Source organism: Rhinoderma darwinii, chromosome 8 (assembly GCF_050947455.1).
Source record: "Rhinoderma darwinii isolate aRhiDar2 chromosome 8, aRhiDar2.hap1, whole genome shotgun sequence".
Taxonomy (NCBI): Eukaryota; Metazoa; Chordata; class Amphibia; order Anura; family Rhinodermatidae; genus Rhinoderma; species Rhinoderma darwinii.
In genome coordinates this window covers 34,485,356-34,629,534 of record NC_134694.1, presented here as the reverse complement: position 1 = coordinate 34,629,534, position 144,179 = coordinate 34,485,356, and the positions used below count along the sequence as shown (strand labels likewise).

The 144,179-nt window shown below is 41.8% G+C and overlaps 2 protein-coding genes across 2 annotated transcripts; both read right to left on the bottom strand.

The window, feature by feature from the left end:
• Positions 1 to 38,266: 38,266 nt before the first annotated feature.
• Positions 38,267 to 96,676, bottom strand: LOC142659443 (H(+)/Cl(-) exchange transporter 5). Its single transcript, XM_075835585.1, has 14 exons — positions 96,568 to 96,676; positions 96,218 to 96,296; positions 89,845 to 90,001; positions 81,372 to 81,517; positions 65,155 to 65,254; positions 64,137 to 64,324; positions 56,276 to 56,398; positions 54,331 to 54,537; positions 48,189 to 48,269; positions 45,701 to 46,243; positions 44,112 to 44,298; positions 43,340 to 43,738; positions 40,699 to 40,915; positions 38,267 to 39,195 (listed from the first exon to the last, which is right to left on the bottom strand). Exons 3-14 carry the CDS (start codon positions 89,987 to 89,989, stop codon positions 39,105 to 39,107), a joined length of 2,427 nt encoding a protein of 808 aa, XP_075691700.1. The 5' UTR covers positions 89,990 to 90,001; positions 96,218 to 96,296; positions 96,568 to 96,676; the 3' UTR covers positions 38,267 to 39,104.
• Positions 96,677 to 108,493: 11,817 nt separating this feature from the next.
• LOC142659976 (uncharacterized) lies at positions 108,494 to 119,539 on the bottom strand. The gene is made up of 2 exons (XM_075836623.1): positions 119,389 to 119,539; positions 108,494 to 109,631 (listed from the first exon to the last, which is right to left on the bottom strand). Exon 2 carries the CDS (start codon positions 109,574 to 109,576, stop codon positions 108,494 to 108,496), a length of 1,083 nt encoding a protein of 360 aa, XP_075692738.1. The 5' UTR covers positions 109,577 to 109,631; positions 119,389 to 119,539.
• Positions 119,540 to 144,179: the final 24,640 nt, after the last annotated feature.

Below are 144,179 nucleotides of genomic sequence, written 5' to 3'. Positions count from 1 at the left end.
GGGATTACTAATTATCGGCGGCGATTTTAATGAGGTAATGCACCATATAATTGACTGATTGGAGATATATCGTGGTCTGACCATGCCCCGATTACTTTGGTAGTTTCGGATACATCCCCCTCCCCTCCCTTCTCTTCCTGGAAACTAAACAATCTGGTACTAGATCACCCAATAACCACCTCAACTTATACTTTGAGGTGAATTCTCCCTCTTCCAAAAATAGTTTCTCTCTATGGAACGCACACAAGCCGTACATGAGGGGAATGGGGATTCAGGCCGCGTCCAGACTAAAAAAACATCGGGAAAAAAACGACTGCCGACATTCTCTCCCAACTACACAGTTTAGAGTCCCTCAATAAAAAACAGGTAACTCCGGATATTTCCCTCCGCATCAAAGATCTTAGAGGTCAACTCCAAAGTGTGCTTATGTCAAGATATTTGATAATGTCAAAATCTATGCAGTTGGGGTTTTATACTCAAGGCAATAGACCGGGAGCCTTACTAGCCAAAATGATCAAAAAGTGCAATGCCAAACAGAGAACTGCGTATCTATTAGATCGCCAGGGGGGGTCGCATTACCCACCCTCAGGAGATAAGTGAACAATTCAGGAACTATTACTATAGTTTATATAATCTGAAAGAGGATCAATCGATTCACCAACCTTTCCCGGTAGACATAAAAATTTCTTGGGCGGCCTGAATCTCCCTTCCCTCTCAGAAACGGATGGTTTTGCCCTAAAAGCACCTTTTACAGAAATGGAGCTCTCTCAAGCCATTAAAAGCTTGCCGCAGCACAAGGCACCAGGCCCCGATGGGTTCACTAATTATTATTATAAAAAAATTTGAAGGTGCTGTCCCCAAACCTGGTGGAGGTGTTCAATAAAGCGGCGGCAGCTGGCTCCTTCCCAGAGGAGATGTTGTCCGCTCCCAAAACCCGGGAAGTCCTCGGACTCCCCGGCAAACTTCCGTCCCATTTCACTTTTGAATGTGGACATTAAACTTTATGCCAAGGTACTATCCAATAGATTGGTTAATCTACTCCCTACCATTATACATGAGGACCAGGTGGGATTTGATGCAGGCAGGCAGGAGCCTTATTTTACAAGGCGATATGTTAATCTGATAGACTGGGCTAAAAAACGTTGAGTGCCTTCTGTGCTGCTTGCCCTGGACGCGGAGAAGGCATTCGACAGGGTTCACTGGGGATACCTGGGTGCGATCCTTACCAAATTCGGGTTTACAGGATGGATTAAATCTGCGATCCTAGCGTTATATTCTAACCCTAGTCTTAGCCTCTGGCTTTCTTTCCACTTCATTCCCCATTACTAATGGTACTCGACAGGGATGCCCACTCTCCCCTCTAATATTTGCTTTGGTAATGGAACCATTAGCGGAGGCAATCTGACAGAACACTGATATACAGGGAATTCAAGTCGGTCATACCCTTTATAAAATAGGGCTATACGCTGACGATGTGATCCTCTCCTTAACAAACCCACTAGCTTCTCTGACAGAAGCTCAAAAGACTCTAGACAAATTCGGGGAGGTGTCATATTACAAGGTTAACTGCAACAAGTCCCACTTGCTGAACGTAGGTCTTCCTCTACATGTCCAAGCCTCTATACAGAGCTCCTTTCCCTTTCAATGGAATCCCCTTAAAATTTCGTATCTTGGTATTTCTCTTACCACGTCCACTAATCTCCTTTTTAAACATAACTTTAGCCCACTATTGCAAACCATTCCTCAACTGTTGGCATCATACTCCCATGTCAGTACATCCTGGGCGGGTAGAATCGCGGTCATTAAAATGATGATTATACCCATAATTTTGTACCAATTTCGTACGGTGATAATACCCCTTCCTAACTCGTATTTAAGAGACCTCCAGAGATTGTTGAACAATTTCATCTGGGCGCACAAAAAACCTAGAATCAGGATGCACACGATGTACAGACACTGGCGGAGGGGTGGGATGGGGGTGCCGGATGTCCAGAGATATTACCGGGCGGCTATTCTTGATCAGCTAAATTTCTGGTGCACGTCCACGCCCTCAAAACAATGGGCCCATATAGAACAGACCATGGTAGACCAACCTCTTCTATCACTCCTAAGGGTAAACCCCAAGGTCAACATTAAGCCTTCTGGGGCACTGTCCCCGCCTATCACTGCTTCACTTAAAGCTTGGAAGCATTACTCAGCATATCTCCCCTCATCGGCTCTTACGCCTATAAAAAATTTACCTTTAAGGTTTCTGATTTCTGAGCTGCCGGGGGTGTCTCTGGACAACTGGATATCCTCCGGAATCTCTCATATACACAAGCTGTTCACGGGTGACTCTCTGCTGGCGTTTTTCTGACCTGGTATGGGAGTACTCTATCCCGAATAGGGACTTCTATAAGTATCTATGCATTAGGCATCTCTTCACGTCTCTGAATGTTAACGTGCCCCTATTTCCTTCTGTGGCCCAAACTTATTATTTCGGTCCTGTAAGTCAAAAGAAGGGTATTTCTATGTTTTATGAGGACCTGTGTGCTCGCCTTCTTTCCAGCAGGCCTCCTTATTGTGAAAATGGGAGGGAGAATTACGCTCATCCTTCACCTTGAAGGACTGGGGTTCGGCCTTCATTTGGACTAGGAAAATCTCTAAAGGGGTGAAACATTGGGAATCGTCTCAAAAACTACTACTACTACGATGGTACATGACTCCTTCGCAGATTGCGAGATCTGATCCTACTTATTCGGAGGTGTGCTGGAGGGTATGTGGGTGCAGGGGTTCATATTTTCACATATGGTGGCAATGCCCTGAGGTTCACTCATTTTGGGTAAAGGTATTTGATATGATATTGAAAAAGAAAAAGAAAAAAATGTTCCAGGAATATAGCTAGGCACTCTTGGGTTGGATAAAATTTAACAAAATATTTTATTTATGAATCCAGATAATACCGGCAGTATAAATTTATACAACAACAGTTTAAAATATTTTTCTCCTGGCCAGGAAAAAGAGACATATAATAGCACCTCTATGCTTCTATAATATCACCTCATAAGTATGTATGTAAACATCATATATGCATGGAACACATTTGAGAAGATAATAATTTTCAAAACAAAAACGCTGGGTTATGTTCACACTTGCGATTTTCAACCAAATATGTTGTTTTTATCACAAAGTGGCCAGAGTTCCTATATAGAGTGGTTGGTAATGGTGTTTTGAAGACATTCTTTTTATAAGAAGTATAAATCTCAAAAATAGGAAAACAGTCCCATATGTTAAGGGGATATAATTTGCAGCATATCTTTTTCCCTCATAAGCGGATCCTTGATTTTTATATATATCTTATGGTGATAGAGAGTCCTTTCACAGACCTGTTAAGGTCAATATGTAACATATAAATCTTATGGTGATAGGTAGTCTTTTCACAGACCTTTGGGGTCAATATGTAGCCCTCAATCTTGAGCTTTAGAGGTTTTTACCTTGAACAGCCAGCGAATGCCAGGAATCCTTGCATGAAAGCAGTCGGTCCAAATAGATGGAAGGTCAAGATCTTCATAAAAGGCAAAATTCACCTGTATGGCCATACATTTCATTTAAGCCTCCAAATCTCCATCATCATATCGATTGAGAATTTTTTTTCCCCCCTCGGTCTCCACGGGCATTCGCCACTGCACTCCGAGAGACACGGGCCCGGCAAGGCAGGATCACACGCTGGCAGCCAGGTAAGTTTAAAATTCTATCGTATGTCTCCTTCCACGTGGTATCTCCAACACTGGACAGGAATTCACAGGGCAGAGTGTAGACGTCACTACCCGCCCTGTCTGATTGAGACAGCTGATGCGTTTCATCCCAATACGGGATTTCTTCAGAGCCGTTTGACAGATACTGCCAAACATGATACCTTTATAGTATCCCAAAGTTCATTCCCATGGTTGTACAGGTAATCTTCCATGGGGATAATCCAAAAAGCATTATAGGAGTCATATGTAGATCTTTCATAAAATACAATGATCAATTTCAATAGAAAATAGAGGCATTTTTATGGATCAAGTGAACAGTACATTTGTCCATTAGTTTATATATGTATAGAGAATGTATTTAGTGTTCTCATAGGGAGGGCAATCAATATTGCATCCCCATACAGTTTTAACAATAATACAAATTGAGTATGAATCCTCCATAAAAATATTAATATTCCCTAGGTCTAATTATCAATATTAATTTATCCAAGAATATAATTAGCCAAAATCGCTATTATTTAAACCTTGTGGCGGAATTATGGAGAAATAAGTTTTTTAACATAAAATCCCTTGCTACGCAGTTTATGTAATTATGCTATATCATAAGTTATATACAAAAAGAATCAGCTAAATTAATCAGTATTTCAAAACTGAACAAATAATTTGTTCAATTTGCAGCTATCTTTATATATATATATATATGGAATTCATAATGTGTTTCAGGGGAAGCAGGGAGAGAGGGCCCATACCTGTTAAGGCATCAGGACCTGGGTCCCCACTAAACCCAGAAAATTTTCAAAAACAATGATCCATCAATATAGTGGCAGGATCCTATAGGGACACTTTTACCACTAGATCTCGTGATCGTTTGTTAGACATATATAGCTGTTACTCATGAGAGGAGCCGCCAAGGAACCCTAGGGGGGGCAGGGAGAGGGATCACATGCCCAAGGGATGCCCGGAGGGCACTAAGTCCCTAGTCCCCACCACCCACAGCGGACCTATAAGCAACCCCTCCCACTGCAAAGGATTGCAAGGGGTGGATAGTATATTATTTTATTACATTCACCCAATTGATTGAATATTTTATATTGAGAGAACACCATTCACATTCATTCTACAAAAAACAGGTCCCATTATGTAAACGAAAATGGGACATCCAGACCAGAGGCACACTGTTGACATTAATGTCCAATTCCAAGGAAAAGTTTTTTTTATATATATAAAGTAACCTAAGAATTTCAAATTCGATTTTGATATGGAGGTCTCAGAAGAGTATATATATATATATTTGTATTGTTTGCTAATGCTATGTAGCTCGAAAAATCTAAAAAATCTAAAAAATCAAAGGGGGAGCACCGTACCACAGAGATAAGACCGCTCAATGTACTTATACCAAGATCCAAAAGGAGCAACTGGAGACCACTGCGGACGCTGGTAATGCAGCCATCCCAGTGGAAGTCCATTAGTTCCCAATAGATAGAGTCTCAGAGGAACATATTAAATTTTATTTCATTATTAAGTCCCCTAGGATTCAAAGTTCCCAATGTATAAATCCACATGGTTTCTTTTTGAAGAAGTATTCGGTTAAGATCACCTCCCCTTCTATCTTGAAATAGTTGGTAGATCCCCATGAATTTTAGGCCAGTCGGTGATTGTGCATGATATGTTTTAAAATGTGCAGCTAGGGGATTTGTTATTTCACCTTTAATAATGTCCCGGACATGTTCATTGATACGAATATGTAGCTCTCGCTTCGTTTTACCAATATATTGTTTCCCACATGGGCAAACAATGGAGTAGACGACCATAGTCGAACGACAGTTAATTAAATTAAGGACTTTAAATTCCCTTCTGTGTTCACTATCGAAAAAGGTGTCTGATTTTGACACGTACTTACAGCATTTGCAAGAGCCGCACATGAACATTCCTTTTGGACGTTTTTGTAGCCAGTTCTCATTCCCTGGGGTCCTTCTCTTAAACTCAGAGCTCACCAACATATCCCTCAATGTGGGGGCCTTTTTTGGGACCATACTCGGTACATTCCCTACTATTGACTTGATTTTTTTATCCAAAGTCAAATGTGGCCAATTTTTTATCATCAAGTTTCGAAGTATATCCCAATGGGACCCATATCTCGAAATGAATCTAACTCTGTTGTCACTGTCGTCTTTTTTACCTCTCTTGAGGATTTCCTCTCTATTCTGTCTGGATGCCCTATTATATCCTTTCTTAATCAATTTTTTAGAGTATCCCCTATTTTCAAAACGAGAAGACAGATCTTGTGCTTCACTTTTGAAATCCCCAAAATCAGTACAATTGCGACGAATTCGAAGAAATTCACTTATCGGGATCCCCTTAATTTGAGATGGAAAATGATGACTACTTGCTGCCAACAGGGTATTTACCTGATGTTGGTTTTCGATATGTGGTCGTTTTTAGTCTATTTCCCTCCCTGTGGATATTAAGATCAAGGAAACTAATATGGTCTTCACTGTAAGTGAAGGTCAGGAGAATATTTAGTTTATTGACATTTAGATCTCTAACAAAAGTTTTCCTTGGAATTGGACATTAATGTCAACAGTGTGCCTCTGGTCTGGATGTCCCATTTTCGTTTACATAATGGGACCTGTTTTTTGTAGAATGAATGTGAATGGTGTTCTCTCAATATAAAATATTCAATCAATTGGGTGAATGTAATAAAATAATATACTATCCACCCCTTGCAATCCTTTGCAGTGCGAGGGGTTGCTTATAGGTCCGCTGTGGGTGGTGGGGACTAGGGACTTAGTGCCCTCCGGGCATCCCTTGGGCATGTGATCCCTCTCCCTGCCCCCCCTAGGGTTCCTTGGCGGCTCCTCTCATGAGTAACAGCTATATATGTCTAACAAACGATCACGAGATCTAGTGGTAAAAGTGTCCCTATAGGATCCTGCCACTATATTGATGGATCATTGTTTTTGAACATTTTCTGGGTTTAGTGGGGACCCAGGTCCTGATGCCTTAACAGGTATGGGCCCTCTCTCCCTGCTTCCCCTGAAACACATTATGAATTCCATATATATATATATATATAAAGATAGCTGCAAATTGAACAAATTATTTGTTCAGTTTTGAAATACTGATTAATTTAGCTGGTTCTTTTTGTATATAACTTATGATATAGCATAATTACATAAACTGCGTAGCAGGGGATTTTATGTTAAAAAACTTATTTCTCCATAATTCCGCCACAAGGTTTAAATAATAGCGATTTTGGCTAATTATATTCTTGGATAAATTAATATTGATAATTAGACCTAGGGAATATTAATATTTTTATGGAGGATTCATACTCAATTTGTATTATTGTTAAAACTGTATGGGGATGCAATATTGATTGCCCTCCCTATGAGAACACTAAATACATTCTCTATACATATATAAACTAATGGACAAATGTACTGTTCACTTGATCCATAAAAATGCCTCTATTTTCTATTGAAATTGATCATTGTATTTTATGAAAGATCTACATATGACTCCTATAATGCTTTTTGGATTATCCCCATGGAAGATTACCTGTACAACCATGGAACCAATGAATGAACTTTGGGATACTATAAAGGTATCATGTTTGGCAGTATCTGTCAAACGGCTCTGAAGAAATCCCGTATTGGGATGAAACGCGTCAGCTGTCTCAATCAGACAGGGCGGGTAGTGACGTCTACACTCTGCCCTGTGAATTCCTGTCCAGTGTTGGAGATACCACGTGGAAGGAGACATACGATAGAATTTTAAACTTACCTGGCTGCCAGCGTGTGATCCTGCCTTGCCGGGCCCGTGTCTCTCGGAGTGCAGTGGCGAATGCCCGTGGAGACCGAGGGGGGAAAAAAAATTCTCAATCGATATGATGATGGAGATTTGGAGGCTTAAATGAAATGTATGGCCATACAGGTGAATTTTGCCTTTTATGAAGATCTTGACCTTCCATCTATTTGGACCGACTGCTTTCATGCAAGGATTCCTGGCATTCGCTGGCTGTTCAAGGTAAAAACCTCTAAAGCTCAAGATTGAGGGCTACATATTGACCCCAAAGGTCTGTGAAAAGACTACCTATCACCATAAGATTTATATGTTACATATTGACCTTAACAGGTCTGTGAAAGGACTCTCTATCACCATAAGATATACATAAAAATCAAGGATCCGCTTATGAGGGAAAAAGATATGCTGCAAATTATATCCCCTTAACATATGGGACTGTTTTCCTATTTTTGAGATTTATACTTCTTATAAAAAGAATGTCTTCAAAACACCATTACCAACCACTCTATATAGGAACTCTGGCCACTTTGTGATAAAAACAACATATTTGGTTGAAAATCGCAAGTGTGAACATAACCCAGCGTTTTTGTTTTGAAAATTATTATCTTCTCAAATGTGTTCCATGCATATATGATGTTTACATACATACTTATGAGGTGATATTATAGAAGCATAGAGGTGCTATTATATGTCTCTTTTTCCTGGCCAGGAGAAAAATATTTTAAACTGTTGTTGTATAAATTTATACTGCCGGTATTATCTGGATTCATAAATAAAATATTTTGTTAAATTTTATCCAACCCAAGAGTGCCTAGCTATATTCCTGGAACATTTTTTTCTTTTTCTTTTTCAATATTCTTTATCAGGAATGGCACCGTGCTATATTATATTGCAATTTTGGGTATGTTTAGGCGGGATTCACACGACCGGGTCGTTCCCGAGCCCGAGTGTCGGCCGGTAAAATCGGCCATTTTGCCCGGCCGGTTTGCATAAAGTTATGCATCCGTGCCGGGCCGGGCCGATCCGGACAGTGACGTCAGCGGCAGCTCCTGAAGGGGAATCCCCATGTGTTCGGGGATTCCGCTTCAGGAGTTTCCCCTGATGTCACTGCCCAGATATGGACAGAGACATCAAGCGCTCTGTCCAGGAGCGGAATCCCCGAACACACGGGGATTCCGCTCCTTCAAGGAGCTAAAGTGCGGCTAGCACATAGCAGAGCGGGGAGATACCTCCCCGCTCTGCTATAGTGGCGTCGCTACAGTAGTAGCAGCAGCAGCTGCTGCAGCTGCTAGCGGCGCCATCAAAGGTGTCGCCGGGCCAGGGCGCTTTTAACAAGCAGGAGAAGGGAGCCAGCGCAGCGCTCCCTTCCACCTGCTGTACACCCCGGCCCTGCCACACCGTGTACAGCAATGCCATTCGTCAGAATGGCATCAACTCCTCCTCCTCACATGCACTCTGCGCTGTGAGGAGGAGGAGATAGAGCGCAAGAGCCGGAAAACCCGGCCGTCACTCGGGACACATCCCGGTGATGGCCGGGTATTACCCGGCCCCATAGACTTCTATGGGAGCCGGGCGGCCGGGTACCCGGGCGAAAATAGAGCATGTCCTATTTTTTGACGGGCGGTTTTCCCGGCCGTCAAAAAATCGGCCGTGTGAATAGCCCCATTAGGGGTCTATTATTCCTAATGCAGCCGGGTGCCGGCCGATTTATGAACGGCCGGCACCCGGCCGGGAAACCCTGCCGTGTGAATGAGGCCTTAGGTATGGTTTTGAATAACCACATCTTTTTTCTATAAATATATTTTGGAGGGTGGTCTTTTCCTTCCTTTTTTCTTATATACCTTAAGAATTTAATTAATTATAGTTTCTCCTTAAATTTGAGGGTGATTAGTCGTGTGTCTTCAGTATGGCTTATTGCCTAGACTTAGAGGTAGATGCTCGGATTGCTGCCCTCTTAAATTGTGAAATGAATAAAAGTACTGAGGATTTTAGAGGAGACATATATGTTTTATTTAAAAATCATCGGAGATTAATTTTGAGTCATTTAAGACGTAAATGGGATATCCAGAGCTTAGAGGCATACAAGATGTCCAAAATAACCCCAAGAGGGCTACGCAGACGTACAATACCTGCATCACACTTCAAAAGTGAGTTATTTTTGGAGAAATGGGATGAGGAGTGTTTGAGACACTCAAGGAACCTGATGGATTTACTCATAGATGAGGAGAAAAAAATGCTAAGCTCGCTTAATGCAGAAATTGAAGAGAGTGTTAAAAAGTTGGATGTATTCTGTAAGGATCCTGAATTTGAAAAACTAAATGATAATCTTAAAAAAGAGGTGGAAAAGGAACTTCGAGAAATATCGATACGTAAAAGGAAAAAATTTCAAAGGGATACCTTTGATTTTGAGCAGAAACAAATTTTCTCCTTCTCAAAAAATAGAGAAAGACAAAATAAAAGTAGATCACGAGTAAGAAGGAATACCTTTATGTCAACAGATGGGGAAACCACAAGTGACCCATCTAGTGACAATGAGATGGGAAAATATACTAGAGTGGAGGAGTCACAGTCAAAGGTATCTTTTTTAGGGGATCGAAACAGAGGGAAATTCGGAGAGGAAAGAATAGTAGAGAAAAAAGGAGGACCCAATACAAGACAACGCAGAGGAAGATAGAAAATAATGCTAATAATATAATAAATTTAACAGATTTTCCCTTATCAATACATCACATATCCTTATTAAATCGGGGATTGGGCTTCTCACCGGTTACCCCTGGAAAAGAATTTGAGATATGCAAAGATCTTCACTTTTTTCTCAGAAAGATTCTTTTGAGACTTTGGCATGGGGAAAAAAATGAGGGGAATAGTCAAAATGAGAATATTGCATCTCAGCTACAGAAAGACATAATGGAATTTGGTACGACCCCTCACTTAGAAATGTCTGATTTGGATACCTTGGCAGATTTAAATGAGTTATGGAGAGAAGGTAACACATTGGAGAATACAAGAGATCCTGAGGAGGATCCTATTGATATAATCCCAGAATATACGGGTCTGCGGAAAAAAAGTAGTACCATGCCAAGCGCATACTCCAATAGATACACACATGCATTTTTGGAGGCTATGCTCAGAGATATAAGTGTTATTGATTGGTCCTCGTTTCTGTGTGAGGACAACTTAACTGGAAGGGAACGGAAAGCCCTAAAAGAATTGCAGAATATTAAAAACATCGTAATTAAGCCCAGTGATAAGGGTGGAAATGTTGTCCTCCTCAGAGAGGAGGACTATGTCTGTGAAATTAAAAAACAATTGGAAACAGATACATATTCTCTTTTGAATGACAATCCATCGGATAATATAATGACAACTTTAAATAGAAAATTGATTTTTGCATTGGATGAGGGCTTAATTAACAAACATGAGTTCCAATATCTGGAAGTAAGGGAACCTCGCATGCCTACTATATATGTGCTTCCCAAGGTGCATAAAAATAGAAATACACCTCCGGGTAGACCTATTATTTCGGGGTGTGATGGCCCAACAGATCACCTTGGGAAATACATAGATGAAAAATTGAAACCCTTTGTCCGTACACTCCCCTCATTTGTCTTGGACACAGGAGATCTCTTAAATAAAATTGACAAATTGACCCTAGAGGAAGATTTCATTCTGGTAGGTCTGGATGTGGAGTCATTGTATACTTCCATCCCACATGATGTTGGCCTGAAAGCGGTTGCACATTTTCTGGAGAGGAGAGGAGGAGATTGGGCTCATCAGAATGAATTTATTATTGAAATGTTGGAATTTGTTTTGAATTATAATTGTTTTTCTTTTGATGGCAAATTCTATCGCCAGATCCGTGGAACAGCCATGGGATCCTCTTGTGCACCATCATATGCCTGCTTACATCTGGGATGGTGGGAAGAATTTATAGTATACCCACACCCCCCCTTTAGAAAATGTGCTTCCGCCTGGCTTAGATACATGGATGATGTTCTCTTATGTTGGAGGGGATCATTGGATTTGTTGGAAAGTTTTGTTAGAGATCTAAATGTCAATAAACTAAATATTCTCCTGACCTTCACTTACAGTGAAGACCATATTAGTTTCCTTGATCTTAATATCCACAGGGAGGGAAATAGACTAAAAACGACCACATATCGAAAACCAACATCAGGTAAATACCCTGTTGGCAGCAAGTAGTCATCATTTTCCATCTCAAATTAAGGGGATCCCGATAAGTGAATTTCTTCGAATTCGTCGCAATTGTACTGATTTTGGGGATTTCAAAAGTGAAGCACAAGATCTGTCTTCTCGTTTTGAAAATAGGGGATACTCTAAAAAATTGATTAAGAAAGGATATAATAGGGCATCCAGACAGAATAGAGAGGAAATCCTCAAGAGAGGTAAAAAAGACGACAGTGACAACAGAGTTAGATTCATTTCGAGATATGGGTCCCATTGGGATATACTTCGAAACTTGATGATAAAAAATTGGCCACATTTGACTTTGGATAAAAAAATCAAGTCAATAGTAGGGAATGTACCGAGTATGGTCCCAAAAAAGGCCCCCACATTGAGGGATATGTTGGTGAGCTCTGAGTTTAAGAGAAGGACCCCAGGGAATGAGAACTGGCTACAAAAACGTCCAAAAGGAATGTTCATGTGCGGCTCTTGCAAATGCTGTAAGTACGTGTCAAAATCAGACACCTTTTTCGATAGTGAACACAGAAGGGAATTTAAAGTCCTTAATTTCATTAACTGTCGTTCGACTATGGTCGTCTACTCCATTGTTTGCCCATGTGGGAAACAATATATTGGTAAAACGAAGCGAGAGCTACATATTCGTATCAATGAACATGTCCGGGACATTATTAAAGGTGAAATAACAAATCCCCTAGCTGCACATTTTAAAACATATCATGCACAATCACCGACTGGCCTAAAATTCATGGGGATCTACCAACTATTTCAAGATAGAAGGGGAGGTGATCTTAACCGAATACTTCTTCAAAAAGAAACCATGTGGATTTATACATTGGGAACTTTGAATCCTAGGGGACTTAATAATGAAATAAAATTTAATATGTTCCTCTGAGACTCTATCTATTGGGAACTAATGGACTTCCACTGGGATGGCTGCATTACCAGCGTCCGCAGTGGTCTCCAGTTGCTCCTTTTGGATCTTGGTATAAGTACATTGAGCGGTCTTATCTCTGTGGTACGGTGCTCCCCCTTTGATTTTTTAGATTTTTTATATTTTTCGAGCTACATAGCATTAGCAAACAATACAAATATATATATATATACTCTTCTGAGAGCTCTATATCAAAATCGAATTTGAAATTCGTAGGTTACTTTATATATATAAAAAAAAACTTTTCCTTGGAATTGGACATTAATGTCAACAGTGTGCCTCTGGTCTGGATGTCCCATTTTCGTTTACATAATGGGACCTGTTTTTTGTAGAATGAATGTGAATGGTGTTCTCTCAATATAAAATATTCAATCAATTGGGTGAATGTAATAAAATAATATACTATCCACCCCTTGCAATCCTTTGCAGTGGGAGGGGTTGCTTATAGGTCCGCTGTGGGTGGTGGGGACTAGGGACTTAGTGCCCTCCGGGCATCCCTTGGGCATGTGATCCCTCTCCCTGCCCCCCCTAGGGTTCCTTGGCGGCTCCTCTCATGAGTAACAGCTATATATGTCTAACAAACGATCACGAGATCTAGTGGTAAAAGTGTCCCTATAGGATCCTGCCACTATATTGATGGATCATTGTTTTTGAACATTTTCTGGGTTTAGTGGGGACCCAGGTCCTGATGCCTTAACAGGTATGGGCCCTCTCTCCCTGCTTCCCCTGAAACACATTATGAATTCCATATATATATATAAAGATAGCTGCAAATTGAACAAATTATTTGTTCAGTTTTGAAATACTGATTAATTTAGCTGATTCTTTTTGTATATAACTTATGATATAGCATAATTACATAAACTGCGTAGCAAGGGATTTTATGTTAAAAAACTTATTTCTCCATAATTCCGCCACAAGGTTTAAATAATAGCGATTTTGGCTAATTATATTCTTGGATAAATTAATATTGATAATTAGACCTAGGGAATATTAATATTTTTATGGAGGATTCATACTCAATTTGTATTATTGTTAAAACTGTATGGGGATGCAATATTGATTGCCCTCCCTATGAGAACACTAAATACATTCTCTATACATATATAAACTAATGGACAAATGTACTGTTCACTTGATCCATAAAAATGCCTCTATTTTCTATTGAAATTGATCATTGTATTTTATGAAAGATCTACATATGACTCCTATAATGCTTTTTGGATTATCCCCATGGAAGATTACCTGTACAACCATGGAACCAATGAATGAACTTTGGGATACTATAAAGGTATCATGTTTGGCAGTATCTGTCAAACGGCTCTGAAGAAATCCCGTATTGGGATGAAACGCGTCAGCTGTCTCAATCAGACAGGGCGGGTAGTGACGTCTACACTCTGCCCTGTGAATTCCTGTCCAGTGTTGGAGATACCACGTGGAAGGAGACATACGATAGAATTTTAAACTTACCTGGCTGCCAGCGTGTGATCCTGCCTTGCCGGGCCCGTGTCTCTCGGAGTGCAGTGGCGAATGCCCGTGGAGACCGAGGGGGGGAAAAAAATTCTCAATCGATATGATGATGGAGATTTGGAGGCTTAAATGAAATGTATGGCCATACAGGTGAATTTTGCCTTTTATGAAGATCTTGACCTTCCATCTATTTGGACCGACTGCTTTCATGCAAGGATTCCTGGCATTCGCTGGCTGTTCAAGGTAAAAACCTCTAAAGCTCAAGATTGAGGGCTACATATTGACCCCAAAGGTCTGTGAAAAGACTACCTATCACCATAAGATTTATATGTTACATATTGACCTTAACAGGTCTGTGAAAGGACTCTCTATCACCATAAGATATACATAAAAATCAAGGATCCGCTTATGAGGGAAAAAGATATGCTGCAAATTATATCCCCTTAACATATGGGACTGTTTTCCTATTTTTGAGATTTATACTTCTTATAAAAAGAATGTCTTCAAAACACCATTACCAACCACTCTATATAGGAACTCTGGCCACTTTGTGATAAAAACAACATATTTGGTTGAAAATCGCAAGTGTGAACATAACCCAGCGTTTTTGTTTTGAAAATTATTATCTTCTCAAATGTGTTCCATGCATATATGATGTTTACATACATACTTATGAGGTGATATTATAGAAGCATAGAGGTGCTATTATATGTCTCTTTTTCCTGGCCAGGAGAAAAATATTTTAAACTGTTGTTGTATAAATTTATACTGCCGGTATTATCTGGATTCATAAATAAAATATTTTGTTAAATTTTATCCAACCCAAGAGTGCCTAGCTATATTCCTGGAACATTTTTTTCTTTTTCTTTTTCAATATTCTTTATCAGGAATGGCACCGTGCTATATTATATTGCACTCACCGAAACTGGCAAAAAATTCGTTCTTTATTACAAAAGAGGATCTAGGTCAGGATGTGGAAATGCCTACGGCCGTTTCACGTGCTGGTACACGCTTTCTCAAGGCCTTGAAAGCGTGTACCAGCACGTGAAACGGCCGTAGGCATTTCCACATCCTGACCTAGATCCTCTTTTGTAATAAAGAACGAATTTTTTGCCAGTTTCGGTGAGTGCCTCGATCATTCCTCTACTATATATATATCCAGCTTTTTGTGCTATCCTTTCGAAGAGCAACTCCGTGGCAATTTACCTGCAATCATCCAACAGTAAGCAAGCCATATTTCAACTCCTATTCCGACTGTGCGGTTTTGGCAGTGCCAGCCTCTTTCCTTCTTCCCATTTACTATATTATATTGCAATTTTGGGTATGTTTAGGTATGGTTTTGAATAACCACATCTTTTTTCTATAAATTTGATATGATATCCCAAGTGTCTTCCTGTATTGTTAAACCAAATCCGGCCATGGCTTTGTGTTTTCTTGAAATGTCAGAGATCCCAGCGGTATCCAGGATAGTGTCTAGTCACATTATTGTAGCGGCCCGTTTGTTGATTGCTAGGTCATGGAAACGTAATGACACCATTCCCATTCCTGAACTTATCAATCTAGTGAATGTTTCCTTTACGATGGAACGTATGTACGCGCTGCGAACACACCGGTTGCCTAAAATTCTAAAGCTCTGGGAGCCATGGCAGACCTATCTGGCTTCCTCAATCCCGAGCTCTAACTCGGGAACTTCTATATGTCCCATAGTTTGATCCCGTTAAAAGTAGCTACTTGGGATTTCCTCGGAGGCCTAAGGACTTCGCTGCAGTGGTGTGACTGGTCAAGTCCTGACACTATGATACCTGGTCACGAATAATACCGGCTGGGATCATGCCTTTCTACCTCCTCCACAGGCATGTAACAAGTCTAACATATGCTTAGCTCTGGATGGACGATGTTTGTTGTTCTTCTTGTTTTTTCTTGTTTTCTTTGCTTTATTATTTTTTCTTTTCTTTGATTAATTCACTGATATGTACTGCAACTGCCTGGGTTTTATATCTCAATGTAAATAATGTGACAAGAATTGTTCATTTTGTACTATCTGAAAACATTAATAAAAATTCAATGTTGAAAAAAAAAAAAAAAAGTGATCAAACAGTCGCATGTACCCGAAAATAGTACCGATAAAAATAAATACCCGTCCCGCAAAAAACAAGCCCTTACACAGCTTTTTTGACTAAAAAATAAAAAAATTATGGCTCTCAGAATATGGTGACATATAAGTGATTTTATTGCGCAAACGCTGCAAAACATAAAGAAACCTATATACATATGATATCGTCGTAATCATATCGACCCGCAGAATAAAGTAAAACTCATTTATCGCACACGGTGAACGCCGCAAAAAAACAAACTAAAAAAGATTGGATTATTATTTATTTACCGCATTATTATAGCCTCTTATTATGCCCTGATGTACTCCGCACAGCTTACAAATACCTCCACATTATAAACTGAAATACCAGTAAAACCTCAAACAGAACAACTGACAAGCTAAATCTGCGCTCCAAAAGCAAAATGCCGTCCCTCCCTTCTGAACCCTGCAGAATACCCAAACAGCAGTTTGCGCCCACATATATGGCATCGCCATACCCGGTAGAACCCGCTTAACGTTTTATGAGGTATTTGTCTTCAGGGCACAAACTGGGCCCAACATATTGGCATAAAATGGCATACCAGTGGAAAATTGCAATATTCACTTTGAACCATCCGCTGTGCATTAACCCCTGTGCGCACTATGACTTAATAGCACGTCATGGTGCGGGGGTTGATATATGGAGCGGGCTCACGTGCTGAGCCCGCTCCATGCGCTGCGGGTGTCAGCTGTGTATTACAGCTGACACCCAGGACTAACGGACAGGAACAGCGATCGTGCGGTTACAGAAGCCTGTAACAATAACAATATACTGCAATACATTAGTCCCCTAAGGGGACTAATAAAATGTGTAGAAGAATTAAAGTTATTAGTAGTGAGAAAGAAAAAAGTTTAAAGTAAAAAAAAAAACTTTTCCCATATTTCTTCTAAAGTAATGTAAAAAAAATAAACAAAATTGGTATCGCTACATCCGTAAAGGGCCAAACTATTACAATATACCATTATTCAACTTGCACGGTGAACACCGTAAAAACGTAAATAATTAAACCACCAAAATTGCTGTTATTTTTGTCACTTTAGCTCAAAAAAAAAATAAAATGCAACTTTTCGATCACTTTTTATGTACTAAAAAATGGTACGAATAAAAACTACAGCTCGTCCTGCAAAAAATAAGACCTCCCACAGCTCAATCAACCGAAAAATAAAAAAGTTACGGCTCTCAGAATGTGGTGAAACAAAACAATTTTTATTTTAACAATTAGATTTTTCTTTGTAAAAATAGTATAATATAAAAAATACATATATAAAATTGTATTTAGCCGCAAAATAAAGTAAAGTTTTTGTTTTTACCGCACAGCGAACGCTGTAAAAACGAAAACCCCAAAAAGTGGAATCAGATTTTTTTCCTATATCAGCACGCAAATAATTTTTTTCTCAGTTTCCCAGTACATTTTATGGCACTTTAAATGGTGTCAATAGAAACTACAGCTCTTCCCGCAAGAAATAAGCCCCTTCACCGCTCTATTGACGGAAAAAGAAAAAAGTTATGGCTCTAAGAACGTGGGGAGTGAAAAACGAAAATAAGAAAGCCAAAAATGGATCAGTCCTGAAAGGGTTAACTCATTTCTAATGAAAAAAATGTATGACCCCATTTGGGGTATTTCCGTACTCGGGAGAAATTGCTTTACAAAAATTGTTTGTTTTTTTTCTCCTTTATCCCTTATGAAAATGAGAAAATTCAACATTTTAGTGGAAAAAAATTGTGATATTAATTTTCGCTGCCTAATTCTAATAAATTCTACAAAAGACCCGTGTGGTCTAAATGCTCACTATACCCCTAGAAAAAGTCCTTGAGGGGCGTTTCCAAAATGGGGTAACTTTGGGGGTTTCCACTGTTTTGGTCCCTCCAGGGCGTTGCAAACGCGACATGGCACCAAAAACCATTCCAGCAAAATCTGTGCTCCAAAATCCAAATGGCGCTCCTTCGCTTCTGAACCCTGCTGTGGGTCGAATCAGCAGTTTATTACCACATATGGGGTATTGCTGTAATCGGGAGACATTGCTTTACAAATGTTGGGGTGCATTTTCTTCGCTATTCCTTGTAAATATTAAACATTTCTATGTTTTTTTCAGAAAAACAGTAGATTTTCATTTTTACAGACTAATTCCAATATATTTAGCGAAAAACCTGTGTGGTAAAAATGCGAACTATACCCCTAGATAAATTCCTTGAGAGATGTAGTTTCCAAAATGGGGTCACTTTTGGGGGGTTTCCCCTGTTTTGGCACCACAAGACCTCTTCAAACCTGACAAGGTGCCTAAAATATATTCTAAAAAAAAGGAGGCCCAAAATCCACTGGGTGCTCCTTTTCTTCTGAGGTCGGTGTTTCAGTCCATTAGCGCACTAGGGCCACATGTGGGATATTTCTAAAAACTGCAGAATCTGGGCAATAAAATATTGAGTTGCATTTCTCGGGTAAAACCTTCTGTGTTACAAAATAGTCACTAGTTAACATTTCCCTTATGTCTACTTTATGTTTGCATCGTTTTTTGAACGTCCTTTTATTTTTCTAGGACGTTACAAGGTTTAGAACTTTAGCAGCAATTTCTCACATTTTCAAGAAAATTTCAAAAGGCTATTTTTACAGGGACCAGTTCAGTTCTGAAGTATCAGTCCTTTTTATTTTTAGATAATTTTTTAGGCACTATGTCAGGTGTGAAGAGGTCTTGTGGTGCCAAAACAGCGGAACCCCCTAAAAGTGACCCCATTTTGGAAGCTACACCCCTCAAGGAATTTATCTAGGGGTATAGTTAGCAGTTTGATCGCACAGGTATTTTGCTATATTTATTGTAGTTAGTCTTTGAAAATGAAAATCTACTTAAAATTTTTTTTTAAACTGAAATTTGTAATATTTGCAAGGAATAAAGACGAAAATGCACCCCAACATTTGTAAAGCATCTTCTCCCGATTACGGAAATACCCCATATGTGGTAATAAACTGCTGTTTGGACCCACAGCAGGGCTCAGAAGGGAAGGAGCACCATTTGAATTTTGGAGCTCAGATTTTACTGGATTAGTCTTCAGGACCAAAACAGTGAAAACCCCCAAAAAGTGAGCCTATTTTGGAAACGACACCCCTCAACGAATTTTTCTAGGGGTATAGTTAGAAGTTTGACCCCAGTTTTTTTTTGTAGAATGTAGTGGAATTGGGCCGCGAAAATGAATATCAACATTTTTGTCCAATAAAACGTTGAATTTTTTTCATTTTCACAAGGGATAAAGGAGAAAAAGCTGCCCAATATTTGCAAAGCAATTTCTCCAGAGTACGACCATACCCCACATGTGGTAATAATTGTTTTTTTTTATTAGAAATTAATTAAGCCTCTCAGGACTGATCCTTTTTTTGCTTTTTCATTTCCTTTCTCACTTCCTGCCTTCCAAACACTATAACGTTTTTATTTTTCCATCCATAGAGCGGTGTGAGGGCTTATTTTTTGTGGGAGGAGTTGTAGTTTCTATTGACACCATTTAAAGTACCATATAATGTACTGGGAAACTGAAAATAAAATTCTTTGCGCGGTTAAAATGGAAAAAACTGTGATTCCTCCATGGTTTTTTTGTTTTTACCACTTTCACCCTGCGGCAAAAAAAGCAACTTAACTTTATTTTGTGTCTCAATGAGATTATGGTGATACCAAATTTATAAAGTTTTATTTATATTTTACTATTTTTAGAAAGAAAAAACTACTTGTTACAAAAAAAAATAGTTTTGTATCAACACATTCTGAGAGCCATAACTTTTTTAATTTTTTGGTCAATTGAGCGGTGGGAGGGCCTATTTTTGGTGGGACGAGCTGTAGTTTTTATTGATCCCAATTTTTGGTACATTCAACTTTTTGATCACTTTTTATTAAATTTTATTTAGAACTAAGGTGATCAAAAAAACTTGATTTTTGCGTTTTAAATTCTTTATTTCTTACGGCGTTCATCGTGCGCTATAAATTACATTTTACTTTATTCTGCGGGTCGGTACGATTACCATTTCTGCCACAGAGGTATTCGCTCTGGAACTCCTGCTCCAGTCGTACATATGGCAAAGTGTGCACTGAAGAAAACCTCCAACCTTGCTGTCCATTATTCAAGTTACAAAAAACAGTGAACAATTAATAAAGTAAAAGAAAAGAGTACTCACAGGGACTTTAACTTCGGTTTAATAACTCCACTTGTTCACAAGCCACTTAAGTCAACCAAGCCCAAATGAGAGCAAGCTCATCAATGAGTCCTGCAGGTTAATTTATATCACCTGAGAGCAATTAACCTCTCCGCCTAATTAACTGTACAGCAGGAAAGAAGCTGAAGAGAAAAAAAGGGTTTCAAGCCCTTCCCGACATTTGTCGTACGGATACGTCATGGAAAGCCAGTGCTTCCCGCATTTTTCCGTATCCATACGACAAATGGTGGACATCGGCTCAGAAGCTGAGTCGGTGCCACCATCCCCGGTGTCGGCTGCATGTTATAGCTGACACCCTGGGGTAATAGCGAGGACTGAAGTTTGCTCCGATCTCCACCAATAACCCCTTAAATGCAGCGGTCAAAAGCGATCCCTGCATTTAAGGTGTTTGCAGCTCATCGGCACCCCAGCAATGAAATTGCCAGGATGCCGGTGGCTACAAAGGCAACCGAAGGCCTAACACTGGCCTCTGGGTATGCCTAGTATGGAAGACTTTCAGGCCCGACCGGAGGCGGAGGAGCTGAGCCGGCGTCATTAGTGGTGGATGTCAGCTGTATGTTACAGCTGACATCCGCATGTAACGGCAGGAGCCTGAACTAGCTCCAATTCCTGCCATTAACCCCTTAGATACAGCAATCGCTGCATCTTAGTGGTTGACAGCAGATCGACAGCTCTGCCCTGCAATCGCAGGACTGCCAACTGCTACTATGGCAACAGGAGGCCAAATAATGACCTCTTGCTTTGCCATTACAGAAGCCGATTAAGCCCCGCCCGGAGGCGAAGACTAATCGGCTTGCTGTGAGTGAATGACTGACAGATCCAATACATTGCACTACATAGGTAGTGCACTGTATTAGAAAAACAAAATCTGACAGATGGACCTTCAAGTTCCCTAGTGGGACTAAAGAAAAGGGAAAAAAAAAAGTGTAAAAAAAAAAGTTAAAATAAAAGCTGTTAAAAGTAACATAAAAGTTTCAAGTAATAAAATAAAACACAACTGCCCTTTTTCCCTTATCAAGTCCTTTATTATTGAAAAAAAAAAAGTAAACCATACACATTTGGTATCGCCGCGTCCGTAATGGCCTGAACTATAAAAATATTATGTTATGGTTAAAAAGTTATGGTTCTCAGAACATGGCGACAGAAAAATACATTCTTGAGACAATTGATAGTTGTAGTGGATTCTATAATAAGGAAGACGGATAGAATAATTTGTCGCCAAGACCGTCTCAACCGAATGGTTTGCTGTCTCCCTGGTGCCAGGTTTCGGCATGTGATGAAACGGGTGGACAAATTGCTGGGAGGGGCTTGTGATGATCCAGCTGTCGTGGTCCATGTGGGTACCAACGACAGAATAAATGGTAGGTGGAGGAGCCTTAAGAATAATTTTAAAGAACTAGGCTACAAGCTGTAGGGAAGGACTTCCAAGGTTGTATTCTCAGGAATACTGCCTGTGCCATGCGCATCACAGGAAAGACAGCGGGAGCTCAGGGAGTTAAATGCATGGCTTAAGTCTTGGTGTAGAGGAGAAGGCTTTGGGTTCCTAGAGCATTGGGTTGACTTTTCATTGGGGTACAAACTGTATTCTGCAGATGCTTTGCACCTAAATGGAAGGGGGTCTGCTGTGCTGGGGGAGAGAATTCTAGCTGGGGTGGTGGAGTATTTAAACTAGGGCTGAGGAGGGAGGCCAATGTAGAAAATAAAGGGGTAGTTAGGTTAGAGAGGGTCAGACTATATTGGTGGGGGGAGAAACAGACTGTGGGGAGAGGACTAGGCAACAAGATAAGGAGATCCTTTCGTTACAAAACAGCAGTGAAAATAAAAATGACCAAATAATGTCAAATAATCACATTTCTGATACTGAAAGTGAAACATTTAAAGTCAAGTTAATGTGTATGTTCACAAATGCCAGAAGTCTAGCAAGAAAAATGGGGGAGCTGGAGGCCTTGGTACTGGAAGAAAATATAGATATAGTTGGTGTTGCTGAAACATGGCTAGACTCTTCTTATGACTGGGCTGTAAATCTACAGGGCTTTACACTGTTTCGGAAAGACAGGGCGAATAGGAAAGGTGGTGGTGTATGTCTGTATGTGAGAAGTGATATGAAGGTGAGTGTGAAAGAGACATTAGAGGGTGAAGATTGTGAGGAGGTTGAAACCTTGTGGGTGGAATTACAAAGGGAGGTAAACACTGAAAAAATTACTTTTGGTGTAATCTATAGACCCCCCAATACTGAGGAGATGGAAGGTCAGCTATATAAACGGATGGAGCAGGCTGCACAGGGGGTACTGTAGTGATAATTGGAGATTTTAATTACCGGGATATTAATTTGTGTCATGGTTCGGCTTCAACTGCAAAGGGGAGACATTTCCTCAACCTGTTGCAGGAAAATTTTATGGGCCAGTTTGTGGAAGACACGACTAGAGGTGAAGCTCTGTTGGATCTGTTCATTTCTAATAATGCAGAGCTTGTTGGGAACGTCAATGTTCGTGAAAACCTTGGTAACAGTGATCACAATATAGTTACAGTTTACATATACTGTAAAAAACAAACACAGGCTGGGAGGGCAAAAACACTTAATTTTAAGAAGGACAATTTCCCCAGGATGAGGGCTGCAATTCAGGATATAGACTGGGAATAACTAATATCAAATAATGGTACAAATGACAAATGGGAGATTTTCAAATCTACTTTGGGTAATTGGGTAAAAATTTATTCCTATAGGTAACGAGTATAAACGAGTATAAACAACTAAAATTAAACCCCACACGGCTTACACATTCTGTAAAAAGGGCAATACATGACAAAAAAAGGGCATTTCAAATATACAAATCTGAGGGTACAGCTGTAGCCTTTGTAAAATATAAAGAGCTTAATAAAATCTGTAAAAAGGTAAAAAAAAAAAGCAAAAATACAAAATGAAAGGCAGGTGGCCAAGGATAGTAAAACAAATCCCCAAAAATTCTTCAAGTATATAAAAGCAAAAAAACCAAGGTCTGAACATGTAGGACCCCTAGATAATGGTAATGGGGAGTTGGTCATAGGGGATCAAGGGAAGGCAGAGTTACTAAATGGGTTCTTCAGGTCTGTATATACAACAGAAGAAAGAGCAGCTGATATAGCCGGTGCCAGTGCTGTTAATATATCAGTTGATATACTGAATTGGATGAATGTAGATATGGTGCAAGCTAAATTAAATAAAATAAACGTATACAAGGCCCCGGGACCAGATGGGTTACCCCCTAGAGTTCTTAAGGAGCTTAGTTCAGTTATTTCTGTCCCCCTCTTCATAATATTTAGAGATTCTCTAGTGACTGGTATAGTGCCAAGGGACTGGCGCAGGGCAAATGTGATGCCTATTTTCAAAAAGTGCTCTAGGTCTTCCCCGGGTAATTATAGACCAGTAAGCTTAACATCAATTGTGGGGAAAATGTTTGAGGGGCTATTGAGGGACTATATACAGAATTATGTGACAATAAATAGTATTATAAGTGACAGCCAGCATGGTTTTACTAAGGACAGAAGCTGTCAAAGCAACCTGATTTGTTTTTATGAAGAGGTGAGCAGAAGCCTAGACAGGGGGCCCGCTGTGGATATAGTGTTTTTGGACTTTGCAAAGGCATTTGACACTGTCCCTCATAGACGTCTAATGGGTAAATTAAGGACTACAGGTTTAGATAGTATAGTTTGTAATTGGATTGAGAATTGGCTCAAGGACCGTATCCAGAGAGTTGTGGTCAATGATTCCTACTCTGAATGGTCCCCGGTCTAAGTGGTGTACCCCAGGGTTCAGTGCTGGGGCCACTATTATTCAACTTATTTATTAATGATATAGAGGATGGGATTAATAGCACTATTTCTATTTTTGCAGATGACACATAGCTATGTAATATAGTTCAGACTATGGAAGATGTTCGTGAATTGCAAGCGGATTTAAACAAACTGAGTGTTTGGGCGTCCACTTGGCAAATTAAGTTTAATGTAGATAAATGTAAAGTTATGCATCTGGGTATCAACATCCTGCATGCATCATATGTCCTAGGGGGAGCTACACTGGGGGAGTCACTTGTTCAGAAGGATCTGGGTGTACTTGTAAATCATAAACTAAATAACAGCATGCAATGTCAATCAGCTGCTTCAAGGGCCAGCAAGATATTGTCGTGTATTAAAAGAGACATGGACTCACGGGACAGGGATATAATATTACCACTTTACAAAGCAATAGTGAGGCCTCATCTAGAATATGCAGTTCAGTTCTGGGCTCCAGTTCATAGAAAGGATGCCCTGGAGTTGGAAAAAATACAAAGAAGAGCAACGAAGCTAATAAGGGGCATGGAGAATCTAAGTTATGAGGAAAGATTAAAAGAACTAAACCTATTTAGCCTTGAAAAGAGACGACTAAGGGGGGACATGATTAACTTATATAAATATATGAATGGCACATACAAAAAATATGGTGAAATCCTGTTCCATGTAAAACCCCCTCAAAAAACAAGGGGGCACTCCCTCCGTCTGGAAAAAGAAAGGTTCAACCTGCAGAGGCGACAAGCCAGTAAAGAATACTGTGAGAACAGTGAATTTATGGAATAGTCGACCGCAGGAGCTGGTCACAGCAGGGACAGTAGATGGCTTTAAAAAAGGCTTAGAATTTCCTAGAACAAAAAAATATTCGCTCCTATGTGTAGAAATTTTTACCTTCCCTTTTCCCATCCCTTGGTTGAACTTGATGGACATGTGTTTTTTTTTCAACCATACCAACTATGTAACTATGTAACAAAAGTAATTTTATTGTGCAAAAAGTTGTAAAACATAAAAAAGTGCTATAAATTAGGTATCGCCGGAATCGTACTGACCCGCTGAATAAAGTTAACACGTAATTTATAACGCATGGTGAACGCTGTATATAAAAAAAAAACTAAAAAACTATGCCAGAATTGCTGTTTTTTGGTCACTTTGCCTCCCAAAAAATAGGATAAAAAGTGATCAAAAAGTCGCACGTACCCCAAAATGGTACCAATAATAACTACAGCTCGTCCCGCATAAAATCAGCCCTCATAACACTACGTCTATGAAAAAATAAAATAGTTAAGGCTCCAATATGTCAGGAAAGAAAAATATGCAGTTGTGCTGGCCCGAGTGGAACATTTCTTCAGTTTCAACAGGCGATATATCAAAGACCTAAAATTAGGGAACCAGGAAGGGGAGGGCCCAAACATATTTGCTGGAAGCGAGGGTGCCCATATTATACCAGGACAACACTTCCCAGCAAAATTCCTCAAACTGCAAATGTGCAGAGTGTAGCGCAAAAGGGGGATAAGAAAGGACATTTATCAGTGCGACACCGGCCTGTGCAGAAAGGATTGCTTCACAGCATACCACACATCTATGGATCATTTTATTGGTTTTTTACCCCATTATACCACCTGACTATGCCGCTGATGTACTCTGCCCAGCTTACATATGCCCCCACATTATAAACTGAAGTACCAGTAAAATTCCAAACAAAACTACTACCAAGCAAAATCCACGTTCCAAGAGGCGCTACCTCCCTTCTGAACCCTACAGTGTGCTCAAACAGCTGTTTACTTCCACATATATGGCACAGCCAAACCAGGGAGAACCCTTTTAACAATTTTTGGGGGTTGTGTCTTCAATGGCATAAGCTGGGCATGGCATATTTGCCATTGAAATGGAAGATCTAGGGAAAAATTCCACTTGGCAAATCATTTATGGAAAGGACCTGTGAGGTGAAAATGACTCGACAGATAAATGACTTGAGGGGTGTAGTTTCCAAAATGGGGTCACTTCTCAGGGGTTTCATTTATTATTTTTCATCAGATCCCTGCAATTGTGAACCAATACTGTGTAAGTTGCCAAATTAGGCCTCAAATTCGTATGGTACTCTTTTACTCCTGAGCCTGGTCGAATGTCCAGGCTAAAGATTAGCGCCACATGTAGGGTGATTCTAAAACCGGGAAACACAGCATAATAACAAAATAAAGTTCAATATGTTCCTTTGAGCATAAAGTGTTGGGAGCGGGTTGATTTCTGCTGGGATGGCTGTTTACCAGCATCCAGAGCGGTCTCCACTTGCTCCCTACCACCTCCATCCCCTTCTCTCCTAATGATATTGGGCCATACATCTGACTTTTTCTCTATATTAGTAAAACCTTTTCTCTTCCCTCAAATTCCTAGGAAAAAAACAACAATCTTGGGTTGGGGGAATAGAGATTCTATTTAAATATCGCTCCTTTCCACCCTTCTCTCTCAATAAACAATCAAATATGGGGTCAAAATGAAAAGAAGAAAAAAATTAAATGGTTAATGTCTGTTCCCAATGGGCGATATAAAATTTGATGGTGCCAATAAATGGGTTTATTTTTGTTTTCCTGTGGTCCCTTTAAGTAAATTGTGATTCTAGTATAGATGAAATATCCTTATCTAAAGGTTCTATTCTTGGGATGTGATGAAAATAATGGAAACTAAGGGGACAAATATGCTCCAGGAATATGGAATAATTAAATCTTGGGATATATAGATGGCTCTATTTCTACTCTTATAAGTCCTTGCATCAAAAGATTGCAAAGTGATTAGACTATACTGTTGGGGACATAATTCTCCCCTCTTATAAGTAGGCACTCATTGTATTGATTGGAGAATATCTTGATAGTTCCATCCATATAGAATTGTGATACAAATAAAAATCATGCATTAAAATTACGTTATCGGAAGAACTTTTCTCCGGCAAATTAGTAATATATGTGCGGATTCTCAGGGTGGGTGGGGACCCGGGTTCTATTGCCTTTTTAGGCATGGGACCTATTTCCCTGCCCTCCCTGAGATACTGTATAAATTAATTTATGCATAAGGCTATATAAAAAGTGAGAAATTAGCTATATGGTGAGAATAGACTCATGGGGGAAGTTATTTCCTTGTTCCCCTACGGGTCAGTAATAACATCTAAATACACAATGAGTTGCAAATTTATCATCTAGTACAATTATGAATAAAAATTATAGAGTTGAATACTATAGGAAATTATATTGTAAGGGAGGGGGAAAATAAAAATAAAAATATTACGCTGCCCCATGCTATTGGTATCGGACTTAATTGACTATCTGAACTACGTTGAAGACATACCACTGATCCTCTACTATTGTGTTAAATATAATATCTTATAGATATAGATTGACAATAAAATGATCTATTTGTTTTGAATAAAACATATAAAAAAAAAATTCAAATGAAATATAAATTACAATTAAATGTATTGTGTAGAGATAATTGCATACATATCTATACATATATAAAATAAAGCCTCTTGACACTTGCAATTGAGGAACCAATAAAGAATGTTGGGACACTATAAATATAATGTCTTTGGCTACACTTGCTAAACGGCTCTGAGGAAATCCCGTTCAGGGATGAAACGCGTCAGCTGACCTAATCAAGCTGAGCAGGTAGTGACGTCTAAACCTGGCCCTGCAAATCCCTGACTAAATTTGGAGACATCATATGGAAGGGGATACCATGTGAATTGAAATTCACCTTACTGCGGCATGTGCTCTTGCCCTCCCGGACCTTGTGCTTCTTGGTGTACGTGTGGAGTAAGTGGACACACTGAAGAAATTAAAAGTCATCTGACATTGCGGTGGAGCTTTAAGGGTGTTGAGAAATATATGACCATACAGCTTGGAACTTACCTTTGGAAGGCCTTTCGTTCCGCCCGTGAACTGACTGCTCCCGCACATGGATCACAGATGCTCACCGGAAAATTAGAGGTAAAACATCTAGAATTATAATGCAAGTTACCATATAAAATCTTGGAAAATTGGTCGCTTTTGAATAAAAAGGATCTAGTGGGATATATTCAGACCTTTGGGTCTATTAATAGACTGCCTACTACTATTGATCCCCTTCAAAATCCAAGGTCTTATTGAATAGGAGGGAAGAGTAAAACAACAAAAAAAAATCTGCCGTTAAATCAGCTTATTTGCTTTGGGATGGCCAATCTCCCAGGATGGGAATTATACTATACAGGAAATTCTTATCCCAAAAAATATTTCTACCTGTTATAAATGGGAATGGTGGCCACCTTGAGGATAAAAAATACATATTGTTAAAAAACGCAAGTGTGAACATAACCCAGCGATTGTTCTAAATGAATTGTCTGTCCCTATGCTTAGGGAGAATATATGTATATTTATCATACAAGTGATTTAATTAATATATGAAGGTGTATTAGATCACATGTTATCCTTTCCTGGCCAGGAGATTTTTTTAAAAATTTTGTATGTATATTTATATATCCACAAATATTCGGAGGTTGAAATAAAAATAATCTTTTACAAATTTCTATTTACCTGAGAGTGCCTTGATATATTTCTGGATTATTTTTTTGTTTTGTAAACACAGCATAATAATTAGAGAGCTGTCTGGTTATGGTGGCACAAGCTGGGCACCACATATTGGCATATGTATGGAAAAAAATCCCATTTTCACACTGCAACATCGAGTGCACACTAATTTCTACAAAACAGCTGCAGGGTTAACATGCTCACTACACCGCTAGGTAAATGCATGGAGGGGTGTAGTTTCCAAAATGGGGTCACTTCTGGGGGGTTTCCACTGTTTTGGTCCCACAGGGGCTGTGCAAATCCGTCATAGCGCCCAGAAACCAGTCCCTTCTGAGCCCAGCAATGTGTCCAAACAGCAGTTTATGACCACAAATGGGGTATTGCCGTACTCTAGAGAAGTTGCTTTACAATGTTGGGTTCTTTTTTTTTTTCCCCATTATTTGTTGAGAAAATGAAAACTTTTGAGCTAAAGCTACGTCTTATTGAAGAAAAAGGATTTTTTTTTTTTTTTCACTGCCCAATTCGAATAAAATCTATGAAACACCTGTGGGGTCAAAATGCTCACTATACCCCTAGATAGTTTCCGCAAGGGTGTGGTTTCCAAAATAGGGTCACTTGTGGGCGGTTTCCACTGTTTTGTCCACTCAGGGGCTTTGCAAATGCGACAGGTTCCCCCAAACCATTCCTGCTAAATTTGAGCTCCAAAAGCCAAATGCCGCTCTTTCCCTTCTAAGCCCTGCCGTGGGTCCAAACAGAAGTTTATTAACACATGTGGGGTATTGTTTAACTCAGGAGAAATTGCTTTACAAATGTTGTGGAGCTTTCTCAGAATTGCTTGTATAGGTAAAATCATTCCGAAGTTTCTACCACATAAATTGAAACGTCAGATTTGAAAAATGAGGCTCTGCCAGGAAGGTCAAAAGTGGCCAAAGCGGGAAGGGGTTAAGTTGTGTCGGTTTTGCTAGCTTCTATTTGCAAGCAGTCGATTCATTTACAATATCATACAGCAACACACTCTGGTTTAACCCCTTCAGGACTGAGCCTGTTATGACCTTGAGGACGAAGCAGGTTTTTTCAAATCTGACATGTTACCTTCTGTAGTAATAACTTGGGAATGCTTTTACCTATCCAAGTGATTCTGAGATTGTTTTCTCGTGACATATTGTACTTTATGTTCGTAAAACAATTTGGTCAATAAATTCAATATTTATGTGTGAAAAATACCAAAATTTTAAGAAAATTTGCAATTTTATAAAATTAAATGTATCTGCTTGTAAGGCCGACAGTAATACAACACAAAATAGTCACTATTTCATAACTCCCATATGTCTACTTTATGTTTGCATCGTTTTTTGAACATTTTTATTTTTCTGGGAAGTTACAAGGCTTAGAACTTCAGCAGCAATTTCTCATATTTTCAAGAAAATTTCAAAAGCCCATTTTTTTAGGGACCAGTTCAGTTCTGAAGTGGCTTTGAGGGCCTTACATATTAGAAAGTCCCCATAAATCACACCATTTTGAAAACTGCACCCCCTCAAAGTATCCAAAACAGCATTCAGAAAGTGTTTTAACACCATAGATATTTCTCCGGCATTAAAGCAAAGTAGAGGTGAAATTTACAAATTTCATTTTTTTTGGGGCAAAATTCACTTGTAATGCAGTTTTTTTCTGTACCACAGAAAGCTTTACCAGAGAACCGCAACTTAATATTTATTGCCCGGATTGTGCGGTTTTTAGAAACATCCCACATGTGGCCCTAGTGTGCTAATGGACTGAAAAACAGGCATCAGAAGCAAAAGGAGCACATAGAGGATTTTGGGGCCTCCTTTTTGGCACCATGTCAGGTTTGAAGAGTTTTTGTGGTGCCAAAACAGTAAAAAGAAAAAAAAAATTTGACCCCACTTTGGAAACTACACCCCTCAATGAATTTTGCTAAATATATTTTAATTAGTTTGTGAAGATGAAAATCTACCTTTTTTTCTGAAAAAAAAAGACATTTTACAAGGAACAAAGGAGAAAAAAACACCACAGCATTTGTAAAGCAATTTCTCCTGAGTACAGAAATACCCCATATGTGGAAATAAACTGCTGTTTGGGCCCACAGCAGGGCTTAGAAGGGAAGGAGCGCTATTTGGCTTTTGGAGCTCTGATTTAGCTGGAATGGTTCTCGGGTGCCATGTCGCATTTGCAAAGCCCCTGAGAGGCCAAAACAGTGGAAACACCCCAAAAGTGACCCTATTTGGGAAACTACACCACTTACGGAATCTATCTAGGGATATAATGAGCATTTTGACCCCACAGGTCTTTTGCAGAATTTATTAGAATTTAGACCATGAAAATGAATATCAACATTATTTCCACTAAAATTTTTAATTTTTTAATATTCACAAAGAATAAAGGAGGAAAAAGCACCCCAACATTTGTAAAGCAATTTCTCCCGAGTATGGCTTAACCCAGACATGGGCAAACTACGGCCCGCGGGCCACATACGGCCCGTTAGGCTTTTTAATCCGGCCCGCCGAACTTGTCCAAGATATATCCGTCCTCAGCAGCTGCTAGTTCGCGCAGGAGGACGGATATATCCGTCCTGTGATCGCGCGGGTACTGACAGTTTACCCACGCGATCAGCGGCAGGAGCACGGCTGTTATACACAGCCTGGCTCCTGCTGCAACTGCCGGAATCGAAGCACGCGCCGATTCCGGCAGTTTAACCCATTAAATGCCGCTGTCAACAGTGACAGCGGCATTTAATGTGTTTGACAGAGGGGGGAACTCCCTCTGTCTCCCGATCGGCGCCCCCGCAAACAAATCGCGGGTCGCCGTCGGGTTTCCATGACAGCCGGGGGTCTAACAAAGACCCCCAGGTCTGTCTTCAGCATCTGCCTGTTAGGCGATGCCAGAGGCATGACCTAACAGGTTGCCTGTCAGTTTTACACTGACAGGCAATAATGCTTTGGTATACGAAGTATACCAAAGCATTATATATGCGATCGGCACATCGCATAGTGAAGTCCCCTGGTGGGACTAAAAAAAAAAAAGTAAAACCGTTAAATAAAGTTTGTGAAAAAAAAAATAAAAAAAATTACAGTCAAAGTCAAATAAAACTACTTTTTTGCCCCAAAAAGTGGTTTTATTTAATAAAACGGTCAAAACAAAATCACACACACACATATATGGTATCCCCGCGATCGTAACAACTTGACCAATAAAATGAACACATTAATTAAACCGCCGGATGAACGGCGTCCAAAGAAAACGCAAAAAACAACGGCAAAATTCTCTCTTTTCTCCCATTCCCCCCATAAAAAATAAAATAAAAGTTCATCTATAAGTCCTATGTACCCCAAAATAGTACTAATGAAAACTACACATTGTCCCGCAAAAATCAATCCCACGTACGGCCACATCGACGGAAAAATAAAAAAATTACGCCTCTTGGAACGCGGCGATGCAAAAACAAGTAATTTTTTTCTAAAAGGGTTTTTATTGTGCAAGCGTAGAAAAAACATATAAAACCTTTACACATTTGGTATCCCTGTAATCGTGCCGACCCATAGAATAAAGTTAACATGTTATTTACGCTGCATAGTAAACGGCGTAAATTTATAACGTGAAAATTAATGCTGGAATAGCTGCTTATTTTCAATTCTCTCCTAAAATAAAGTTAATAAAAGTTAATCAATATGTTATAAGCATCTAAAAATGGTACAATTACAAAATACAACTCGTCCCGGAAAAAACAAGCCCTTATACGGCTATGTCGACGGAATAAAAAAAGAGTTACGACTCTTGGAACGCGACCGTGGAAAAACAAAAAATAATCCTTGGTCATTAACGTGCAAAATGGCCCGGTCATTAAGGGGTTAATGTGGCGCGTATTTCTCTTTATTTCACTTTAATTTTCACTTCGTTTCACGTCACCATTAAGCCCTTCGGTTTTCAAAGAGTACAATATCAGCCGTCACTTTGCCACGAAGCATGCAAACTATGCTAGCAAGCAGTCAACACAAGAACGGGCGGCTACTGCTCAGAGGTTGGCAGCTAATTTACAGAGTCAACAGAACTTTTTTCTTGATAAATCACAGTGCGTATGTTATTTTAATCTATTTACATTTCCTCCTCCCAGTATCTGCGAAATAGTATGTAAATGCCATATCTTGCATATTCCTTGAGACAAATTTATTAACTGATAAGGGCTATTTTTCACATTTGAAAGACAGTTAATAAATTGGGTTGTAGTGTTCTTACTGTGCTATGAGGTTTGCACACACTACATTTAATGCTTTAGTATATCCGGCCCAAACACTCCCTCCAAATGCTCCTGGCCCGGCCCCTCTGTCAAATTTTAGAACCCATTGTGGCCCGCGAGTCAAAAAGTTTGCCCACCCCTGGCTTAACCCCACATGTGGTCAGAATTTTATTTTTATTTTTTAAATTAAAAATTAATTAACCCTTTCTGGACTGATCTATTTTTTGCTTTTTTATTTTCTTTTTTCCCTCCCCGCCTTCCAAGAGCCATAACTTGCGGGACCTAATGTAGTATTTATTGGTACAATTTTTTGGTACGTACAACTTTTTGAGAACTTTTTATTAAAAAAAAATGTAAGATCAAAGGTGGCCAAAAAACTGTGATTTGGGTGTTTTAAATTCTTTATTATGTACGGCGTTCACCGTGCGAGTTAAATAACTATATTGTAATATTACGGACGCAGTGATACCAATTTGGTGTATTTCTTTTAATTTTTTCACATTGCTTTAGTGAAAAAATGTGAAAAGGGTTTTCATTTTTTTTTCACTAATAACTTTACTTTTTTTTCTGTTTTTACACGTTTTATTAATCCTTCTAAGGCCTCATGCACACGACCGTAAAAACACCCGTTATTACGGGTCGTAATTACGACCCGTAATAACTGGCTCATAGACTTCTATTGGCCACGGGTACCTTCCCGTTTTCTTACGGGAAGGTGCCCGTGCCGTTGAAAAAGATAGAACATGTCCTATTTCAGGTTGCAATAACAGCACGGGCAGCCCATAGAAGTCTATGGAGCTCCCGTAATGACGGGTGGCTACGTGTGTGCACCCGTCATTACGGGAGCGTTGCTAGGCGACGTCGGTAAATAGTCACTGTCCAGAGTGCTGAAAGAGTTAACTGATCGGCAGTAACTCTTTCAGCACCCTGGACAGTGAATTCCGATCAGAATATAGAGCAACCTGTAAAAAAAAAAAAAGACGTTCATACTTACCGAGAACTTCCTGCTTCCTCCAGTCCGGTCTCCCGGCCGTTGCCTTGGTGACGCGTCCCCCTCGACATCCGGCCCGACTTCCCTAGATGACGTTTCAGCCCATGTGACCGCTGCAGCCAATCACAGACCAATCGCAGGCTGCAGCGGTCACATGGACTGCCGCGTCATCCACGGATGTCGGGCTGGATGTGAAGAGAGGGACGCGTCACCAAGACAACGGCCGGGTAAGTATGAATTTCTTTAACTTTTATTACAGAAAGGGCTGTCCCTTCTCTCTATCCTGCACTGATAGAGAGAAGGGGCTGCCGATTAGTGCAGTGTAATTTTGCAGCCAAAAACGTGCCCGTAAATACGGGTGGAATACGGGTGACACCGGGCCCATATTTACAGGCACGGGCCCGTAAATACTGGTGCAAAACGGGTCGAATACGTGTGACACCGGACCCGTATTTACGCCAGCATTTACGGGTGGGAAAAAAATACGGTCGTGTGCATGAGGCCTAAGGGACTTGAACCAGCGATCATTAGATAAATAAATACTAATGTATTGCAGTATATTGTCATTTTTACAGGCTACTGTAACAGCGCGATCGCTGTTCCTGTCCGTTAGTCCCGGGTGTCAGCTGTAATACACAGCGCGAACCCGCTCCATACATCCCCTCCGCACACCACGACATGCTATTAAGTCGTGGTGCACGAAAGGGTTAATGCGTAACGGGTGGTGCGGAGTGAAAATTACAATTTTTCACCGATATGCCATTTTAGTGCATAATATGTTGTGCCCAGTTTGTGCCACTGAAGACAAATACCTCATAAAATATTAATCGGGTTCTCCCAGGTATGGCAATGCCATATATGTGGACGTAAACTGCGGTTTGGGCACGCTGTAGGGCTCATAAGAAAGGGAGCGCCATTTGGAGTACAGATTTAGCTTGGTAGTAGTTTTGTTTCGGGTTTTACTTGTATTTCAGTTTATAATGTGAGGGCATATGTAAACTGTGCGGAGTACATCAGGAAATAAGGTAGTATAATAATGGGGTAAATAAATAATAATCCGCAGATATGTGGCCAGTGTCGCACAGATAAATGGTGCCCGATCTTATCCGCTTTTAGAACACTGCACATTTTGCATCGCCATATTCTGAGAGCCAGAACTTTTTTTATTTTTTCTCCACCGGAGCGGTGTGAGGGCTTATTTGTTGCGGGACAATCTGTACTTTTCTTTGGTACAGTTTTGGGGTACATGCAGTTTTTTTTATCACTTTTAATTCCATTTTTGGACAAGCAAGGTGACCAAAAACCATGAATTCTGACAATGTTTTTACTTCTTTTTTTTTTTACGGCGTTTACCCTGGGCTATAAATTTCAATTTTACTTTATGCTGCAGGTCGATACGATTACGGCAATACATATGTATAGTTTTTTTTTTTTACGATTTGCAGCGTTTGCACAATAAAATCACGTGTTTATGAAAAAAAAAATGGTCACCCTATTCTGAGAGCCATAACTTTTTTATTTTTCAGTCAAAAAAGCTGTGTAAGGGCTTGTTTTTTGCAGGATGGGTTGTAGTTTTTATTGGTACTATTTTGGGCTACATGCGACTTTTTATTGTATAATTTGGGAGGGATGGTGACCAAAAAAAAGTGATTCAGGCATTGTTTTTTTACTTATTTTTTTGGTGTGTTCACCGTGCAGGAAAAATAACATCATAGTTTTGGTCGTTCCGAACTCGGTGATAGCAAATACGTGTATTTTTTAACATGTTCATTTTTTTCCTATAATAAAAGACTTATTATAGGGGAAAAAAAAGCATTTTTTGTTTATGTAACTTATAACTTTTATAAAACATTTCTATTAACTTATTTATACTTTTCCCACTAGTGGACTACGAGACTTGCAGCTCTGATCGCTGCTATAATACATTACACTGCCTACGTAGTGTAATGTATTCTAACTGTCATTGTGACGTGACAATCACTCTGGGAGGAAGCCTATGTAGACGTGTACATGGCAGCCCGGAAGCCATTGTCTGGCGTCCGGTTACTATGGGTACCATCGCCACATCTAAGGGGTTAACTGCCGAAATCAGCAGCGATGAGCAGCTGATCGGCAACAGTGAATGCAGGGCAGACACCCTGCACAGTTAACCGCCGCTGGGGTGTAGCGCCGCGCAGCAGTTAACTGTCAAAGTATAGACGTAACTGCACGTCAAAGTGCGCGAAGTTACTGCTGATCTTGACGTGTAGTTACGTCAAGGTCTGGGAAGGGGTTAATAACTTCACTTGTTCACAAGCCACTTAGTCAACCAAGCCCAAATGAGACAACAAAATGTGAAAAAAGTGAAAGGGTCTGAAGGCTTTCTAAATGCACTCCCCATTATAGGACTTGTATTCTGCATTATTTAGCGGTGTTGTCTTCCCTCCCACAGGCTCGATCACTAATTCTCAGTTGTCTTTAATTCAGTGGGCGGAGCCTAATGGCTATCATGTCTTCTATACACTGCACACACAGAAAAGGACAATCCTGCTCTCCTATCTCTATAACATATATAGAAGCAGTAGCATAGAGATTATACAGCGGTAACGAGCAGTGTAGATGAGAATCCAGCACGGAGGTGAAACAGTAACACTTACCAGAAGCTGCAGTACGTTTCTGTGTCTTTTCTACTCTGCTTTCCACCCTCGCCTCTCCAGACTTGTATGGGCAGCATGTCTGTGCCTCCACTATTTCCCCGCTTCCTCCCTCCCAATAAACTTCTATTGACAGGCAGTGAAGAAACACACCTCACACTTCCTGAAGTCAGTCTCCTCTGCTCTGTAAGGCCCCAAGCACAACCGAGCCCATAATCACGGTCGGTAATTACGGAGACGGACGGCAGCAGAGTCGTCCGCATTTGCGGACCATGCTCCCATTCTAAAGGTTGGGAGCACGGTCTGTAAAATAAAAAAATAGGACACGTCCTACTACCTTTTTAGAGAAGGTGTCAGTCGATTATAGAAATGAATGGGACCGTAATTCCGGTCGAAATCTACGGTCGTGTGCATGGGGCCTAAATACGGACGGATTTTTGCTAGACAACAGTGGGTGGATAGCAGAATTCAGGAAGAGAGACACCTAGTGGTAGTAACTTCACACAGAATTTACATGGATAAAACAACTACATTTTAACAGTAAGTAAATGACAAAGTCGATCTACATCAGATATACGATTAGATTAATTGGATGCTAACTTTTGAGACAACCTATGCTAAACATTGGCGACTGTAGCAAAATGGCTGTAAGACATCAACCAATCACACAGGGCAGTTTGTTTTGTTTTAAAGTTTTTAGTGTGGCATGGTCCTGTAAATTATGTTCGTACCCTTTTGGGTTTACACTTAAAGAGGCTCTGTCACCAGATTTTGCAACCCCTATCTGCTATTGCAGCAGATAGGCGCTGCAATGTAGATTACAGTAACGTTTTTATTTTTAAAAAACGAGCATTTTTGGCCAAGTTATGACCATTTTTGTAGTTATGCAAATGAGGCTTGCAAAAGTACAACTGGGCGTGTTGAAAAGTAAAAGTACAACTGGGCGTGTATTATGTGCGTACATCGGGGCGTGTTTACTTCTTTTACTAGCTGGGCGCTCTGAAGAGAAGTAACATCCTCTTCTCTTCAGAACGCCCAGCTTCTGACAGTGCAGATCTGTGACGTCACTCACAGGTCCTGCATCGTGACGGCCACATCGGCACCAGAGGCTACAGTTGATTCTGCAGCAGCCTCGGCGTTAGCAGGTAAGTCGATCTTACCTGCAAACGCTGATGCTGCTGCAGAATCAACTGTAGCCTCTGGTGCCGATGTGGCCGTCACGATGCAGGACCTGTGAGTGACGTCACAGATCTGCACTGTCAGAAGCTGGGCGTTCTGAAGAGAAGAGGATGTTACTTCTCTTCAGAGCGCCCAGCTAGTAAAAGTATTAAAAACGCCCCGATGTACGCACATAATACACGCCCACTTGGACTTTTACTTTTAAACACACCCACTTGGACTTTTGCAAGCCTCATTTGCATAAATACGAAAATGGTCATAACTTGGCCAAAAATGCTCGTTTTTTAAAAATAAAACCGTTACTGTAATCTACATTGCAGCGCCTATCTGCTGCAATAGCAGATAGGGGTTGCAAAATCTGGTGACAGAGCCTCTTTAAACTCTTACCCAAATAAAAAGACAATTGTGTAGGCGATAGGAGGATACAAGGTACATTTTTTTTTGTGTTTTAGAAAAGATTTATTTAAATCGACAGTACTGGCTGATGTTAAATTGGCGGTTGATCAAGTGGATAACAGGAAAAATAAATTTTCACTTATTTTTATTCTCCTGTAATGTTATTAATATGTTCATTCTATAATTTGGGACCTAATTTCATTAGAAAATACAAGTTAGAATTTGAATTTGCTAGGAAATACATAGCATCACATAATGAAGCTGCACTGGAAAGCAATCTGATTCAATAGAGTTATGTGGAAATCATATTATACATAGATTAATATAGACCATTGTACCCGCAGGTATGACCGTAAAATAAGGCTGAGTAAGTGGTATCATCGTCACATATTTCTTGGCACAGAATACTTGTATGAAGTCCTCCTTCATTGTTGCATACAGTGATATTAATGGACCTTTACAGACCAAGATGAATAAATATAGATTTTTAACTGCAGGTGCATTGCCTGCTGAAGTTCTCTTTTTTCCATTTCATTTTCTTTCCTTCTTCGTTTTCAGCCAGGTACATCCACTAAATAGACAGTACACAAAAAGAGTTAAACCCCATGAGGCCGACTCAAATGCAGACAAGGGCAGGCGACAGCATCCACAGAGACCTGCACGGAAGGTAATTTGCTGTCATTTTAGCAGAACATCCAAAATAAAGTGCCTGCAGCTCCAATGCTTGAAGCAAGACACCTCTCTTCACAGTCCAGAGGTGTAAAATACACCATAAAGTACAGAAGTATGGCTTTCCAGCATCCAGGGTTACAGGACTACATGGTTCAGTTAAACAGTATAGAGTCTGGATCTTGATTGGCCATCTGAGCTATGTGCTTGAGAACGTCCTTCTTTGTTATAATGCCCAATAATCTCCTGGAAGGAAATAGAGGAAGACACATTAGTATAGGACACATACTACTCTCAAATTACAGTCAGCCACATGAATAAGCAGCGCGGTTTGTGATAAACTTTGCTGCCACAAAATAGGTTAAGTATGGGTTCACCTTATGAACAGCATTTTACAGTTTGTGCGGAATATATATATTTTTCACTTTTGTACTGATCCTGAGCTAGACACAGTTATACTCCAGAGCGGCATTCACAATTCTGCTGCTGTTGATCGACACATTCATAACAACTTAGTTGTATATCTCTAATGCAGTACTCTGTTTAACTGCATTCTTGGAGAGTAAATGATGTACATTAGATTGCGGTAAACCATCTGTTGTACAGCTATTCAATCCTACAATGCAAAATTACCTGAGAAAGTCATGTGAAGACACTGAACGAGCAGAGAAATCTCTGAGATTTAAGCTCAGTGGCCTGAATATTGGAGAGGAAAACTACAATGCACCTATACAGCAAGTGTTAGGTTAGGGTTTATCAGTTTCTTGGAAGGCATGGCGACAACCAACTTGGCTGCCATTACTATCTATCTATCCAATCTAAGATGACCGGCTTTGAAAAAAAAAAAACATGATCTCGTGATACTCAGACACATATAGTGTAGCGTCCACGGCTGCGGACAGTCGGGATTACGTATCCCGACGGCCGCAGCCATGGATCTATGAGCGCTGGCCCGCATCTCCTCCCTAGCAGTCGCCAGTGCTTACTTCCTCACCGTTCCTTTGTGTCCCGGCCTTAAAGGGCCAGCGGGCGCACATGAAAGTAATCATCTATTAGCCCATGGTCACCCTGGACTACAAGAAGGGCCCTGCCTCTTTACTCCTTGCCTGAGCATTGTTGTGTTTACCCCTGTTAGTCTTGCAAATGGTCCCTTAGTGTTATCCTGTTCCCAGTAGCTGCTACCTGTGCTATCTTTGTTCCTGTGCCTTAGAAAGTTGGAGTCGTGTTGTGCCCCAGGTCACGCTTGCTGTGTTACACCACGCCTGGTGTTTGCTGCCAAGGTCCCATCTGATCCTAGCCATTGCTACAGTCTGAACTGCTACAGGCACCCTTGTGCTTGGACTATATAAACATTGACTTGGTACGCTGTTTGGCCAGCCGCTATCCCGCTACGGCGTTACGGCCCAGTGGGTCCACATACCCACAGATCAGGACATATAGCATAGACATCTCGTGACCGTGTGTGGTCACCCATTGGTTGTGATGTGTCTTGCAGGCTGTCAAGGGTTTTGCTAGCCTGTCGCCACATTATATTGAATTTGCCTCATGAGAAATTGTAATCCTTAACCAAATTAAAGCAAAATAAAGGGTGAACACATCTGTATTAACACACACACACACACACACACACACACACACACACACACAAATTAAAGCTGAACTCATCACAAAGAGACATGAAAAGGATCAATGCAGATGACCGTGTCACTGGATGTGTTACATAAAATAATGATTCTGGTCAAGCCTCACCCATTATGTGTCACTAGGCACTGGCGCAGTCCAAGCTTGCGGAAAATGTCAACCACAATTTCCATTGGTGTCTGGTCAGTGATTGTGAAAGGACTAAGGTCCATAATACTGCGGAGCTTTAAGCTGGGTGGCGCTGTAGGCGGCTGCGGTGGAGTATGTTCTGTGAAGTAAATTCTGGATGAGCTCACTATGCCATCTTGTTTCTTCCTGGCACGCTCTGACGAAGAAATATAAAACAGAAAAGTCATTCATTACAATAACGACAGGTTTCTAAGAACAGGTAAACTTTTCTGATGAGCACATCTCCTTTGAAACGTTATTGCATGCTGAAGCTGAATTTATTTCTCTTGTATATAACAAGAACTGCAAATATATTGCGGAGTTCACATGGAACACGCTACCCTCATCCATTTCTTCCCCTTTCTTCTTTATAATGCAATGGGGGAACCCAGCCTAAACTTTTCCTGACCACATAGATGAAATGCTTTACTGTAATCTGGCGGTTATGTAGAAAAAGCCTGATAGGTTATTAAAATAGAAATATAATAAAAACCCAATACACTTACAATTCAAGTTCTCCAGCGGTCCACTAGCACTCAGTTAGAAATGTATTCCAATTATAGGTCATGACAGTCATGAAAAACAGATTGTCGTAATGGATTCAAACATTAGATCGGTGGACCAGTGCCAGTGGTTTTTATTATTATTCTGATCGCTAAACGGCTGTATTTATTTATACCTTATGGATATTAGTAAGGTTCATGTCAGGTGGCATTTTTTGTGGCCACATTAGAGCAAAACAATCATGCATGTTAATACACCCAGTTTTTTCTGTGGTTTTGTAAACAACCATAGTTGTGGTTTTTAACCCCTTAGTACCCGGGAATACATCCTTTACCCGGCACTCACTAAGGGGTTATATTCCGATGCATAAGTCTTTTTACGGCACATCAGATGGATGACAGACTGACTCCTGCTCGAACGGCCGTGTTCAGTTTCCTCAGGTCGCGGTCATTTAAACACTTAGATGCTGCAGCCTATAGCGATCGTGGCATCTAAGTGGTTTACAGTATGAGGCAAACTTGATTGTGGGCCACCAATGAGTTGCCATGGCAGCCAGGGGCCTAACAAAGGCCTCTTGTCCTGCCATGGCCATCTGCCTATTAGGCTCATAGCTTAATAGACTGCTTGTCAGTTTTACACTCACCGTATACCAACGCATTACATAAGCATTTAAAAGATTTAGTCCCACTAGGACTAAAAAAGATCATTCATTTCGAATAAAGTTAAATAAAAATAAAAAATAAACAATAAAGCCATCTTTTTTTCCCCATAAAAAGTGTTTTTACTTGGACTATGTATATATAAAAAAAAAAAAATATGACCCAAACAATAAAAAAGTCATTTAAACCACAATGTGAACAGCATAAGAAAAACACACAAAAAAAAACAAACCACAATTGCCGTTTTTTCCCCAAATTGTTTTTGAATAAAATGAATCAGCAAGTCCCATGTACCCCAAACGGTACCCATAAAAAAAAAATCTCATAAGGGTACCGCAAAAACAAGCCCACATTTGGCTATATAGATCGGTAAAAAGTAATAGCTCATGGAACGCGACGATCCAAAAGCAAATTCTTTAAAAAAAAAAAAAAAAGTGTTTATTAGGCAAAAAGTAGTAAAACATAAACACCTATACATATTTGGTATCGCTGCAATCATATCGACCCCTAGAATAAAGGTAACAGGTTATTTTTTGCACTTTAGATTTACACTGTTTGGCATAAATAAGGGCGGAATTGTTACTTTTTGCCACCCCCGCCCACAAAATGAAAGTTAATTCAATAAAAACTATATGTATGTACCTAAAAATGTTGCCATTGTAAAATACAACTCATTCCGCAAAAAAAAACCCCAAGCCTTCATACAGCTATGGAGACCAAAAAAAAAAAAAAAAAAAAAAAAAAAGAAGTGTATGGCTCTTTAAACGCAACAATGAAAAAAAATTACAAAATTGGGTGGTCATTAAATGCTAGAATAGGACTGACATTAAAAAGGGTTAAAGAAGCAGTTCTGAGATTTTCTTACAACGGATTCTTTGGAGAAACACATTGAGATACCAAAATAGTTCAAACAAAAATCACCCGCACAAGGAGAAGCTTTCATTGCATTTCCATTTTTCCTATTATAGACAATGAGGAAACGCTGCTCAATAAAGACCACAAAAAGGCAGGCTGGGCTTTTCAGAGAGTGCAGCGGGCCCTAACCAGGGTGGTTTTCAGAAACATTTGGTAAAGAAGTTTTTACAATCCCATTCACAACAATGTAACATCTGAGTGCCGTGGTCATTTACTGCAGTAGAAAGAATATGGGAACAGGATGCCCAATGTGCATATGGCTCTAATATCTGGAATACAATTCATTAAAAGGTTATTTTGTGTGAATAAAATGCTTCTGAATACAAGTGGTTGGCATTCAGTGATCACACTGCCCATTACATCTGCAGGGTGAATTGAAAACTTTGGCTATACAATCTGGCAGAGAAATGCAGAGTTCCTGGAACCGCGCAGGAGAACTTTCTGAACGGTGCGATATTGCATCCGAACACTCAGAATTAATTTCTAGTATAAAAATATCTTACCAATGGAGATGATCAAGTCTCTCCTCAAAACGAAACCCACAAGCCTCTGAGACTCTCGAGAAACCACTACAGGAAAGCCACTATATGTGGTTTCAGTAATTGCCGCCTCAATGTCAGCCACAGTCATGCTGTCTTGTGTGATGACGGTAAGCGTTGGGTCATTCCGTCGTGGTCGCATTACATCCATTGCAAGAGTTTTATGGCTAAACTCCTCTTTGGCCTCTAGAAAAGGGTAACCATTCAAGCGAATATGAGCATCGTAGATACTTTCTCTTCCCAAAGCATCTGCCACCCACTTGCTGGTCATGGCCGCGGCCATTAAAGGCACGATGTACTCCAATCCGCCAGTCAATTCAAACATGATGACTACAAGTGAGACGGTCATGCGAGTGGCTCCGCCTGGAAAATATAAAAAAGTTTTAACGCTTCATATTGGATCACAAAAAAATCCATTGATTTTAGTGAAAGTGAGGTTAGTCTAAAGTATTTGGGGAAACAGCCACTTATGCTGACTGTATATAAAGTCTGCAACATAAACCATATGCAGAGGTGGAAAAATGAAACCCACTACACTCCTAAAGCAGAATATTTCCCTTGAAAGAAAACGTAGTCATTATTATAGATGATTGATATAGGAGATGGACACATAAATAAGATGCCCAGTATACATACAGTGATCTCATTCTGCGGCATAGTGTCTCGTAAACCGTCTGCAAACAACTTTAGATCAACAGGCTGGTCTAGTACAATGCCAAGCAACTAATGTACTTACCTAGACAAGCAGCGGCCCCTACCATGGCATAAAGACCTGGAGTAATGCAGTCTGCCCCCTGGCTACACCATCCCTTGAAGATAGGCCAGTCATGGTGATAGAATGCCAGCTGTTCCATACACACTCCCATAAGTCTTCCCATTATTGCACCTACAGCCATGCTTGGTATAAAAAGTCCAGAAGGTACCTACACGCAAATACAGTAAAGTCAAGTAAGCTTTGTCCAAAAGGTTCATCAACACTTTACACACAGCAGCAGGTTTGCTACAGAGCCATGAAAAGTATTTACTCCCTTCAGACTTTTTCATATTTAACGGTGGGGAAAAAAAAACAAAAAAAAAAACCTATGTAAGGCCTCATTCACACCTGTATACATTGGCTCCTTGTTTTGTACGTGTGGCGTAAGTGAAGAATACGGAGCAAATGTTATTCTATTTAGCGGTTTATATAATTTGCCCGAATGGAAACAAGGAATTGTATTTTTTTACAATACAGCTTCTAGGTATCATGTATACATAGAAGCAGTATCGTTCTCTATGAGCCAATTCAGTCAGTTCAGCTAAACTGACGGCTCAGCTGAGAGTGGGTTGTGTGTGTCTCGGACACACGGGTTGCACCTAATATCAATTACATCTAAGTTGATGAACTTTAATGTGATCGACATTCGCTGGATTCTGTGTATCAGAGACACACAGAACTCGCTCCCAGTTCAGCTGAACTGTCTGAATCGGCTCAGAACGATACAGCTTCTATGTATACAGGATACATAGAAGCTTTATTGTAAAAAGTAAAAATTAATTTAAAAAAAGTCAATTCAAAAAATACTTAAAAAGGGGTTTTCCGAGTTATTTTAAAAATTAGCCACGGTAGGAGGGAGAGATGAAGAAAAACAAACTCACAGATCCCTGTCCTTCCAGCACTGCTGCTTCCGTTCCTCCCCACCAGTGTATTGACATAGCTCCAGCGATGACATGCTCGTATACCCACATTATCGCTGCAGCCAATCACTTGTCTCAGTGGGTATACGGCACACGATCACGGTGGCCAGTGCTTGGCTGCAGCGATCACACGGGTATACGGGCACGTCACCGCTGCAGCTAGGTGAATAAACAGCAGCACAGAGGAACGAAGCAATGGCACAGGAAGGACAGGGATATGTGGGGTAAGTAATGGCTCTTTTTCTTTTTCATCCCTCCTACATTAGCCAATTTTTTTTTAAAAATAACTCGGAAAACCCCTTTAGCATCACCAAAAAAACATTAAAAAACAAAAAAAATAAAAAAGGATCCTATGGCCTTTAAGTTACGTTTTATGAATTTTACTGTGGACTAAGACTATGCGCAGTCATTGCAATTATAAAAAAACAAAAACCATCAAATAATGATATGCACGACTATTTCACCTGTTAGTGTTATTGTTGCACAGAGAGCGATACAATTAAGCTGGTGGCTCGCCATGTCATTTCTCATGATAAAATCTTGGCATATGAAGATGTGATCATACTGTGAAACAGAGCCAAACAAACAAAAACTAACCGCACACATCATCCACAGACAATAAATGGAGGCAAACACCATCCGCTATCTTACCTTCATGCCAAACGTGAAGATGGTGATAACCGCTTTAAAGATCAAAGCTAAGGACAGATGCCACAATGCCGTGTAGACGCCACTTTTGGCTGAACGATCTGGCAGGTTGCCCACATTTGTGCTGTTGAAATCGTTATTGTAGTCACAAAGTTTGGATGAATCCAGCAATCCACAGTCATTGAAAAGCTCCGATATCAGTTCACTAGAGCTCGTTCGAGTGTACTCATTAGGAAACGCTATAACGGCAGTGATGGCTGTCACAACGAGTACCTCCACCACAGGATAGCGACCCAGCTTAGTAGTCTTTCTTCTGCGGCACCAAGCAATATTCCCTCGAATGAAGAGAGCCCCCCATAAGCCTCCAAATATTCCCAGAAGAATAAACGGGATGAGCTCTAGTAGATGCCACGGAGTGTGAAACTCAACATAAAAGAGGACTAATCGGCTATTTCCAAAAGGGTTAATGGAACGTAATGTAAAAGCTGCTACTAATGCAGCGAAGAACGACCTCCACAGAGTCTTCAGTGGGAAGTAATAACTCACCTGGAAGACAAAAGAATAGCAGAGGGGTCATCCTTGAGCACGCGACTCCGTATCCGGACACCTATCTGAGAGCTCATCACACTGAAACTTTATAGTGAAGATGAAAGGGGCTAAACATGTACAGTAGAGTCACAGAACACTCACTAAGGATGAAGGGGCCAATACATGTGAAGGGAACGGGACAAATACAATATAAAGAGACACTCCAGCAGCAGTTACAGTCGGGAGCTATTTTCCAGAAACGGCTGCACAGAGCATTAATACAGATTAGATTATTTTTTTTCAGAAGTAGCAGGTAGATTGATGATTTTCAGTGCACAATGTGCAGCAGAGTAGAGAACAATACATGTTTAACAAAGTGCCACGCGCGCACAGTGAAAAAAACAAACCAAAAAAAACCCAACCAACACAGATTTATTTGCACGCTCTCCAATTTTGGTGTATTTTTTTGCCCCCCTAATCCAAAGCCAGAATTGATCATAAAGCGAGCAGGCACATAGAGGACAGACAGATTTGTTGGATCCCATCCTGAACAAAAAATATAAATAAAAAGACCCACATTAAAAAAACAAAACTCCACTGTTTAAAGTCAGTCTCATGATTTATCCTAAGGCATGCCCCTGTATAGGAAAGAGTTGTTGAATACGCTTTCCGATACAGTTGAAGAAAGGGCATGCCAGACCTACACATCAAATGTAGAGTGAACGGAGCCTTAAAAGGAACCGGTCACCAGCATTTCACCTATTAAACCAGCAATACCTGGTGGTAGAGGGTGAGAAATCATTTCTATATAACCTATAATTATCTTAGTCGGCTTTGTAGCTTTAGTATTCAGTTTTTTAGTGTTGCCACACCGTATGCAAATGAGCATAAGAGTCAAATCTTCATTCCTCAAGTCTTTCCGAGTTAACCCCGCCTCCTTACTTTTGATTGACAGCATTCAGGGTGGCCCAGTTTTCGGTGGTGGACGAACATAAGTAGAGGAACGAATGAGACTGCCGGATTATTATCATAAAAGGCGCAAAATGTTTGCAGACCGTTATTTACAGTAGGAGGAGTAGTTTAGGAGAGGGGATAACGGCAATTTACTTTTATAGCAGCGGCCAGCGACAAGTTGCAGAATTTGGTGCCGAAAATTTGTATAAAAACCCCCGTTAAACGCAGGTGATTCCGCAGGTAAAACCCGCTCTTAATATTGCGGTTTTTAGGTGTGTTTTTTTTTTCAAACTAGTCAGATACAATTCGCAAGGGGAAACGAAAGATAAATTGACATGCTGCAGATTTTAAAATACGCAACGCAAATCTATTCACACGCAGAAAAAAAAATGAAATGTGTAGATGACATTTTGTGAAATCTCATTTACTTTGCAGGTGCTGTATTACGCTGCGGATATGCTGCACGAAAATACGTCGCATTTGGCCCAATTGTGAGCATAGGCCATTAAGGGGTAGTCTGTGTGTTTGGACCCTTGTCTGTGCTAATGTGTCAGATACTGCAGCACAGACCTCTTCACGTGAATAACTAAGACTGAGCTGCAGTACCAGCCAGAACCTCGTGGACAAGAGCAGCACTGTGTCACGCAATGAAGTGAGGTGCGGTACCTCTGTGCCTTCTGTCTGCTGATCAATGTGGGATCCAGGTCAGGGTCGGTACCTCCCAGGTTTATACACTCTATGACTAGAGACGGACTATACGGTTCCTCAATTGGATTACGGACATGAAGTCAGGAAAAGTGTCTGCCTCTTTATCACTGCTTTAATTCACATGGAAACATATTTTTGGATTATATTAGCAGCTCTTACTAGAAACTGCACTTTTATAACCGGTCAATTTAAGATGTATACATAAAAGGAAAATTGCTATTACTCCGTTACTGCAATATGTTAAAAGTGCAGAAGGAACGGGAGACCATTTATTAAAAGAAAAGTATGAATGTATAGTTACCTCCTCCAGGCTGAAAAGGACTCCTCCAATGGGGGCGCCAAAAGCCACAGACACTCCGGCGGCAGCTGCTGCAGACAGCACCTAATATTGAAGAACACAGAGTCACGCCTAGTTCATGAACGCCATTGTCCTACTAACTCGCTACGGTAGGTTTATTTCCCCCAGGAGAATAGATGATGTTCATCCAATAAAAGCTAAACGTAGAGCTACAAAACTACCTTCACGTCACCTCTGATCCCTCGTCCTCCATCTTCCAGTCTTTTCTGCTTCCACCTACACAATGGTTCAGACAGACCCTCATTAACTGATTCTGCAATGTGCTGCAGACGTTACTTTGCTAGTTCTCTTAGAGTTAATACTGTCTGAGGGTTACAGCCTAGCTTTAGGCCCCATGCACACGAACGTGCTTTTGCGGCCTCAATTCCCCCGAAAATCCACGGGAGAATTGCGGTCCCATTCATTCCTATGGGCCAATGCACACGACCATGGTTTCCACAGACCGTGCATGGCCCAGGAGCCTGGACCGCAGAAAGAACGGACATGCCTTATTACGGCCGTGTTCTGCGGTCCAGGCTCAAAATAATGGACACGGCCATGTGCACGGCCTGCGATTTGCAGGCAGCTCGCGGGTGACACTCCGTGGCCGGTCGACCCGAAAATCACGGCCGTGCACATGGCTACGGTCGTGTGCATGAGGCCTTACAGTTATATGGAAATATTACATTCACATCAAAAACATTTTCTCAACACAGTTAAAGAAATATTATAATTGTATGAAGCACAAATACAGTAAACCAGAGTAGACAAGACCATACAGTAACCACATGGGTCCGTACAGTAATATATACAAGTCTGGGTATTCCCTGTCAAGTTAAACCAGGTGTCGCTTGAATGTTTTTTTTGCATTTCAAAGTGTCCTTCTTTGTAGACCTGCGAGTCCTACACTAATGCTTTACAGTTTTAATTTGTCAGACGCTGTAATATGCAAATACTTGAATAAAAATATTTGATAAAAAGAAAAAAAGGTGACCAGGAAGCAGTTCACACGTCCTGTGCAGGGAACAGACTAGAACATGACACATTGCTAAAAATGCACAACTACGGTTTATTTGGTCATTTTAGAGGGGTTGAATGAGCTAAGAAAAAAAATAGTTAACATTTCTTGTATATTGGCTGTGTGAAAGTGATTAGAATATGTTTAAAAGATAACATTTTGCATGGACTCCATCTTGTATGGTAGGCGTCCATTTTGGATCGTTGGAATCCATCTTTTGGCCTGAAGGAGCCATCTTGAGATTAATAAGTAAAAAGTAAATGTCAGCAGATGTCCTGAAGCAATTCTATGTTATGTGTTCTTGAATTGAATGTTTTTATTACTCTTGTAAGGAGCAGATCAAATAGCCTTGGCCAAATGGACAATGACATAGTTTACCATGAGGGAAGGGGATTCAGCCCTGAAAGAAGCGCTCTGTTTAATTAATTTAAACTTATCTACAGTCCATTCTCTAGTGAAATAAGAAGTAGAGACAAATTAACTTGTGTATCTGAAATGTGTGTCTTCCCATGGGACAAGGTTCAGGCCACCTGGGGCTTGGAGGGTGAAGAATTATTATAATGCATTGAAATATTCTCATTGGCTGAATCAGAGTCATTATCATATTGTAGATGATTGGCTGAAACCAAAGCCTACACCTTTCCTGTCATTATACTTATATACTTGGTTGGATCAATAAACCGCAGAGAAGGATTTTGAGCATACAAGCATGGTCTCTTGTGTCATCTTTTCTCTCAGATATATATATCTATCACCTATGATTTGGAAACTGGATAAATCACTGGAGGGCGGGTATCGGTTGACATACCCATTACAAATTTCAGTCGAATATATTTTGGCCCATGATTGCGTTAACAGGCTGTGTTTGGTATTGCCGCTTTTTTCTAATTCTATACAACCCTTTCACGTATTTATTAGTATTGCCAGAAATTTTCTAATCTACTTGCATAAGGCAGGGGCATGTGCCCTGGGTGCAACTAAGAGGGAAGGTGGGGGGGTACCAGGGCCGCACCGTCCAGGACGGTGGCCTGCTGCCTCTCTGAGGGGGCGACGGCGTCACTGAAACCAGCCGCCGCCACCCCCTCCTGCCCTATAGGAGATGAATGGCCAGGTACGTTCCGTGCCCGGCCATTTAGCGCTTTTCAACGACTCAAGCGGCGCAATTACTTCTTTGCACCGCTTGCGTCGTTGAAAGGCGCTAATTGACGCCCTGTCATCGTGCCACTCGTGTCTATGAAAGGCGCCGATTAGCAGGGCAGACAATCACTTGCCCTGTCAATCAGCACCTTTCAACGACGCTAGCGGCGCAATGACGTCGTTCAACCCCAGCAGACCTGCTCAGAAGAGAGCAGGTCCGCATTGCCACCAGGCGGCACGGGAACTGGATTAATGTGAATATGTAACGTTTTTTGTATCCTAATAAAAATGTGAGTGACGTTATCTACAGGGGGGGGGGGCTCTATCTACAGGGGTCGGCTATATACTGGGGTGGGATATATGTGGAGAACTATAGGGGGAGCTATATGCGAGGCACTATGTACAGGGGTGGGCTATATATGGAGCACTACAGGGGGAACTATATGCGAGCCACTATATACAGGGGTGGGCTATATGCGGAGCATTATTTATAGGGGGAGATATGTAGGGCACTATCTAAAGAGGGGGCTACATGCGGGGCACTATTTTCAGAGGGAGCTATATGTGGGGCACTATATACAGGGGGAGTCTATATGTAGGGCACTATCTGCAGTGGGCTCTATGGGGGCACCATCTACAGGGGGCAACATGTGTGTGGGACACAGTGTATGGTGCTATTATAATTAGAGGTGCAGTGTATGCCACTATTATATTTAGGGGCACAGTGCCTGGCACCATGAGAACTTTATCTTCGTTTATAGGTGCAGAAATGTTTGAAAAGTTAGAAGCTGAAGACATCCGAGTTGCAAACTGCAGAAATGAGCTGTGGCCGGGAGAAGTCATCATGAACTCTGACACTTTTTATAACATACGTTAAACGGATCCCCTTCCCACATTACTACGTGCATGTATGTGGTGGCGACTGACAGCCAAGCTTCCACTGCAAAAGCCTGATCAGAGAAACCTGATCCCGGGCCTTTTAACACCTAAATGCCAGGATCACAGAACACAGGTTTATTTCCTACTGATCTCTTAAATTTTTAGCCGAGGTGGCGGGACTGAACAAGCCATGTGTCTAATTGCAGACAGGGTGGAGGCTCCTGCTGCAGCCCTTTATATTAAGCCCCATGCACACGATGCGTATTAGGTGTGTATTTGCTGCTCAGATTTTCCTGTGGCAAATCCGCAGCGCAATACAGTACCAGCAAAGTAAATGAGACTCCAAGTAATCTCATCTACATGTTGCAGAATTCTTCCACATTCATTTGCGGTGCAGATTTTGAAATTTGGAGCATGTCAATTTAGCTTGCGCTTTCTTCACAGAATTGAATCTGCTAAATTAATAGTAACACAAGAAAAAAAATCTGCACCTAAAAATCACAATATTAGGCCAGATTCACACGAGCGTGTCACTTTTAAGTGCGTAAAAACGCAGCGTTTTTCATGCGTTGCAGTTCCATGTGCGATCAGTTTTTGATCTTCTTGTTGGTGCACATTTTTACTTTTTTCTCTGCATTTCTTTAGAAACTGGCGCGTGAATCACAGACAGCACACGGAAGACGTCCGTGTGAAGTCCGTGATTTTCACGCACCCATTGACTTCAATGGGTGCGTGGTGCGCATAAACGCACCAAAGTAGGACATGCAGTGAGTTTCACATGTCTGAACAGCGCCATTGAATTGCATAGGTCCGTTGTTTTAAAGAGGCTCTGTCAACATTATAAGTGCCCTATCTCCTACATAAGGAGATGGGCGCTATAATGTAGGTGACAGCAGTGCTTTTTATTTAGAAAAAAGATTATTTTTACCACATTATTAGCGATTTTAGCTTTATGCTAATTACTTTCTTAATGCCCAACTGGGCGTCTTTTTACTTTAGACCAAGTGGGCGTTGTACAGAGGAGTGTATGACGCTGACCAATCAGCGTCATACACTTCTCTCCATTCATTTACTCAGCGCATAGGGATCCTGCTAGATCAGTATGTGCTGTCTTATACCGACACATTAACAATACTGAAGTGTTTAGACAGTGAATAGACATTCCTTTCAGCCAGGACGCGATGTCTATTCACAATCCAGACACTTCGGTAACGTTTCTGTGGTACTTAGGTTACAGCGAGATTACGCTTGCTCTGCTGTAAGTACGACAGAAACGTTACCGAAGTGTCGGGATTGTGAATAGACATCGCGTTCTGACTGGAAAGAATGTCTATTCACGGTCTAAACACTTCAGTATTGTTAATGTGTAAGTATAAGACAGCACATAGTGATCTAGCAGGATCCCTATGCGCTGAGTAAATGAATGGAGAGACGTGCATGACGCTGATTGGTCACTGATTGGTCAGCGTCATACACTCCTCTGTTCAACGCCCACTTGGTCAATAATAAAAACACGCCAAGTTGGGCATTTAGAAAGTAAATTAGCATAAAGCTAAAATCGCTAACGTCGTGATAAAAATAGTTATTCTAAATAAAAAGCACTGCTGTCACCTACATTATAGTGCTCATCTCCTTATGTAGGAGATAGGGCACTTATAATTTGGTGACAGAGCCTCTTTAACAGCCGTCACACGGACATATTCAACGTTCGTGTGAATAAGGATTTTACCTGCGGTTTGGATGCAGATTTTCTACATCAAATTCCACAACGTGTGCATATAACCAGACACAGGAAAGTGAGGAGAAGGAGAGGAAAATGGCTGATCTTCTGGGACACAGAGAAGTGGACTTTATATATTTCTCAGTATTGATTGCAATATAAGATAAATTAGGATCAAAAGGAAAAGAGGAGATTGAGCCCTGTCCACACTCAGTTTTTTGGCGCCAATTTAGAAACCGCGTCTGAATCAGCGCCAAAAAACTGCCGAAATCGGCCATTGATTTCAATAGGAGGCAGAGGCGTTTTTCCCGGGCAAATGTTAGCTGCTCACGAGGAGAAAAAAAAAAGCGGCATTTCTTTTTTGCCACAGTTCCGCCTCCGACCTCCCATTGAAATCAATTGAAAGCAAAAAAAAAATGCTTGCATTAGCTTCAATGGCCGCGGGCGAAAAACTGTAGGAATTCTGAGGCAGATCTCTTATGGCTGCAAAAAAAACCTGTGTGCACAGGGCCTAAAGGAGGAATTGCTGTGATATTTATTTTTTGTGAATTTTCTTTATTTAGTGTTCTTTTATTAAAGGCAAAGTTTCAAGTCAAAACAAGTTAGTTATTAAACAATCTCTAGTCACATCGCTTGTAGACTGATCAGAGAGGAAATGCAAATCCCCCATATCACGGATACAGGAAACATTTTGAGCCTGATCTCTGACAAAAGGACTATAAGGGTATGTTCACATGGCTTATTTTGGATCATAAAATGCAAGTATTAGGCTTCTTTCACATCTGTGTCAGGGCTCCGTTTATGGGTTCCGTCAGACCTTTCCGTCAGGGGAACGCATGAACTGAATCCAAACTGAAACCATAGTTATCCGTATGCATCACCATTGATTTCAATGGTGACGGATCCGGTGCAAGTGGTTTCCATTTGTCACCGTTGTGTAAGGCCTCCGTTGTTGTGACAGAATACCGTAGTCGACTGCGCTATTCATTCCGTCAAAACAACAGAATCCTTGCACAAAAGGAGACAAACGGAGACCACTTTTTAATGTGTGGCCCATTTACCCTGCCGCGTTTGAGACCCCTGGACTAGAGATAAAACAAAATTAACAGGACATGAAATTTAATTAGGGGTATTGAATGTGGCGTAGTGTGATAATACAAACTTGTTAAGAAAAGTCCTAAAACTTCCAACTAAATCCAACAAATCAGTATAAACAGTTTCATTGATTATGGGGACGGATGCTTTCTATTAGACATGAATCTCTAATACGGTTACTAGTAACTGGAGGAATATGTCACCAACAGCACCATTAATAAAAGAGCATAAAGACTACTATTAACATATATCCTTACCTCTCTTCTCTTGGCTTCATTTTTACGGTACTTGGTGAAAAGATGGCACAAAATATTACCACAACAGCATGCCACATGAATTAAGGGTCCTTCCTTTCCTAAACTAAGACCAGAAGAAACAGCCAGTACCAAAGTCATAGTCTTGATAATCAGCGTCCACTTTCCCAGGTAGCCACGAATAATAAATCCGCTGAGTATAGTTTTAATCTTAAGGAAAAAAACATTAAACAGGTCAGAATGGATGAATAAATGATGCTCAATGAAGCAGTCATCTACATAATGGTGCACAGATTAGATGGTTTTTAGAACACTTTTTAAACAAATGATGCAAACACATTGAGCCTTGTTCTGAGAGTCATTTGCTTACACCCCCACGTAGGGCTGGGCAATTAGGACCTAAATCAAAATCACGATTATAGAATGATTATTTAGGCCACACCCATAATGCCCCATAGCGGTCCTCCAAACCGTATGATTCCCCCAAAACTGCCCTCCCCACAGTAGAATGACCCCATAGCTTCCTCCTTTACATAGTATAATGCCCCCATAACTGACTTCCTCGCAGTATAATGCCCCTATAGCTGCCCTCACATAGTATAATTCCCCCTTAACTGCCCCCATAACTGCACCATACACAGTATAAAGTCCCCAATAGCTGCCCTCACACTGTATAATGCCTTCACAGCTGCCCCGATAATGCCTGATAAAAATAATGATATACATACTTACCTATGCTCCCCCGGACTGTGCATTGGGGGAGAAGGGCCTTAGTAAGAGTGGTGACCAAGAGCCCAATGAGCTCCAAAGATCCTGTGAATGAATTGAACTTTTTGGCCTCAATTCTAAGGGTCATGTCTGGAGGAAACCAGGCACTGCTCATCACCTGTCCAATACCATCCCTACACAGAAGCATGGTGGTGGCAGCATCATGCTGTGGGGACTATTTTCTGCGGCTGGGACAGGGAGACTGGTCAGGGTGGAGGGAAAGATGAATGGAGCAAAGTACAGAGATATTCTTAATGAAAACTTGATCCAGAGTGCTCTGGACTTTAGACTGGGCCGAAGGTTAATCTTCCAACAAGACATAGACCCTAAGTACACAGCCAAGACAATACAGGAGTGACTTAGGGACAACTCTGTGAATGTCCTTGAGAGGCTCAGCCAGAGCCCTGACTTGAACCAAACTGAACACAGTAAATGCTTTAGAACAGGTTGTTTCTAATAACAACCCAGGAGAATTGTGAATGCAGCTCTGGGACTGCAAGGGTACGTTTACTGCAGCTGGAACTGGGGTTTTAGCCATCGGCGCAAAACCTGCAGGACTCTGCTAAAAAGCTGAAGAGGAATTTCACGACCCAAGGCATACCTCCAAATCAACAAAAGAATGGATTCACCAGAAGAAGATCAAAGTTTTGGAATGGCCCAGACCTGAATCCCATTGAAAATCTGTGGGGTGACCTGAAGAGGGATGTAAACAGGAGATGCCCTCGCAATCTAACAGATTTGGCGCCCTTTTGCAAGGAAGAGTGGGCAACAATTGCCAAGTCAAGATGTGCCATGCTGATAGACCTCTACCTAAAATGACGGAATGCGGTCATAAAGTCAAAGGCTAATACAACAAAGTATTAGTTTAAGGGTGTGCATATTTATGCAACCACATTATTTTTGTTCTTTATTTTTCCACCCTAAAAGATTTGTTACTTTTTCAATACAATTGTGCAGATTATGGGTCACATTAAAAAGGTGGAAAAAGTTCTGACATGATTCATCATGGACTGATTTTGTAACATGACATATCTATATCATTTGCATGTCATTTTCACAAGTCTATAAAGTGCTGCATAGTAGATTTAAAAAAAATTGGTATATAAGAAAAGGAAGAATAAAACCAGATAATTGTGTGATCCTAATCATATCATACAATGAAAGCCAAATAACTTCTTACCTCAGGGATACCAGAGCCACAGGCATATGGGGCAAAGTTGCGAACCAACAAGACCGCAAGGAGAGAGAAAAGAAGAGCCCATAGAACATACATGATGTAATCCAATATGTAAGGAAAAGCCCCCTGCCAATAACAAGGAAAGTTATGAGACAAAGACATATATAAAAGAAACATATTAAAAATAATAATAAATCAATAAATACTTTATGGTCACATATCCTCCTACACGTGTTTTAGAATAAGACTATAGGTGGAGACAGGAAAGCTAATCCTTTCCATACAAACATAGTACTGCCTAAGCTGCCTTGGATGAAGGGGCTACATGCATTTAGCTTTCGCACTTTGTATAGGATTTATAAGTGTTGCTTAACCCCTTATTGTTGCGGCCACTTTTGACCTTCCCGATAGCCTTATTTTTCAAATCTGACATATCTCAATTTATGTGGTAATATCTTCGGAATGCTGTTAGCTATCCAAGGAATTCTGAGACTGTTTTCTCGTGACACATTGGACTTTGTGTTACTGGTAAGATTTGGTCGATACATTCATTATGTAGTCGATTATGAAAAACACCAAAATTTTGCAAAAAATTTGCATCATCAATTTAAATGTATACGATTGTAAGACAGATAGTAATACCACACAAAATAGTTGCTACGTAACATACCCCATATGTCTACTTTAGATTGGCATCGTATATGAAAAAATGTTTATTTTTCCCCACCAGGCGACGGGGTACAACTGGGCGACGGTCCCTACACTCAATAGGTGCACGACAGACAAACAGACAAGGGTACAAAGAAGCCAGGGAAATGGGGAACCATGTCGCTTTTGAAAGGCCCCCAAGGTACAAGTACAGTAGAAACACCCCAAAAGTGACTCAATTTTGGAAACTACACCCCTTGAGGAATTCATCTAGAAGTGTAGTGAGCATTTTGATCCCACAGGCGTTTCATAGTTTATTAGAATTGGGCAGTGAAAATTAAAATGTAATTTTTTTTTCCAGTACGACGTAGCTTTAGCTCCAAAATTTTCATTTTCTCAACAAATAAAAGAAGAAAAAGGTCCCAACATTTGTAAAGCAACTTCTCTGGAGTACAGCAATACTCCGTATGTGGTCATAAACTGCTGTTTGGGCACACTGCAGGGCTCAGAAGGGAAGGAGCGCCATTTGGCTTTTGGAGTGCAGATTTTGCTGGATTGGTTTCTGGGCGTTGTGTCGCAATTGCAAAGCCCCTGTGGGATAAAAAAAAAAAACAGTGGAAACACCCCAGAAGTGACCTCATTTTGGAAACTACACCCCTCTATGGGTGTCGTGAGCATGTTAACCCTGCATGTGTTTTCTAGAAATGTGTACAATTGATGTTGCAGAGTGAAAATGCCAATTTTTCCATACATATGCCAATATGTGGTGCCCAGCTTGTGCCACCATAACCAGACAGCTCTCTAATTATTATGCTGTGTTTCCCAGTTTTAGAAACACCCTACATGTGGCCCTAATATTTTGCCTGGACAATCGACAAGGCTCAGGAGTCAAAGCGTACCATGCGAAATTGAGGCCTAATTTGGCAATTTACACAGTATTGGTTCAAAATTGCAGAGGCTCTGATGTGAAATAATACAAGAAACCCCTGAAAAGTGACCTCATTTTGGAAACTACACCCCACAAGGCATTTATTAAGGGGTGTACTGAGCATTTTCACTCCACAGGCCTTTTCCATAAAGGATTGCGCTGCGGATGGTGCAAAGTAAAAATGTAAATTTTCCCTAAATATGCAATTTCAGTGGCAAATATGTTGTGCCCAGCTTGTGCCACTGGAGACACACCCCAATTGTTAAAAGGGTACTCCAGAGTATGGCGATGCCATATATGTGGAAGTAAACTGCTGTTTGGGCATACTGTAGGGCTCAGTAGGGAGGCAGCGCCATTTGGCTTTTGAAACGTAGATTTTGCTCGGTAGTAGTTTTGCTTATAGAGTATTAATGGTATTTCAGTTTATAATGTGTGGGTATATGTAAGCTGGGCAGAGTACATCAGGGGCATAGTTAGGTCATATAATAATGGGGTAAAAAAAAAACAACAATAAAATAATCCATAGATATATAGTATGATAAATGGTCCCCCCTTTTGGTCCACACTCCGCACCTTTGCAGTTTGGGGAATTTTGCTGGGAAAGTGTTGTCCTGGTATAATACGGGCACCCTCGCTTCCAGCAGATATGTTTGGGCCCTGCCCTTCCTGGTTCCCTAATTTTAGGGCCTTGATAAATCGCCGCTTGAAACAGAAGAAATGTTCCCCTCAGGCCTGCACAACCGCATATTTTTTATTTCCTGACTTATTGGAGCCTTAACCTTTTTTATTTTTTCGTAGACGTAGTAGTATAAGGGCTGTTTTTTTTATGGAACGAGTTGTAGCTTATTGGTACCATTTTGGGGTACATGATCATTTTTTATCCTTTTTTTTGGGAGGCAAGGTGACCAAAAACAGCAATTTTAGCATAGTAGTTTTTGTTTTTTTTATACAGAGTTCACAATGCGTTCTAAAATACACGTTAACTTTATTCTGCGGGTCAGAACGATTCCGGCGATACTAAATGAGCACTTTTTTATGTTTTACATCTTTTCACAATAAAATTACTTTTATAAAGAGAATGTATTTTTTCTGTCGCCATGTTCTGGGAGCCATAACTTCTTTTGTCGATTGAGCTGTATGAGGGCTTGTTTGTTGCGATACGAGCTATAGTTGTCTAGGTATCATATTTGGATACATGCGACTTTTTGATCACTTTTTATTCCAATATTTGGAAGCCGAAGTGACCAAGAAAAAGTTATTCTGGCATGGTCTTTTAGTGGTTGTTTTTTTTTTTTTTTTCGCGTTCACCGCGCAGGATAAATTCCATAATATTTTTATAGTTCAGACAGACAATTATGGATGTGGCGATACCAAATATGTATGGTTTATGTTTTTTTTTCAATAATAAAGGACTTGATAAGGGAAAAAGGGAGTTTATTTTATTACTTGAAGCTGTTATTTTGTACAACTTTTTTTTTTTTTTCACTTTTTTTTTTAGTACCACTAGGGAACTTGAAGGTCCGACTGTTTGATTGCTGTTCTAATACATTACACTACCTATGTAGTGCAATGTATTAGAACGGCCAGTCGTTCACGGACAGCAAGCCGATTAGGCTGTGCCTCTGGGCGAGGTCTAATAGGCTTCCGTAATCGGCAAACAATGGCCTAACAATGGCCTCCTGCTGCCATAGTAGCAGTCGGCAGCCCTGCGATCATATTGCAGGCCTGCCGATTTTCTACAAACCACGAAGATGCAGCGATCGCTTTTGACCGCTGCATCTAAGGGGTTAATGGCAGGAATCTGAGCTAGCTCCGGTTCATGCCGTTACATCAGGATGTCAGCTGCAACATACAGCGGACATTCACCGCTGAGGACCCCGGGTCAGCCCCTGAGCTAGTGCCATCTTGCGGTCGGCTATGCAAGTCTTTTAGGCCCTGCCTCCGGGCAGATCCTAGGAGGCTTCCTAGCCGACAGACCGGGAGGCCAGTATTAACCCTTTCAAGACCGAGCTCATTTTGACCTTCATGACCAGCCCTATTTTCTCAAATCTGACATGTGTCAATTTATGTGTTAATAACTCTGGAATGCTTTTGCCTATCCAAGTGATTCTGAGATTGTTTTCTCGTAACATATTGTACTTTATGTTCATGGAAAAATTTGGTCAATAAATTCATTGCTTATTTGTGAAAAACACCAAAATTTAGAGAAAATTTGCAAAAATTATGATTTTTCTCATTTTAAATGTATTTGCTTGTAAAACAGATAGTAATACCACACAAAATAGTTACTATTTTACATATTCCATATGTCTACTTTATATTTGCATTGTTTTTTTAACTTTATTTTATTTTTCTAGGACGTTACAACGTTTAGAACTTTAGCAGTAATTTCTCACATTTTCAAGAAAATTTCAAAAGGCTATTTTTACAGGGTCCAGTTCAGTTCTGAAGTGGCCTTATGTACTAGATAGACCCCATAAATCACCCCGTATTAAAAACTGCACCCCTCAAAGTATTCAAAACAGCATTCAGAAAGTTTCTTAACCCTTTAGGCGCTTCACAGGAATTAAAGCAAAGTAGGAGGTGAAATTTACAAATTTTATTTTTTTTGCTGAAATTCATTTGTAATACATTTTTTTCTGTAACACAGAAGGTTTTACCCGAGAAATGCAACTCAATATTTATTGCCCAGATTCTGCAGTTTTTAGAAATATCCCACATGTGGCCCTCGGGCGGTAATGGACTGAAGCACCGGCCTCCGAAGCAAAGGAGCACCTAGTGGATTATGGAGCCTCCTTTTTTTTAGAATATATTTTAGGCACCATGTCAGGTTTGAAGAGGTCTTGTGGTGCCAAAACAGTAGAAATCCCCAAAAGTGACATGGTTTTGGAAACTACACCCCTCAAGGAATCTATCTAGGGGTATAGTTAGCATCTTGACCCCACAGGTCTTTTGCTATATTTAATGGAGTTTGTCTGTGAAAGTGAAAATCTACTTTTTTTCTGAAAAAATATAAAAAAAATAATATTTGCAAGGAAGATTAAAAACCACCCCAAAACTTGTAAAGCTACTTCTCCCGATTACGCCAATACCCCATATGTGGTACTAAACTGCTGTTTGGACCCACGGCAGATATCAGAAGGGAAAGAGCGCCATTTGGATTTTGAAGCGCAGATTTTGCTGGATTGTTTTTCAGTGCCATGTCGCGTTTGCAACGCCCTGGAGGGAGCAAAACAGTGGACCCCCCCAAAACTGACCCCATTTTGAAGACAACACCCCTCAAGGAATTGTTCTAGGGGTATAGTTAGCATTTTGACCCCACAGTTTTTTTGCTGAATTTAGTGGAATTAGGCCGTGAAAAATGAAAATCTATTTTTTTCTGAAAAAACATAGAAATGTTTAATTTTTACAATGAATAAAGTAGAAAAATCACCCCAAAATTTGTAAAGCATTTTGTCCTGATTACAGCAATATGCCATATGTGGTAATAAACTGCTGTTTGGACCCACGGCAAGACTCAGAAGGGAAGGAACAATATTTAGCTTTTGGAGCTCAAATTTAGCTGGAATGGTTTTCGGGTGTCATGTCGCATTTGCAAAGCCCCTGAGGTACCAAAACAGTGGAAACCTCCCAAAAGTCCCTTTAGGGGACTGGAACGAGCGATCATTAGGTCGCTAGTACAATACACTGCAGTACTAATGTATTGCAGTATAATATCATTTTTACAGACTTCTGTAACAGCGCGATCGCTGTTCCTGTCCGTTAGTCCCGGGTGTCAGCTGTAATACACAGCGGACACCTGCAGAATATGGCGCGGGCGCAGCGCGTGAGCCCGCTCCATATATAACCCCTCGCAAAACGACAAGCTATTAAGTCGTGGTGCGCGTAGGCATTAATGCGCAGCGGATGGTGCAAATTGAAAATTACATTTTTCCACTGATATGCCATTTTAACGCACAATATGTTGTGCCCAGTTTGTGCCACTGAAGACAAATACCTCGTACAATGTTGAGCGGGTTCTCCCGGATATAAAATATCATATATGTGGACGTAAGCTGGTGCTTGGACACGCTGTGGGGCTCAGAAGGGAGGGAACGCCATTTGGCTTTTGGAGCGCAGATTTTGCTTGGTAACTTTTCTGTTTGGGGTTTTGCTGGTATTTCAGTTATGATGTGGGGGTATGTGTAAACTGGGCAGAGTACATCAGGGCATAATAAGAGGGTATAATAATGGGGTACATAAAAAATAATTCGCAGATACGTGGCCGGTGTCGCACTGATAAATGGCGCCCGATCTCATCTGCTTTTGGAACACTCTGCACATTTTGCATCGCCATATTCTGAGAGCCAGAACTTTTTTCTTTTTCTCTACCGGAGCTGCGTGAGGGCTTATTTGTTGCGGGACAATCTGTACTTTTCATTAGTACCATTTTAGGGTACATGTGATTTTTTTAAATCACTTTTTATTCGATTTTTTTGGAAGCAAAGTGACAAAAGAAACAAATTCTGACAATGTTTTTTGTATTTTTTTTTTACAGTGTTCACCGTGCGGTATAAATGACATTTTACTTTATTCTGCGGGTCGGTACGATTACGGCGATACCATATGTATATAGGTTTTTTATGTTTTGTGGCAATTGCGCAATAAAATCACTTTGATAACATTATTTATTTTTTGTGTCACCATATTCTGAGAGCCATAATTATTTTTTTTCCGTCAAAAAAAGCTGTGTAAGGGCTTGTTTTTTGCGGGACGGGTTGTAGTTTTTATTGGTACTATTTTCGGGTACATGCGACTTTTTGATCAATTTTTATTCTATATTTTGGGAGCGGTGGTGACCAAAAAATAGTGATTCTGAGATTGTTTTTTAATTATTTTTTTTGCGGTGTTCACCGTGCGGGAAAAATAATATTATAGTTTTATAGTTTGGGTCGTTGTGAACGCGGTGATACCAAATATGTGTACTTTTTTTTAGCATTTTCATTTTTTTCCTATAATAAAAGACTTATTATAGGAAAAAAGCATTTTTTGTTTTTGTAACTTTTATAACTTATTTTTACACTTTTATAAAACATTTTTATTACTTTCTTTTTTACTTTTTACTTGTTTTTCTTGAAGACTGGCAGCACTGATCGCTGCTATAATACATTACACTACCTAGGTAGTGTAACGTATTATAAACTGTCAGTGTGACGCTGAGAGTCACACTGACAGGAAGCTTATGAGAACCAGCATCCGGCTGGTTCTCATAGGCTGTCGTGCATGGCAGACCCGGGGGCTGTTATATGGCCCCCGGTTCTGCCTTATAACCGACTGCAGCACCTGCAATCGGTCCCCGGGAAAGTTTGTTGTAGCAACAAACTTTCCAGTTTGTTATAGCAACAAACTTTCCAGTTCGTTGCTACAACACACTTTCCCTGCGATCACATGACCGGGACCTGAACAAATCAGGTCCCGATCATGTCTCCGGAACCAGAGGCAGGTGATAACAGCGTGATCCGGGTGTCAGCGCTACTCTGAGACACCCGGATCGCGCTTTTAACACCCACCGTGAATTCACGTCGGCACTGCACAGAGCCCAGCAAGTGCCGACGTGAATATACAGTGGGCGGTCGGGAAGCGGTTAAGCATCTGGTTGCTATTGTAGACATCGGCAGCACAGCTATCGCAAAGCTGGGATGCCGGAGGCTAAAAAACCCTCAGATGCTGTGATCTCTATTGAGCACAGCATCTGAGGGTTTAATCAGCCGGATCAGAGACTAGGTCCGGTCCTGGCTGTTACTGCAGGGTGTCAGCTGCAACATACAGCTGACACCCGTCAGTAATGGTGTGGGCTCAGCTCCTGAGCCCGCACTATCTCCGCGACGTAACTGTATTGCGCTTTGCGAGGACCCCTTTCCGGCACTGCCGTATATATACTGTGGATGTCGGGAAAAGGTTAATGTGAGCTCTACTTGTTTCTCTCTATATATATATATATATATATATATATATATATATATATATATATATATATATATATATATATCTAGCATCACCCAATAGGAAGCACAGTGGGCACTCACACAAAAGTGACAGGAGGGTAGAGGGAAGGTCTATGATACATCAATCATAAAACACACCCCGGTATCGAATGTATAGATATTGACAAGCCCAAACATTGGAGAAAAAGACTTCACACATACTATAAATGTGGAGAAACGGGACATTTGCAATTCTGACTGAAGGTGCCCATTAAATGCTACAACAATTTTCAGGAATAGTTCAGACTGCCGTGAAAGGTCTTACCTCAGACTGGTCAGTTATGAGCTGAGACCAGCTTCTCCACTCTGGACAGTTATTTCGATTCTCAAAATTCGTATCATTAGACTTCCAACAGCACTGCTCATGGTTAAACCAGAACCAATTGACACATATGCCATCCTTTAGGTCCGTCATCCAGTGAGAGGAGATGTCAATCAGACCAGCTAGGGAGCCTGTAGACAAGAGATGCCTCACGTCAACAACAGCGACACTTCTCGTCAAATTATAAACTGTAATGTTAGGATTGTTGGTGCACTGGGGCGTACAGCATAGCTATCTTTTAGGAATCCTCTTAGGGTATTTTTACGTATTATAGCTTTTTTTTGGTGTTGTTGATAAGTTCCGTCTGTCCCCCCCCCCTATTTTATTCCCACAGGGGGGGAAATAATTAAATTATATTTATTATTAATTTAATGTTACAATTAATACACATCGCAGCCATTTTTATCCAAGATATATTGGTCTTGTGTTCTTATTTATTAATCTATTATCAATGTATATTTGGGACTTGTGTTACCATGTCCCTGCACCGGGGTGCTGTAATAACACGTCATTGCTGGGAGGAATGGAGATTATACAAATGATCCCAATCATAGTACTGAACGACTCACTGAGGACTCATTTGATTGGACAAATTTTGGGTGATTACCGCTGGTCATGTAAAAAAGGGCTGGGGATTTCTCCATCAATGGAACTGGTGATTCTCAACTCACATAACGGATAAACCATAAAGCAGAAAATAGTAAAGTGCCTGCAGAAAAATAGTTTTTCTACACATTATACCCTTATTTTTGTGATGATTTAGAGAATGATCGAATTTAATTAATTTTGTCTTCCAATGGAACACAAAAATAAAAATGAAAACACACCACAGTAGGTTGAGCCCTTATGTATATTTCCCAATCACACTATGTACAGACGTAACAAAGTGGAACTAATTACTTTTGTTTTTATATTGGGATCAAGAGGATTTTTGCCACATCTGTAACTGTAGAAGACTTACCTGCAGAAAGGCCAATAAGCAGCATTAACAACCATCCAGAAAACGCATCGCTGACGCTGCGCAGAAGAGCCCATGTCGACTCTTTACTCTTGCTCAGAATCTAAAAAACAGAAAATCAAATCCATGCAAGTTGTCAACGTTAAAGCTTTAGCAAATTACCCCACAACTGGCGAGACGGTAAAGCCATCTCTGACCAGTCTATTAAGCCGGCACAAAAATGAAAAACGCCTCATGGCGAAAAAATAAAATTAAAAAAAATGATGAAATATTTACCTCACACGTCAATATGTAACCCCTCCAATGCACATTATTTTTTTGCTGGCAGTTCCCGCCACCTACAGCTGGATATAAAGGCCTCAAAAAGAAGCCGTTTTTTTTGCGACGCTCTTTTTGTTTTCCCTCAGAATAAGCAGTGCCAACAGCTACACCCATCAGAATGATAGACCGGATTGCATTTACAATTGGAACATTCATGGAGAAAGGAACATACAGGAACAGATATTTCCCATGGAAAACATTATCTCTTTATTTAACCCCTTCCCGTCAAACAATTTTCGTTTCCATTTTTTCCTCCCCACATTCCAAAAGCCATAACTTTTTAATTTTTCCGTCGATATTGTCCTAGGAGGGCTTGATTTTTGCGGAACGAGTAGTAGTTTTTCGTATCGCCATTTATTGTGCCATATAATGCACTAGGAAACGAAAAAAAAAAAAAAAAGATTTGTGGGGTAGAAAGTGAAAAAAAAAACAGCGATTCCTCCATTTTTTTGCGCTTTGTTTTTACGGAATTCACTGTGTAATTAAAACAACATGTTGACCCACAGAATAAAGTTAATACAATTACGGCGATACCAAATATATATTGTTTTTTCTATATTTTACAAGGAAAAAAAAACAAGTGTAAAAATGTAATTTTGTGTCGCCAAATTCTGAGAGCCATAACTTTTATTTTTCCATCGATTAAGGGTTTAATTTTTTCTGGATAAGCTGTAGAGTTTAATGCTATCATTTTGGGATACACGCAAGGCTTTGATACATTTTTAGTACAGTGTTTGTGGGAGAGGAGGTGACCAAAAAAAAAATTGTGATTAAATAATGATATATTGTAATAGTGCAGACTTACACATTCGGCGATACCAATTATATGTTTATTTATTTATTTTTTACAATGCTTTAGGGGGAAAATGTTTTTGTTTTTTTAACCCGTTAGTGACCGCCAATACGCCTTTTCACGTAGGTCACTAACGGGCTTTATTCTGATGCATAAGCCTTTTTACGGCACTGCATCAGAAGTAAACAGAGCAGGGAGCTGTCAAATCTCCCTGCTCTCAGCTGCCAGAGGTAGCTGAGGGCTGGTGGCGTCCCTGCTCTGCCGTGTGAGATCTATACCGTGTTTCCCCGATAGTAAGACACCCCCGATTGTAAGACGTATCGGGGGTTTCAGGGGGGTCGGCTAATATAAGCCGTACCCCGAAAGTAAGACATATGTCTTACTTTCGGGGAAACACGGGGGTATTGCCGCCTCCTGCCCACTTCCGCGCCGCCCCCCTCTCCATACGTCACCGCGCCGTCCTGTGATGCCGCGGGTACTGAGACTGTACCCACGCGATCAGCGGCAGGAGCACGGCTGTTATACACAGCCTGGCTCCTGCTGCAACTGCCGGAATCGAAGCGCGCGCCGATTCCGGCAGTTTAACCCATTAAATGCCGCTGTCAATAGTGACAGCGGCATTTAATGTGTTTGACAGAGGGAGGAGCTCCCTCTGTCACCCGATCGGCGCCCCCGCAAACAAATCGCGGGTCGCCGTCGGGTTTCCATGACAGCCGGGGGTCTAACAAAGACCCCCAGGTCTGCCTTCAGCATCTGCCTGTTAGGCGATGCCGGAGGCATGACCTAATAGGTTGCCTGTCAGTTTTACACTGACAGGCAATAATGCTTCGGTATACTAAGTATACCAAAGCATTATATATGCGATCGGCACATCGCATAGTGAAGTCCCCAGGTGGGACTAAAAAAAAAAAATGTAAAACAGTTAAATAAAGTTTGTGAAAAAAAAAAAAATAATAATTCGACAATTTTTTTCCAATATAAGACATACCCCGAAAGTAAGACATAGTGGGGCTTTTGGGGATAAAAAGAAAGTAAGACACTGTCTTTCTTTCGGGGAAACACGGTATTAGTATCGATCTCACCCGTTTAACCCTTCAGATGCGGTGCTCAATAGCGTGCACCGCATCCGAGTGTTTTTTGGAGAGAGGGAGCTCCCTTTCATCCCACCGACACCCGGCGATAAAATCGCCGAGTGTCTGTGTCTCCGAAGGCCCCAGGTCTGCCTGTAGCGAATGCCGCAGGCATGACCTAGCAGATGCCTGTCCGTGTTAAACGGACAAGCAGTAATACACTGCAATACCAAAGTATTGCAGTTTTTTTTTTGATGAAAATGTACAGATACAATTGATACAATTGAGTAACGATTGATTCACAAACAAAGGTTAGGCAAGCCTATACAGTATCAGCTTCATTGACATCAAAAAGAAGAAACATTGCATGTGGTGCAAGCAGTATCGTACATTTAGATGGACTGGAACAAAAACAAAAGAGAACAAGAAAACCGAAATCTATAAACCCTGGTAATGTGAAATAAACCTGAGATGTCAGTTCCACTGACTTATAGAATTTTTAACATCTATAGGAGGTGTTAGTGTGAGTTTTGTGCTATCAGATCTTGTGAGAAATGGTAGATTGGTTATATTTGCTCTTAAGCCACACATCCCATCTTTTCTGAAACACGGCAGATTTTTGGACTGCGGATGCAGACATACATTCTAACCAGCAACTATCATTCATACTCTGAACAATATCTCCTATCTTGATGCAGGACTTTTCCTTCCAAGTGGAGGCTATTGAACGCTTGGTGGAAATCAGTAAGTGTTGAAGAATGGTTTGAAAAGAGGCTGGAAATAGATTCAAACCTATGGATAGAAGTGCTAATTCCGGCTTTGGTGTGATATTTGAGCCATAAAGCTCAGAGAGCAATTGGAATACTTTGAGCCACACTGTGTTGGCTTTTTTGCACTCCCACCACATATGAATAAAAGTACCTGTATGACTATCACATATCCAACAATTGGAGGACATAGTCGGGAAAATTTGTGACAATCTATTTGGAGTAAAGTGCCATCTATAAAATCTTTTTCTTGCATTTTCTATATGGTTGGCACATCTAGAATGTGTCGTAGTAGCCATGAGGGCGGAGGCCCACTGGTCATTAGTAAAAGACAGAGCTAAATCCGCTTCCCACAGCGTTTTAATATGACATAATTGATCCGAAATAGGAGTATTCAAAATGTTATAACACTTAGAGAGACCTTTATCAGATCTATTTGAATAAGTAATCCATCTCTCTAGTGGGGATGGGGAATGAAGGTCTCCCGGAGGAGGGGGGATTTTTTGTAATGCATGTCTGACCTGAAGGTATTTGTAAAAGTCCTCGATGGGAATATTGTATGTATTTTGCAATTCTGATAATAGAATGAAATCACCATTATGCCACAATTTGTGTAGTTTATCCAACTGTTTTTCCTTCCAGCTAGTAAGATCGAGATTAAGAATTGCGATTTCCAACACTTCCAAAGAGCTTTTATAAATATTCATTTGAATTAGGTTCTTCTGGTGGGTTATAATAGGCCATAAGGATAATATGGCTTTTATAGTGGACAACGGAGATCTAGGTACATATTGTAAATGCGAGACAGCGAGTAGAAAGTTTTTAAGGTGGGGAGTTTTCAAAGAATGCATTTCTATTTGAACCCATCGTTTGGACTTGTCATTAGACCACAGTGAACGTAATTGGTCCAAGATAGCTGCTCTGTAGTATTGCAGTATGGAGGGACATCCTGAACCTCCCATTTTCGGGTGTAAATACAATATGTCTGCTTTAATTCTAGCTTTCTTATTGTTCCAGAGAAATCTGAGTATCAAATTTTGGAGTTGTTTTAGGTACGATATGGGAATAAAGATTGGCATATTACGGAATATATATAAGATTTTTGGAAGGATTATCATTTTTACTGCCGCAATTTTGCCCAGCCACGATATACCTTGTGTTCGGAGGTTGGCTATGTCTAGCTTGATTGTGTTCAGTAAAGGAGAAAAGTTAGAGTTAAACAATTTTGATGGAGGGAATGCGAGTTTAATTCCTAAGTAAGTCATTTCTGATTTAACCCATTTGAATTGGAATCTTTCTTCTAGAAGCTTTTTTGTTCTTTGGCGTATCCCTAGATTAAGAATTTGGCTTTTGGATGTGTTTATCTTGTAGTATGATACACTACTAAATTGTTTTATCATTGAGGTAACTGTCTGTAGTGAGGAATCAGGATTTGAGAGAGCAAGTATCACATCGTCTGCGAATAACCCTATTCTATGGTCTTCTTGGTCTACTGAGATCCCAGAGAGATGAGGTGAGGATCTAATGGCTTGAGCAAATGGTTCCATTAATAGCGCAAAAAGAAGAGGGGACATGGGACATCCCTGTCTGGTGCCATTTGTGATTTTGAAAGGAGCGGACATAAACCCAGAAGAGTATACAGTTGCAGTCGGTGATGAGTATAGGGAGTGTTTTGCTGATAAGAAGGACCAAATTTCTGAAGGACCATTTTCAAATATCCCCAGTGGACTCTGTCGAAGGCCTTCTCCGCATCCAGAGATAGGAGCAGAGAAGGCGTCCCACGAGAATGCACAACGTCAATTAAGTCAACAAATCTCCTCGTTCCATCAACGGTTTGGCGACCTTTTATAAAACCTACTTGGTCGGGGTGTACAATGGAGGGGAGAATGGATACGAGTCTGTTCGACATCAGTTTAGCCATTATTTTAAGATCAGAGTTTAGTAGAGACATTGGTCTGAAATTTGCCGGTGTATCTGGAGATTTCCCTGGCTTGGGGAGAGTGACAATTATTGCATGTAGCATCTCAGTAGGAATGGAGCCGGTAGATACTATAGTCCTTAAACATTGTAGTAGATAAGGAGATAGTATGTGTGAGAATTTGATGTAGTATTCATTTGGGAGACCGTTTGGTCCAGGAGATTTGTTGAGTTTTAAGGATTTTATCACCTCTGTGATTTCCCTATCCGATAGGTCTCTGTTCAGGATTTTTAGTTGGTCGCTGGAAAGTGAAGGCAATTTCATACCTTCCAAGAAGTCATTTATACCCTCTATGGAGGGTTGGGGAGTGTTAAGGTTGTCCTGTAAATTGTACAAAGAAGAATAGTAGTTGGCAAATTCGTTGGCGATATCGAGGGGGTTGAGGAGTTTGTTTTTGTCATATAGGTAAGGGATTCTAGACTTGGCGGCCTTTTTCTTTAACTTATTTGCCAAGAGTTTAGAAGCTTTATTGTTTTGCCAGTAATTTATCAGTTTAGATTTTCTAAGATGTAGTTCGTAATTGTTCTGAAGTATAAGGTGTAATTGATGCCGAAGGGATTTGATTTCTTCAGTTTGAGTAGAGGAAATGGTGGATTTATTTTTGATTTCTAAGATTGCCAATTTATCTGAAATTTCCTTGACTTTAACCAATCTGTTACATTTTTCTAGCGCTGCTATTTTAAGGAAGTGGCCTCTTATAACAGCCTTGTGGGCACACCACAGAGTGGTTGTAGAGATGTTGTCAACATTGTTTAGTGAAAAATATTCCGAGAGCGCTTTTTCAATGGCAGATATGTATACATCATTATTAAGAAGGTAGTTGTTTAACCTCCAAGGAGATGTTGGGGGGGAATTAAAGGATTCCTGAAACTTTATGGATACCGGTGCATGATCTGACCATGTGATATCAATTTTTGTGTTAGATACTCTTTGCAATAACCATTTGTCCACTAGTATTAGATCTATGCGAGAGTATGTATTGTGTGGATTAGAGAAAAATGTATAATCTTTTTCAGACGCGTGATTAACTCTCCATGCGTCGTATAGTTCCTCTGAATGTAGTAAGCTTCGTAAGTCACAATTTTTATCTTTAGATTGAGGCGGGTTCCTGTCTAAAACAGGATCTATAGTTCTATTAAAATCTCCACAAATAATTAAGTTGCCAGTTTTTTTTGATTGAACTAAATCAAACAGTTTTTTTGTGAATTTGTGTTGGTGAGTGTTGGGCGCATAAAGATTGACTATGGTAAATGGCATATTGTTAATGAGACATATAATTACTAGATATCTACCCTCTGGATCAGAGAGAATAGATGTCAACTGAAATGCAACAGTGTCCCTGATAGCTATCAGGACTCCCTTCTTTTTGTCTATTGCTTGAGAATAAAAGGTATGTGGGAAATGCCTATTGTACATTCTGGGAGCATCTTTTTCATTTAGATGGGTTTCTTGGGCACAAATGACATGACATTTTTGCTTAACACATTCTCTCCAAAACAAGGACCTCTTAAAAGGGCTGTTAAGACCCTTAACATTCAAGGTGCATATCGTAATAACCATTGGGGAGAGTGTACCACGTTATAAAGACACATCTGTGGGAATGACATATGGCATTGCATTGCTTAATGATAATACTTCTGGCATAAAAGAAGCTCAGGTTCAAGTATAATAATACATTTCTTAGAAAATACCACGGGTTTAAGACAAAAAAGAACAAAGACAAAAAACTGAACATTTGAAAAACTTCCCAAATATTCAAAAATTTTGGGTAAGAAAGTTTTGCTTCTAAGTGAACCCGTCTGGACATCCTAGGATAGTCTCTCGACTTCGGGTGGACTGGAAATTGTAGAACCAATAAAATTAGAAAGGTAAAAAGGACCGGAGATAAACTATGTATCAGCAGGATACATTAAGGTGGTGAGGTGAATAAAGCACGTAACTTTTCAGAAGATAAGCATAGCATCAATTGAAAACTTCAGATCAGAAAGATACTTATCAAACATCTGGACGAGGAGGAGATTTCTGGCGTTCTGTCTTGGACCATTCCTGTGGAATAGTATTGGGTTTCCTCATTTTTACTGCTGTGTTGTCGCCATCTAGTGACGGGTCCAGGGACCATTTCTTTAGTAAGTTAGCTGCTTCTTTGGGAGAGGAGATAGAGTGAGTTGTTCCGTTGTTCCTTATTATCAGTTTGACTGGGAAGCCCCACTTGTAGGGAATGTTGTGTCGTCTCAGAACCTGAGTTGTTGAAGCAAACTCTCTTCTTCTAGCCAGTGTGGCTATGGATAAGTCAGCGTACAGTGAAATGTCCTGTAACCGTTCAGGCAGATTTTTTGTATTTGTATTTGCTGCAGCCCTGAGCAGATTATCTTTAAAGTGGAAAAAATGCAATCTAGCCAGAACATCTCTAGGGATAGTAGGAGCCAGGTGTTTGGTTTGGGGACTCTATGAGCCCTATCAATGAGTAGATCTCTGTCTGCTGCGACTGGAAGCAATGCTGTGAATAAGTCGGTTAAATATTATTTTAGCTTGTCGTCTGAAATATTTTCAGGGATGTTTCTGAATCTAATATTATTTCTCCTAGAGCGGTCTTCTAGGTCGGCTAGTTTCAGCTTAATAAGTGTTAGATCATCCTCTGTAGCATTATGAGCGTCCACTAAGCTGTTATGGGCTGTGGTGAAATCCTCCATTTTGTCTTCTAAATGTGCTGTTCTTTCTCCTATAGCGATCAGCTCAGTGTGGAGACATGATATTGCACCATGAATGTCAGCATGTATGGTATCTTTCAGCAGACATTTCATGTCAGAGATAGTAATAGGGTGTTCTGCTGAGGGCATTGAATGTGAGGGAGAGTCCCTGTATGGGGAAGATGTTGCTGCATATTCCCCCATGGAGACACTGCAGCATGGCTTGTTGTGCAGGGGAGACTGGTTATGGGTCTCACCTTGGCTGGTCTGCTGTAGGGCCGGGTTGGAGATCCTCGATTTTCCGACCATGTCAGAACGAGAAGATGACTGTGGGCTGCGCGCCCGCCGCGAGGAGGCTGAGACACCATGCGGCCCGGCGCCATCTTGGCTCTGTGCTGGCAAAGAAAGAGGTGAGTTTTGCAGGGCTTCCTTCTCGTCCTAGTCATGTCAGCAGGTACCCTGGGTTGTCAGCTAGGTAGCGGTGTGCTGCAGGAGGATTTTTTCATCAGTTACGTGCCTGCTTTTAGCAATTTTAGTCACCTCATGTACAGAGCTGGGATTCCTTGCTGCTGCTCCCTTCTACATCCGGCCACGCCCCTGCAGTTTATTATAATAGCGATCGGAGAATAGCATATTAAAGTCCCCTAGTGGGACTAGTAAAAAAGTAAAAAAAAAAAAAAAAAAGTTTCATAAAGTTAATGAAAAACAAATGTGAAAAAAAAAATAAAAAACATGAAAAACCCACTTTTTCCCCTTACAAACTGCTTTAGTATTAAAAAGACAAAATAAAGTAAAAAAGTTACACATATTTGGTATCGCCGCGTCCGTATCAACCCTGACTATCTATTACATTGCTTAACCCGCACGGTGAACGCCGTAAAAAATTAAATAAAAAACGACAGAAAAATTGCTGTTTTCTGTGAATCCTGACTTTAAAAAAATGTGATTAATAAGTGATCAAAAAGTCGCATCTACTCCAAAATGGTACCAATAAAAAGAACAAGTCTTCCCGCAAAAAAAAAAAGCCCTCATACAGCTGCATCGGCGAAAAAATAAAAACGTTACGGCTCCATACAAATATGGAGACACAAAAATAAATACATTTTGAAAAAAAAAAGTGTTTTCACTGTGTAAAAGATACAAAATAAAAATAAAATATAAATATAAAACATACAAAATCTATACAAATTTGGTATTGTTGCAATTGCAACAACCCGCTGAATAAAGTTATTGTGTTATTTATACCACACGGTAAACGGTGTAGATTTAGGACGCAAAAAAGTATGGCGAAATTGTAGATTTTTTTCTATCCCCCCCCCCCCCCCCAAAAGTTAATCAGTAAATAATATGTACCTCAAAATGGTGCTATTAAAAAATACAACTTGTCCCGCAAAAAACAAGACCTTATATAGCTGTGTCGACGCAAAAAAAAAAAAAGTAATAGCTCTTGGAATGCGACGATGGAAAAATTTTAAAAATAGCTTGGTCATTAATGTCCAAGAAAATGAAATTGGTAGAGTAGACCTCCAATTTATATTATATGTTGTTAAATTTATCCCTCCATGCTCTGGTGTACACCACCTATTAAATCATGAAAAATTTAGGTATAGGGAGAGAGGAGGAAAGGTAGAGCATGGTGGACAATGTCGCCTTCAATTATTTTATTTTTTTTTATTATTTATTATTCGGTATCAATAAAAAATTGAAGGCGACATTGTCCACCATGCTCTACCTTTCCTCTTCTCTCCCTATACCTACATTTTTCATTAAGGTCTAAAATAGGCTGGTCATTAACCCCTTAAGGACGCAGCCTAGTTTTGGCCTTAAGGCTCAGAGCCCATTTTTCAAATCTGACATATTTCACTTTATGTGGTAATAACGTCGGAATGCTTAAACCTACCCAAGCGATTCTGAGATTGTTTTCTCGTGACACATTGGGCTTCATGTTCGTGGTAAAATTTGGTCGATATATTCAGTGTTTATTGGTGAAAAATTGCAAAATTTAGAGAAAATTTTGAAAAAATTGCATTTTTCAGAATTTAAATGCATCTGCTTGTAAAACAGACGGTTATACCACCCAAAATAGTTACTAGTTCACATTTCCCATATGTCTACTTTAGATTGGCATCGTTTTTTGAACATTCTTTTATTTTTCTTGGACGTTACAAGGCTTAGAACATAAACAGCAATTTCTCATATTTAAGAAAATTTCAAAAGCCTTTTTTTTAAGGTACCTCTTGAGTTCTGAAGTGGCTTTGTGGGGCCTATGTATTAGAAACCCTGATAAAACACCCCATTTTAAAAACTAGACCCCTCAAAGTATTCAAAACAGCAGTTAGAAAGTTTTTTAACCCTTCAGGCATTTCACAGGAATTAAAGCAAAGTGGAGGTGAAATTTGCAAATTTCATTTTTCTTGCTGAATTTCAATTTTATTCATTTTTTTTTCTGTAACAAAGAAGGTTTTACCAGAGAAACGCTACTATATATGTATTGTCCAGATTCTGCAGTTTTTAGAAATGTCCCACATGTGGCCCTACTGCGCTCGTGGACTAAAAGACAAGCCCTAGAAGCAAAGAAGCACCTAGTGCATTTTGAGTCCTCTTTTTTATTAGAATATATTTTAGGCAGCATGCCAGGTTTGAAGAGGTGTTGAGGTGTCAAAACAGTAGGAATCCCCCAATAGTGACCCCATTTTGGAAACTACACCCCTCAAGGAATTCATTTAGGGTTGTTGTTACCATTTTGACCGCACATTTTTTTCACAGCACGTATTTGAATTGGGCTCTGAAATGAAAAAAATTTCATTTTTTCCAATAAAATGTCATTTGTGATCAAAATTTCTTATTTTCACAGGGAACAAAATACCCCATTTTGTTGCCCAATTTGTCCTTAGTGTGGCAGTACCCCATTTGTGGTGATAAACTGCCGTTTGGGCCCATGGGAGGGCTCAGAAGGAAAGGAGCGCTATATGTTTGTTGGAGTCCAGATTTTGTTGGATTGGTTTTCGGGTGCCATGTCGCATTTGCAGAGCCTCAGAGGTATCAAAGCAATGGAAACCCACCAAAAGTGACCCCATTTTGGAAACTACACCCCTCAAGGAATTCATTTATGGGTAATGTGACCATTTAGACACCATAGTTTCTTCACAGAACTTATTTGAATTGGGCTGGGAATTTAAAAAAAATATATTTTTTCCAATAATATGTCATTTTAGCTCAAAAATTCTTATTTTCACAAGAAATAAAATACTCAATTTTGTTGCCCAATTTGTCCTGAGTGCGGCAATACCCCATTTGTGGTGATAAACTGCCGTTTGGGCCCATGGGAGGGCTCAGAAGGGAAGGAGCGCTGTGTGTTCTTTGGAGTACAGATTTTGTTGGATTGGTTTTCGTGTGCCATGTCACATTTGCAGAGCCCCAGAGGTATCAAAGCAATGGAAACCCACCAGAAGTGACCCCATTTTGGAAACTACACCCCTCAAGGAATTCATTTATGGGTAATGTGAACATTTAGACCCCATAGTTTCTTCACAGAACTTATTTGAATTGGTCTGGGAATGAAAACAAAATTATTTTTGTCAAATAATATGTAGTTTTGGCTGAAAATTTCTTATTTTCACAAGAAACAAAATACCCCATTCTGTTGCGCAATTTGTTCTGAGTGCCGCAATACCCCATTTGTTGTGATAAACTGCCGTTTGGGCCCATGGGAGGGCTCAGAAGGAAAGGACCACCATTTGGCCTACTCGGGATTTTCTAGTGCGAAGTCATGTATGCAGAAGCCCCTGAGGTACCAGTACAGTTGAAACCCGCAAGAAGTGACCCCGTTTTAAAAACTACACCCTTAAGGCATTCATCTAGAGGTGTAGTGGCCATTTTGACCGGAGACCTACACCCCATAAACTGTAATGTGGGTTCTCCCGGGTATGGCAATACCCTACATGTGGCTGTTATCAGCTGCCTGGGCACACAGCAGGGCTCAGAGGGGAAAGACGAGGGGGGATAAGCTGTGCGGAGTGCATCAGGGTAAGTAAAATTGGGGTAAATTATAAACCAAGGGATGTATGATAAATTTTAAAACACTTTCATACAGAGCTCTGGTTATTCGGGACACATGTCACATTGATATATTGTGTCCTCCCTTATCCCCCTCTTATAGCAGACTTTGAACCTCTTTTGACTTTTTCCCTTCTTGCCAGTTTGGGGAACTTCCCCTGGAAAGTGTTGCCCTGGTACGATGCGTGTGGGCTCGCTTCCAGAAGTACTGGGTGCCCCCCCTTCTTGGTCCCTAAAGATTAGGTTCTTGATAATCACCTCTTGAAATTCCAGGAAAGTTCCCGTCTGGCCTGCACATCGACGTAGCACGTACGCATTGTACAAAGCCATCTATATGATGTTCCCGGCCAGCTTCTTATACCACACCGCATGGCGCTGTAGGGCTTCAGGGCTTGATCTTACAAGTCCAACCCTCCCATGTACCTTTTGTAGTCCAGGATGCAGTCTGGTTTGGGGGTGGCCTTTCCTTCATATATCCTAAACCTGTAGGTATACCCTGATGCACTCTCACAGCTTATACATCTTCACGCCATACCTTGCCCTCTTACCCGGCAGGTACTCGCGGAATTGAACCCTCCCTTTAAAATGTACCAGGGACTCATCAATAGAAATACACTTCTCGGGGGTGAATGCTGGGGAAAACCGGGCACTGGAACGGTCTAAGAGGGGTCTCCGTTTATACAAACGGTCAAAACTGGGGTCATCTCGGGGTGGGCACGGCTCATTATCAGTATAATGTAAGAAGCGAAGTATTGCCTCATTTATTTATTTTTTTAGGTTCCAGTTCAGTTCTGAAGTTGCTTTGAGGGGCCCATATATTAGAAACCCCTATCAAATACCCCATTTTAGAAACTAGACCCCTCAAAGTATTCACAACAGCATGTAGAAAGTTTATGAACCCTTTAGGTGTTTCACAAAAATTTAGAGCAAAGTAGAGGTGAAATTTACATTTTTTTTTTGTCAGAAAATCCTCTTTATACCATTTTTTTTATAACACAAAAGGATTTATCACAGAAACGCAACTTAATACGTATTGCCCAGATTCTGCAGTTTTGAGAAATATCCCACATGTGGCCCTTGGGCGGTAATGGACTGAAGCACCGGCCTCCGAAGCAAAGGAGCACCCAGTGGATTTTGAGGCCTCTTTTTTATTAGGCACCATGTCCGGTTTGAAGAGGTCTTGTGGTGCCAAAACATTGGGAACCCCCCAAAAGTGACCCCAATTTGGAAACTAGACCCCTTGAGGAATCCATTGTAGTTTTCTTGGGGTGCATGCGGCTTTTTGATCAGTTTTTATTCTATTTTTAGGCGGCGTGGTGACTAAAAAACAGCAATTCTACTATTGTTTTTTTTTCGTTTTTTTTTACAGCGTTCACCGTGCGCTATAAATGACATATTCACTTTATTCTGCGGGGCAATACGATTACGGCGATACCAGATGTTTATAGTTTTTTTTTATGTCTTATGGCGTTTGCACAATAAAATACGTTTTGTAAACAATCATTCACTTTTTGTGTTGCCTTATTCTAAGAGCCAGAACGTTTTTATTTTTCAATCAATAAAGCCGTGCGAGGACTTATTTTTTGCGTAACGAACTGTAGTTTTGATCAGTACCATTTTTAGGTACATGCGACTTTTTGATCTCTTTTTATTCCATTTTTTGGGAGGTGAAGTGACCAAAGAATTGTGATTGTGGTTCGGTTTATTATTATTTTATTTTATGGCGTTCACCGTGCGGGATAAATAATGAAATAATTTTGTAGTTCAGGCCGTTAATTATGTATAGTTTATTTGTTTGTTTATATATTTTTATTAATAATAAAGGACTGATAAGGGAAAAGGGGGGATTTTTACTTTTATTACTTTTAAATCTTTTATTTTCTAATTTTTACACATCTTTTTTTAACTTTTTTTTCACTTTATTACTTTGTCCCACTAGGGGACATGAGGGCAGGAGGCCCTGATCGCTATTCTAATACACTGCACTACATGCGTAGTGCAGTGTATTAGAACTGTCAGCTACTCACTGACAGCAAGCATAGTGGGTCCTGACGTTGTCAGGACCCACTAGGCTTCCGTCTATGGCATAGCCGGACGCCATTGTTTGGTGTCCGGTTGCCATAGTCACCATCGCCGGCCGCTATCGCGTAGCAGGCCGGCGATGGCAGCTTAACCCCTAAAAAGCCGCGATCTCTATAGAACGCGGCTTTTAAGGGGTTAATCAGCGGGGACACAGCGATCGGTCCCCGCTGTAGGAGCTGTGACAGCTGCTGAACAAGACAGCAGCGTCACAGCTCCTGTATGTGACGGGAGGACGGCCGAAACGGCCGTTACTCCCGAGACGTACTATTACGGCATGGAGCGCGAACTATACAGCTGCCATGACGTAATAGTACGTCAAGGAGCGGGAAGGGGTTAATATTTATTTATTTTTACATTAAAAAAAATGTATTTTACTAATTTTTACTTTTTTTTATTTTTATTAGTCCCCCAAGGGGACTTCAACCAGCGATTGTTGAATCGCTTGCACTATATACTGCAACACTAATGTATTGCAGTTTATCGGCTTTCTGACAGGCTTCTATTAAGCCCTGCCGGAGGCAGTGCTTAATAGGAGCCTTTAATAGGCCCCCAGGCTGCCATAGCAACAATCGCCACCCCGCGATTGCATTGTGGAGGGTGCAAAGAGCTGTTAGAAAGAGGGGGGCGACCACCTCTAACGATTTAAATGCCGCAGTCGCTATTGACCGCAGCATTTAATGGGTTAAACTAGCGGGATCGATCTGTGAAGTGTCGACTGTAACATACAGCCCATACCTGCATTGTATGGAGCGGGCTCACTCAGTGAGCCCGCTCCATACTTCTCCTACCCGGCTAGGACGTAGCAATAAGTCAAATATCAGGAAGGGGTTGTCTGGTTTATAAAACCAATTTTACCCTATTAACAGAGGGGGGTCACCATTCAGCACCTCAATTTATTAGCCAGAACAGAGAGTGGCATCAAATAGGGCGGGGAAATTAATTGAAGATTAATCGAAATTCAATCAACGTCATCTTGCGAATTTCGGTTTTATCAATTATTTTCTCCCGTTTAAACTGTATCTGCATCTTCAGGACGCAGATACAGTTGAATCCAATGGTAGAGAAGGGCCTATGGGGGTCTTTATACTGAGTGGAAGTCAGTTATGGGGGAATTATACTATGTATCGGCAGCTATGGTGGAATTATACTGTGGGTAGAGCAGCTATGGGGGCATTACACTGTGTGGAGGGCAGTTATAGGGGGCATTATAATGTGTGGGAAGCACTATGGGGCAATACACAGTGTGGGGGCAGTGTCAGGGGTATATTATATACAGTAGTATACAGCAGGCTCAGGGGATAAATATTAATTCAATGATGTAGCATGCAAATAGGGGCATGGAAAAGGGCGTGGCCTAATTGTTTAATAATCGTTATTGAGGTCAATCAATCGTGATTGTGATTTTGATTTAGGTCATAATTGCCCAGTCCTAGCTTCAAAGAGCATCCCTTACTCTGGAGGACCCGATATGTCCACGTATTACATAAATAGCCTATCGAATACCTCTATTCTCAGGAGGCAGAGCTGCAGGAGAATTAAACACTTGCTGTTGGATATTTCCACAGATTACAGCCGATTGTTGTGGGTCCCAGCAGTAGAAAACCCTGTGATCAGTTTGTCAGTGTGGGAGCTTCCTAATAAAAAGGGATTGTCCAAAAAAAGACTACCCCTTTAACCCCACGTGCCCTTTTCTTGAATATAAAATATATTATGATATTTATAATATAATAAAACACATTTGTATCATTCACATCTGATGACCACAAACAAGCGTTTAGAAATATTGGGTAGATTCCCATTGGGAAGAAAGAACGACTTTAAACATTGCACAGCATGCGGTATTATGCCAAGCCCCATACACGCAGACGTCTAATGACATATTACCTAGGCGTCAGTTAGCCAAGTGTGAACTTGTATATTAGAGAATTACATACACCGTAATTTACTAATATAATTCTGTTATTGGAATCTTTTTCTTTCCTTATCTACCCTAGTCTGTGCCTACCGAGTCATGAACAGAATACAGGCTGCTATAAGTGGCCTGTATTCCGCCGATAGACATGAAAGGCAACAGTGGAGAATTTATGCTTTGTTACGGTTCGCTGCAATGTAGTCACCCTTGTACCACTAGCATACTGAATCTGACTGTATGGGAGTGTGGATAAAAGAAGATTGCAGCAGCTTGAAATTACACGGTTCAGTACCCCAGTACTACATAGGCTGAACACTTCTCTTTATGTCTATTATAAGGTTTGCCAACTCTAAACTGCACAACAGAAGGTGCGCTACTACTAGAACAGCTGCCCACTTCCCTCCCTCTACCAATAACCGGCAGATATATGAACCCCATCACATTTAGGTGCTTCATTAAGAGGAGTGGTGGTCCGCTTACGGCCCTGCGGAGACCTCACTCTTTTTCTTTAAATCATTTTAAATGAATAAAGGGAACAATGTGTACAAGTTTACCTCTCTGTGTCGGTCTCTATCTCTGGACTTCTCCCGCACCCAGTCAATGGTGTTAAAGTCTTCATAAGTCCCCACTCCAGGCACTTCCAGGAAGTCCATCACATTAGTCGTGCCATGTAATCCATTCCCATTATATGAAGTAAAACCTAGAAGCATAATAAATAGTGTTACAGGTCACTCACATTCATATTGTGTCAGGGGTGGCTTAACCCCTTCCCAACCACCCCACGTAGATTAATGGGCTGCAGAGCTGGTCCTTGTGCCTGCAGCCAGTTAATCTATGTGTGCTCCTAACAGAGCACACAGACGCTCCCCGCAGCCCGACATCTCCCAGTACAGGCTGCTACTAGCAGTCTAAGTACTGGGGGAAAACACCGGGTCGGATCACAAAAGTAAAAGGTCAAAATAATAAAATGTAAAAATTGACTTTTTCCCCTTATAAAGTCCTTTATTATTAGAAAAAAAATAAATAAACTATTCATAATTGGTATCGCTGCATCCGTAACGGCCTGAACTATAAACATATAACGTAATTTATCCCGCACGTTGACCGCCATAAAAAAAATAATTAAAAAATTATACCGGAATCGCTATTTTTAGTCACTTCAGCTCCCAAATAATTTTCATAGATCGGGATCCAAAAGTCGCATGTACCCAAAAATTGTACCGATAAAAACTACAGTTTGTTCCGCAAACAACAAGCCCTCACACAGCTTTCCTGATAGAAAAATAAAAAAGTTGTGGCTCTTAGAATATGGCGACACAAAAACAAAATATTTTTTTTAAAACCATGATTTTATCGTGCAAACACTATAAAAAAACCTATATACATATGGTATCGCTGTAATCGCATGAACCCACAGAATAAATTAAATATTTCATTTATAGCGCATGGTGAACGCGGTTAAAAAAAAAAAAAAAGAATAGAAGTTTTGATGGCCTAACTCCACTAAATTCAGCAAAAAAACCTATGGGATCAAAATGCTCACTATACCCCTGGACAAATTCTTTTTAGGGCTGTAGTTTCCCAAATGGGGTCATTTCTGGGGGCTGTCCACTGTTTTGGTCCTTCAGGGGCTTTGCAAATGCGACATGACACCCGAAAACCAATTGAGTAAACTTGATCTACAAAAGCCAAATAGCGCTTCTTCGCTTCTGAGCCCTGCTGTGCATCCAAACAGCCGTTTATTACCACATATGGGGTATTGCCGTAATCAGGAGAAATTGCTTTACAAATCTTGGGGTGCTTTTTCTTCTTTATTGCTTGTAAAAACGTATAATTTCTAAGTTTTATTGAAAAAAAATTTAGATTTTCATTTTTATGGACTAATTCCACAAAATTCAGCAAAAAACCTGTGGGGTTAAAATGCTCACTACACCCCTTGATGAATTCCTTGAGGGGTGTAGTTTGCCAAATTGTGTCTTTTTGGAGGGGTTTCCACTGTTTTGGCACTACAAAACCTCTTCAAACCTGAGATGGTGCCTAAAATATATTCTAATAAAAAGGAGGCCCCAAAATCCACTAGGTGCTCTTTTGTTTCTGAGGCCGGTGGTTCAGTCCATTAGCACACTAGAGCCACATCTGGGATATTTCTAAAAACTGCACAAGCCGGGTAATATATATTGAGTTGCGTTTCTCTGGTAAAACCTCTTGTGTTACAGAAAAAAAAATTTGATTTTCCGACAAAAAAAAAAAATAATTTGTACATTTCACCTCTACATTGCTTTAATTCCTGTGGAATACCTAAAGGGTTAAGAAACTTTCTAAATGCTGTATTGAATACTTTGAGGGGTGTAGTTTTTAAAATTGGGTGACTTACGGGGGTTTCTATATATAAGGCCCTCAAAGCCACTTCAGAACTGAACTGGAACCTATAAAAATAGGTTTTGGAAATTTTCTTGAAAATGTGAGAAATTGCTGTTAAAGTTCTAAGCCTTGTAACGTCGTAGAAAAATAAAACAAATGTTCAAAAAACAATGCAAATATAAAGTAGACATATGGAATATGTGAAATAGTAACTATTTTGTGTGGTATTACTGTCTGTCTTACAAGCACATACATTTAAAATTAGAAAAATGATAATTTTTGCAAATTTTCTTTAATTTTTGGTGTTTTTCCACAAATAAGCAATGAATTTATTGACCAAATTTTTCCACTAGCATAAAGTACAATATGTCACGAGAAAACAATCTCAGAATCGCTTAGCTAGACAAAAGCATTCCAGAGTTATTACCACATAAAGTGACACGTCCGATTTGAAAAAACGGGGCTGGTTCTGAGGGCCAAAATGAGCTCGGTCCTGAAAGGGTTAAAGGGGGTTTAAACCGGAGTGCTCAAAATGTTGCAATAAAGACTGCTAAAAAATAAAATAACCAAAGAGGGGCCGCGGAGGACTGTGTGCAGCTACGTCTGTGCTTACAGCTCTAAGGAAGTAGCGCCATACATCGATTTCTATATACGGTAGAAGCATCTATGCCAAAAACAACATTCTTATAAAAGGTCCGTGCTCTTGCTCTTCATCCCAAGTCCTCTACATCCTCTGTCAGCAGTAAAATGTTACTATAAGGCCTTATTCACACGAACGTGTGCATTTTGCGCACGCAAAAAACGCGGTGCTTTTTGCGCGTTGCAGTTGCGTGTGTCATCAGTATGTGCTGTGTGGCTGCGCGATTTTCACGCATATGCCATGCTTATGACACGCGTTTTTGAAGTTTAGAAAAAGAGATGAAGGAAGGAAGTGCTTTTATTTTTTCCTTCATTTCTTTATCTACTGTTGCACGAATCACACGGAAGTGCTTCCGTGTGCAGTGCGCGATTTTCACGCACCCATTAAATTCAATGAGTGCGTGATGTGCGAAAAACAGCCAAGTATAGGACATGTCGTGAGTTTTACGCAGCGGACATACGCTGTGTGAAAATCACGGACTGTCTGAATGGCCCCATTCACTAACATAGGTTCGTGCGACGTGCGTGATTTTCACGCGCGTATCACGGACATAATACACGTTTGTGTGAATAAGGCCTTAGCCACATACCATATTGCAAAGTATAGGTGCTTATACAATTATCGGTGCTATAGCAGTTTAAGAGGGTGGGCCAGGATTAGAAAAACCGCAAACACCAGACAGGGCCCATGGAGTAGAGTGGTGCTATTTCTAGGGGGCGCGGGGCAGGGGAGTGAAGGAGAGACCCTTCTCCTAATCCTGGACTAGATCCAAATCCATTCTTCCTGACAATTACAGTGTTAAGCAGTCATACACATCATGTAATTGATATTCGATACCTTAGCACGGTGTTTACTTAACGCATTCTTCAGGCTGTGTGCGTCCAGGTTACCTAGCAGCCACTTGACCTTCTCACCAGACAACATGTACTGTGGCCACATCGTACGAGTGGCCACAGGACGTTCCACCTGCTACACAATGCACGGCAGCTATACAACACACATACTTCAAGAAACCTGCCATGAAGCAGGTCACGTGATCCCTGGCTTCGTTTTAATAGGGCCTCTAATAAAATATAGTATGAAAGAGGATGGAGTATTTGCATGCAGTTACTTTTTGGAAGAGGCAGTTTACAGTTTAACAGAGGAAAAAAAAAACAACAACAACAAAACACACAAAACGCAGCAAATTGAAAAGAGAATGTGACCAGATAACGGCTGTAATATCAGTCGATACATGGAACTTAAGATGCAAACTCTCCCTGACGTCATTATTCCATGTAAATTCAGACTATAGATCCTTTACAGGCTTCTGCTCACCTGGGTTTTGTGCTCCACGCCGCTCGCACTTCCTGCCTGACTAAAGGTTCATTCTCGCTCTCCTCCTCTTTTTACTTGACTAATTATTCATTTTCAGCTCCTATAAAATGTCTCACAACTGGAGACATTCTCTTTCCGATCACAGTAATTCTGCTCGCAGCAATAATCCAAGCACACAGCCCAACAGGTAAAGCCAATCTCAGGGACGTTGAGGAAGAATAAGCATTATTTCACGGACTGAAGAGATGACACAGTCCTGGCTCCGATGCCATCCTTTGTGGTGCAAACTACCCCTACCCCTTCAATTCTATGGTTCTTTCCAGTCTTTAATCATTTATATATTGGTTTTTTTGTGTGTCTGTTCTTTGGTCCCTCATCTAGTCAGCATTCATTTTTATTACGTAACCTAATTTGTATCTCAATATTGTTAAAGCCTCACCTTCCTTTCATACTTATATACATATATATTGTTTACCAAATGAACCGTTATTTACTCTAAAAAATAAGCATTATTTAAAACCAAAAAAACAAAAAAGTTAATTTTTTTTTTCTCAGTAATGGACTTGTCTCCCACAATCCTCTGCAGCATCCCCCATACTTTTTATTTGAATAAGCACCGTGTTTGATTTTATATAGGTGTATGAATAAACACTCGCTCTTTGGAAGCCGACTGCGAATGTATACCAGCACCGATGCGCCCCAGAAAGGAGTTTTCTTTATCTACCTTGCCAATAATTATCAGATGATGGGAGGATATTCATTTTAGGAACTACACACCCAGAGTCAACTCTGGAGGCCTTCAGACTACGCCAACACTGGGGTCAGATTGACCCGACACGCTTCTAAGTAGAGTTGTGCCGATTATCCTGCACAACTCCACCAGGGGAGTCTACCTTGATTCACTCCACTAAACTTGTATTGATCCCCAAACGCTATTACCTTAGAGGAGCGCCATTTTTTCTTCTTTTGTACCTTTTTCTATAAGCATACCTTTTAATTTGCAGGTTCAGGAACTACAGAGATGGTTGCACAGGCAGCTCCTGGTGACGTCTACACTATATGGCCAAAAGTATGTGGATCCCTGATCATCCCACCTATATGAGCTTGTAGTTAATCCTATTCCAAAACCATGTGCTTTATTATGGAGTTGGCCCCCCCTTTTGCAGATAAAGCAGCTTCCACTCTTGAAATGGTGTGTCTGTAGGAATTCGTGCCCGTTCAAGTCAGCGATCATTTGTGAGGTAGTGAGAGGACCAGGCTCGCACTCTGCTTTCCAATTCACCCCAAAGGTGTTTGATAGGATTGTGGTCAGGGCTCTGTGCAGGCGATTTAAGATCCTCCACACCAAACTCGTCACACCATGTCTTTATGGACCTCGCTTTGTGCACAGCGACGTTCCAGAGAGACACTCCAACATGCCCGATGCTTTTGTTTGCAAGGAGATGAGCCGCTGCCAGAAGAGTCTGGCAGCGCATTTCGCTCGACTCCCTCTATAGAACGCATGCATGTGTACAAGGGAGTGGATCAGAAGGAATAGTGGTCAGCTAATTGAGCGTTCGGCTGGCAGCTATCTGAAAAAAAAAAAGGTTTTCCTCATCATTGGAATTTTTTTTTAATAAACTATGTGGAGTTGGTATTGCTACGTCCATAACAACCTACGCTACCAAAAAACAACACTAAAAAACACCAGACTTGCTGCTTTTTGGTCACCTTGCCTCCCACTAAACAAAATAAAAAGTGATCAAAAAGTTGAATGTACCGCAAAATGCACCAATAAAATCTACAACTTATTCCGCAAAAAACAAGCTCCACCCACGGAAAAATAAAAACAACAGTTATGGTGACAAAAAAAAAAAAAAAGGTAATTTTATCGTAAAAAAGTATTAAAACATAAAATTTTAAAAAATACATAAATTTGATATAGCCATAATCATACTGACCCGCAGAATAAGGCCCCATGCACACGAACGTGTTTTTGCGTCCGCAGTTCCCCCGCAAATCCATGGGAGAATTGCGGACCCATTCACACTATCCGTGTTTTCACGGGTCCCCGCATGTCCGCAAATCCGTGCCGCATAAACTCAGGACATGTCTTATTACGGCCCGCAAATTTGATACGGACATGCCCATAGAAGTCAATGGGCCCGTGGAAATTGCGGATACACCTCTGTGTGTCAACCGCAGTTTGTGGATTTGCGGAAGTGTTGCTAGGCGACGACCGGGAATGTGTTCTGTCGTCAACCTGTTTTACCTAGGATTTTTTTTTTTTATCCGCATTTTGCGGATTACATACGGATGAACTGCGGATTACATACGGATGAACTGCGGAGGTGATTTCACGGAACACGGTCCTGGAATATGCGGACCAGAAAAACACTACGGTCGTGTGCATGAGGCCTAAAGTAAATAGGTCATTTGTACAGCACAGTGAACGCCATATTAAAAAAAATAAAAAATAAATAGCAATTTTGGCTTGATCACCTTGCCTCCCAAAAAATGGAATAAAAAGGTGATCAAAAAGTCACGTATCCCAAAATGGTACCAATAAAAAATACAGCTCGTTCCACAAAAAAATAGCCATCATACTGCTGCGTTGACAAAAAAAAAAAAGTTAAGGATCTCATAAGGAGGGGATGCAAAAACATCCCGATGTGCAGACCATAGTGGAGCATTCCTTCTGTTGAATGAGCTGGTTATCAAGGCCCTAATATTTGGGAACCGGAGGGCCCAAGCACATCTGCTGGATGGGAGGGTGCCCGTATTGTACAAGGAAAACACTTTCACAGCGAAGTTCCCTAAACCGCAAAGATGCAGAGTGTGGACCAAAAGGGAGAGAAGTAAAGACACTATTTATCAGTGCGACACTGGCCTGTGCATGAAAAATAGCTTAAAATCCATTGATTATTTACCCCACTATTATACCACCTTATTATACCCTCATGTACTCTGCCAGCTTACATATGGCCCACATTATAAACTGAAATTCCAGTAAACTGAAGTATCGAGTGGGATACAGCAGACATGCTCGTCTTATGGAGCACATGAGCCCTCTCCATACTTCATATATACACGCCGGATGTTGGGAAGGGGCTAATTCCTGTGAAACTCCTGAACCCTCTGAACAAAAAACAAAAAAAAAAGGAGGACAATGTTTAAAAAATTATGCCAACATAAAGTGACCTGAGCACCAAAACAGAGGCCAAAAAGCCCAGACGTGGCAAAAAACACAGACACGCAAAGATGATCCAGACTACAATTACTTTTGCAATGAGATTTGCACCAACGGGGTGAAGAGAAGCTCCCATCAATGGACAGAAAACCACTGGGGCAAGAGGAGGCCCCTGTTATAATATGCAATCTTTCTGTCCCTCTCTCATGGTGCGGTCATTGTAGAGGGGGGGGGGGGGGGGGGGGGGAGTAGAGTAGTCCCCATCTAAACTGGACAGAAGCGTTCATCCAGAAAGCAGAAGAGCTGCTGCAGGGGAGTGCACAGAGGTAAGGATTTTATCACACAGTCACACGAGAAATGTATATGCCCAAACTGCGCTATTGAATTCGTCAAAACAACGGAACCCTGTCACAACGGTGACGAACGGAAACCATTAACAATGTTTCCGTCACCATTGAGATCAATGGTGAGGGAAACGGAAGCTAAGGTTTCCGTTTGCCTTTCAGTTGAGGGGTTAACCCGACGGAAACCTCAGACAGAACCCCTCAACGGAAAGCCAACGCTGATGTGAACAGGCCCTCACTCTTCCAGTTCCAGATCAATTTGTTTATTAAATCTTAAGATCTTCCTGTCAACCCATATGGGTGTATTGCTCAGGACATATTAAAGTTGTGGTAACAAAATCACTGAAGGCAGCAGAAAATAAGGGTACAGATGCGGATTTCAGCTTTATGTGTAGGTGAAGTGCACTTTTTGTAAAACGTACATTTTAAATTGGTGCAGTGCTCACATCGCGACGTGAGGAAGTATCCCACGTATTCATGAGGGCTCGATAACCAAGCCCCCACCACTGATTGACAGTTTTCAACCTATGCAAGGCTAGTTCACACAGAGTTTTTTGGCACCTTTTTTGAAGCGGAAACAAATGGGAGACGGAGGCGTTTTTTTCCCCGCGAGCGAAAAAAAAAAAAAGCGACATGCTCTTTCTTCCTGCGGTTCCGTCTCTGACCTCCCATTGACATGAATGGGAGGCCGAGAGCGGTTTTCGCTGCATTTTCTGCCCACGGTGCTCAATGGCCGTGGCCGAAAAACGCCAGGCAGGTCAAAATCTGCCTGCAAAAAACTGTGTGAACATACCCTAATAGGGGGTAAACTGTCGATCAGCGGCAGGGGTAGGGTTTATCACCACAGTGTGATGTGAGCAATTAAAATGTACGTTTTACAAAAAGTATATCTCACTTACTTAGTGCGCTGAAATCCGCAAAGTGGTGGTGACAGATGCTCTTTAAGGGGTTAACAAGAGCAGCACAGCGAGTGATCAAAACCTTGGAGTACGTTGATGTAATTTGAGTAGAGGGGTACGCGGTTCTGGATAATGTGAAGTACAGTAGTCCAAGTCGAGGGTCACACATGGACTTGTTGCAGGACAGCCACAGTCCACAGTAACATGCAGCGGAGAGACAGCTCTAGGTTCCTAGGACTATGGAGAGACAACAAATACAGGAGGTGAAACAAAAGCCTCGTCATTTCTTTACATTACCTTCATCCATCTCCCGGTCAATAGGTGGAACATCGTCAGTCATCGTAAAATCTAAGCTTGCGTCTGTAATCTCAACCATATCTTCATCACTCGTGCTGCTGTGGAAACTGTTGAGGCTGGAGCGTCGGAATCCCTTGTTGTCCATCTCAGGTGCAACCTAAAATGGATTTACACCGGTCATAAGCAGAAGACAACAACACGTAACGCAGCAGAGGAGAATACCTGCAACTTATACCAAGACGTCGGCTTAGTCGTCTGAAGAGCAAAGTCCTGGCGCTCTCACGGAGTCACACAATGTCAAGGTGCAGCAGCAGTTTTATAACAGAACCCAGACGATCCCCTCATTTCACTCCACTCTTTACAGCACTCCCATTCCCAGGCAGAATAATGAAAACCAGAGGATCGCACATTTCTGTCAGGACTGGACTGACCAAGTTCAAAGGAAGGAAAAGCAGCTTCCTGCTTCGTCTTAAACCGCTGACGCAACATATTAAAATGAAGACAACATTTTCTTTTTTTTTTCTGAGCTAGGCAGCGGTCTAGGTCCCTGAACAGAGTTTTATCAGAATTACCCTGCCCTGTATAGAAATAAGCACTCCCTCTGCTTGACTTTACCGAAAACAGGGAGTGATGCCCACAAGTCTGCCAATGCAGTGTTCATTAAAGAGATCGCCGGAGATCAGAAATAAAATTTCTGCCTTTTCCCACAGTAACGGCGCCTCTCTTGTCCATGGGCTGCATCTGGTATTGCAGCTCAGCTCATTCAAATAAATTGAACAGAGTTACAGTACTAGACAAGGTCCATGGACAACAGTGCAATAGAACTTGTTGAAAAAACGAGGTGGATGGGCACCGCTCGTATTAGAAGATCACATAAAAGGGTATTTATTGTGTACAAAAACACTTTCTAAAATCAGACCAACACCCACCAGCAGTCACAATGACCACCAGGGACTACTTTACATGCTGAATATTCACACGGATCATGGGAAGGCTGATACATTCTTACTATACTGGGTGGCAAGATTCTTAGGACCTTTATTGTCACGGGGTACAGACCACTTTAAGGCTGGATTCACACGAGCAGATTACATCCGTAATGGATGGAACGTATTTCGGCCGCAAGTCCCAGACCGAACACACTGCAGGGAGCCGGGCTCCTAGCATCATAGTTATGTACGACGCTAGGAGTCCTTGCCTCTCCGAGGAACTACTGTCCCGTACTGAAAACATGATTACAGTACGGGACAGTTGTCCTGCAGCGAGGCAGGGACTCCTAGCCTCGTACATAACTATGTACATAACATTCACTCCTCTTGTTTGAATTGTAAATTCGTTTTGTAAAATGCTGCGGAATATATTGGCGCTATATAAAGATCAGCAAAAAATGATGTACCCCAAAATGGCGCCCTTAAAAAAAAAAATACAACTTGTCCCGCAAAAAACAAGTCCTCATACAGCTATGTCAACTGAAAAAGAAAAAAAGTTATAGCTCTTTGACGGCGAGAATGAAAACACAATTTTTTTTTTTTTTAAATTGCTTAGTTATGAAGGCCTAATATTGGCTGGTCACTAAGGAGTTAAACAGATGCCACTGTTATGCATCCGTTTAATGCATCACCACTTATGGCTATAATGGCATCCGATTAACGAAAATGCCATGAAAAAAAATATCAAAAAGCCTGTTTGAGACGCCACGTTAGAGTCCGTCACACATAGGCTAATATAATATCCGTTTAATGGATAGGTTTTATTACAAAATGGAATAGCGTGGTCCACTGCGCTATGCCATACTTATTATTTTGCAGTATACTAACTTATACCAGCCAGATAGAGGCCAAAGGACACTCTACCAGACTACACACAACAAAATGGCGACAGCACACTGCGAACACTAATGTCACCTAGGCCACTATATATAAATAAATATGCATTACTGCTAAATCTACTTATAATACGGAGGTTCTTAGCGCACATTTTGATCAAATTGTGTGAGCCCACCTGCCACGACAAGGCGACCTCTATAGGTGGGAACCTACTCTGCACATACACCCAGAACTGGGTCGAAGCCTACACAAGAAAATGGCGACAGCACACTGCGAACACTAATGTCAACTAAGCCGCTAAATATAAATAAATATGCTCTTCTAGACTCCGTCTGACTAATGGATCCCTATGTCCGTCGGCAGCTGGAAGGCTTAACTGAGGAAAAAACGCAGCCTTAGGCCCCATGCACCCGACCGTAAAAAAAACTCTGTTTTTGCGGACCGCAATTGCGGTCCGCAAAAACGGAGCCATTCACTTTCATTGAACACTGACACCTTTCCGTAGCACTACGGAAGGGTATCCGTGCCGTGGAAATGTTCCGGGAATTATGGAACATGTCCGTTCTTTTGCATTTTGCGGGCCGTGCTCCCATACTTTGTATGGGAGCACGGCCCGAAAATGCGGCCGTCAGTCGGCAGCCGTGGAAATGTTCCGGGAATTATGGAACATGTCCGTTCTTTTGCATTTTGCGGGCCGTGCTCCCATACTTTGTATGGGAGCACGGCCCGAAAATGCGGCCGTCAGTCGGCGGCCGGCCGTGCCCGCAATCACGGGCCGTGATTGCGGGCACGGTCGTGTGCATGGGGCCTTACAGTTCACATACCGCATATAAATAAATATAGAAAGAGGTCACTGCCTGAGTGAGAGTGCGTATTCCAATCGGGGATTGCGCTTCAGAAGTGAGTGACGTCGCTGTGTCCATATATGGACAGTGTAGTCACTCACTTCTCCTGTAGCGGAATCCCCAATCCCCGGCCGGGGATTCCGACTCCTAGAGGGAGCAAAAAAAGACCCTCCTCCTCACATGCACTCTGCACTGGGAGGAGGAGGAGAGAGAGCGCGAGCGACGGAATACATGGCCATCACTCGGGACACATTCCGGTGATGGCCGTGTATTCCCTGGTTCATAGACTTCTATGGGAGCCGGGTAAACGGCCGAAAATAGGGCATGTCCCATTTTTTCATGGCCGTGTGAATAGCCCCTTTAGGGGTCTATTGTTCCTACTGCAGCCGAGTGACGGCCGATTTATGAACGGCCGTCACCCGGCCGGGAAACCCTGTCGTGTGAATAAGCCCTAAGAGTTCTCGGTCCCATGGGGTGAGAGAGGGAGCCCCTTTGCCCTAACACCACTTAGATGCCGTGGTCAATAGTTATGGGGTTAAACCGGCAGCATCGATGCTAATTTTGATCCTGCCCGCTAGACCAGGTGCTCGGCTGTCTTTAGACAGCCCAAACACCCGCTCTAGTGTCCCGTGCCCGGATTATATCACAGCGCCATGGCAACACATATTAGCAGTCATTAAGGGGTTACATCGTATAAAAAGCTCACAATGTGTCCGTTGAATGGATTTCATATAGTCTACGGGTGGCGGATGACACGGTCAGCCTACGTTTAATGTATACATTGGGAGCTTTTTCTGGTGTATACGTTAAACTGAAGACAAAAAAACGCAGTGTTAACCAAAAAAACGCAGTGTTAACGTAGCCCAACCATGATACCATAACCATTTCAATGGTGAACTTTTATCCGTGGGGCTTGTGCACATCTTGCTAGATGTAAATAACACACATCGTGTATGGCATAGTGAATGATCGCTCACATATTACCCACCAAACATCGGCTGCAAAATGGGAAATAAGCCGCCTTTACATTAGACGTTCATCACATACTAAGTGCTTAACCTCATCCTTGGAATAGTAGAAAATAGCACCAATTAAAAGGGCTCTCTAGCACAAGCCCTCTACAAGTGAGACTATATTCATACACAGCAGCTAGTTTGAGCAAGCAGAGCAGCAGTGTAAATCATGGGGGAGAAGGTGTATTTCACAATTCCCTTAGATGAAGCAGCTGAGCTGTAATTATAGTTTATTGCTGTGCCCTAATGGGACAGTGATAAGAAGCCGATAAATAGCAGATAATATTACTCAGATACGGACCTAAATATATTTTTTCACACCACAAGTTGATATCGCTTTACGTACTGCGCACAACAGAAATCCAGCAATTCCATGAAATACCATATAAATTGGCACAGATAATTTTATAGCATAGCAGTGTAATCGTAAATGGTGCCCACCTCGTGATATATGTACATAAGGTATGATTAATGCTTTTACACATGGCCTAAAGATTTTAATGGTGCGTCTGGCATAAAAAGACACAAATGTTCCCTTCATGCATTAGGGCTATGTTCACATCATGTTTTTTGGCCCACGCTTTATGTATAAGCCGGGAAACGCACCCGATGTATACAGTGAACGTAGGTTGTGACGGATACCGAACACGGGCATCTGTCACTCAGACTATATATCTTTATAGCGTATAGGTGATGGATGCCAATGTAAGGCAACCGTCTAACAGATACATCATAAAACGCTATTGAAAACCCAACGACGTATACATTTAACAAATGCCATACACTAGAAAACAAATGCCAAAAACACTAGACTATATAGCAGAAGTTGTGATACAGTTTTTGAAGGCTGAAATGTAATATTTGATGATCACTTTCTAAAATGTAATATTTCATTTATTACATACCAAATGAGTATACTTGGTGTGCTTCGCCAGGTATCCATGATGTGCGCACATCGGTCACACTTGCTGGAACATTATTTAATCGCTTTATATAGGACCGCAGCTCTTTATTAATGACATGGATTTTTTCTATATTAGAACATATGGACGTCATACGGTACCCCAGAGGGGGAGCCGCTACAAACAGCAGGTCTTGCCCTGGCGAACACATCCCGTTTATGTTTTAAATGGACCGCCATTAATTTTCCATGCAGCGTGATGTATGGTCAGCCTGAACCATGGTGATCAGCGGGCCGCCGAGCTGGTCTGAATATAAGAAAGGAGTTACTATGGTGGGACAAGATCCAGAATATTGTATAAGGCCTCACGCACAAGACCGTCATTTTTATACGCAATTACAGACTCGTAATTCTGGATAAAAATACTTATCCATTCATTTATATGGGCCACGGACACCTTCCCGTATATTTAGGACTGAATTTCCGCTGCATAAAAAAACGCTCACACTTACCCCCTCCCTCCTTTGACGTCCGCTCCGGCCTCCTACAATGAAGTTGCAGGCCATGTGACGCTGCTGCCTGTGATTGGCTGCAGCGGTCACATGGGATGAAACCTCATCTCAGGATGCCACACTGCAGGAAGGAGGAGGGCGTTCTGGGCAAGTATGTTTTTTTTTTCCAGAGTTGCGATTTTTAAACGATGTGGTTACGCCGCAAAAGTCGCTCCACTTGGCTTTCTGTTGTGGGTTTTGCGTCCCTATTGAATTCAATGGAGGAAAACTGCAACAGAAAATCAAAAAAGGGGGGGGGGCTAAGCTTTGGCCTCATAGACTGCAGACACTGTTTGTGCACATTTTCATATTGGCAGCCACAGAGAACAGTTATTCCCCGTCACTGGTATCTCGCCCACAACATGCTCCCCAGGTGATGCCACCATAGCTCAGTAGTTGTTACTTCTTCATGTTCTTACCTGTACTTTTGTTTTGATGCTGCCAGGCCGTGCTGTGACTGGGATTACCATGTAAAGGACTACACTTCCTATTATTTCTCTCCCCTCTCGCAGACATTGCCTAGGTTACTAGCCGCACAAGCCCCTCTATTACAAGGTGTAAGGTAGTGCTGTAATTACTCACTGTATGATATTGATCTCTGCTGTTCTGCTCTATCTGCTGCCCAGCATGTGAAACACAATCCCTCCAGAGACCGCGAGAGCAGTGGACATATGAGACATGTGACCTTTTGTACTTTAGAGAGGGGAGGGCGAGAGGGGAAATAACCACGTATTTAGTGTATGGAACGTCCCAAAAGCTGGAGATAAACACCAGGAGCCTAATCACGTGAGACCGGCTTACAGAGACATCTCAGCTACAGACAGAACATTAGAAAATGACTAGCCCTCTGCATTTAAGTCATCTGCACATTATTGTTACAGATCGGAGAGCCCCTTTAACGCATATATTTCATAGTATCAAGACAAAGCTCTTGAATTCTAAAGTAACACAAAACTACTCTAAATGTAAACGGCGTTAACATCTTAAAGGGGGACTCTCACGTAGAAACTCACTTAATAATTAGAGGACAGTCCAATGATCAGCTTCTGCAACATCAGCTGGGAGAAGCCGTGACGGGCCACAAGATTTAAACAAATGGCCAACCATGTAACGCATTGCTGGCCAGAGGAGCCGCTTCTTCATAGCGGGACATGGGACCCTTCTGTATGACGTCCATATGCGCTAAAAGAGTCATTTCCCTTTAATTACTTCTCCCAAGAAATATCCCGCAGCTTACCTCAAGACATGAAGAGCAATGTCCAGACTGTTGTATCAGCGTCTTAACAACGTATCATTACTGGAGCCTACACCAGAACCTACAGAGGGAACAGGAAGGCAAAGATTACATAGAGACTAACACCAGCATTCTGGAAACTATCCAAACACTAATACTAGCCATGTCCCATGATGAGCACACATCAACAGACTGGGCAGAGCATTACACAACCTCTGGCTGCCCACACTACAACGAGCTAGGAGGACACACTAAAATGGCAGCACCCCTCACCTTCCGCTAATGACGCCGGGCACATATACATCTAGAACGCCGCCATACATTATAATATGTTATATACATATTGGGCTTACCTCACTCAACAAGAGGAGCAACTACAACACGTGACCTGCCCGCACCAACCAGGGGGCTACCCCTCTGTCAGGCTGCACGGCTCCGCCCATACTTGCGTCATGTCATTCAGCGACATTCTAAGGACGGCGTTCTTATCGCTAGAGAACAAACTGCACCTCAGTAACGTTTCATTGTCATGACGTTGTGGTCTTCACAAAAATGGCTTCCTGCTGGCGGCTTTTAGAGGAAAGGTGACTCACTTTCAGAAGGAGCGTCAGCTGGTTATGTGTAATCTTAAAGGGAACGCTTCATTTCCGTGCGAGTTTCCTGGCCTACAGTCGGTGTCAGGAGATGAATTGTCATCACAGAGTCTTTCCCAGAAGTGCCATTATCCGGAATCATCAGCGGTCACCGAGATTTCTGCCATTTTAATGTAAACCTTCGCGACATAAAGGCTTGTGTGAAATGGAAGCTTCTATATGTGCAAATCCAATCATGTACAAAGGATTAACCCTTGCTAGCACTCCCTTGCCATAGATGTTATGGTTTCTGTAAAATCTCAATCTGCCGTGTGGCGGACTTTAAAATTTGCATAGTTAATTATCTGTTGCAAAATTTTGTAGCGGGTTTATTTATTTATTCATTCATGATGTTCACATGTAGTGGAAATGCTGAAGATTTTCTGTCTGGATTTGTGACTGGAAAATCGGTGGAATGCAGCAGCAGAAGAGTGGATAATTGTGACTAAACCTCATCTTTTCTGCGCAAAAACTGCCCCGCAATTTTTAAATCTGCATCGACGTCAATTCTTGCTGCGGAAAGTGCACTGTTTTGTTGCAGATTTGAACTACTGAATTTAGTGGGGGAAGTCAAAATCTTCAACAAATCCCAATTGTTGGGCTATTTTGCTGCAGATTACCGGTGTATCCGCAGCAAAATCCAAAATTATGGGCAATTCTACCTCTTAATGACAAGCCAATTATCGTTTTTTTCCTCAACGTCTTCCAAAAGCCATAATTTTTTTACGTCGACATAGCCGTATGAGGGCCAAGTTGTAGATTTTCAGGGCACCACAAAACGGATTTTTTTTTTTCTATGTGGGGTAAAATGGGCAGAAAATAGCCCTTCTGCCATTGTTTTTTTGGGTTTGATTTTTTTATGGTGTTTATCGTGCGGTAAAAACAACATGTTCACTTTATTCTACGGGTTGATGCGATTACGGCGATACCAAACTTATATACTTTTGTTTTCACTTTTACAAAGAAAAAAGTATTTGTTAAAGAAAACTTGTTCTGTGGCGGCTTATTCTGAGAGCCAGAACTTTTTATAGTTTTGTCGATTGAGCAATATGAGGGCTTATTTTTTGCGGGGTGAGTTATAGTTTTAATTGGTACCTTTTTTTTAGGGTACATGCGACTTTTTGATCCCTTTTTAGTCCAATTTTTGGGGAGCTAATGTAACCAAAAATCCACAATAATTCTGGCGTGTTTGATTTATTTTATTTTTTTTACTGCGTTCACCGTTCAGGTGAAATAAGGTTATACTGTAAGGGTATGTTCACACGGCAGCGTCCGTAACGGCTGAAATTACGGGGCTGTTTTCAGGAGAAAAAAGCACCATAATTTCAGCCGTAATGGCATGTTGAGGCGCTTTATGCTGCATCCATTACGGACGTTAAATGGAGCTGGTTTTCCATGGAGTTAATGGAAAACGGCTCCATTTACGTCTGAAGAAAAAAATGACCGTGTGCACAGAACATCGTAAGACCCATTCTAATGAATGTGCAGATGTTTGCCAACGCTATCGAGCCGCATTTTCGGACGTAAATCGAGGCGTAAATGCCCGAATTACGTCCGTAAATAAGCCGTGTGAACATACCCTGATAGTTCGGACTTCTACGGACGCAGCAATATCAGTTATGTTAATTTAAATAATTTTAACATTACTTTAGAAAAAAAAATGGAAAAAGGTTTTCTTTTAATCCTCTTTTTTTTTTTGTACATTAAAAACTTTATTTAATTGTTTTTTAATTTTTTTTTATTAGTTCCCCTAGGAGGACGTGATCCAGCTATCATTGGATTGCTTTCACTATATACTGCAATACTAATGGGTTGCAGTATTTCATGATTTTGGCAGGCCTCTATGAAGCCTTGCCTCTAGCTATTGTCTGCGGCATCGAAGTGGTTAAACAGGTGGAATCAAAGTGATCTTTGATTCCGCCGGTTTCAATGAGGTGTCGGCCTTATTATACAGCCGACACCCGCTTAGTATAAAGCTCCCTCATCCCGTGGGGCCACCTCATACTTTCTCTTAACGCCTGACACGTACAGGTACGTGACATTGCGTTAAGGGGATAAAATAAAAAGAAACCCGCTATACCCACGATCCCAATTTTCTGCTGCACCCATGGTAACGCTAACCTGGTACCCCTAGTCTCTGTATCCTCGCCTCCAGTGATGGCGAGGAAGCAGAGACCGGCGGTAACCAGGCTAGCATTACCAAGGGAGCTGAAAAAGATTGTAAGGAGAGTATACTGATTTTTTTGTTCTTATTATTTTAGTCGGCAATGGCAAATTGCTACCAAAATCCACTGCAGATTTTCCTGCGGCTCCCTCCAGATATGCTGCAGAAAGTTTCCGCAGCAAATCTACTATATGTGGTTTTAGCCATAAAGCGACGTTTTCCGCATCGCTGCACAAAGATTATCATTATAAACATCCGCATAGTTGTCCGCCTTTGAAAATAAATACTTCGACTTTGACAAGGTGTGGTTTATTGAGGTGTGGCTTGCTATGGGCAATTTTTTCCGAATATTCCCTGTATTCCGGGGGAAGAGGAGTCATAGAGAAGGGCGCGCCAACGTCCGTGGGAAGGATAAAGCCGGCGCGGATGCACAGTCCTGTGGTTGTGGCTGCCAGTAAGAGGGGGATTCCGGTGGTCAGCGACTGCGGGCATAACAGTGGGGGACATTCCTCCCGACCGTCCCAGATCCGGCGGGACAGTCCCGGTTTTTCAGTGCTGTCCCGCCTCCCCAGCGGTCTGAGCAATGCCCTGCCCCGGACCCTCCCTGTTGCCAGACCCGCCCCCCTGCAACGACGCTGCCTGCGCAGCAGTCTGCCTGGAGCAAAGGAGTAGAGTGCAGCAGACACACCGAAGCGGAACACTGGAGAGGAGAAGAACGAAGCCACAGGACAGGGGTGACTGGTGAGTACACAGATTAAACTATTTAGTGCCTGGGAACACTGGCATTTCTAAAATCATAAAATAAATTACATTATTTTATGGTTTTAGAAAATCTTGTGTCTCCAGGCACATTCTTTTTTTTGTAAGTCTAGAGTGAGAATATGCTCTTGTTATTTGAAGGAGGAGCTGGGCGCGATTTGATGTGCTTATGCGAGTTATCGAGTGTGGTTAGGGGCGTGGCTTAAAAATGTCCCTCTTTTCAAGATTCAAAAGTTGGGAGGTATGGTGGGGGGTTCTATGGGGGCATTATACTGTGGAGAGGCACTATGGAAGCATGATACTGTGTGGACTGAACCGGGTGTGTATGGGCAGGGTTAGAGGCTTGACTCAAAAGTAAAAAAAATTGCAGAGTCGTGCTACACGCGCCACATCGGTTGTCCCTCTTTGCGATACTTGAAAGTTGGGAGGTATGAAGACAGAGAGAGACTTACATACATTTATGATAAATGATGAAAAAAAAACTGTATTATTATTGTGTCGAGTAGTGTTTGGTGTTTTCTTCACTGTAAGGCTGGGTTCACACGACCTATTTTCAGACGTAAACGAGGCGTATTATGCCTCCTTTTACGTCTGAAAATAAGGCTACAATACGTCGGCAAACATCTGCCCATTCATTTGAATGGGTTTGCCGACGTACTGTGCAGACGACCTGTCATTTACGCGTCGTCGTTTGACAGCTGTAAAACGACGACGCGTAAAAATACAGCCTCGTCAAAAGAAGTGCAGGACACTTCTTTCAGACATAATTTGAGCCGTTCTTCATTGAACTCAATGAAGCACAGCTCAAAATTTACGGCTGTCAGAGAAGCCTCGCAAAATGCGAGGAGGAGCATTTACGACTGAAACGAGGCAGCTGTTTTCTCCTGAAAACAGTCTGTCATTTCAGACGTAAGAGCCTGCTACCGTGTGCACATACCCTTAGGCTATGTACACACAAGGCGGATACGCTGCTTAAAAGCACACCGTATCCACCCTGGACCTCACCAAATTGTGGTGCAGTTTTTCGGCCAGAATGTCTGCTGCGGAAAGTTGCACATAAAAAAAAAATTACATGCTTACGTAGCCATGGCGACGCGTCCCTCTGATGTCCTGCATCCCATTGCAACCTGTGATTGCGTCAGTCACATGAGATGAAACGTCATCCCAGGGGGCCGGCCTGGACGAAGAAACACAAAATTCTGGGTAAGTATAAGATTTATTTTTTCCTGAGTTGTGTTTTTTTGCGGCGGAATCGCTGCTTTTCTTCCACAAAAAAACTTGCTATTTGTTGCGGTTTTACCTCCCCATTGAATTCAATAAGGAAAACCCTAAACTCAAAAGCAACGATTACGCAAATACAATTGACATGCTGCGAATTTTAAAAAAAACTGCACCGCAGTTCAATTCGGAGTGTATTTCTGCTCTGCATTTATGCAGCGTATGGATGAGATTTTTTCAAAGCTCATCAATTTTGCTGCTACTGTATTATGGTACTGTATCATGCTGCAGATTTTCCGCAAAATCTGTAGTATTTACGCTACGTGTGAACTTACCATTAGGGAGGATTTACACGAGCGTGTGCGTTTTGCGCACGCAAAAGGCAATTAACAGGCAATTAACAGTTGCAAAAGGCAACTACGTGTGTCATCACCATGTGATGCGCGGCTGCGTGATTTTCGCGCAGCCGCCATCATTATGACACACTGTATGTTTGTAAACAGAAAAGCACGTGGTGCTTTTCTATTGTCAATCCTACTTCATACTGCTGTTGCGTGAATCACGCGTGTCCGTGTGGTGCGCATGATTTTCACGCACCCATTGACTTCAATATGTGCGTGATGTGCGAAATTCGCACAAATATAGGACATGTTGTGTGTTTCACGCAGCGGACACACGCTGCGTGAAAATCACGGACTGTCTGCACTGCCCCATGGGCTAACATAGGTCCGTGCGACCCGCGTGAAAATCACGCGCGTTGCATGGACGTATTACACGCTCGTGTAAATCCTCCCTAATACAGGATCCCTTGGCACCGATCCAGCAGCAGGTGAAGAAGACGTGCCAACTGGATTTGTGTACCAAGATTTTTCACATAGGTAGAGTGGGCGGACTTACATCTATAAGGCTGTGAAAGGAGGTTGGGGAGGGAGCTGGGTGACTTTTATTAGAGCAGAGAAGGACCCTGTGAACATAGAGTGACGTAGCAGTATGCAAAGAGCTGGCCGGGATGCTGAGGAAGGGGGGTGGGACTGTAAGCTGTCTTCTCAGCTACAGCAAGGGTTCATGGGTATGGTGGGTTACAAGACAGTAAACAGCCAGGACCAGAAGCAGTGACGATCTAACAGAAACAGGTTAGAATGTATGTAGGGGGTTTTGGCGAAGGCAAACCAAGGCTGGGGGACACTGCTGCTGGTAGTGACATCATTGGGGGGACAGATTACTGTGGAACCCAGACGCGGCCAGCAGATGTGAACAGGGAGCCCCAAGCAGGGCTGGACCAGGCAGAGGTGAGTAAGAGTAACATGGTTCTAGTATAGGATGCTGATAGATCTTCAGAATGACTGCATTCAGGAAGCCACGCTTTTCGGGGAATGTTGTGTTCCATGAGTGTGGCCTAAAGCTATATTTTTGGAACATGGCAAATTGTGAATGGCGTTACAATCACAGGTGGTGTGACCAGGCCCGGAGGGAAAGAGGGCCAGCCCCGGGTGCCCACGGACTGCAGCATCATGCTCCGGCACACATAGTCTGTGCCGCGGCGCATACTAGGTCCTGATGCCAGGCATCGGGACAATGTAGGACATTGTGTTCTATGTCACATACACCGTCCAGAAGCTGTCCAGCATCACGACCTTATACAGTTAGGGCCAGAATTATTTGGACAGTGACACAATCTTCATGATTTGGGCTCTGCATGCCACCACATTGGATTTGAAATGAAACAACTAAGATACAATTGAAGTGTAGACTTTCAGGTTTAATTCAAGAGGTTGAACAAAAATATCCTGTAAAACGTTTAGGAATTTCAACCATTTTTCTACACAGCCTCCTCATTTCAGGGGCTCGAAAGTCATTGGACAAATTAACATTAACATAAATAAAATGTTTTTTTTAATACTTTGTAGAGAATCCTTTGCAGGCAATCACTGCCTGAAGTATGGAACCCATGGACATCACCAAACGCTGGGTTTCCTCCTCTATGATTCTTTGCCCGGCCTTTTCTGTAGCTGTCTGCAGTTGTTGCTTGTTTGTGGGTCTTTCTGCCTTACGTTTTGTCTTAAGCAAGTGAAATGCATGCCTGATCTGGTTGAGATCTGGAGATGACTTGGCAATTGCAGAATATTCCACTTCTTTGCCTTAAACTCCTGGTTTGCTTTCGCATCATGTTTTGGGTCATTGTCCATCTGTACTGTGAAGCGACGTCCATCAACCTTGCTGCATTTGGTTGATTCTGATCAGAAAGTATATCCCTGAACACTTCAGAATTCATCCGGCTGCTTCAGTCTTGACTCACAACATCAATAAACATTAGTGACCCAGTGCCTTTGGCAGCCATGCATGCCCATGCCATCACACTGCCTCCACCATGTTTTACAGAGGATGATCATGAGCCGTTCCAAGCCTTCTCCATACTTTCTTCCTCCCATCATTCTTGTACAGGTTGATCTTAGTTTCATCTGACCAAAGAATGCTATTCCAGAACCGGGTGGCTTCTTTACATGTTGTTTGGCAAAATCTAATCTGGCCTTTCTATTTTTGAGACTGATTAATGGTTTGCACCTTGTGGTGAACCCTCTGTATTTGCTCTCATGAAGTCTTCTCTTTATTGTAGACTTAGATACTGATACATCTACTTCCAGAGAGTATTCTTCACTTGGGTAGATGTTGTGAAGGGGATTTTCTTCACAATGGAAAGGATTCTGCGATCATCCACCACTGTTGTCTTCCGTGGACGTCCAGGCCTTTTGAAGATCACGAGATCACCGCTCTTTTTTTTTTTTCAAGAATGTACCAAACTGTTGGCATCTCCTAACATTTGTGCTATCTCTCTGATGGATTTCTTAATTTATTTTTTTCAGCCTAACGATGGTCTGTTTCACTTGCATTGAGAGCTCCTTTGACCTCATGTTGTGTATTTACAGCAACAGCTTCCAAATGCAAATGCTGCACCTGGAATCAACTCCAGACCTTTTACCTGACTAATTCTTGATGGATTAACGAGGGAATAGCCCATGCAGCCCATTAAATAGCTTTTGAGATAATTGTCCAATTACCTTTTGGTCCCTTGAAAAAGAGGCAGCTACATATTAAAGAGCTGTAATTCCTAAACACATCCTCAAATTAAAGCTGAGAGTCTGCACTGTATGCCCATATTGATTATATAACTGTATATTATGTTTTGGTAAACAGCTAAAATGCCAAAACTGGTGTCACTGTCCAAATAAGTCTGGACCTAACTGTACATGCTGTGACACAGACCTTGTGTGCCAGGGCCTGATGTTTTCACCCTGTGGGGATCCGGGGCGAGTGGTCCCTGAAGAGAAGCCAGGGGCGGTGAGTAAATACCTTTTTTTATGTTGGATCTGGGGTCTGATTTAGGGGTCCATCCTTGGTGGAATTCATTCTTGGGGGTGTCTGGGGATCCATCCTTGGAGGGAATCCAACCTTCGGGGAGGCCCATTCAAAAGTGTGGCATGGGGCCTAGCACTCTCTAGTTACTCCCCTGCAGATTACTAATAATTTTATATTTATAGATGATTTTAAATATATTGTTTGAAAACAGCTGATGTTAAATAGTTTGTCACTCTCGCACACCAAAGACTAAAGCAGTTACATTGTATTCTATTCATTACGTCTCATATGAGAGCTACTGAATGCCCTTCCCTTGTATTTATGGGTACTATGGAGTAACCAGTGTATTGCTGTTTTCATGGCATTTGAGTATAGTGCTGTGAAAAAAGTATTTTTCCCAATTTCTTCTATTTTTGCATATGACACATTTGACTGTTTCAGATTATCAGACTACCTTTAATATTAGACAAAAATAAACCACGTAAATTTCATTTATTTAAAAAATAAAGTGACCAGTCCTACCTGGCTCTTTGTGAAAAGTAACTGCTCCCCCAGCTATGAAATCAATGAGTCAACCAAGTTCAATTGACAATTTGGTTACATTTCAATAGCCACACCCTGGTATGATTACTGCCAGACCTGTTGAATCTAAACATCACTTAAATAGAACATGTCTGCCAATGTGAATCGGCTGGAAGGTCTAAAAAAGCAGCACATGATGGATCGTTCTAAAGAGATTCAAATACAGAAACTAAACAAAGTAATTAAAGTCTACCAATCTGGATAAGGTTACAAAGCCATTGATAAGGCTCTAAGACTCCAGTGGGCCACAGTGAGAGCAATTATGCACAAATGGGGAAAACTTGGAACAGTGGTGTAAGTTCCTAGAAGTAGCGTAGCGGTCTATCAAAATTTGACCAAGAACGCATCGATGACTCATTTAGAAGGTCACAAAAGAATACAGAAACATCTAAAGAACTGCAGGCCTCACTTGCCTCAGTTCAGTTGAATGTACACGATTCCACAATAAGAAAAACACTGGGCAAATTATGGCATTCACGGGAGAGTAGCAAGGAGCAAGCCACTGCTGACCAAAAAGAACACAAAGGCTTGTTTTGCATTAGCTAAAAATCACCTAGATCACCCCCAAGACTTTTGGGATAATATTTTGTGGATTGATGAGTCAAAGGAGGAACTTTGTGGGAGACATGGGTCTCATTACATCTGGCATAAAGCTAACACTGCATACCACCATAAGAACATCATATCAGCAGTCAAACATGTTGGTGGTTGTGTGATCGTCTAGAACTGCTTTGCTTCTGTAGGACCTGTTCAACTTGTCATGCTGTAATTGATGGAACCATGAATTCTGCTCTCTGTCATAAAATTCTGAAGGATGTCGGCCCGTCAGTTTGTGTTCTAAAGCTGAAGCACCGTTGGATTATGCAGAAGGACAATGATCCAAAGCACACAAGCAAGTCCACCTCTGAATGGCTCAAAAGGTCCTAACTTGAATCCTGTTGAAATACAGTGGCAAGACCAGGACTTTTATATTGATTACCTATCTTCAGGATAGGTCATCAATATCAGACTGGGGGGGGGGGTCCGGCTCATAGCTCCCCCACCGATCATTTAACTTAAATTGTCTTGCTGTGGCCTTTTCATAGTTTACCAGGTACATCGCCAAAAACTTCCATAGCGGATGTGCCTGGGATTGCAGTTCCGATTCCATTCAAGTGAATGTGGGACTAGGCTGCAGAGTAAGGCTGGGCAATTAATCAAAAAATAATCGAAATCGAAGTTCTGCGCGATAAATCAACGTCCTCTTGTGAATTTTGGTTTTATCAATTCTTTTTTACGGTTCAAACCCGCTCTACCATTCACTATGTATCGCCGGACGCGAGGCAGTGACATCGTCCAGACCAGAGGGATCTCCTCAACTCGTCATTGGAATGGGGTTAGGTGAGTATGTGTATTATTATTTTTATCAGGCACTATTGAGGGCAGCTGTGGGGGCATTACACAGTGTGGGGGCAGCTATGGGGGACTTTACACTGTGTGGGGGCAGCTATGGGGGACTTTATACTGTGTGAGGTGCAGCTGTGGGGGCATTATACTGTGTGAGGGCAGCTATAGGGGCATTATACTGTGTGGAAGTCAGTTATGGGGCATTATACTATGTAGAGGCAGCTGTGGGGGGCATTATTCTGTGTGGAGGGCAGTTATTGGGGCATTATACTATTGGGCATTATGATGTGTGGGGAGGACTACGGGGGCAATATACTGTGTGGGGACAGTGTCGGGGTATATTATATACAGTAATATACAGCAGGCTCAGAGGATAAATATTCAATGGTGTAGCATGCAAATAGGGGGCATGACATGCAAAAGAGGTGTGGCCTGAATAATCGATCAATAATCGTAATCGAGGTTACATGTACAATTAATTGTGATTTTGCTTTTAGGCCATAATGGCCCAGCCCTACTGCAGAGAACTCCAAACTCAGGTACAGCCATTATGGAAGTATATGGCACTGTGACTGGTAAACAATGAAGACGCTACGGTATTCCTCGCCACAGCCCCTCCTGTCAGCTTATCAGTGGGAATGCTGGGAGTCGGACCACCCCATTATCTGATATTGATGACTTATCCTAAGGATAGGCCATCTATATAAAATCCCTGAAAAAAGCCTATAACCGAGCAGTTCATGCTCGAAAAGCCTCCAATGTAGCCAAATTGAAAACATTTTGTAAAGAAGAGTTGGCCAAAATTCCTCCACAGTGATGTACAAGACTCATCGCAAGTCATCAAACACATTTGATTGCAGTTGTTACTGCAAAGGGTGGCACAACCAGTTATTAGGTTTAGGGGGGCAATTACTTAGTTGTTTTTTTTATTTTTTATAAATCTTTATCTTCAATAAATGGAATGATTAAAAGCTGCATGTTGTTCTTTAGGCTATGTTCACATCTGCGTCAGGAACGGAGCCCTGACGCAGATGTGAACCTAGCCTAACTTATATTATAATTAGTTGGATGATCTGAAACATTTAGATGAGCTCTGGTGTGAATACTCAGTATCTGTTGGATTGTCCACATCTCCCTTGCTGTTTTCCTCTTTTCTTCCCCATGATTTCAAAGGAATAAAAGTGGAACTTGTGCTAATTGCAGCCGTCCCCTAATTGGAAAATTGTATAGAAAAAAAATGGCTTCTAACAGAAACCATGCAATTTAAGAAATAATATGAAGAAAACATGGCGTCTGCTTCAGCTGTATGATGTGCTTTTCTGTCCATCCGCTTACAAAAGGACATTGTGATGTAATAACGTTTTTAACAGATGAGATCTGCCTTTACCTTTCAGTCATGCCCATAACTCGTCCTTTTCAGTCTTCAGCATTCTTGTCTTTTTCACTCTTTGATTGTTTAGCTCATTGCCGGCAATAGACTGGTGAATCAGTTCGCTTATCTCTACCCACAGACAGGCATTGTTAGAATGCTTGTACATGCAGTGCCCAAAAACCTCAGTTTTGTGATGCAGTGTTTGGCCGCGCAGCTTGAATAGATGAAGCACATTGAACCCATGCGCTTCACCTGTATAAGCCACACAGCCGAAAACTGCATCGTAAAACAGCAGCAATTCACAGAAAGCCCGTGTGCGGTTTTTTCTGCACAGTTCTCAGTCATGTGGCACCATTACCACAGTATGGCTGCTGGGGTCTCACTTTACCTCTATTTGCCTTCCGATTTCAGAAGCATTATCTTCATAATTTGGCACTGTGCAGAGCACCATACGGCAGCACATGGCTCTGTCGCGTACTTGAGGCCTAAGATATATTGAAAAATTCCACACGTAAAATGATTTGAAGTCAATATAGTAGATTTAGTTGTCACTATAAATAATAATAATAATCTCCACCCAGAATATATATATATATATATATATATATATATATATAGTAAAAGTCTATATGGTGGTTTTATACAGAAATATTAGTCTGTTCTTTAACAATAATGCTAAATGAATTTCATTTTTCCCAAATGTGAGACATGACAACATTGCAGATAAATTAAGTTGAGGAATTCAAGTATAAACCGTTTTTTTATATCTCTTCTGGGTCCATTACACAAGTTGCACTTAACAATGATGTTTTTTAGCATGTGTCAGCAGTAAGTTTGGGTTCCGGCTTGTCCTCAGAATGCGACTTCTGGTGGTTTTTGAGATGACCATGTTCAGAAAATGTCTCTCCACAGTCACTACAGACATATAGGATCTCCCTTGTGTGTATTTTTTGATGTATGATAAGGTAGGATTTGCGAGTGTACCGCTTACCGCACTCATTACATGCAAACGGCCTCTCTCCTGTGTGTATTCTTTTGTGTAGCACCAGCTGCAGCTTGCGAGTGAATCCTTTCCCACATTCAATACACACAAAAGGCTTATCCGCCAAGTGAGTTTTTTGATGACTGGCAAATGTTAGCCGGTTACTGAGGCTTTTTCCGCATTGGTTACAGATATAGATCGTATTTTCAGTATGCAGTTTGTGATGGGCTACAAGGTTTGAGTTACTACTAAAGCATTTCCCACACTGCATACATGTGTATGGCTTTTCCCCAGTGTGAATCCTCTGATGAATGACAAAGTGTGACCTATCGCTAAAACATTTTCCACATTCCGGGCAGGAGTAGGGCTTGTGTCCCGTATGGATCCTTTTATGTAATACAAGATGTGAGCTCTGGATAAAGTTCTTTCCACACTCTATGCATGCATATGGCCTCTCCCCAGTATGGATCCTTTGGTGAGTGGCTAAAGTAGAACTTCGAGTAAAGCTTTTCCCACAGTCCGAACACGCATAGGGTTTCTCTCCTGTGTGAGTTCTCTGGTGTGTTGCAAGAGTTGAACTATGAGTGAAACATTTTCCACAGTCCAGGCACACATACTGTCTTTGGCCTGACCAAGTTCTGCACTTTATTCTCCGGCCTGGTTTATTAGCATTGCATTTATACTTTGAAGAAAGAACATCATCAACCAAATATTTGTCAATGTCTAGATTTGTGCTGCTGTTATGAGATGTTCCGTATCTTTCTCCTGATGGGGACATCTTAGTATTACCCATCTCATCCTGGCTGTGGCTCTCTAATACTTCTAAAACAGAGTTTCCCCATTCATGAGTATGAAAACTTGTATCAAGCAAATTCTTCTTATCAGGTTCAGACTCGGAAGACTTCTCCTCCATAGTTCAGAATAACTTGAAATGTCCATGGAATATCAATTCTTAATAGTTTCTTGACCTAAAAGAGATATAGATGGTGATAAAGAAATATAATCAGTATAGCTTTTGCTAATAATATATAATAATCAATTGCCATTATTATATGCTTATGCTTCATATATGTATATTCTGGCTATGTATACTTTGCTTATGAAATGTATTTTATATAATCTTGCTAGCTAAGGTTTGTTCTTAAACCGTATTCCCCGAATATCCGACTACTTCTCTACTTGCTGTTTGTAGAGAAAGGGTGGGTGGATCCAGCGCTGAGATAATTAAAAGGAAACTTTTTCCAAGTTTTAATCTTTCTTCATTAAAATAGATTAGATAGCATGTTGGTAATGATGTCCTGCAATGCTGGGAATATTGAATAAGGATGAATAGCCTACACGTTTCGAACGCTACCTGTGTTCTTATTCATGGCTTGAGCCATCTCAAGCCATGAATAAGAACACAACCCTGTCACATTATAGCATTATAGTTATGTACGATGCTAGGAGTCCCTGCCTCGCTGCAGGACAACTGTCCCGTACTGAAAACATGATTACAGTACGGAACAGTTGTCCTGCAGCGAGGCAGGGACTCCTACCATCGTACATAACTATGATGCTAGGAGCCCGGCTCCCTGCACTGTGTTCGGTCCGGGATTAGCGGCCGAAATACGTTCCGTCCATTACGGACGTAACATGGTCGTGTGAATCCAGCCTTACATTTATATTACTGTTATTTTCTGCCGACACAGCAGATTTTTCTGCATAAATTGCTGTGACTGAAAATCCGTTCCATTCATATGCTGCAGAAACAACCCCATTCAGATATATGGAACTGATTTGAAGTTGCAGAAATTTCTGCAACAAAACTGCTACATGTGAACTTACCCTTAGGGGAGATTCACACGAACGTTGCGTTTTTGCGCGCGCAAACAACGCAGCGTTTTGCGAGCGCAAAAACCATTTGACAGCTGCGTGTGTCATGCGTGTCTGATGTGCGGCTGCGTGATTTTCGCGCAGCCGGCATCATAGAGATGAGGCTTGTCGACGCCCGTCACTGTCCAAGGTGCTGAAAGAGCTAAATCTTTCAGCACCCTCGACAGTGAATGCCGAACACAACAGCGAAAAACCTGTAAAAAAAAAAGATAAAGTTCCTACTTACCGAGAACTTCCCGGCCGTTGCCTTGGTGACGCGTCCTTGGTGACGCGTCCTTGGTGACGCGTCCTTGGTGACGCGCCTCTCTTGACATCGGGCCCCACCTCCCTGGATGACGCAGCAGTCCAAGTGACCGCTGCAGCCTGTGATTGGCTGCAGCCTGTGCTTGGCCTGTGATTGGCTGGAGCTGTCACTTGAACTGAAGTGTCATCCCGGGAGGTCGGACTGCAGGAAGGAGACAGGAGTAATCGGTAAGTTAGAACTTCGGTTTTTTTTTACAGGTTAATGTATTTTGGGATCGCAAGTCACTGTCCATGGTGCTGAAACAGTTTAACTCTTTCAGCACCATGGACAGTGACTATCTCCTGACGTCGCGTACCGATAATTTTTTTGCCGGGATCGGCCAAAACGAGTTTGCCCGAACCCGGTGAAGTTCGGTACGCTTGTCCGGCTTCGCTCATCGCAAAGACACTCCGTTTGGATGTTCGGAAACAGAAAAGCACGTGGTGCTTTTCGGTTTTCATTCATCCTTTTCACTGCTGTTGCGCGAATCACGCTCGTCCCATGGAAGTGCTTCCGTGTGGTGCGCGTGATTTTCACGCACCCATTGACTTCAATGGGTGCGTGATGCGTGAAATACGCAGAGTTTTTGAACCGGTCGCGTATAGTACGCAGCGAACAAACGCTGCGCAAGAATCACGCACTATTTGAACTGCCTCATTGACTTCTATAGTGCTGTGCGTGATGCGCAGAAAATACGCGGCCTGCACGCGCGCAAATCGCGCTCGTCTGAATCCCCCCTTAGAGTATGTGCACACAGGACAGATATGCTGCGTAAAAGTGCACAGCGTATCCGTCCTGGAAGCCGCAGGGAATTCTGCTTGAAAAACTGCACCAAATTGTGGTGCAGCTTTTTGGGTGGAATCTCCGCTTTGAAAAGTAGTGGTTAAAAAAAATAAATCATATTTACTCCCGGCCGTTGTCATGGCGACACGTCCGTCTGTACTGAGTGCAGCCTTGTCTCTTGGGATGACGCTGTAGCCCATATGACCGCTGCAGCTTGTGACCTGGGATCGGCTGCAGCAGTCACATGGGATGAACTGTCATCCAAGGAGGCCAGGCTGTACTCCGAAAAGGGGATTCAAATGCTTGGACTTCAGTGTTAAATTACATCTCCTAAATATTTAAGCATCAGAACCGACAGCAGACACATAAGAGGGGGAATATATTTACTTTTCTGGCTTAGAAAAGTCACAAGGGGGTGGCCTGCTGCAACCTGACAAATTTACTATAATTTACACCAGAAACTAGCTAAAATCTGTGCTAGTGTAGACTTGCCTTTCAGGCGCACGGGATGCGCCTAATTTAATAAATTTTGCGCATCTTACTCCAGTTATCTTTATATTAAGACTGGCGTATGAAACGCCAATAAGTTTACTCACGAAGCATCAACCTACAATCAGCAACAACCTGTTAAACAAGGTGTGAACATGAGTGATACCAGTTGAGTGGATAAAGATAATTTTATGCGTGTATATATGGGTGTGTGTGTGTGTATATGCATAAAATTATCTTTATACACCCCATAACTGGTAATCTGGCACAGGAAGCTTCCGATGACATCATCTATGTAATTCCTGAATCTTTAAATTTGAAGCCCTGCAAGATGCACCAAAGAATTGTGGGAGAAGATAATTGTTGAAATAAATTAGGTGAATAACTTTTTTTTTTTTATACTTTTTGATTAAATAATACATTTCACTCAAGGTTACAGAGTTTATATTGATTTTTTAAGGAGTTGTCCAGGATTAGAAAAAAAAATAAAACTTGCATTTTTCCCCAGACAACATGAACTAGGCCTTGAAATACTGGGTTTCTAGGATGGAATGCAGGGGCGTAACTTTAAAGGATGCAAAGGTTGCAGCCACACTTGGGCCCAAATGGTCCCTGACCCCTATAAGACCAGTACTAGAAGTGACGCATGATAGTTAGGGAGCCCCCTTACAGATTTTGCATTGGGGCCCAGTCGCTTCAAGTTACGCCTCTGTTTAAATCTGACTAAGAACATCTGCATAGAGTTTGTATGTTCTCCCCATGTGTGCGTAGATTTTCTTCTAGTACTCTAGTTTCCTCCCACACTCCAAAAAACGTACTAATGTTTTAATTGATAGGTAATAGCTGAAAGGTTAATTGGCCATTATGTGTGTTTGAGATGTTGAGGTGCTATATAAGTAATAGAAGTATATAAAGTTGTAAATAACTCAGATCCCCACAGGGACAGAGTTAATAAAGTTAGACCATATTCTGAAAAATACTTTTGTCCTGTGTGATGTGTCCAATTTTTGATGTAACCACATTGTCTGGAAGACCATAGTAAAGTTAGTAAGTAGGAGGGCTATAGAAGGAAGTCTGTCCACAATCCAGCTATGGACAATAGCAGTAAAATATCAGTAATATGTATCATATCAACCAAGGCTTAATGAGCTGATAAGGTGAAAACAGTATTGATTGACCTCCGACATTGATCATGAATTTTATGCCAATAATACTTTATTATTGTATAACCCTTTGTGCAATGCATTAATTCAGAAGTTGCAGATTTACATTTAGGGCACTAAGCTGCCGAGGTCAGATCCATCATAGTAGCCCCTATGGAGAACTGAAATTGAATGTCTACATATGCAGCAGAAGGCAGCAGACTATTAGTTGTGGTATGAACTCTGGTTAGATCAACCTCTTAATTGTGTGAACTCTTTTAGCTACATGTCTATTCCCCCTTACTTGGTATCAAGTCCAAAAGACTCCCGAGTATTAAAGCGTAGCTAAACGTTTGACAAACTTCTGAGCACTGAGACCCCCACCAATCGCTAGAACGAAGCAGCTGAAGTGCTCATGTGAGTGCTCAGCTGTTTCGTGTCTGTTCGGCATTTTCCGGAAAGCCGATGTATCGGAGTACGGGCTCATAGACTTTCTATTGAGTCCGTACACTGATACATTTATTTCCAGAAAAAGCCGAACAGACACGAAGCGGCTGAGCACTCACACGAGCACTTCAACTGCTTCGTTCTAGCGATTGGTGGGGGTCTCAGTGCTCTGACCCCCACCAATCCAAACTTCTGACATGTCACTATGACATGTCAGAAGTTTGTCAAACGTTTAGCTACACTTTAAACATATAAAAGTCGTAAACTCCTTATAGGAGAGCACTCCAGAACAACAACAACGTCATGATTTAGGATGTTGTCTTCAAGTAACTGAAAGACCCGCTTTCCATAATGTTTTGCCTCTAAGTAGTTAAAAAGAGATTCTGGTAATGTAGGAAATTGTTGAGGAAGATCTTCCTATGAAACCTGTCATCCCTGCAAAAGTGTTTAATGCAAAAAACACCTTGGTTGTACATTGTTGACTGCCTCAGTTTTTCAATAATTTTTGGGGGATCTGGTGCTATTTTTAGGATCCAAACACATCAACTACTTCATAAAATGTAGCCAAAATCATTCTAGTCTTTACAGTCATGTCTCATGGACTGTTAAAAACTTTCTTTATTTTTCCCGAGTTCAGGTACACAATACTGATACCCCAAACAGTAGCTACAGATAGACCACCGAACCAAGGACCACAGTTTGCGAGGCTACTAAAAATATCCCACCAAGCACAGATACTGGAAACTTGCTGTCTAGATTGATCTCCCATTTATCCATTACCCGAAACCTCCTCACTGCTTCTGACGGATACCTGACACTTCTTCCTCTACTCATAATTCATAAATGCTGATTCAGGTGTCACTATGCCCTTTTTTAGTTCCTAAACCTTGGGGAGAGAAGAACATGGTTGCTCAGTTGCTGTCATGCATCCTCTGGCAAGAGCAATACCATATTCAACAACAAATACAGTATCTACAAACATTATATCTGGGATAGCTAAAGGTGGATCTGTGCTTTGTTTATGAGGCAGCTCGACCTCACCCATCGTCAACTGTTGTGTTATCTTATAGGACTCATTTCTTCATGTGCTCTAATCATCCAGCCATAGAGAGAGGTCAACAGAATGTGGCGTTCGGAAAGTGAAGAGTCAGTAACAGTAAAACAGTTCATTTTGGCTAAGACCAGCAGAGATGACAATGGAGAAGTTGGAGCTGATAGTGTATGACTAAAATGTTGTTCATTGGTTTTCTCTTCATTACAAGAATTCTACTAGCTTTCTCCTTGGCTCACTTGTTCTTCACAGTCCCATTTTTTAGTTAATCATTGTCATCATTCGCATAAGTGCCTGTCCCCATTAGGGCTTACTATCGAACTTCCCTTTCAGTATGCTTTTAGAATGTGCGAGGAAACCGGAAACCCATGCAAACACGAGGAGACCCTACAAACTTCACATAGCAGTTGCCCTTGGGTGTATTCGAACCCAGGACCACAGTGCTGAGTCTTTAAGCCACCATGCTTCTCTGTAAATATTGGACTTCGTAAGAATATCTGAAACCTCATACTTTGCTCATAGCGTTGTGAATGTGCTGTGCTCAAAGTTTTGAAAACCCAACCGGGGATGTTCGACACTTTGTCCAAGAAAATGTGTATGGATTTAACACTGTGCTGTAAATGCTCTCCTAGAATTCCAGAGCCAGAAAGCCTTCCCTATCATCATTTGTTGAAAGATGTTGTGTGGAACTTAGCGACAGCAGAGGATGGTTCAGATTGTGACGAGTCAGTGACGCAGTAAACACCATTAATCTTAACTGGAAAAGTTGACCAAATTGCACCTTGTTTGTGGGGAACCTTCAAAACCCAACGGACTCCATTTTTACTCACTGGTGTCCATCAGGCGTCGGTGAAATCTGTTGTACAACAGATCTGGCACTGCGTCCTGGCTTCTGTTATAAATAAATATGTTATGATCCATCTACTGAATAAATACTCCTTGTGCTGGATCCTATAAAATCCAGTATGTACGGTATGTATGTATTCCCTTCTATGTTCTTTGGGGACAGATAACAGCAGAGGAGAATTAAAAAAAGATGACAAAACTTGATGCAAGTTTTCATCAGTTTAGATCAGATGCTAACTAGGCCTCATGCACACCGCAATATAAACAGGATATATGTTATACAGATGCCAAATATATGCCCATACTGTACCTCTGATTTTTCACAGTGACACACAGAGGTTTTTCTCATTGATTACACACAAAAAAAAAAAGATTATGGCAACGGACTTCTGGGCACTTAATGTGCAGGAGTCGATTCCCTCAGACCTTTCCTTTGATGAGATCTGCTCCGATATTTGGTAGAAGACCCTACATAGACCAAAAATATAGTTGTGTAAATGCAGCCTGAAAAAAAAAGGAAGTTAAGCAGTAGAATAAAACATTTACCATATCTCAAGTAAAAATAAGATATATAAGAAGCACTGCTCGATCCTTGATTTTACCAAGAGCGGAAGAAGACACAGCGATGTGGCATTGTTATTCAGAGAAAGGATGTTCTAGCACAGACATGGGCAAACTACGGCCCGCGGGCCACATACGGCCCGTTAGGCTTTTTAATCCGGCCCGCCGAACTTGTCCAAGATATATCCGTCCTCAGCAGCTGCTAGTTCGCGCAGGAGGACGGATATATCCGTCCTGTGATCGCGCGGGTACTGACAGTTTACCCACGCGATCAGCGGCAGGAGCACGGCTGTTATACACAGCCTGGCTCCTGCTGCAACTGCCGGAATCGAAGCACGCGCCGATTCCGGCAGTTTAACCCATTAAATGCCGCTGTCAACAGTGACAGCGGCATTTAATGTGTTTGACAGAGGGGGGAACTCCCTCTGTCTCCCGATCGGCGCCCCCGCAAACAAATCGCGGGTCGCCGTCGGGTTTCCATGACAGCCGGGGGTCTAACAAAGGTCTGTCTTCAGCATCTGCCTGTTAGGCCATGCCAGAGGCATGACCTAACAGGTTGCCTGTCAGTTTTACACTGACAGGCAATAATGCTTTGGTATACGAAGTATACCAAAGCATTATATATGCGATCGGCATATCGCATAGTGAAGTCCCCTGGTGGGACTAAAAAAAAAAAAGTAAAACCGTTAAATAAAGTTTGTGAAAAAAAAAATAAAAAAAATTACAGTCAAAGTCAAATAAAACTACTTTTTTGCCCCAAAGGTGGTTTTATTTAATAAAACGGTCAAAACAAATCACACATACACATATATGGTATCCCCGCGATCGTAACAACTTGACCAATAAAATGAACACATTAATTAAACCGCCGGATGAACGGCGTCCAAAGAAAACGCAAAAAACAACGGCAAAATTCTCTCTTTTCTCCCATTCCCCCCATAAAAAATAAAATAAAAGTTCATCTATAAGTCCTATGTACCCCAAAATAGTACTAATGAAAACTACACATTGTCCCGCAAAAATCAATCCCACGTACGGCCACATCGACGGAAAAATAAAAAAATTACGCCTCTTGGAACGCGGCGATGCAAAAACAAGTAATTTTTTTCTAAAAGGGTTTTTATTGTGCAAACATAGGAAAACATATAAAACCTTTACATATTTGGTATCCCTGTAATCGTGCCAACCCATAGAATAAAGTTAACATGTTATTTACGCTGCATAGTAAACGGCGTAAATTTATAACGTGAAAATTAATGCTGGAATAGCTGCTTATTTTCAATTCTCTCCTAAAATAAAGTTAATAAAAGTTAATCAATATGTTATAAGCATCTAAAAATGGTACAATTACAAAATACAACTCGTCCCGGAAAAAACAAGCCCTTATACGGCTATGTCGACGGAATAAAAAAAGAGTTACGACTCTTGGAATGCGACCGTGGAAAAACAAAAAATAATCCTTGGTCATTAACGTGCAAAATGGCCCGGTCATTAAGGGGTTAATGTGGCGCGTATTTCTCTTTATTTCACTTTAATTTTCACTTCGTTTCACGTCACCATTAAGCCCTTCGGTTTTCAAAGAGTACAATATCAGCCGTCACTTTGCCACGAAGCATGCAAACTATGCTAGCAAGCAGTCAACACAAGAACGGGCGGCTACTGCTCAGAGGTTGGCAGCTAATTTACAGAGTCAACAGAACTTTTTTCTTGATAAATCACAGTGCGTATGTTATTTTAATCTATTTACATTTCCTTCTCCCAGTATCTGCGAAATAGTATGTAAATGCCATATCTTGCATATTCCTTGAGACAAATTTATTAACTGATAAGGGCTATTTTTCACATTTGAAAGACAGTTAATAAATTGGGTTGTAGTGTTCTTACTGTGCTATGAGGTTTGCACACACTACATTTAATGCTTTAGTATATCCGGCTCAAACACTCCCTCCAAATGCTCCTGGCCCGGCCCCTCTGTCAAATTTTAGAACCCATTGTGGCCCGCGAGTCAAAAAGTTTGCCCACCCCTGTTCTAGCAGCTTATATTGTCTCATTTCAGTTTAGTGAACTGATTCACATAATCAAGGAGTGGTAACTATAAGTGGTCTATGATCGGGGCGAGCCTTAGAAGTGTGTGGGGGTGCCAACTGTGGGTATTGCACCATCCAACGTAAGGCTGGCCCTCTCTATGGTATACAGAATTTTAACGATTGTGATGGTCAAGCAAAAAACAAAAGTGCCTAAGTTTAAACAGAGTCTAGTGAGTGTCTACGGGGCACAATTTATCAATGCAATTGTGGCAGTTTTCTAAACACCAAAAGCCATGCACAGTTTTTTTCATGCAGTGTATGAGAAAGAAGGTGTTACATCCAGATATGCCTGTCACTTTTTAAGCGTTCAGGAGCTGTGTAGTATTCCTAAATCAATGTGCACCGTGTTGAGGAATACAGGGCACGCTGCATTAAAATGACATAACGGTCTACTGCTCAAAGGTGCACCAGTATTAGTAAATATACCCCATTGTTTATCGTTGGCATGTTTAGCTAGAGATAAAATTATATTATTATTATAAACCTACATATAACAATATATTATAAATCAATAATATATTAAACTGCAATAGTACTATCTACAGCAAAAAGGTGTGTGTGTGTGTGTGTGTGTGTGTGTGTAGATGTATGTATATATGTGTGTATATATATATATATATATGTGTATATATATATATATATATATATATATAATATTGGTAATAAAGAACGTCTGAATTGTTGCATTATGAATGATTAACGTACATGTTGTGCTTGTATGGCTCTGGAGTTGGAAGTGTCATTGTCAGTGTAGTGTTTTCTATCATTCTGCAAATGATGAACTGAGAACAGTCCAAAAAAATACTGAGATGTTCATTGATTTCCTATAAAATTAGTTCTTGCATGTGTATGAGGTAGAATAATTACATTTTGAGCTCTATTGTAGACGGAGACTAATGTAAATAGTAACAATCTCTGTACAGCACCGTGGAATATGTTGGAGCTATATAAGCAAGAGAAAATACATAAATAAATCCATTAAAGATAAATCCTCACAGATCTGCCGGTGTCCTATCATACAGTATAACATATACACACAACTAGAGAATACATTTTATAATACATCCTAGATGACACACACAGATTTCTGCACATGATTTGACTCCGTCTTCTGCGGAGAATAATATGTGACATACATGCATCACATCAGTCTGTTCCTACCTGCTGCAGATGGGCCCTTTTGTGTCAGTCAGCCTCTGGCTGGAGCTCTTTGCGAACCATGGAAAGAATGGTGCCCCAGGGTATGCAGGCAGTTGTAGTTAGGATTCAATCCATGTCATTTCACAGAGCAGCAATTAAACTACAATTTCCAGCATGCTTCAGGCTGGGAGGCGCCACTGTAGCTGACAGTTTAGGCCGGATTAACCCTTGATAATTCCCAGCTGGCAATGAGAGTTCCTAAATAACTGACATAGAGCCAAAGTAAAAGCATGTGCAGGAAATAAACAATGTTCCAGCCCCCAAAATTGTAATCTCCTTGTACATTTATTAGATGAATATCTTTTAAAAAGTGCGCACGTCACATATCAACACACTTCTATGTTTGAAGCCAGGCTGACTCTTAATCGTAGCATTATTACTATCGCTTTGTTTGTTTCTCAGAAATACATAGATTAGACACTAATCTATGCATAAGATCTTTAATTCTGCATCATTCTATAATATATTTATATGTGACAAATAGTACACGTTGCTAAATAAAAGTGCATTCAATTTGTATTGGCTTTTAAATGGAAGTCTCATAGGTTACATAATGATTTCACACCTATAACTGTTTCATATCTTAGGCTAATTGTCACGATCACAGGGTATGTGGACCCACTAGGCCGCTCCGCCGTAGCAGAGAGGCAGCTGGCCTAGTCACAGTCTAAACAAAAGTCTATAGCCGTTCGTAACACACGGGTACCTGAACTAGTCCAGACAGTGGCTGTGGCTTCAGCACGGATGGAGGTCCGTGCAGCAGGTTGCGCCAGACGTGGCGTTCAGTACTAGACGTGGCAGACGACACAGGACGTGGCAGAAGACACTGGACGTGGCAAACGACAGCAGGTGCTGTAGGGCACGAATCCAACACTAAGAGGTTCAGAAACGAGAACACAGCACGGGATACAGGATACGGGTAACAGGGCACGGGTAACAACTGGAATGGGAAAACACTAAGGGACCATTTGCAAGATAGACTTGAGATACACTAACAACGCTCAGGCAAGGATCCGAAGGGCAGGTTTATAATCCAGCAATCATGTGTAGTTGATGATGATTGTTTCACATGTGCGCGCGCTGGCCCTTTAAGATTGGGCACGAGCGTGCGCGCGCACCCTACGGGACACAGCGGACCAGAGCGGAAGTGAGTGCTGGCATATCCTAGGAAGGAGATGCGAGCCAGCGCTCACTGATCCATGGCTGCGGGCGTCGAGAGCTGAGTAAACCCGACGGCCCGCGGCCATGGACGCTACACTAATAAAATTATTTTTGGGCTTATATATCTACCTTTCTTATGTGCGGCAGAAACTTTACACTTTTATTCTTATTGTATTTTTTGTTTTACTTTAAAATAATTTATTGAATTTTGCAACAAATCAAACATATGTGAAGCCTTAACATTTGCTTCATGATACAAAGTAAAAAGAGGTAGACAAGCTTGGGTATACAGAGACCTCAAGAATACAATGATACAGTATATTGTACTCATTTCATATCATAACAAAATCAAACCATAGTAGAGTAAAAAAAAATAAGAATGAGCGAATAATAGTAAGAAGAAGAATAAGAGAGAGATTTGTGGTGTAGTAAATCTTCTCGTGGATCTCTATTCAGAGAAGCATGGAATATGGCACCAGAACAGAAACATGACACATACGGGCAGGTCCACCATACGTGTAGCATATCACCATTGGTGGCACATCCCCTAAAGCAATTGGCTGGGTAGCTTGGTACTATGTATGCTATCCGTGCGGAGATCATGTACCAGCACATAAGTTTGCAAGTGGATTTCAAGATTTTGGTGTTTAAGGAGCAAATGTAAGTTTGTAAGGATAATGTTTCACTCTTTTATTTTTTTTTTTTAAATGAACCCATTTTATTTCGAACTTCTGTGACATTTAGAGGGGGAAACACTTGGACCTTAAATATTCAGTCATTATTAGGCACACATAATAAGGGTGCCCGTGCATGCAGCAGCTGGGCTGCAGTAGTGTGTAGTGCGGCCAAAAACTGCATTGCAGTAGCACTGCAATTTGCACATTACCACAGCGCGGTCGATGCATGCACAGGGATCCTAAGGCCGGATTCACGCGAGAGTGTTCAGTCCGTGATATATAGTCCGCAGGTCGGCTGCATTTCCCGGACTGAGCACACTGCAGGGAGCTGGGTTCTTATCGTTATCTATGACGCTAGGAGTCACTGCCTCGCTGCGGGAAAACTGTCACGTACTGAAAACATGTTTTCAATACGTGACAGTTTTCCCGCAGCGAGGCAGCGACTTCTGGCGTCATAGATGACGATAAGAACCCAGCTCCATGCAGTGTGCTCAGTCCGGGGAATGCGGCCGACCTGCGGACCGTATATCACGGATAGGGCATGTTGCTTCTTTTTCCAGTGAGACGGTTTTTCCGCTCACAGGAAAAAACCGCCTCCGCCTCCCATTGAAATCAATGGGAGCCATTTTCGGCCGTTTTATTGGCGCGTTTTGCGGCGTGGTTTCTGCATCAAAAAGCTCTGTGTGAACTCCCCCTTAGTCGGTGCGTTTTAACCCCTTAACGACATGCCACAAGTACGTTGCAGCCCTTAAGGGATAGTATGGGTCGGGCTGAGCTGGCTCCATGCTTAGAGGTGACAGCTGTGCTCCAGGAGGGCTTCATAGGAGACTGCAAGGAACATGATATACTGGATTACATTAGTATGTAAGCAATCCAACGATCGCTGAATCAAGTCCCCTAGGGAGACTAATAAAAAAAAAAGTTAAAAACTGTTAAAGTCTTTTTTTAATGTTCCAAAAAGATAAAATGTAATAGGTTAAAAAAAAAAAACCCTTTCTCATATTTTTTCCCTAAAGTAATGCTAACTCCTTTGTGATCAGCCTATTTTAGGCCTTAATAACCAAGCTATGATTTAAGTTTTTCCATTGTGGCATTCAAATAGCTATAACCTTTTTATTTTTCCGTAGACGTAGCTGTATAAGGACTTGTTTATTTGCGGGAGAAGTTGTATTTTCTGCACCTTTTTAGGGTACACATAATTTATTGATTAACTTTTATTAACTTTTTTTGGGGGAGGAATAGAAAAAACCCCAGCAATTTTGCCACTTTTTTGCATCCTAAATTTACGCCATTTACCGTGTGGTATAAATAACATAATAACTTTATTCAGTGGGTCGTTACGATACCAAATTTATATTGTTTTCTTATGTTTTATTACTTTTACACATTAAAAACACTTTTTTTTCAAAATTATTTGTTTTTGTGTCGCCAAATTTTAAGAGCCATAACTTTCTTATTTTTCCACCGATACAGCTGTATGAGGGCTTTTTTTTTGCGGGACAACTAGTAGTTTTCATTAGTACTTGGGACTTTTTCATCACTTTTTATAAAAAACTATTTTGAAGGCAGGATGAACAGAAAACAGCAATTCTGACATTGTTTTATTTTTTTACGGTGTGTAACCACTTTATAGTTGGGGTCGTTATGGATGCGGCGATACTAAATATGTGTAACTTCTGTTTTTTCATAATAAAGAATTTTGTAAGAGGAAAAAGTGGCTTATTTTTTTTTTTTTTACTTGGGATTTTTATTTATTATCTTTATTAAACTTTTTTTTTTGTCCCACTAGGGGACTTCACTATGTGTTCATTTGATCGCTTTTGATTATACACTGCAATACTTCTGTAATGCAGTGTTCTATTGCCTGTCAGTATAAAACTGACAGGCATCTCTTAGGCCATGCCTCTGGCATTCACTAGAGGTAGACCTGGGGGCCTTTGTTAGGCCCCCGGTAGCCATAGAAACCATTGGCACCTTGCTATTGCATTGGCCTCCTACCTCTAAAACCACTCAGATGCGGCGGTCACTATTGACCGCCACATCTGAGGGGTTAAAAGGGACATGTAAAGGATCTGCCAGACACAGCTTCTGTGTTGACGCCCGTGGGTAATCAGTCTGCACCTGCTCCTAAGTCTGAGAGAGTGACACGATCTTCTACCAGTCAGGCTGGGAGGCTGAGGAGTGGGAGAGCCTATCAAAGCCTGGCCAGACGGAGCTAGCTCCCGCCCTCTGTCTATTTATACCTGAATTTCCTGCTCCTCCTTTGCCTGTGATTCTTTTCTGTTTCCTGGCTCTGCTGCTCCTGCTATGATTATTGACATTGCTTCATTTTTGACCCTGGCTTTACGGACTACGCTCCTGCTCTGCGATTTGTACCTCGTGCACTCCTGGTTTGACTCGGCTCGTTCACTACTCTTGTTGCTCACTGTGTTGCCATGGGCAACTGCCCCATTTCCCTTAGTTTCTGTGTACCCTTGTCTGTTTGTCTGTCGTGCACTTATTGAGCGTAGGGACTGTCGCCCAGTTGTACGCCGTCGCCTAGGACGGGCCATTGCAAGTAGGCAGGGACTGAGTGGCGGGTATATTAGGGCTCACCTGTCTGTCTCCCTACCCCGTCATTACATAATCACAGGCCCATATACCTTTTCTACCCTGGTCCCTGACAAAACTATGGACCCCCTTGAGACTCTGGCTCAGCAAATGCAGGGCCTCTCCCTACATGTCCAAGCCCCGGCTCAGAAGGGCAACCAGCATGATGCTACCCTGGTAGTGCCCCCCACCTCACCTCTTGAACCCCACCTCAAGTTGCCTGACCAGTTCTCAGGGGACCGGAAGACTTTTTTCTCCTTTCGGGAGAGTTGTAGGCTCTATTTCAGTTTAAAGTCCCACTCCTCAGGTTCTGAGAGCCAGCGGGTGGGTATAATTATGTCCCGGCTCCAGGACAGGCCCCAAGAATGGGCCTTCTCCTTGGCTCCTGACGCCCCTGAATTTTCCTCTGTTGATCTTTTTTTTTCCGCTCTCGGGCTCATATATGACGAGACTGACAAGACAGCCTTTGCCGAGAGTCAGCTGGTGACCTTACGTCAGGGTAAGAGACCCGTTGAGGAGTACTGTTCGGACTTTAGGAAGTGGTGTGTAGCTTCTCGGTGGAATGACCCTGCCTTGAGGTGCCAGTTTAGATTGGGTCTGTCGAACGACCTGAAAGACCTGTTAGTTAGCTATCCCTCTTCTGACTCCCTAGATCAGGTTATGGCTTTAGCGGTACGTCTTGACCGACGTCTCATGGAACGACAACTGGAACGTTTTTGTGCCTTCCCCTCGGACCCCCCCATGATGGCTCCCGAGGTTCCGTTGCTTCATTCTTCCACGGAAAACTCGGACGGACCTATGCAACTCGGGGCCTCCGTCTCTCCCCAACAACGTAGAGAGTTCCGCAGGAAGAATGGTCTCTGCTTCTACTGTGGGGATGACAAGAATCAAGTGAACAACTGTCCTAAGTGTAAGAATGCAGCCGGAAGAACTTCCGCGCCTAAGTGAGCATCGGGGAGGTCACTTGGGCGCACAGGTATTTCCCGTATATATGAAACTTAATAAGATCTTGCTTCCCTTTCAGGTCTCTTGTGAGGGTAGGTCTGCCACCGGCAGTGCCTTCGTGGATCAGGGTCTTCTGCTAATATTATGTCTGTGGAATTTGCTATGTCTTTAGCTATGCCATTGATTGACTTGCCTAAACCTGTCCCGGTAGTGGGTATCGACTCCACTCCTCTTGCTAATGGTTATTTTACACAGCATACCCCTGTTTTTGAACTCCTTGTTGGCTCCTTGCTGGCTCCTTGCATTTGGAGCAGTGCTCTGTACTGGTGATGCAGGGATTATCGTCCGATTTGGTTTTAGGCCTTCCCTGGTTGCAGATGCATAATCCCACGTTTAACTGGAATTGTAATGGCCAGAAGGACGTGAAGGGAAAGTGAGCCCTAATCTACCCACCGCCCTGTCCCTGCCTACTTGCAACGACTCGCCCTAGGCGACGAGGTACAACTGGGCGGCGGTCCCTATGCTGTCTAAGTGCACAGGAAAACAAACAGGGAACATGCAAGGGAAGGGGCAGTAGCCACGGAACGCCACGAGGAAACGGAGCGGCGAACGGACAGTCAGGACCAGGACGAAGTGAGTACACCCAAGCGGGCAAGGAGACAGAAGCAAGCCGGGGGCAAAGCAAAGCAGAACTGCAGCAAGGCAGAAGCACGGCAGAAGCAGGCTGGAGCAAGCAGCAGTGGGGCCAGGAATCCAAAAGAATTACAAGCACTGAGGGAGAGAACAGGGCAGGTAATAAAGGACAGGGGGCGGAGCTAACTCCGACAGACCAGGCCGCGATAGGCTCTCCCACTCCTGAGCCTGCCACCCTGGTTGGTGGGAGATGGTGTCAGTCGAACAGGTCTGGCCTCAGGTGTGGATTGATTAATCCCAGGAGTATACCTAGATGAAGTACCTGGCAGATCCCTAACAGGAATACTGGGGATCTTACCAAATGGGGTAATGAATGCATGACGTCATGTTTTTCTGTTAATTTTATCTCTCTCCCTGAGAAGGTGAACACTCTACCTGAGTTTATTCAGGACTTCACTGATGTTTTTTCTAAAAAGGCCTCCGAAGTGTTACCTCCTCATAGAGAATTCGATTGCGCAATCAATTTGGTACCAGGAGCTAAGCTCCCTAAGGGTAGGATATTTAATCTTTCTTGTCCCGAACGTGAAGCCATGAGAGAGTATATCCAGGAATGCCTGGCCAAGGGTTACATTCGCCCCTCTACTTCTCCGGTAGGTGCTGGCTTCTTCTTCGTAGGGAAGAAGGATGGTGGTCTTAGGCCGTGCATTGATTACCGAAACTTGAATAAGGTCACTGTAAGGAACCAGTATCCCCTTCCTTTGATTCCTGATCTCTTCAGTCAGGTTCAGGGGGCCCAATGGTTCTCTAAGTTTGATCTACGGGGGGCTTATAACCTTATTCGCATCAAAGAGGGGGATGAGTGGAAGACTGCGTTTAACACGCCCGAAGTTCATTTAGAATACCTTGTCATGCCCTTTGGGTTGTGTAATGCTCTCGCGGTCTTCCAGAATTTCATAAATGAGATTTTAAGTGACTACCTGGGGGTATTTCTTGTAGTGTACCTTGATGACATACTTGTGTTTTCCAAGGACTGGTCCTCCCACATTGAGAATGTCAGGAAGGTGCTCCAGGCCCTTCGGGAAAACAAACAGTTTGCTAAAACCGAAAAATGTGTGTTTGGGGTGCAGGAGATACCATTTTTGGGTCAAATCCTCACTCCTCATGAATTCCGCATGGACCCCGCCAAGGTCCAGGCTGTGGCGGAATGGGTCCAACCTGCCTCCCTGAAGGCGTTACAGTGCTTCTTGGGGTTCGCTAATTATTACAGGAGATTTATTGCTAACTTCTCGGTCATTGCTAAGCCTCTTACGGATCTCACTCGCAAGGGTGCTGATCTCCTCCGCTGGCCTCCTGAGGCTGTCCAGGCTTTTGAGGTCCTTAAGAAGTGCTTTATCTCGGCCCCGGTGTTGGTTCAGCCCAACCAAATGGAGCCATTTATCGTGGAGGTTGACGCGTCAGAGGTGGGAGTGGGGGCTGTCTTGTCCCAGGGTACCAGGTCCCTCACCCATCTCCGTCCCTGTGCCTACTTCTCCAGGAAGTTTTCGCCCACTGAGAGTAACTATGATATTGGCAACCGCAAACTCTTAGCCATTAAATGGGCATTTGAAGAGTGGCGCCACTTCCTGGAGGGGGCTAAGCACCAGGTAACGGTCTTTACCGACCACAAGAATCTGGTTTTCCTAGAATCTGCCCGGAGGCTAAACCCGAGACAAGCTCGATGGGTGTTATTTTTTACCAGATTAAACTTTTTGGTTACCTATAGGGCTGGGTCTAAAAATATTAAGGCTGATGCACTGTCGCATAGCTTCATGGCCAGCCCTCCTTCGGAGGAAGTTCCTGCTTGTATTTTGCCTCCAGATATAATCATTTCCTCTATTGATTCTGATTTAGTTTCTGAAATTGCTGCTGATCAAGGTTCAGCTCCCGGGAACCTTCCTGAGAACAAGCTGTTTGTTCCACTGCAATTCCGGCTAAGGGTACTTAGGGAAAATCATGACTCCTGGGTACCAAGCACCTCATTGCCAGAAACTATTGGTGGCCTGGGTTTCTAAGGACGTTAAGGCCTACGTCGCCGCTTGTGAGGTTTGTGCTAGGTCCAAGACTCCCAGTTCCCGACCAGCGGGCTTACTACGTTCTTTGCCCATTCCCCAGAGACCTTGGACCCATATCTCCATTGATTTTATCACCGATTTGCCTCCATCTCAAGGCAAGTCGGTGGTGTGGGTTGTAGTAGACCGCTTCAGTAAGATGTGCCACTTTGTGCCCCTCAAAAAACTACCCAATGCTAAGACGTCAACTACCTTGTTTGTCAAACACATCCTGCGTCTTCATGGGGTCCCTGTCAATATGGTTTCTGACAGAGGGGTACAATTTGTTTCTTTGTTTTGGAGAGCCTTCTGTAAAAAGTTGGAGATTGATCTGTCCTTCTCCTCTGCCTTCCATCCTGAAACTAATGGCCAAACTGGAAGGACTAATCAGTCTCTAGAACAATATTTAAGGTATTTTATCTCTGACTGTCAATATGATTGGGTCTCATTCATTCCCCTCGCCGAATTTTCCCTTAATAACGGGGTCAGTAACTCGTCAGGGGTCTCCCCCTTTTTCTGTAATTTTGGGTTTAATCCACAGTTCTCCTCCGTTTCACCTGGTAGTTCCAACAATCCCGAAGTAGAGGTCGTTCATCGGGAACTGTACACAGTCTGGGCCCAGGTTCAGAAGAACCTAGAGGCGTCCCAGAGCATACAAAAAACTCAGGCAGATAGAAGACATTCTGCTAACCCCTTGTTTATGGTCGGGGATCTGGTGTGGCTATCGTCAAAGAACTTGCGCCTTAAAGTCCCGTCCAAGAAGTTTGCTCCCCAGTTTATAGGGCCGTACAAGGTGATTGAAGTCCTCAATCCTGTCTCCTTCCGACTGGAGTTGCCCCCATCTTTTCGAGTACACGACGTGTTTCATGCCTCCCTCCTTAAACGCTGCTCTCCGTCCTTGGCTCCCTCGAGGAAACCTCCTGTCCCCGTTCTCACCCCTGAGGGGGTAGAATTCGAGGTGGCCAAGATTGTGGACAGCAAGATGGTCCAAGGCTCCCTCCAGTACCTGGTCCATTGGAGAGGATACGGGCCTGAGGAGAGGACTTGGGTACCCGCACGGGATGTTCACGCTGGGGTATTGGTCAGGAGGTTCCACCTTCATTTCCCCAATAAACCAGGTCCATCTAGAAAGGGTCCGGTGGCCCCTCATAAAAGGGGGGGTACTGTTAAGGATCTGCCAGGCACAGCTTCTGTATCTACGCCCATAGGTAATCAGTCTGCACCTGCTTCTATGTCTGTGAGACTGACTCCATCTTCCACCACTCAGGATGGCAGGCTTAGGAGTGGGAGAGCCTATCACAGCCTGGCCAGACGGAGCTAGCTCCCACCCTCTGTCTATTTATACCTGCCTTTCCTGTTCCTCCTTGCTTGTGATTCTTCTCGTTTGGTTTCCTGGCCCTGCTGCAGCTCCTTGATCTATTTGACCCTGCTTCATATTGACCCTGGCTTACTGACTACTCTCCTGCTCTGCGTTTGGTACCTCGTACACTCCTGGTTTGACTCGGCTTGTTCACTACTCTCCTGCTCTGCGTTTGGTACCTCGTACACTCCTGGTTTGACTCGGCTCGTTCACCACTCTTGTTGCTCTCGGTGTTGCCGTGGGCAACTGCCCCTTTTCCCTTGCTTCTGTGTACCCTTGTCTGTTTGTCTGTCGTGCACTTATTGAGCGTAGGGACTGTCGCCCAGTTGTACCCCGTCGCCTAGGAGGGGTCGTTGCAAGTAGGCAGGGACTGAGTGGCGGGGAGGTTAGGGCTCACTTGTCTGTTTCCTTACCACCGTCATTACAATTTAATTGTGAAAAATACCAAAATTTGGCAAAAAATTGCAAAAATTAGCATTTTTCTCAATTTAAATGTATCTGCTTGTAAGACAGGCAGTTATAACACACACAATTTTTGCTAACTAACATCCCCCATATGTCTACTTTAGATTGGCATCGTTTTTTGAACATGTTTTTTTTTTTCTAGGACGTTACAAGGCTTTGAACTTTAGCAGCAATTTCTCACATTTTCAAGAAAATTTCAAAAGGCTATTTTTACAGGGTCCAGTTCAGACGTGAAGTGGCTTTGAGGGCCTTATATATTAGAAACCGAAAAAAGTTACCCCATTTTAAAAACTTCACCCCTCAAAGTATTCAAAACAGCATTTATAAAATGTACACATTTCATTTTTTTTTTGCAGAAATTAATTTTTAACCCAATTTTCTTTATAACACAGAAAGTTCTACCAGAGAAATGCAACTCAATATTTATTGCCCAGGTTCTGCAGTTTTAGGAAATATCCCACATGTGGCCCTAGCGTGCTACTGGACTGAAGCACCGGCCTCAGAAGCAAAGGAGCACCTAGTGGATTTTGGGGCCATATTTTTATTACAATATATTTTAGGCACCATGTTAGGTTTGAAGGGCTCTTGCGGTGCCAAAACAGTGGAAATCCCCCAAAAGTGATCCCATTTGGGGAACTACACACCTCAAGGAAATTATCTAGGGGTATAGTGAGCATTTTGACGGCACAGGTTTTTTACAGGAATTATTGGAAGTAAGCCAAGAAAATTAAAATCTAAATTTTTTCAAAGAAAATGGCTTTTGGAATTCACATTTAGCAGGAATGGTTTGCGGAGGCCATGTCACATTTACAAAGCCCCTGAGGGGACAAAACAGTGGAAACCCCCCACAAGTGACCCCATTTTAGAAACTACACCAATTGAGGAAATTATCTAGGTGTGTACTGAGCATTTTGACCTCACAGTTTTTTTGCAGAAATTATTGGAAGTAGGCCCTGAAAATAAAAATCTACATTTTTTTAAAGAAACTGTAGGTTTAGCTAATTTTTCACATTTCCACAATGGCTGAAGGAGAAAAAGCACTGCAAAATTTGTAAAGCAATTTCTCCCGAGTAAAACAATACCCCAAATGTGGTAATAAACGGCTGTTTGGACACACGGCAGGGCTTAGAAGGGAAAGAGCGCTATTTGGCTTTTGGAGATTACATTTAGCAGGAATGGTTTGCAGAGGCCATGTCGCATTTGCAAAGCCCCTGAAGGGACAAAACAATGAAAGCGCCCAAAAAGTGACTCCATTTAGGAAACTACACCCCTTGAGGAATTCATCTAGGGGTGTAGTGAGCATTTTGACCCCATAGATGTTTCATAAAATTTATTAGAATTGGGCAGTGAAAATAAAAACAATCCTTTTTCTTCAATAAGACGTAGCTTTAGCGCAAAATTTTTCATTTTCTCAACAAATAAAAGAAAAATAGAACCCAAGATTTGTAAAGCAATTTCTCCCGCGTACGGCAATACCCCATATGTGGTCATAAACTGCACACAGCAGGGCTCAGAAGGGAAGGAGCGCCATTTGGAGTGCAGATTTTGCTGGATTAGTTTCTGGGTGCCTGTGGGACCAAAACAGTGGAAAACCCCCAGAAGTGACCCCATTTTGGAAACGACACCCCTCAATGCATTTACCTAGGGGTGTAGTAAGCATGTTAACCCTGCAGGTGTTTTGTAGAAATTAGTGTGCACTCGATGTTGCAGAGTGAAAATGGGATTTTTTTCCATAGATATGCCAATATGTGGCACCCAGCTTGTGCCACCATAACAAGACAGCTCTCTAATTATTAGGCGGTGTTTCCCGGATTTAAAAACACCCTACATGTGGTCCTAATATTTTGCCTGGATATTTGGCAGGGCTCAGGAATGAAAGAGTACAATGCGAAATTGAGGCCTAATTTGGCGATTTACAAAGTATTGATTCACAATTGCAGAGGCTCAGATGTGAAATAATAAAAAGAAACCCCTGAGAAGTGACCCCATTTGGAAACTGCACCCCTCAAGGCATTTATTAAGGGGTGTAGTGAGCCTTTTCACCCCACAGGTCTTTTCCATAAATAAATGCGCTGCGGATGGTGCAAATTAAAATTTTATATTTTTCCCTAGATATGCCATTTCAGTGGCAAATATGTCATGCCTAGCTTATGCCACTGGAGACACCCATCCCAAAAATTGTTAAAAGGGTTCTCCCGGGTATGGCGATGCCATATATGTGGAAGGAAACTGCGGTTTGGGCCGCTGTAGGGTTCAGATGGGAGGGAACGCCATTTGGCTTTTGAAGAGCGGATTTTGCTTGGTAGTAGATTTGTTTGAGTATTGCTGGTGTTTCCGTTTATAATGTGGGGCATATGTAAGCTGGGCATAGTACATCAGGGGCATAGTCAGGTGGTATAATGGGGTAAAAAAAACAATAAAATGATACATAGACGTGTGCAGGGCCGGCCCTAGGATAGATAGCACCCTGTGCGAAATGATCTTTCGGCGCCCCACCCCATCATTAAAAAAAAATTTACCATAAAAAAATTATAATGCCACTTTAGTGCCCCCATACAGTATAATAATAATATTTAATATTATACTATATTACAACCCCTTCAAGGACACAGTATTTTGTCCTCTAATTGTGTCCACAGTATTATGCCATCTGTAGTATCCCTACACAGTATAATGTCCGCTTAATGGCCCCCACACAGTATAGTGCCCCCCTGTAGATTTTGCCACACAGCCTCCCTGTAGACAGTGCCATAATTCCCCACCTCCTTTTTGTAGATTGTGCCATACAGCCCCCCCACCTCCCCCTTGTAGAAAGTGCCATACAGCCCCCCACCTCCCCCTTGTAGACAGTGCCATACAGTCCCCCACATTCCCCTTGTAGACAGTGCCATACTGTCCCCCACCTCCCCCTTGTAGATCGTGCCATACAGTCCCCGCACCTCCCCCTTGTAGACAGTGCCCCCAAACAAAAACAAAAATTGTACTCACCTAGGCTCCTTTCCCATGACGAACTGAGCTGCTCCATGACGGGACCCTGTAGCCTAGTACAGAATTTCCCAACCTTTTCGGACTCAAGGCAGCACTGGAAAAACAAAATTTCCTCAGGGCCCCCCTACCAAAAATTGTTTTGAGAAAGACAGAAAATGGCTAAGAACAAGCACTACACTCGTAGGGTATGTTCACACACGTTTTTTGTAAGGCAAAAAAAATCTGCCTCAAAATTCCTTCAGCAACTGACAGCGTTGGGTGACCTTTTTTTTGTTTTTTCCTAAGCTGTTGAAGCGAATGCAAAAGACGCTGGAAAAAAAATGACCATCAGCCCACCACTCATAGTAAAATGACCATCAGCCCACCACTCACAGTAAAATGACCATCAGCCCACCACTCACAGATTCCCCCTGTAGGTAGCGCCACACAGCCCCTTGTAGGTAGCGCCACACAGCCCCTTGTGGGTAGCGCCACACAGCCCTTTGTAGGTAGCGCCACACAGCCCCCTTGTGGGTAGCACCACATAGCCCCTTGTGGGTAGCGCCACACAGCCCCCTTGTAGATAGCGCCACACAGCCCCCTGTAGGGAGTGCCGCACAGCCACCTGTAGGGAGTCCGCAAAGAGCCCTGCTAGAGAGTGCCGCACAGCCCCTGGCTGGGAGTGCTCCACAGCCGCTTGGTTGGTAGTACCCCACAGCCCCCTGGTTGGTAGTGCCCCACAGCCCCCTGGTTGGTAGTGCCCCAAAGCCCCCTGGTTGGTAGTGCCACACAGCCCACTGCCCCCTGGTTGGTAGTGCCACACAGCCCACTGCACCCTGGTTGGTAGAGCCACAGCCCCCTGGTAGGTAGTGCCACACAGCCCCCTGGTTGGTAGTGCCACACAGCCCACAGGTTGGTAGTGCCACACAGCCCACAGCCCCCTGGTTGGTAGTGCCACACAGCCCACTGGTTGGTAGTGCCACAGCCCACAGGTAGGTAGTGCCACACTGCCCACAGCCCCCTTGTAGGTAGTGTAGATGACCCTGATAGCTGGCGGGCAATAGACATTCAAAAAAGGACAACTGTGCAGGAGCACACAAAATACCCAGCTTTCCCAGCTATCAAATAAATGTGTGGAAATAAACTAAGATATAACTTTTATTTAGTCTGAGTAAAGGATTAATCCTTTTAGCTAGATTAAATAAAAGTTATATCTTAGTTTATTTCTACACTTTTTTTTGATACCCGGGAAAGCTGGGTATTTTGTGTGCTCCTGCACAGTTGTCCTTTGTAGGTAGTGCCACACAGCCCACAGCCCCCCTGTAGATAGCAACCCCCCCTTCCAGTAAAGATAACGCCACTGTAGCTCCCTGAAGGAGCGGAATCCCCGTGTGGCCGTATATGGACAGTGACATCAGGGAAAACTCCTGAAGCGGAATCCCCGGTCACAGCGTTGCAGACGCTATGACCGTCGATTCCACTCCAGGAGAAGCTCCTGTCGTCTGTGTCCATGACGTCATTGGCTTCTCCTGGAGTGGAATCCCCGGTCATAGAGTCTGCAATGCTGTGACCGGGGATTCCGCTTCAGAAGTTTCCCCTGATGTCACTGTCAATATATGGACAGAAACATCAAGCAGCGCTCCAGGAGCGGAATCCCCGGCCACACGGGAATTCCGCTCCTTCAGGGAGCTACAGTGGCGCTAGTAGACAGCAGAGCAGGGAGATAACTCCCTGTTCTGCTATAGTGCCCCCCTGTAGATAGCAACCCCACCCCCCTTCCAGTATAGATAGCGCCTTTGTATCTCCCTGAAGGAGCGGAATCCACGTGTGACCGGGGATTCCCCTCCTGGATCGCTGCTTGATGTTTCTGTCCATATATGGACAGTGACATCAAGCAGCGCTCCAGGAGCGGAATCCCCGGTCACACGGGGATTCCGCTCCTTCAGGGAGCTACAGTGGCGCTAGTAGACAGCAGAGCAGGGAGATACCTCCCTGCTCTGCTATAGTACCCCCCTGTAGATAGCGCCACTGTAGCTCCCTGAAGGAGCGGAATCCCCGTGTGGCCGGGGAGTCCGCTCCTGGAGCGCTGCTTGATATCACTTTCCATATATGGACAGAAACATCAAGCAGCGCTCCAGGAGCGGAATCCACACGGGGATTCCGCTCCTTCAGGAAGCTACAGTGGCGCTAGTAGACAGCAGAGCAGGGAGATATCTCCCTGCTCTGCTATAGTGCCGTAGCTACCGCTATAGCAGCCGAAGCAGCTGCTAGCGGCGCCACCGCCCTCATGCTCGGTGTCACCGCTAGCAGCCGCTATGGCTGCTACAGCGGTAGCGACGTCCACTAAGTGAAGAAGCGCCCGGGTGGAAAGGCGACTGCAGTTAGTGTGTGTATCCCCGCTGGTAGTTGCAACGACGCAAGGATACACACACCCGCTGGCGCCCCTCTTGCCGTGTGGCGGCTGGCTCCCTGTGCGACCGCACTGGTCGAACATAGCTAAGGCCGGCCATGGATGTGTGTTACGCTGTGAAGCAATCCTTTCTGCACAGGCCGGTGTCGCACTGATATATGGCGTCCTTTCTTATGCCCCTTTTGGTCCACACTCCGCACTTTTGCAGTTTGGGGAATTTTGCTAGGAAGTGTTGTCCTGGTATAATACGGGCACCGTCACTTCCAGTGGATATGTTTGGGCTCTCCCCTTCCTGGTTCCCTAATTTTAGGTCCTTGATAAATCGCCTCTTGAAACAGAAGAAATGTTCCCCTCGGGTCAGCACAACTGCATATTGTTTATTTCCTGACTTATTGGAGCCATAACTCATTTTATTTTTTCATAGACGTAGTGGTATGAGGGCTTTTTTTTGTGGGACGAGCTGTAGTTATTATTCGTACCATTTTGGGGTACAAGCAACTTTTTGGTAACCTTTTATCCTAATATTTGGGAGGCCGGGTTAACAAAAAAACGCAATTATGGCATCGTTTTTTTTTTTTTTTTTATACAGCGTTCCCCACGCGTTATAAATTACATGTTACCTTTATTCTGCGGGTCAGTACGATTCCGGCGATACCTAATTTATAGCACTTTTTTATGTTTTACAACTTTTTGCACAATAAAACTACTTTTGTAAAAAGAATGTCGCCAAGTTGTGAGAACCATAACTTTTTAATTTTTTTGTCGACGGAGCTATATGAGGGCTTGTTTTTTTGCGAGACGAGCTATAGTTTTTATTGGTAACATTTTTGGATACGTGTGACTTTTTGATCACTTTTTATTCCAATATTTGAAGGGCAAAGTGACCAAAAAACAGAAACTCTGGTATAGTTTTTTAAGTTTGTTTTTTTACGCTGTTCACTGCGTGCAATAAATAATGTAATATTTTGATACCTCAGGTCGTAATGGTCGCGGCGATACCAAATACGTATGGTTTATTATTATTTTTTTTCAATAATAAAAGGACTTGATAAGAGAAAAAGGAGGATTGTGTTTTATTTTATTACTTTAAACTTTTATTGTTTTCAAACTTTTATTTTTTTCACTTTTTTTTACACTAGGGGACTTGAAGGTCCAACTGTCTGATGTTTTTTTTCTAATACATTGCACTACCTACAGTGAAGGAAATAAGTATTTGATCCCTTGCTGATTTTGTAAGTTTGCCCACTGTCAAAGACATGAACAGTCTAGAATTTTTAAGCTCGGTTAATTTTACCAGTGAGAGATAGCTTATATTAAAAAAAAAAACAAAAAACAGAAAATCACATAGTCAAAATTATATATATTTATTTGCATTGTGCACAGAGAAATAAGTATTTGATCCCTTTGCCAAACAAGACTTAATACTTGGTGGCAAAACCCTTGTTGGCAAGCACAGCAGTCAGACGTTTTTTTGTAGTTGATGATGAGATTTGCACACATGTTAGATGGAATTTTGGCCCACTCCTCTTTGCAGATCATCTGTAAATCATTAAGATTTCGAGGCTGTCACTTGGCAACTCGGATCTTCAGCTCCCTCCATAAGTTTTCGATGGGATTAAGGTCTGTAGACTGGCTAGGCCACTCCATGACCTTAATGTGCTTCTTTTTGAGCCACTCCTTTGTTACCTTGGCTGTATGTTTCGGGTCATTGTCGTGCTGGAGGACCCAGCCACGAGCCATTTTTAATGTCCTGGTGGAGGGAAGGAGGTTGTCACTCAGGATTTGACGGTACATGGCTCCATCCATTCTCCCATTGATGCGGTGAAGTAGTCCTGTGCCCTTAGCAGAGAAACACCCCCAAAACATAATGTTTCCACCTCCATGCTTGACAGTGGGGACGGTGTTTTTTGGGTCATAGGCAGCATTTCTCTTCCTCCAAACATGGCGAGTTGAGTTAATGCCAAAGAGCTCAATTTTAGTCTCATCTGACCACAGCACCTTCTCCCAATCACTCTCAGAATCAACCAGATGTTCATTTGCAAACTTCAGACGGGCCTGTACATGTGCCTTCTTGAGCAAGGGGACCTTGCGGGCACTGCAGGATTTTAATCCATTACGGCGTAATGTGTTACCAATGGTTTTCTTGGTGACTGTGGTCCCAGCTGCTCTGAGATCATTAACAAGATCCCCCCGTGTAGTTTTCGGCTGAGCTCTCACCTTCCTCAGGATCAAGGATACCCCACGAGGTGAGATTTTGCATGGAGCCCCAGATCGATGTCGATTGACAGTCATTTTGTATGTCTTCCATTTTCTTACTATTGCACCAACAATTGTCTCCTCACCCAGCGTCTTACTTATGGTTTTGTAGCCCATTCCAGCCTTGTGCAGGTCTATGATCTTGTCCCTGACATCCTTAGAAAGCTCTTTGGTCTTGCCCATGTTGTAGAGGTTAGAGTCAGACTGATTAATGGAGTCTGTGGACAGGAGTCTTTTACACAGGTGACCATTTAAGACAGCTGTCTTTATTGCAGGCACCAAGTTGATTTGGAGCGTGTAACTGGTCTGGAGGAGGCTGAACTCTTAATGGTTGGTAGGGGATCTGTGCACAATGCAAATAAATATATATAATTTTGACTATGTGATTTTCTTTTTTTTTTTTATATATATCTATCTCTCACTGGTAAAATTAACCTAGCCTAAAAATTCTAGACTGTTCATGTCTTTGACAGTGGGCAAACTTACAAAATCAGCAAGGGATCAAATACTTATTTCCTTCACTGTACGTAGTGCAATGTATTAGATCTGTCAGTTATTCACTGACAGCAAGCCGATTAGGCTTCGCCTCCCGGCGGGGGCCTAATCGGCTTCCGTAATGGCAGAGCAGGAGGCCATTGTGTCTCCTGTTGCCATAGCAGCAGTCACCAGTCCCGATTGCCTGTCAGGGCTGGCGATCTGCTAGAAACCGCTAAAATGCAGCAATCGCTTTCGATTGCTGCATCGAAGGGGTTAATGGCCGGGATCGGAGCTAGCTCCGGTTCCTGGCATTACAGGTGGATGTCAGCTGTAACATAAGCTGACTTCCACCACTGATGACGCCGGATCAGCTCCTGAGCCGGCTCCATCTTGCCGGCGGCTACGGAAGGCGATCAGGCTCCGCCGCCGGGCGGATCTTGACCGGCTTCGGTGCTAGGCAGACCGGGAGGCCAGTATTAGGCCTCCGGTCGCCATTGCAGCCACCGGAAACCCGGCAATTTCATTGCTGGGGTTCCGATGAGCTGCAAACACTTTAAGTGCAGCACTCGCGTTTGAGCGCTGCGCTTAAGGTGTTAATGGCGGGAATCAAAGCGAATTTCGGTCCCCGCCATTACAGCCGGATGTCAGCTGAGATCCGGCGATGATGGCACCGGCTCAGCTTCTGAGCCGGTGCCAAACATTTGGCGTATGGGTACGGCTATTTGCGGGAAGTCATGGCTTTCGATGGCGTACCCATACGGCAAATGTCGGGAAGGGGTTAAGGCCTTTTCAGACCCGGTCATTAAGGGGTTACGTTTACTTTTACCTAAAATTGCTAATTCCTTTTTCATGTCAGTTTTCCCCAGCATTTTCCCATTTAGTATGTGACAGTGACATGCATTTTTCCTTCCCAAGCTCATAACCTTACATTTATCAGTATTAAACCCCATTTGTCATTTCTCTGCCCAAACCTCCAACTTCTCTAGATCCATTTGTAATTGAATACTGTCCTCCATTGTGTTAAATACGTTACACAGTTTAGTATCTTCTGCAAAACTTGATATGTTATGCCGGATTCACACGAGCGTGTTCGGTCGGTGATATACGGTGCGAATGTCAGCTGCATTTCCCGGACCGAACACACTGCAGGGAGCCGGGCTCCTAGCATCATAGCTATGTACGATGCTAGGTGTCACTGCCTCGCTGCGGGACGACTGTCCCGTACTGTAATCATGTTTTCAGTACAGGATGGTAGTTCCAAAGTGAGACAGGGACTGCTAGCGTCACAGATAACTATGATGCTAGGAGCCCGGCTTCCTGCAGTGTATTCGGTCCGGAAAATTCGGCTGACATTCGGACCGTATATCCCAGACTGAACACGCTCGTGTGAATCCGGCCTTACTGTGCAATTCCTCAACAAGGTCATTAATAAATATATTAAACAGCTAGTATTGGTGACCCAAATAACTTCATGGAGTATAGTTTAGGTTTCTGGCTGGAGGTGAGAATTTTTTGGCCACTTTGCATTTCACTGATTCACTGCCCTTTAGGCCTTATTCAGACGACCGTATTTTACGTCTGTGTGCTGTCCGTTTAAATAACTGACAGCACACTGAGCCATGCAAATCAATGGGACTATTGACACATGCGTGTTTTTTCACGCAGTGTGTGTCCGTTGCATGAAACTCTTTGAATGTCCTTACTTGGTCCGTTATTGCGGACCATGTCATCCATTGAAGTCTATGGGTGTGGGGAAAAACACGGACAGCAGACGGACGACATCCATGTGCTGTCCGTATTTCACGCATCAGTTTCTAAAGAAATGCTGAGAAAAAACCCCCCAAAGAAATAGGAAGTGCTTACAGAGGAGAAACACAGACGTGAAAAACTGATGCTACAGGGAAAGCACACTGATGCCACATGGAACTAAAATGCATGGCATACGGTCTGTTTTTTTGCGGACGAAAAACCAGACATGCTCGTCTGAATAAGGCCTTAGGATGTATTGGCAAATTTATTCACTTTAATTGAGAATCTCTTTTGGAGAATTTATTTGAAAGTACTCTATGGACCAGCACCAGTCTCTACTCAGTATTTTCCTCCTATACAGACTATTGCTGAACATATATGTATACATTATTTTTGCACTGTTCTCCGTCTGTATTTGGTCTGTTTATGTACGCCATACCTTATTCTCTGACTCATGTACACATTAATTACTCTTTAGCAGGAGTTCATTTGATGATCGTTCTTCCATTGGTGTGTCTGTGGACCTTTTTATATGCTCTATTTTAGTAGTCTCAATAAAATTTATTTTATATTTGATACAACACCATTGCGTTTTGCATCTAGGTTCGATGCAGGCAAACATTACTAAATTGATTCCCTTTGATCAACCCTCCTAACAAACCTATATTGGTCTGATATAAAAATTACTTACATTTGGGGGGTGATCACTAGTATATTTTTTTGGTTATATTGATATATTTCTGTGTTTTGTTTACAGCCCATAGTAGCACTTCTATGGATTTCAAAGCCAGAGAAAGCTCCTAGCTTTCACAGGTAGTGAATGTTTTTAATGAAGAGTCCACATCCGCTAATGGTCAAAGAAATGCCACAGATTTGAAAGAACTCTATTAAAAGCCTCGCCCATAAACGCATGAAAATCTGGTGGAATAAGGCTTTTCTGGAGATTTACTTACAGAGAAATCGGATCACTAGAGGATTAAGGGTTCAAATATTTCCTTCCTTCCCTATTGATGATCAACTATTTATCACTGAATGGGAAGAGAATTGTAACACTTGCTTGAACAAAATTATGGAACTTCTAATTGGCTTAAATAAGAAATCTGATTTTGATATTGAATTAGAGTTACTCCAACAACAATTGAAGGTGGTTATATCTCCAGATGCGATTGTGACATTTGACAACCAATTGGAATCCCAATATCCCATTTGGGAAAAAGAAATACAGGATACAAAAGATAAAAAACATTCTCAAGGGACAATAGTGATTTTCAATTAATCAGAAAAGAATGTATAAATGGAACAGAAGGAGTTTGTCTGAGCCACGGAGTAGGTCATCCTCAATGTCATCTCTGTCCTCAAGCTGAACAGCACCAAAAGACTCTCCGTAATGGTAATGTCAGATAGAATGGGAAAAGGAGTATAATTACTCCTTTAACAAAAATAAAAATGTTAAATCCAATACTCATAACCCCAGACAATCTGAGTCTAAGGTAATGAATCTTTTTCCTCATTATTTGTCTCCATGTGATCTGCATGTACTTGAAAAGGGGCTAACTTTTTTCTCCACATCAGGGTTTGATTTGTTTGTAGCTATTAAGGATCTTCAGCTATTTGCTCGATCCCTGATATTTAAGTTATGGAATTTTAAGGAGGATTTAAATCTTTACGACAAAAGTGGAAAAAGATACTATAAAATTCTTTGAAAGAGCTTGCAGGAGAATTAGACACCATCCACTCAGGTAGGATTCCAGACTGTTTGAGAAAAAAGTCAACAACATTCCCTCCCCTTTCGGTCTGCCCCGCCACAGATCTTTTTGTCAAAACCGTATCCGCAGATTGGCTGTCAATCCCTAAAGGCATATACAACGACAATCTCACAAGGAACGAGTGGCTAAGTATTCAAAAACGTAAGTCCCTCAAAGATATTGTGTATAAACCAGCCGATAAAGGTTGGAAATGTTGTAGTCTGGCCTCGTAAACTTTACATAGCAGAAGCTAATAGACAATTAAGAGTTCGTACACGTTATAAAAATTTTTAATATAATCCTCTTCTTTCTTTTAGTTCACAACTTCAATGCCTAATTCAAAAGTCAGTTGATGAGGTTACAATATCTCAAGCTATAGCAGAATCTTTGATTCCAGCAGATTCGACAGTGGCCACACTCGATCTCGTCCCCAAAATACACAAGGATATTCAGAACCCACCGGGAAGGCCTGTCTGCTCAGGTAAGGGAGACTAACTGAAAATCTTTGTAAATATATTGATTTTTACCTTAAACCGATGGTAGAATGCCTACCCTCTTATTTAAGAGAGTCGGCATATTTACTATCAAAGCTTGATGGCATTTCTTTGTCACCTGTGACGTGGAATCTTTATACACCAACATCCACCATCGTGATGGCATGCAGGCTGTAAGATATTTTTTTTTACAGATGAGTGATATTGACGATGACATGATACAATTTTTACTTACCTATTTAGATTTTGTTCTGACTCATAATTTTTCCACTTTCAACGGGTCCTTCTACCTACAGCTCCAGCGGTCTGCAATGGGGGCGGCATGTGCACCCTCATATTTGAATTTGTTCTTCGGGCTGTGGGAGAGGGACCTCTTCCTGTCAGATCATGGTGAGTCAATGGAGAGGGTCCTCTTTTGGGCCCACTACATTGACGACATCTTCATGATCTGGCAGGGGTCATCTGATCAATTAAACACCTTTATTTCATAATTGAATTGTAATGATAGAAATATCAGATTAACATCTAAGTGGAACAAACAGGAAATAGATTTTTTGGACATCTCGATTAAACGCGAGAATTTCAACTTTATTCAAACAGATCTGTTCCGTAAACCTACATCCACTAATTCTCTCCTACACGCAACATCATCCCATCCGAGATAGACAATAGATGCCATACCGATCAGGCAGTTTCTGAGAATGCGTGAAGTCTTTAGATCAGAAGATCTCAAACAAAGATTCTTTCTGAGGAGCTATAGCAAACGCTGCATAAAAAGAGAATTTAATAGAGCAAAACATACGCCCCAAAATCAATTACTCCAACCAGAAATTCAACATCAAACAACAGAAAAGGTAAGATTTATATCTACATTTAATACCAGATGGGATATGATGCGTGAAACCCTGTTGAAATATTGGCCTATTTTACATACAGACCCCATTTTGTCCAAATTTGTATCAGACCGTCCATCTATGACTGCAAGACGCTCTTAAAATTTGAGAGATACTCTGGTGAATAGCCACCTTTGTCCAGACAAACCAAAAAATATCTTTGATACACCAAACCCGAAATGGGAAATGTTAGTTGCTCTAACATAGAAAAGTCATTGACTTTTCAAGACTCTGATAATGCACAAACATTCAAAATAACATGGCCCATTAACTGCACTACTAAAGGCGTAATATATTATGCCACCTGTCCTTGCCTCAAAATTTACATCGGGATGACTACCAGATAGTTGAGAATAAGAGTAAGGGAACATGTGCGGGACATCAAGGGAGCGCAAGAAGTGGAGGATATTGAGAAACTTTAGACCATCCCTAAACATTTCCGATTGCATCATAAATGCGATTACAAATTATTCAAAGTGAAAGGAATCGATCATATCGATCTTGGTATAAGGGGAGGTGATCTCAAATAAAGATTATTACAATGCAAATGGATCTGGCGACTTAACACCATGCAACCCAAAGGTCTCAATGAGGCAATGGGCTTTGCGGTGTTTATTTGACCATTAGCACTGTGGCAGCTATACTAGGTTATTTAATATTATTTTGTAATTTTTTGTGCTTTTTAATCATTTGTGTTTTTAATTTAATATGTTTAGGTCTTTCACTATATCTTTGAAAAACGTGTTAACTCTGTTCAGAATTTCGTGTATATATAACAATACTGGAAATCGACATGCATCATCTGAAGAAGATATAACATCGGATATAATGTAATAATATATATAGACGTGTTATAGTATGTACACTACCGTTCAAAAGTTTAGGGTCACTCTGAATTTTCCTTATTTTTGAAAGAAAAGCACAGTTTTGTTCAATGAAGATAACATTAAATTAATCAGAAATACACTCTATACGTTGTTAATGTGCTAAATGATTATTCTAGCTGCAAACGTGTGTTTTTTAATGCAATATCTACATAGGTGTATAGAGGCCCATTTCCAGCAACCATCACTCCAGTGTTCTAATGGTACATTGTGTTTGCTAACTGTGTTAGAAGGCTAATGGATGATTAGAAAACACTTGAAAACCCTTGTGCAATTATGTTAGCACCGCTGTAAACAGTTTTGCTGTTTAGAGGAGCTATAAAACTGACCTTCCTTTGAGCTAGTTGAGAATCTGGAGCATTACATTTGTGGGTTCGATTAAACTCTCAAAATGGCTAGAAAAAGAGAGCTTTCATGTGAAACTCGACAATCTATTCTTGTTCTTAGAAATGAAGGCTATTCCATGCGAGAAATTGCCAAGAAACTGAAGATTTCCTATAACGGTGTGTACTACTCCCTTTAGAGGACAGCACACACAGGCTCTAACCAGAGTAGAAAGAGAAGTGGGAGGCCCCGCTGCACAACTGAGCAACAAGACAAGTACATTAGAGTCTCTAGTTTGAGAAATAGACGCCTCACAGGTCCTCAACTGGCAGCTTCATTAAATAGTACCCGCAAAACGCCAGTGTTAATGTCTACAGTGAAGAAGCGACTCCGGGATGCTGGCCTTCAGGGCAGAGTGGCAAAGAAAAAGCCATATCTGAGACTGGCTAATAAAAGGAAAAGATTAATATGGGCAAAAGCACACAGACATTGGACAGAGAAAGATTGGAAAAAAGTGTTATGGACAGACGAATCGCAGTTTGAGGTGTTTTGATCACACAGAAGAACATTTGTGAGACGCAGAACAACTGAAAAGATGCTGGAAGAGTGCCTGACGCCATCTGTCAAGCATGGTGT

Excerpts from the sequence above, each read along its gene's own strand:
- LOC142659443 (XM_075835585.1), bottom strand. The coding sequence starts at position 89,989 with ATGGACAACAAGGGATTCCGACGCTCCAGCCTCAACAGTTTCCACAGC. Across the intron at positions 64,325-65,154 it reads GCTTATTGGCCTTTCTGCAG|GCTCCCTAGCTGGTCTGATT; the intron begins GTAAGTCTTCTA and ends TCTTGTCTACAG. Across the intron at positions 44,299-45,700 it reads TCTTCACGTTTGGCATGAAG|GTACCTTCTGGACTTTTTAT; the intron begins GTAAGATAGCGG and ends ATTTGCGTGTAG.
- LOC142659976 (XM_075836623.1), bottom strand. The coding sequence starts at position 109,576 with ATGGAGGAGAAGTCTTCCGAGTCTGAACCTGATAAGAAGAATTTGCTT.